At 36.7% G+C, this 103042-nt stretch overlaps 2 protein-coding genes across 3 annotated transcripts; one reads left to right on the top strand and one right to left on the bottom strand.

Moving 5' to 3' along the window:
* Window positions 1-21214: 21214 nt before the first annotated feature.
* GUF1 (GTP binding elongation factor GUF1) lies at window positions 21215-51649 on the top strand. The gene is made up of 17 exons (XM_036762845.1): window positions 21215-21633; window positions 22689-22800; window positions 23136-23284; window positions 23500-23580; window positions 25391-25468; window positions 26917-27000; window positions 28863-28927; window positions 29106-29309; window positions 30644-30783; window positions 31572-31695; window positions 32609-32741; window positions 34566-34709; window positions 37140-37273; window positions 40304-40405; window positions 48033-48152; window positions 49034-49070; window positions 51405-51649. Exons 1-17 carry the CDS (start codon window positions 21451-21453, stop codon window positions 51540-51542), a joined length of 2028 nt encoding a protein of 675 aa, XP_036618740.1. The 5' UTR covers window positions 21215-21450; the 3' UTR covers window positions 51543-51649.
* Window positions 51650-52241: 592 nt separating this feature from the next.
* On the bottom strand, window positions 52242-85877 carry GNPDA2 (glucosamine-6-phosphate deaminase 2). 2 transcript variants are annotated; one of them, XR_005010649.1, is made up of 8 exons: window positions 85715-85877; window positions 83967-84128; window positions 81585-81686; window positions 79417-79599; window positions 72850-73034; window positions 67491-67665; window positions 62208-62275; window positions 53237-53308 (listed from the first exon to the last, which is right to left on the bottom strand). XR_005010649.1 is itself a non-coding variant. In XM_036762847.1 (7 exons), exons 2-7 carry the CDS (start codon window positions 84088-84090, stop codon window positions 53247-53249), a joined length of 831 nt encoding a protein of 276 aa, XP_036618742.1. In that variant the 5' UTR covers window positions 84091-84128; window positions 85715-85877; the 3' UTR covers window positions 52242-53246. The 2 variants fall into 2 exon arrangements, 1 of the variants encoding a protein (XP_036618742.1); XM_036762847.1 differs by lacking the exon at window positions 62208-62275 and having other exon boundaries at window positions 52242-53308.
* Between the last annotated feature and the right edge of the window lie 17165 nt (window positions 85878-103042).

Genomic DNA, 103042 nt, shown 5'->3' with positions numbered 1-103042 from the left:
TTGATTTGAGTGAGGGAGGGCTATGCAAGGTCACCAGCCTCACTTTCTCCTCCAGAGTCATCTGGATCCATTGACCAGATATTCATCAGGATGACTGGAGATGACCCAGGATGCAACGGGAGACAACCTGTTAGTAGATCTAGCTGCCTGAAAGGAGACCCAGCTAGTTGGGTAACTCAGCTCATCCTTCTCCCTCTCTCTTTTCCTCTCTCTCTCCCTCTCCTCCTACTCTTCAAAGGAAGGTAAGTTTTGATGGCCAGAAGCTGCCCACTTAACTTGGGGTTTACTGGCTAGATTTCTTTTCTTTCTTTCCTTCCTTTTCTTTCTTTCTTTCTTTCTCTTTCTTTCTTTCTTTCTTTCTTTCTTTCTTTCTAGGTCCCTGCCTAAGGTCCACTTAATGGCTGTATTTTGGGCCCTCCTGGCTTAGAGTGAATGTCAATGGTAACTGTTTTTCTTGGAACAGCAACCCTGAGGGTCTTCTCCTCCCAGCTTGATTTTTTTCTAATTAAAGGAGCCATCCCTTGACCCACTTCTTAAAGAGGCCTATTCATTGAATGGGCCTTACCTCACTCTGAGTACATGAAAAGGGCCAGCGTCTCCCATTGCATCCTGGGTCATCTCCAGTCATCCTGATGAATATCTGGTCAATAGATCCAGATGGCTCTGGAGGAGAAAGTGAGGCTGGTGACCTTGCACAGCCTTCCCTCACTCAAATCAGAGTCAACTGCAAATCATGTTACAATTTCCCTGATGTCATGGTCCTCTTAGAAAACGAAGGACACACACAACAAGCTTCTCCTTAAAGATCTCCAGTGATAGAAAACTCTGCTCATTGAAATAGCCCTTTCCTATACAGATATTTCTAATTGTTAGGATGTTTTTCCTGATGTTGATCCTAAATTTGCCTTCCTGTAACTCCTTTTCCTTGTTTATAATTCTGCCTTGTGATGCCAAACAGAACAGTCCTTTGTCTGCATGACAACTCTTCAAATAACTGAAGGCCATAGTAATTATGTCCCCCTACCCCCACTAAGCCTTTTCTTCTCTAGGCTAAATATCTCCAGTTCTGTCAAATGAACCTTACTGGAGAGGAAGGTGGTGGGGGCATGAGGGATGGAGGAACATATGTAGAGCGAATTTACTCAATTCTTCTGAAGCATGATGGCAAGAAATCAAAATCTCTTAATAAAAGGAAATATGAAAAGAGCAATATACATATATATATATATACAGAGAGAGAGAGAGAGAGAGAGAGAGTTGCTATTTTCAGTGATGGAAAAACAAACATGGAGATATATTGTAAGTGCTAACAAGTTACAGTATTTTTTTAAATGGCACTTGACAGCCACATAGTACAACTGAAAAGACAAGGCAGTTACAGGAAGTGTAATGAGGTCTCCCCTCATAGTCAAATATTATGTTGATATGATGGTAGCAATAGCCATTGATAAGATCCCAGAACTCTCATGTTTATATAGATGGCTTATCCCCAAACACATGACCAAAATGGATCACTTGATCAAAAAAATTTTGTGAGCTCTCTAAAGCAGCTAATATTAGGGTAATGTGTCTATCTGGAAACTATAGGTGACATTTACTCTCTCTAGAGAATGATGGGTGTGTGTGTGTGTGTGTGTGTGTGTGTGTGTGTGTGTGTGTTTTCTGATGGTGAAACACTGCCAATGGACCAAGGGGAAAATATGTCACAATTTTTACTTCCATTGCTGTTTCAACAATTTGGCTAGCAACTGTTGTGGGGTAAAAGACCAACATAAGCCCAACAACAAGAACGCTGCCAAAGCCCAGGTTCTTTTGATCTGCACTAAGGAAAGCAACGTTAAGGGGTTAACAAGCTTATTTTAATCCACCATACAAATATCACTCACTTAGTTCAAGGGAAAAAGCCAGCACCCTGAACTTCAGAGCAAAATACAAACAAAGTACAAACATCAACAGACAGACCTTGTCTGATTTAAATCCCAATACATAGTTACCAGAGTTTAACAAAGTCGCAGCATCCAGGTTTACGAGCTAGAGGGCTCTTAGCTACAGCTGCCCGGAGTCTCCACACCACCAAGAGTGAGAACCCTGTGCAAATAGCTCTGTCTTCTCTTCTTATACCGTTTCAGATATCATCAAACGTCATCTGAATGACCAGAACTTAGGCTCCTATGATTGGCTCTTGAGTTAGCACCTCCCCTTAGTACCCTGGGAGCTTCACACCCCCATAGGTTTAGCACCTAATAGGGGTTTGGGCCTGGGGCTTAGCACCTAGTAAGACTCAATGAGATACACTGAATTAATCAAAGGAAACAAAAGCCAAACTCTTTAAGGGCACTTGGTTGAACTGAGTGCTAAGAACCCATTTTGCTTGCCAACACAATTGCCAAGAAAATTGGTAGTTTATGGCTGGTGTTTTCTGACTAGTCACTTCTCTTTGACAATCTAGACACAATCTCTATTAAAATTTTATGAAAATTTACTCCATTTTACCTATGTTATCAGTTTTAGTAACCTATAAATCAATATGAATATAATTAATTTTTTTTAGAATTTCTTTTAATGATTTAGGTTAGTATTCTCTAAATGCCCATTTTTGTGACTTCCACATAAGTTTCAATCCTGTTCATTGTCTCTTTAAAGACCAGGTAGTTTCTATTTTACAAGTCTGAAAATGTGCTGCCCTGAATATTAACACAGTCATCTGACTGATAATGGGCACAAAATCCTATTTTCTAGAAATAAAATTTTAGCAGGAACTAAGTTCTAAGGAAGGAATTTATTTAAAACATGGAAAAATCTTTGCAAATTGACAAATTAAGAATATTATTGTAATTTTTTCCCATTTTGGTTGGGTCATTCTTTTTATCCTCCCCTTTTGACTTGACAGTAGAACAATTATATACTGTATAGCAATATTTAGTGACCTACTCAGTTATATAAAGGTTCTGTAATTTCATCAGGGTAGAGAATTCCATCCATTTCTGACATGCTATCTGAGGCACATAGATGTTAAGCAATTTGATCAATCACACAGCTAGTACCTATCAGAGAAGAGATTTTAACTTAGGTCTTCCTACATCCAGGCCAAGTACTCTAGGTTATATACCACATGACCTCTTAAGACTGTAATATATATTTGATGTTTGACTTTAAGACAACCTATCTAACTCCTTTTAAGTCATGAATATTAGAACTATTGCTTGCACCCATAATAAGAAAAGCATGTATAGGTAGTGGTTCATAGAATCATAGACCTTCAGCTAGAAGGGCCCTCAGAGGTTATAAAGTCCAATTTCTTCATTTTAATAAAAAGAATTGAGTGCCAGGGAGGATAAGTGACTTGTCCAAGGTCATATAAAAAGTAAGTATCAGAAATGAAATTTGAACCCATGTCCTCTGACTCTAGAGTCAACGTTCTTTCCTCTGTGTGATTCTGCATAAATATAAAAATGTTTTAAATTATTATGTAGGGCTGAAAGCAGTGGATTAATGTTAGTATTACAAGTGTTATCACTTTAATGACAAATATTTCTATGAATTTAGCATTATTTTAGTCAAAATGATATAATTCCAACTTACATATATTATTGCGATGTACATAATCAATTTTCAGAGGGAGTATTTCCTAGAGCATAAAATGCTTTAAAGAAAATAGCTTTTAGTAAATGGCATGTTAAGCAAACATGTTCAAGTTTCTGGAAATGAGTAGTGTCTCCTTCAAGTCCATTACTTTGAGGGTCTATAAAATCATTGGAATGACATTGCCAATGCTTACAATATTAGGAAACTCCTTTAAGAATTGCCTTCAAATCCTATCCCAAAGTCTTCTAGATATCCTCAGATACCTATTGATGGTGGACTTGATGTCTGGAAACAGTCAATCATTATTCAAAGACAAGACTAGTAAAAATCTTTCTCATACTGCCATAGGATAACATTTTGTTAAAGTAGGCAAATAAATAGCTAAATAAAACAAAAGCATAACAATTTTAAAATAATAAGATATGGTTTGGATGGCTGTCTAAACAACTCCAAAGGGAAGTCTAAACATGTTTTGGATGATTGCAACATGATTGGTGTAAGTATACATACAAAGCCAACCTTCCTTTCCCCTAAAGAAAACACACATATTCTTTCTTGCTAATCTGTACTTTGATACCATGTTGACCTGAATAACAATCCATTCCACCTATTTTTGTTTATTGTAGGCTTACTGAGGGCAGGAACTATTGTTTTTGCCTTCATATGCCCAGTATTTCATACAGTTCCTTCACACCTTGTAAGTTCTGAATAAATGCTCATTGAATTTAATATGTATATATGTATGGAGGCAGTGTGATGCAATGCAGAGATCTGGCTTGGAAGACTGGAAGACCTGGGTTTGAGTCCTGCATCTGGTACACATTGGGTGTGTGATTACTGGACTAGTCCCCTAATCTCTCAGTGCTCTATGCAACTCTCTAAGACTATAACTTGCAGCAAAGGTGTCATCCTGCATTGGGAAAGAGAATTTGCTACCCTGGGATTTTCCTCTCTCAATGTAGGTCTAGTCCTTGTTTCTTTATGCATGTATGGCTTTCTTGCAAATACTTCTGTCATGCAGAAGGATAATTAGGAAGAAACTGCTACATAAGCTTCCACCTCAGATTCTCACAATAAAGAAACATGTTTCTAATAATAAATGTTTAGAACAGAGCTGCAGGCAAAGATACTAACTCAATTTACTGGTAAAATACCCTTAGGTTTAAACCCATAAAGATGTGAAATTATATAGACTCTATTTTTTTTGTTACAAAAAGGAAAAAAGGTTTTCCAATATTATTCTGCCATAAATGACAGTGACAATGTTCTGACGGCACAGCTATTTTATGGCCTATAGGTATGTGTTCTGATTAAGTTTTTTTTTGTATGATATTCAGAGTTTAATTTGAAACTTTTATTATGGCCACTGGGTGAAAGCAGTTTTGATAGCTTCAAGGCAAATGACCTTAGATGAGACTTCTTAAAAAAATTAATTATCATAACACAAATTCCTAATCTATGTAAAGATAGTAAAATAGTTCTTCCTTATATACATAAAACCAGGACCTTAGTATTTTTATCTTTGAAATTCAACTTAATCCAAGGTATGAACCTATATTAATGTATCTTTTAAAAGTAAAATCAAAACAAAATCACAAAACTGATGTTAACTAGATGTTATAAAATAGATGTTCACTCTATGACAGGCAGTATCTACATTTTCATTCATTCACAAACATTAAGCCCAAAGACTGCAGCATACAAATAAAACAAGATTTGAAAGTAAATTTTATTTTCTTTCCAAATTTATAGATAACTCTTACACCAAATTTTCTTAACCTTGAGGAACACAGGATGTTTTTTCCCCAAAACTTCTACTCTTCCAGCTAGAGAGGAGTTTGAACAGAAATGGCAAATGATCCCAAAGGTTATATAAGACAATGGATGAAAAGAAGGTTTTTTGAGACTGGTTAAGTTTCAGTTAATCCCAAAAGATATTGATGTCAAGTGGTTTGAGCTCTTCTGCATGATATTGCTTTTGTGGGGGTATATTAATACAATTAGAAATGCTGATAGGCCTCACAAAAGACTCCTGGCCTCAAGAGAGTGATCTGTTTGTCCCTTCATTCATATTAAAGTGAGTTATCAAGCCTCATATCTACTCTCCAGAATATACTATACAGTGCCCAGCATCATAGATTTAGAGTTGGATGTGACCATAGGAAGCTCTCAGTAAAATTCACTCATTTTATAGTTGAAAAAACTTAGGTGAAGTATATTGACCAAGATGATGCAGATAAAGTTGCCTGAACATCCCAAAGAGTTGCTATATATGGACATAGGTCTTTGAAAAACACTGGGGATAAAAATGAATTAGGCCTAGAATTGGAGGATGAGAGTGGATTAGATTGCATTTGTGAGATGGTGCAGTGCTTTGAAAGAGTCCAAGCTTTTCCATGAAACAAAGACTTATCTCTTTCAACCAATCATTTAATCAACGGGTATTTATTAAGGGGCTACTATGTGCCAGGAACTATGCTGGGTACTAGAGATTCAAAGACAGTTCCTGTTCTCAATGAGTTTACATTTTATTGGCAGGAAGACAATATTCATATATATTGAACAAATATGAAATAGTTTTGGGACGGGGGGGCACTAGCAGTTTGTGGAGATCAGAAAAGACTTCATATAGAATGTGGTGCTTGAACTGAGTCTTGAAACAAAGTGGAGTTGAGAGGGGAGTAGATTCTAGGCATAGGGAGTAGCCAGAGAAAAATCATGGAGATGGTAAATGGACTGTCCTACACGAGTAGCAGTTAAGCTAGAAGGTAGAGTGTATGCTGATAAGACTCTCTAAGGCTAGCTAGGCTAGTCTTAAATTGACAGGCTAATACATTTGATCACTGGACCTTTACTCAAAACCTTTCCACCTTCTTAAAATCTGCAAGAGTTTATGCTTTGCTGCACAGGCTTGGAGAACCTAGAGTTATTTCCACACCATGATGAGGTCTTAGAGAAAGACTCAAAAAAGAAATATCCCAAATAAAAACCCAAGTAAAGCAATTATGATTTTCCAGATTATAATCTATAGTCTATGCGATATAAGCTAAAATTTTACTTTGGGGCAGCTAGGTAGTGCAGTGGATAGAGCACTGGGCTTGGAATCAGTAGGACTCCGTGAGTTCAAATCCAGCCTCACCTAGTTACTAGTGACTAAGTGACCCTAAGCAACTCACTTAACCCTGTTTGCCTCAGTCCCTCATCTGTAAAACGAGCTGGTGAAAGAAATGGCAAAGGATTTTTGCCAAGAAAACCCCAAATAGAGTCCAGCCTCACCTAGTTACTAGTGACTAAGTGACCCTAAGCAACTCACTTAACCCTGTTTGCCTCAGTCCCTCATCTGTAAAACGAGCTGGTGAAAGAAATGACAAAGGATTTTTGCCAAGAAAACCCCAAATAGAGTCACAAAGAGTCAGGTGTGACTGAAAAAGACTGAACAACAACAAAGTCCTACGTTAGCTGTTTAGGTAGTGATTTATTTTTCAGGGCATAATAACTCAGCTTACTGAGGCATGGAAAAGTCTTAGTCTACATCAATAGAAAAAATATACCCTGAGGAACTCATGGCTCTTTGAAGAGAGAAGTCTATGTGATAGATGTGAATAAAATGTCTGAATTTAAAACTTTTCTGTTCAATTCCTAGTAATTTCACTTCAGTTTGGGGGAGACGGCATGGTACAATGGAAGAAGCATTAGATGAGGAGTCAGAGGACCTGAGTTCAAATCCTAGTCGTTCTGCTTAAAACCTGTGTGACTAGGTCAATCACTACTTCTCTCTCTAGACCTCAATTTCCTCATCTGTAAAATGAGGGAGTTGGACTAGATAAAAGCAAGGTCCATTCTATGAATCTATGACCTACTGTGTGAGTCACTAGGAGAGATATAGTTCCTGGACTCAAGAAGATTACAACCTTAAAAATTTATCAGAGTAATAATGCATTCAATCATTTAATCAATCAATCATGCATTATTAAGTAATTAGTATGTGTTACGCCTGGTGTTAATTTAAGCACAAGGGAATTTTAAAAAAAAATGCAAAACCATAAAAACACTCCCTGCCCTGACCAACCTTTAAATACTAATTGGGAGATAACATACCTTGCCTCTTATCTGTTTTTTTATTTTGACATTTGGTCTACTAGGCTGAAGGTACCATTGCATATATAAGCAGAAGCAACTTCCAATAAGGCTTGACTGTTATATGAATGAATTTTCACTGTATGATTTTTTTTTAATTTAAGTACCAGATCTGTGATTTCTTTGGAATAGTGAACTTCTGGTAAGGAAACTCCCTCTATGTATCATAGCAAATGTTTTACAATGTATAGTCATAGAGAATTGCCTGGGGCCACGAGGACTGAAGGGATTTTCTCAGAATCACACAGTCAGGATGTGTCTGAGGTTGAGCATGAAACCAGGTTTTCCTAACTCTAATGTCAGCTCTCTAGCCACTATTCAACATGGCCTCTCAGATGGAAAACTACATTATTAAAAAGGCTAATCTACATAGCGCGTACTGATGATATTTATGCTAATTCTATTTCAATGCACATTTCCCAAGCAAGTAAGGTAGTTAAGATCCAAACCATTTGCTATTATAAATTTATCCTCCTTATCAAAAAAGATACTTTGATTATTCAGTGGATCCATGACTTTATCAACTCAATGCTAGAGAGCATCCAGAGGAGATTCATCAAAATGATGAAAGGCCAGGAGTTCATAAAGATCACTTGAAGGCTGTTTAGCCTGGAGAAAAGATGATTCAAGGGGAACATAAGAGCTATTTTCAAATATTTGAGGAACTGTCATGTTTAACAGGGTTGATGGAGATCACAGCCCCTCCATACCTTCTCATCCTGTGACATTCTCGTAAATATTCTCTCACAAAGTCTCCACAAGGGATTCACCAAAATGCTTTAGATCTTCCTTGCTGCAGATACTTCCTTTGGTTCTTTTGACATCATCCATCATCATCATCATCACTGGAATTTATAGAGCACTTTATAGTTTGTAAGCTGCTTTTCATCTCATTCGAGCTTTGTAACAATCCCTTAAGGTGTCCCAGAATCACAGAATGTCAGAGCTGGAAGGGACTTCAGAAGCCATTTAATCTAACCATACACAACAAAGACTCCCCCCAAATAACATACTTGACAAGTGGTCATACATCCTCTATTTGGAGATATCCAATGAAAGGGAACCCACTGTGTTCTGAGGCATTTCATTTCACTTTCTGATAACTCAAATCACTAGGAAGTATTTTCTTGACTTTAAGACTACATGTGCTTCTTTGCCACTTCCACTCATTTCTCTTGATTCTGCCCTTTGGGGCTGAACAGAACAAGTGTCATCTCTGCTAAACATGATAGTTCATTAAATACTTGAAAAGAGCTCTTGTATTCCCCTTGAGTCTTATCTTTTCTAGGCTAAATATTCCCAGTGTCTTCAAGTGATTTTCATGAACTCCTGGCCCTTCATTATTCTGGTGAACTCTTCTGGATGCCCTCTAACTTAGCAACGTTCCTAGACTGTGGCCTCAGAATTGAACAAAATAGTCCAGATGCAGTCTAACTACAGCAGAATACAGAGAGACTATCTGTATTAGTAAAGAGACTCTCTGCTAGGAGTTCTCTCAACCAGTAAAGTCACTGGTCTTATCCCCATTAACCCTTTGGTTTTTGTATCAGACATGATTTCATTGGCACAGGAAATTTTTAAGTGAAGAAATGCCCCACAATGGAAGGCAGTGCCTTCTCTGCAATTTACAGTCTTAGAGAATGGCTCAGGGCACCAGGGGGTTAAGTGATTTGCCCTGGGTTACTGTCATGTGTCAAAGGCAAGGTCTTTTGGATTTAAGGCCAGCTCTATTCGCTATGTGACTCTGCCACTTTAAAAAAAATGCTTCTCAACGTATTAGTTCGTTTTGGCTGCCAATTCATACTTCTGATTTCAATTGAGCTTACAATCCATTAAAACTCCTAGATCATTTCTCTTTATTTTTAAAAATTTATTTAGTATTTTATGCTTCCCAAGTTACATGCAAAAACAATTTTTAATATTCGTTTTTAAAATTTTGAGTTCCAAATTCTCTCCCTTCCTCCCTCCCCACCCCTCAATGAGAAGGCAAGCAATTTAATATAGGTTATACACGTGTAGTCATGCAAAACATCTCCATAATAGTCATGTTGTAAAAGAAAACACAGACCAAAGCGGGGAAAACCTCAAGAAAAATAAAGTTTAAAAAGTATACTTCAGTCTGTATTCAGATACCATCAGTTCTTTGTCTGGCAATGGATAGAATTTTTCATCATAAGTCCTTCAGAGTTGTCTTGGATCACTGTATTGCTGAGAATAGTAAAGTCACTCATAGCTGATCATCCTACAATATTGCTGTTACTTTGTATACATTATATTTCACTTTGCATCAGTGCATGTAAGTCGTTCCAGGTTTTTCTGAGAGCATCCTGCCTATCATTTCTTATAGCACAATAGCATTCCATCATAATTACATACCACAATTTGTTCAGCATTCCCCAATTGATGGGCATCCTCTCAATTTCCAATTCTTTGCCCCCCCCCAAAAAAAGAGATGCTATAAATATTTTTGTACATATAGGCCCATTTCCTTTTTGTTTTTTTCTATTTTGGGGTACAGACCTAGTAGTGGTATTGCTAGGCTTTTATAACCCTTTGCAGCATAGTTCCAAAGTGCTCTACATAATGGTTGAATCAGTTCACAGCTCCACCAATAGTGCATCAATGTGTCATTTTTCCCACATCCCCTCCACCATTTCCAGATCAGTTCTTTTACCAATGAGATATTTCACATTGTCGTTCAGTTTTTCATTCTTTTGGGTTTGTGTTATTGTTTCTTGATTTCTCATAAAGTCATTAGATTCCATTTGCTCAATTCTAATTTTTAAGGAACTATTTTCTTTAGTGAATTTTTATACCTCTTTTTCCATTCGACCTAGTCTGTTTTTTTAAGGTATTATGTTCTTTAGTATTTTTTATGTCTCCTTTACCAAGCTATTGATGCTTTTTTAATAATTTTCTTGCATCACTATCATTTCCCTTCCCAATTTTTCCTCTACTTCTCTTACTTGATTTTCAAAATCTTTTTTGAGCTCTTTCATGTCCTGAAACCAATTCATATTTTTCTTGGAAGTTTTGGATAGAGGAGCTTTGACTTTGTAATCTTTTCCTGACATGTTTTGATCTTCCTTGTCACTATAGTGACTTTCTATGGTCAGAATTTTTTTCTGTTGTTTGCTCATTTTCCCAGCCTATTACTTGACTTTTAACTCTTCGTTAGGCCTCTGCTTCCAGGGTACAGAACACACTCTCCCAAGCCTCAGGTGCTTTGTACAGCTGTTTTCATTGATACTTCTAGGGACCTGTAAGTTTTTAGTTTTTCCAAAGTGTATGATCTAACTAGAGGTGTTTTTACTACTCTTATGACCTGTGCAATGGTCTGTGAGTGACCAAAAGCACTCTTTTCTGCCCTGGAACTGTGAGAGGTGGGGGTCTCTACATCACTGTGGGCACAAGGTCTGGTGTGCTAGTGTTCCTCCTCATCCTGGGATTGCCACCCAGGACTGAAACATGGATCTGAGTATGGGCAAAGCAACAGAGTCCTGCTTTAGTGCTAGCAAAGAGACCCCTGTAATCTCCTTATGATCAGCTGTTTGACCCCCTTACTATCTGTGGGATGAGAGTTACGGAAGCAGCTGCTGCTGCTGATTCAGTGCTTCCCAAGGCCTGCTCCTGGTTTCCTGTGCTGGCACAGCTTGTGCTAGACTGTGCTTCACTCTCACGCAGGTGCCACAGACCTGCCCTGCTGACCTTCTAAGCTAGCTGTCTTTGGTGTCTGTGGGCTGAGAGGTCTGGAAACAGCCAATGCTGCTGATTCAGTCTCCCCAAGGCCTGCTCTTGGTTTGCTGGGGCCTGGACTATGCTTCTCTCTCACTCTAGTGCACCAGACCTTTCCCACAGAACTTCTAAGTTGTCTTGGGCTGGAAAATTTCTTTACTCCATCTTTTTATGGGTTCTGCTGCTCTAGAATTTGTTTAGAGTCATCATTTAAAGGTATTTGGAAATGTTTGGGGAAGAGCTCAGTCAATTCCCTGCTTTTACTCCACCATCTTGGCTATACTTCTCTAGATCACTTTTCAGATAAACTGCTAACCATCTTTCAGCCCCATTTTATACTTCTGTTAATTTTCTTGAACTTCTGGATACTTTTATTCCCAAAGAATTCCATTTCATTGATTGAGTCCAATGATCAGCCCATTTAGATTTTTTTTGGATCTTGATTATTTCACCCAGTGTATTAGATATTCATCACAGCTTTGCATCATCTGGATGTCATCTATTATAGCCCTAGAGTCATTTACGATGTTAAATAGCACAGAACAAGCACAGATTTCTGGGAGAGTTCACTAAAAGACTCTTGCCAAGATGGTACTCTTGGAGACTAGCCAGTTATCTAGTTTCAATTCTATCTCTTTGTAATCTGGTCCAAGTATCTCCATCTTTTCCATGAGAATAGAGCACTTTACCAATATTTTACCAAATGTTTTCTAAAGGTAACCCCAGTCCCAAAATCCATTAGTATGAGACTCTCTCCTTAGTGGTAGAGATAAATGCCCTACTCTGCATAAGGGACAGGCAAGAACCAGCACGAGAAAAAGAGCTTTAATCTCTTCAGTGTTCTTGAGTGCTCTTCAAGTTTGGGGCTCTACAGTTACTCAGGTTGTTTCTGAAGGCTTTGAGCTTCAAGAAGGAAGATAGGCAATGTTAACCCCATTTTAAGCTGCTGAAGCAAAGGACTCTGAGAAGATATGAGAGGAGCTGGCAGTCTCTATCATGTCTTCCCTTTGATTCCTGGGGAAATTCTATAATGTGGCATTAACTAGCTAGCTAGCAAATAGTTAAAAAAGGAAACAGCTATTGCAGACAGCTGGCATAGTTTCATTAAAGACAGGTTCTTTCAAACTAACCAGATTTTTTTCTGATTTGTAGGTTGACGAAACTAGTAGAATGAGGAATGAGATAGATATAATTCATCCAGATTTTAGTGTTAACCCAGTCCAAAAGCCCAATGGTATGCGACTCTGTACGGTTAATGGGGAATAAGATCTCTCCCCCACCTCGACCCATCAATAGGCCTCATGTGGAAGCATGCTTGCTTGTAAGAAGGCTTACACAACTTTTGCTAACTTCTAATTAGGCACTGAGTCAGGAGGCTATTAGCTGAAAAAAGTATATATTCTGAGAGGTGAGGTTTTGCTTTGGGGACTCACGTACAAGAAGGATCTTGTGATTCCCTGGTTGAGACTCTGAGTAGCCGTATGTTCAGAGCTCCCTGACTGTTCTCTTGATCCCGTGGTGAATGTAAGGTATACATAGCAGTATTGTTTTGATTCAGGCAGTAGAGCCCTGTCTGTTTGTCTTTATTTTTCTTCTCTGTATTTTTTATGTTTAATTAAAGAAGATTCTTGACCCCTGAAACAGCTGTCTTTCCTAGTAAAGCAGGTAAAAGAACGTGCACTAGCTACTATCCTGGCTATGCCAGTGTGGTTGCTGTTACAGACTCTCTCCTCACTAGTGGGGACAAATACCCTGCTCAGCATAAAAGGTTTCCAGAGCACTACAGAGAAGGTCTGGGAAAGTCTGGAATGCTGCTTAGAGAGGAATGAAGACATGGCTGATCTGGGTGTCCTCCTTAAAAGGAAGGTTCAGTAATTTGCAAATACTGCCTCTCCTGTACCTAGCTACCAATGGAGCAGATTGATCTATTATCCATTACTTTTGCTATTGGTCCTGCCCGCTACCTTTTCCAGTTGCCTATTGCTCTAATGATATCCTTTGTGCCACTTCTCCTGCAAAGTCCTTCCTTTGTAATATATGAGCTGATCAGACTAAATATTGCCTTGTGTGATTGTGGGAGAGGTAAGACGCACTAGATTGGCCCTTTGGAAACCTGGGAATGTGAGTTGTTTGTACACTAAACTAATCCATTCTGGGGGTTGGAAGAACAAGTTACTCCACTAGCTGACCACCAAGCTTTGTCACTGCATCTTTTCTCAATCACTATCGCAATAATCTTCAAGTTAGTCTAAGTTTCTTGTCAACCTTCAGCTTTTCTAAATTTGGTTTCTTTAGTCTTTTTTTTTTCTCTTAAGGACCTTAACCTCTCTAGGCCTTGGTTTCCTCTTCATGATGGAGTGAGGCTAAATAACCTACAGGGTATCTCTTAGCTTCACAATTCTAATAACTTTATGTCTGTATAAACACTGCAAAGAATGCCAGTAAGGATTCACCAAAAATGAACAAACAGCCCCAGAACCTAAGTGGCCTTACCAGAAATCTTCAGGGAGTAACTATTACCTATGATGCAATGCTTCTCAGTGTGCTACTTAAAAACACCAACCTTTTCGGCTAACACGTTTTATTGCAAACCTAAATCTACTGCAATCTTTGGGGATTTTTCTAGTGGGGCCTCTAGGCCTTTTTTGACAGTTGTTTATTTCCCTTATGTTCCTAATGCAACTTAAAAGTTTTTATTTCTCACATTCTTTACTCAAGATGCATGTATTTCCTTCTTTGGGACCAACAGAGAAATAAAGAAATAAGTGCCTTTACTGCCAAAGAAAAAATAAATATAGAAAAGAAATAGATGGTCCCAAGAGACTGTACTTTTATAACATATAAATGCTGTTTTTCAGTGTTTAATAAAAGTCTAGAACTAATTGTAAAAACTGGAAGAATTAACATCTTTAATATTATTAAGGAATACAAGCCTGATTAATATCAGAAGGCAAGATACTCAGAGTAAAAGGAAGTAAAATAACAGGTAGAAGCAAAATAATAATAATAAAATAAAGACTGGCTATCTTCAGTATATCCCCTGTACTGAACAAAGCATTCATTTTCATTTGTGTTCCTGCTGTGAGTGATAAACAGTCTAGATTATCTATGAATATTTGGTCCTTATGACTTAGGGAAAGAACTAAATTAACCAGACTGAAGGCTCATGCTCTCATATCTTATTCTATACTTCTGTCCCAGGGTTCCCTAGCTGTTAGTAAGAGGCTAAAAAACAGGGTGAGAAACTACTTTAGTTCAAGGACTGTCTACCTAAGTCTTTTATGGATGCCATCCCTTTTTCAAATAGGCATATAATCTCCCATCAATATCTATTTAAAATTAAGAAATAAGAAAAAATTGCTAATAAAACTGGAACTTACGATGTTTAACCTGACAAAGCCCTTAGAAATGAATAAGAATTATTCTGTTTGGCTCTAAAGGACAGAACCAGGGACACTGAACAAAAAGGCTTGCTGTTGGGGGGAACATTTACTAATATTTAGAGCTGTTCAAAAAAGAAACTAGCTGCCTCAGAAAGGGTTATTCCTTTTTGGAGGTGTCCAAGCAGAAGTTGTATGACCACTCGTTAGGTGTATAGTACATAGTGCAGTAGTAGTAGTAATAATAGTAATTGAAACAACAGCAGCAGCAATAGGAATAGCTAGCAAGTATATAACACTTTAAGGTTTACAAAACACTTTATGAGTATTATCCCATTTGACTTCAAAACAACTCAGTGAAGTAGGTGCTATTATCCTCGTTTTCCATATAAGGAAACTGAAGCTGAGACAGGTGAAGGGACCAAGGTAGAGTTAGGGCGAGAAGTCTTCTTGACTCCAAATCCATCACTCTATTCACTGAACCACTTAGCTGCCTCAATAATAATACATTATTTCATTTGATCCTCAAAACAACACTGTGAGTCAGTGCTATATTATCCTCACTTTACAAATGAGGAAACTGAGGCCAGAATATGGTATGGTATGGAATGTTATGATATGGTATGGTATAGGATAGTATAATTGGGAATCTTTTTTGCAAAGTACCTCCTAAACTCGCTTTAAAAAGAATTGAGAAATGTTTAACAAAATAAATAAAAATATAATACAACATAGATAATAACATTAATTTGTGGTTTTACAAGTCAATATGCAGGCAGTAGCGCTCAACTTCTATTTGAGTTTGGCACCACTGCTTTGGCATATGGGTTGGACTAGAAAGGCACTAAACTACCTTCCATCCTTAAAATTCTGTGATTTTCTTAATGGAAATTTAATTCCATTGTACCCTGGACATATACTGAAAAATACATTTTTGTAAGAACATTTCTGCTATTTGACAGAAATTAGGTTAAGGTAACATTTTATCAAATGTTTGACTGTGTTATAGTGGTATCAAATATAACTATAAATTCCAAATGGATATGAAACTTAAATATAAAAGGTCACTACAAAAACAAAAATTAGAGGAAATTGCGATAGTAATGGCTAGAGGGAGAATTCTTAACCAAACAAGGAACAAGGGTGTTAAAAAATTTTAAAAAACCAGACAATTTTGACTACATAAAATTCAAAAGCTTTTTCATAAACAAAATTAATAAAGGTAGCATTAGTGTAAACTGTCAAGTGGGGAGAAAACTTCTGTATCAAATACCTATAAGTCTAAAATCCAAAATAAATAGGAAAATAACCAAAAAATGCATAAGACCAAGAGCTATTTCTCAGAATACAAATGATCAAGGGATAATGACAAAGAGTTTTCAAAAGACTGGTCAGGTATTGACAACCATGTGAACGATTGATCCAAATCACTAAGAGTAAGAGAATTGCAAATTACATCTTTTAGATTTCACCTAACACTCAACAGGCCAACTAGGTGGTATAGTGGATAGAGAGCCAGCCCTAGAGTCAAGAGGACATATATTCAAATCCAACTTCATTTGCGTGACCCTGGGCAAGTCACTTAGTGCTGTTTACTTTAGTTTCTCATATATAAAATGAGCTGGAGAAGGAAATGGCAAACTATTCCACAATCTCTCCGAAGAAAACCCCAAAAGGGGTCACGACGAGTTTTGTACACAACTGAAATGATTCAACAACAAAAACACTCAACAAAATAGCAGAGATGATAAAAGATGAAAATTGTTAACACTGGAAAAGCAACGCGAAAAGCGACATACACATACAGTGTTGGTAGAGATGTAATTTGGTCTGGTTATTCTGGAAAGCAAGTTGGAATTATGTAGGAAAAGTCACGGAACTCAATATTATTTGAACCAGAGATCACACTATTGGTTACACTCCAAGGGAATCAAAGGCATAAGTAAATGCTTCTTATGTACCCAAACAGTAATAGCATTTTTTGTGGTAGCAAAAATCTCAAAACAAAATGTTCATTGATTGGTTAATAGCTAAACAAATTCTGGCTTATTATTATAAATGTCTACTATTGCATAGTAAGAAATGACAAATATGAGAAATTCTGTAAAATGTGGGCAGACTTATGAAACACAGGGAAAGACACAGAGCCTAGAGTTTTTCAGTGACTATAGTATGAGGGAAAAAATGAATACTCAAACACAGTCCAATGCTGAATATTTGTGATGATCAAGTTTGGCCCTGGAAAAGAAATGAGAAGATACTTCCCACTTTCCGTTAGAGTTGTAGAAGACTATGGGTGCAGAATGTTGCATACAGCATCAGACATGGTTATTATGTTGGTTGGTTGGTTGTGCTTTTTTTTGTTGTTGTAAGGTAAGGCTCATTGGGTAATTTGTGATATATCTGGAAATGGCTATGGTATAAAAACAAGAGGCATGGATGACACTTTTAAACAGAAAAGACATAGCTTTTTTTTAAGCTGGAAAAATCTGTCCTTTTTCTGCACATACTGAATTGTAGAGTCAAAGTATGAAAACATACCTTTCTTTGAAAACACATAGAGTTTCCTCCAAGTATAAACAAATCCATCCCTTTCCCTCATGAGACAGGCTCCTCTGTACCTTTCACATAGCTATCATAAAAAAGAATCCCCTCATCAACTTAATCATAAATCTTTTTACATTTAATTTTATTAGATTTGTCCAAATGTTTTAGCTAGTCAAGGTCTTTTTGGATTGTGTCATTCAGCATGATAGCTATTCCTGCTTACTTTGTGTCATCTGTAAATTTGCTAAGTATGCCAGCTAGGCTGTTACACAATACATGTATAAAACTGTTGAACATCATGGAATGAAGCACTGATCCCTAGAGCATTCCACAACAGTAGGGAGAAAAGGCATATGATTATTACAGTATTTCTTTGTCCATCTCACAAAACAAATACAAGGCCAGTCACAGATTTGACTAGATAAGAAAAGAGAAGTTTCAGAGAGTATCGTAAAAGGTTGAAAAATTCAAAAAATGATAGTCTGTTGCTTTGGGAAAGTGGAAAGGGAGATTCAGGAAAGAGTCCAATATTGTAAAAGTGGTTAATATCGTTTGCTATGGTCACCTAAAATTGTATCAAAACATTCTAACACAGAAATGGAAAGAGGAGATACACAATGTCAAACAGCACACACAGATTGCTTTAAAGTGACTTTAAGGTGACAATAATGGGATTAATGAAAGGTGATCCTTGAACTGAAAAGAGGGTGGTAGGCGTTAGAATAGACTATTAGAAATATCATTAAATATGGGTCTCAAGAAAGGATGGAGAGCACATCTTTGGGAGTGATTAAATTTGGGGGGTTTTTTGTCTTTATTTTTTAAGTATGGGAATATGTCCTCCAGCTATCTTTAAAACTAAGTTGCTTATATATTACACGTTGCTTCTAAAATATTTTATTTCTCTATATGTTTTATGACATATCTATGAAACCTTTGCAAGTAAAAATATGAAAGTATTAAGTTAATAATACTTCAACATATCAAAGCACTTGAAACTCTTCTAATGAAAAAAAAAAGTATTCTCCATCCCATGGCTTCTCTTGATACTCTAATGGAGGGCCTTAGGGATCTGTGCTGTGATGTTCAAATTCTACAATGATAGAGAAAGCTCCAATGGAGTATGAATGGGATGTGAGGAGGAAAAGTATGTGACATATCGACTCATGTTCACAAACTCTCTTAAAGAAAAAAAAAAAAAGAATGTGCTGATGTGTGTCTCAGGACACATTTGAACTCAGCTCCTGCTGACCCCAAGGCCAGTACTCTCACCACTGTGTCACATAGCTGCCCCTCAGTCAGAAATTTAGAGATAGACATGGTCATGATACATAACTCTTTGGAGAGATTTGGGGCTCAATGACTGAATTCAAGCATAGGAAATGTCCGTTTACCTCTACAGAGCAATTCAAACAGCACAGTCATGATCTAGGTGTTAATTCAAATTTATGCCAGACACTTTGGTTGGGACACTGAAAGATCAAGAAATAGCAATGATTTGAAAGGCTAGATGAGCAACACTGTAAGTGAGCTCAAATTTGAAGATTAATTGACTTTTGTAATCCCAAGCATGGCAAACCCGAGGGGAAACTTAGATCATTTTTGTAAATCAATGATATTGATGGGGTGCTTGTGCTTGGACCCTAATTCTAACATCACATGTCTCCTTAGCCTCTGCTTAGGTGCCTGTGCCTGGACCCCAGTTCTAAAATCACATCTCTCCCTAGTTTCAAAACACTGTCTCTGACAGTTCCTCTCTATTTGAAGGGCAGCAAGCCCTTGAAGAATACTTATCTCTACTCCTTTCACAGTAGGCAGCTGACTCCCTGTGTACTGCTAATTGGCTGTGTACTGGGACATAACAATATTTACTACTTACTGACCTTCCTGATATATATCCTAGATGTAGTCAAATATTTACTCCCTTATTTTAATCTTGACTAACAAGACACTTGATGGAATGGAGCCGGTTATCATCAGCTAGCCCTGATGACTGGGTGACTTAGTGACGTTTCACAGTCAAAACCACACCCCCAGGTAACCCCACCTTGGGCTATTTCCCAGTGAACTCTGGGTAAGATACCTGTGCAGTAGATACAAAAAGTTCATGTTCCTTTAAGTACTGACCACCCCTTAGCAACTCCCTAATCCCACCCCAAAACACCTAATTGACAGGTTTCACTCCCAAATCTCGCACTTAAACTTCCCCTGTAGCCTTGTAAGGTTGCAGGTTCCCTAAGAACTCTTGCCCGCTGTAAAGTGTAATAAATCTTTGCCAACTTGATTTAAAGAATGCTTGGTTTGTGAATCCATTCCAGGCCACCTTGCCCTGGAAACTTTGGTTTGGGATTCCTACATCCCTGGGTTTCTTTTCTCCCTCAACAATATTGATGAGGGATAAATCCTATCTCTGGTCAGGCTTGCCAGAAAATTTCTACCTTGAGAGCACCAGTGCAGAATGAGGTGAAATATAGAATGCCTTATTCAGCAGTCCCACAAATTGTCTCCTGTTCTGATGTGTGAATTTTAACCTCCTAGGAGAATGTAACACTATTTATTTGCCAGTGCTTGTTTAAATTTCTGCTAACACAAGCTTGTGAGAATTGTGTTATGCATTTGTTTTGTGTCAAGGAGATTAATACCTATCTCATATCTTATTTACGTTGTACATGGCATACCTAGTAATAAGAACCTGCACCAAGGAAGTGGTAGTGTTAGGGAACAGGACTCCTCAACTCATTGGATATAAAGGGATGACAGAGAGTGAGGAATAGAAAAGAGCACGTAGGTTGTGAGAATGGGTGACTGGGAAGATGGTGGTGCCCTTGCCAGTGCTAAGGAAGCTAGGAAGAGGGGAGAACAAGTCACAAAGTAACACCTATACGTACATGCATATTAAGTACGCGTAAGTTTCTAAGAAGAGAACTAGGAACAACGGGTGGAAGTTTCAATAATTGCTTGCAAATTTAAGATTAATGTCAGGAAAAGCTTACCAACAGTTAGTTAGTTGTACAAAAGTGGACTGAGCTGCCTTAAGCAGTGGGTTCCTCCTCCGAGGAGGTGTTCAGGCAAAGCTGGATGACCCTTTGGATGTCTTATACAGAAAATTCTTAGCAATTTGATGAGTGGCTGGGCTTCTATCGACCCTCCTGGATGCTGGGACTCCCGGTATGCTTTCGGTTTTCACTTTCTACGCAAGTAGTCCATGTATTGGCAGAACTTGGTTTTTTTTTTGTTTGTTTGTTTTGAGTGTTTCAAAGCAATCCGGCTGTAAAGGAGAAGGGCCTGAGAAAAAGTATATTGCATTTAGCCTTTAAGGATACTCTGATAAATTTGGAGAGAATCCAGACGGCAAAGAGCTGAGGGATTACTAAAGAAAACGAGGCTGCGTGTAAAGGTCTCTGTGGGAGGAGGATCCTGGAACCCCGTAGGCAGGGAGGAAGGTAAAGGGAAAGATTTCTCAAGGACCGAAAGATGACCTGAACACGTGTTCCTGTCCTAGACGCTGGGGTGGGGAACGGAGCTATCCTCCAGGCAAGTTCCAAGCGCCTCAGGGCATAGGATGTAATCCAAATGACACAGGCCATTTGGGGAGTTCTGCGAGAAAACAATATTCAGTCCGCTCCCCCGTCCCTGTCCCCCTCCCCAGGAATGCCAGGACAAGTAACGCGAATAAAGTGGGAACAAGAGAACGAGAATATTCACAAGTCACCCGCCAATAGGCTTTTTCTGAAAAGAGAAGGCGGACCCTGCGTGAGAACGCGATGACGCAAGGACCCCAAGAAGACGGAATGTGGCGTGAGGACGTCAGAACCATCGCTGAGGGCGGCGTGACGACGTAGCGCGGGGTCACGTTCTCTCGAAGGAACCGCGGGTACCTGTTCCGGTGCAGGAAGGTGGTACTTAGTCAATTGGGACCTGCTCAGGGACGCCACAGGCCCGGAAGGGGCAAGTTCCAGGGCCAAGATCTTCCTTCTGGAGAACCCCACGGTGATCGTCAGACTGGATGGACGTGGCTCCATGACCCGGCCTCTCCTGAGAGCGAAGCGCGAAGGAGGCCCGAGCGATGTTGGCCCTCATAGAACCAGGACCCAGGCGCCGCTGGGCTTGGGTGGCTCAGGCCGCCCTGGGGGCCCTTCGGCGCCGATTGTCGGCGGCTGGCGGGGCCTCTCTCTTCTCCCAGTGTCTGGAAAAGGACCCCACCTTCTGGGTGACCCCCTTCAGGCCCTATAGCACCACGAACCGGACGGTGACCGCCGCGCAGCCTCGGGGGCGGCTGGGTTGGGCTGGGCGGGCGTGAGGCCGAGCGGGGTCCGGGGCTGGAAGCCCAGAGGGACCGGGGAGGGGGGCTAGAGGAACGGTTCCTGGCTTTCTCCCAGGAATTTGTGTTAAATCACAGGGCGGGTGGTTGTTGGTTCTCTGTGTAGATGGTGAAGTCACTGCTGCTTTAAACTGTATCCCCATTCGGCCTTTTATAACAAAACGTTGCCTCGATCGTGGGATTTAGACTCGAAAGGGAGTTTTTAGAAATCACTTTGCCTCAATCTCAGCATTTTGCAGAGGAGAAAATTTAAGACCACAGAAGTGCAGTGAATTTGTCCAAGGTTATATAGATAACAAATGTCAAGCAGGATTTGAACCTAGCACTCTAAATCCATATTCCCGAGACCACGCTGTGATACGAGTGTAACAGAAATGAAAAAAGAAAGGTTTTCCTATGGGTTGCTACAGTTCAGCTATAACTCGAAATTAAATAAAATCCTTATGAGAAGCAAATCAAGGTTTTGTGGGAAAATAAGGCTATGTATTAAACGTATGGCAGCTATCTTTTAAAATTCAAATTCAATAAAGTTGCATTTCAATATTAAGATCAGCTTGAATGGAGATAAAAAGTTTAGTATCTGATATAGGTTATATCTGACAAAGCTTAGACTAAGTGACAGGAAATGTATATTTAAATAGGAGTGGTAAGTTAAAAGTAAAAGTCATGAAAATGTGTTGTCCCCAGACCTACCATTTCTCCTAGTAAGCAGAGGGAAATGATGTAAAAGTAGACTTTTACCTCCACGTTTGCACATGATTCTGACACTTATTGGATAAATTCTTTTAGAAATCCTAGTAACTTTGTTTTTTTTTGTTATTGTGAAAAGTGTAATAAAAAAGACTAAAAGACAAAAAGGATTCTATGAAAGTTATGTTAGAATGAAAGTAAGAGTAGTTTGGATTAGTTTAATCTGGAAATACAGTAAGTAAAATCATTTCACTGAAATATTCATGAGTTTCCTATTTTTTGTACCTTTCTAGGAAAGGCTGGATATGTCTAAATTTCCTGTGGAAAATATTAGAAATTTTGGCATCATTGCTCATGTGGATCATGGCAAAAGTACTCTAGCTGACAGACTTCTGGAACTAACAGGTGTGTGAATTCTTTTTATGTGGAATGGACACTTGACAGTTAAATAATTTGGCACCAGCAATTCATAGACTGATTTTTCATATTTGTTATTATTTTGCTTTTATTCCTTAGCCACAATCATTAATATGTATATTTTCAAAATGTTTGAATGTTGATTTAGTCACATTTATTGGCCTATGAAAGACTCATTTAGTATATTTCATTATCATGTAGAATTGAACTTAGGTGAAGAGTTTGAATATGTCTTTGCATAATGTAACTCTTAGTCAAAGATGGTTTGTAAAACTCAGTGTTGTTATCGTCTAATAAAAATTTTCACCAAATTACTTTACTAGGTACAATTGCCAAAACTGATCATAATAAACAAGTACTTGATAAACTGCAAGTGGAACGGGAAAGAGGAATCACTGTTAAAGCACAGACTGCATCTCTTTTTTATAATTATGGAGGAAAACTATACCTTTTAAATCTCATTGATACACCAGTAAGTTAAACATTAATCCTGGGTTGTTTGTTAACAATGTTATCTAAATTAGCCTTAAACTTTTTGTTTCATTACTGTTCTGTTTATTGTCACCATTGTTTCGTGAATAACTAACAAATAAATCGAAGTTTAATTGACAGAGTTAAAATCAAATCATAGTTAGAATGTAATATTTTATCTTATGTTCAGTTATTTTGATGTTTTTTTCCTCCTAGGGTCATGTTGACTTTAATTATGAAGTATCAAGATCACTCTCAGCTTGTCAAGGTGTCTTACTGGTGGTGGATGCAAATGAGGTATAAACTTCATTTAAATTTTTTAATAATAATGATTTTTGTTATTTATAAATTTCCCTTAGAATATCTTTTATAAGAAGACTTTTTACTTTTTTGTGACTGAATAGATCAGCTCTAATTAGACTTTATATGCTTACATGTATAGCTGCTATTTCTGTAAGTTTTAAAAAGTAATGTGAAGGGAGGGAATTTTTAAAGGTGTGATGCCCATTTTTCAGTTATAATCTGGGTTATAATCTCAAGGGTGGCTAAAAGATCATAAGTATTTATAATTTGACATTTATTTCTGGCATACTTTGGAAACATAAACTTTGAAAACTTTAATGACTGTGTCATTGAGAGTCATGGAGTAGAAAAAAATGGATAAATCATTATTTGGGAAAATGTTAGATTTTAAAGAAATAGCTAAATTTCCCAGGAGGTGATTGAGAAGTACTGCCGGGTAGTGTAGTGAAGAGATTGTTAGATTTGATGTTTGGCAACTTAGCTACAAATCCTTCTTCTGATACTCTGTGACCTTGGACAAGTAATCACCTCTCTGAGCTTCATTTCCTCGTTAATAAAAGGTGGATAATAATATGTTGAGTTGGTGGTCATGAGGCTCAAATAAATCATATATGTAGAGTACTCTGCAAAATTTAAAATGCCATATAACTTTTTTTTATTCTAGTCTACTGAATAGAAGGCCAACTAGATGGTACAGTGGATAAGAGGACTAGGCCTGGAGTCAGGAAGATCTGAATTCAAATATGACCTCACACACTTGCTAGCTATATGACACTGGACAAATCACTTAACCTCTATTCCTCATCTGTAAATTGAGACACACTGGAGAAGAAAATGGCAAAACTACTCCAGTATCTTTGCTGTGGGGCACATACAGTCAGATAACTGCACAACAAAATGCCTTTTTTTTTTTTTTGAGGGCAGCTTAGGTGGCACAGTGTAGAGAGTGCTGGGCCTGAAATCAGGAAGACTCATTCATCCTTGTGAGTTCAGATCGAGCCTCAGACACTTACTAGCTGTGTGACCCTGGACAAGTCACTTAACCCCTGTTTGCCTCAGTTCCTTATCTGTAAAAGAAGGAAATGGAAAACCACTCCAGCATCTTTGCCAAGAAAACCCCAAATGGGGTCATGAAGAGTTAGACTAAACAACAACTAAATATGAAGCATAACAAAACTACTTTCTAGTACAAGCCTTCTTAAGTCATTATTAAGTATTAATCTTATATAAGGCACTGTTCTAGGCCGGGAGGAAGATACAAAGACACTGACTGGCTCTATCTGTAAGGAATATCAGATCTAGTAAACTACTTATGATATTGTTTTTTTTTTTAAATATGTCATTCTCCAGCAGACACTGGTATCATCTGGGCTTTTTAGAATTGTAGAATTTTAGAAGTGAAAGAAGACATTTAAGAGATCATCTAGTATAACCCTTGATCGTTAGATTAGGAAACTCAGGTCCAGAGAGGTTAACAGACCAGATTGATTTCTCAAAACTAAGAAGGTTCTTGCTATATTGAAATACGATCATTCAGATTCCTGTGTTTCTACTTGTGCTGTTATCTTTATGTTTGATTGGCTAACTGCCACCCATCTCCTGGGGTGGTGATCAGTGCTACCTGTTCAACGTTTCTGCCTTGCTGTCAGCTCCGTCTCAATTTGAGCTCCCTAAAAACCAAAAATGCTCATAAGTGGGGGTTATGTTAGTGTTAATTTTATAAAGGACCATAAATTATGTTGATTTGAGTTTTGATGTGAATAGTAAGCTGTATTTGTAAATTTGTCTACTTTAATGTTTTCAGGGTATTCAAGCTCAAACTGTAGCAAATTTCTTTCTTGCCTTTGAAGCACAGCTCTCAATAATTCCTATTATAAACAAGGTAATTCCAAGAAGTACGAATTTGTGTTTTTAAAATAACTGACAGGTTTAGCGATTAAATATCCAGTATTATACCTGCTAAGTGTTTCTCTTCCTCTCCCCAAGGAGTATAGTTTAAATGAAAATGAATTGCCTGTAGTCACTTAAGAAGTAGTTATGCGTTGCTTTCTAGGTGCACATACTGTACTAGGCACTGTATTGTATAAAAGAAGTGTCCTTGCTGTTAAGAAGCTTATTGTCTGATAGGAGAAGCAAGACTAAAATGTTTTCATTCAGCCACTAATATATGTAGAATTCCTCTAGGCATTAGGATGTTATCCATACACTCACATTTGAAAATAAAGTGCTAGGGGCAGCTAGGTGGTGCAGTGGCTAGAGCATCAGTCTTGGAGTCAGGAGGACCTGGGTTCAAATCTAGCCTCAGACCCTTGACACTTACTAGCTGTGTGATCCTGGGCAAGTCACTTAACCCTAATTGCCTCACCAAAAAAGAAAGAAAAGAAAGTGCTAAATGATGTAGTGCTTCTGAGCATATTATTTTATTTTAATCTAAAAATTAAGAAATAGGATAACCTCCTTACATTATAAATCTAAAATGTAAAATTTTGTTTATATGTTTTAATATGGGGGATAAGTTTTAAAAAGAATGCATTGTAAATTCCATTTGACAGAGTAGATATAGTTCTGGGACTTTTTGCTTTTGGTGATGGAACATACTAGGTGCTCACATGTTTATCAACATTTTTGCTGCCCTTAAAAAAACTTATATACCATGAGGAGAGATAAGATGTAGTAAATGTGGAGAAAAATGTGATAGGAGCTCATAACAGGAGAAGTCAGAAAAGTTCCATTTGAGTAAATGCAGAAAGGTTTTGTGGAGAAAGGTGGATTTTGAACAAGGCTTGAAGAAATTTTAGCTTTTTAAAATGCAATACTTAGGGATGGGAGTGAGAAGATTAGATACCTTATAATTTAATAAGTAAAATATAATTTAAAAAAGAAATATAGTACCTCATTAATTTTTATCCTATAATTTAGAATTTGGTAGTTTAGACATTTTATTGCTAGAAGGTTGTTCACTAAGTAGTCTTTTATGTTGCTAGTGCTTAGTTTGGACTCAGTCGTAGTTTGTATTAAAATGTTAATTTGTGGGGGCAGCTAGGTGGCGCAGTGAGTAGAGCCTGGGCCCTGGAGTCAGGAGGACCCTGGTTCAAATGCACACTCAGACACTTGACACAGTTACTAGCTGTGTGACCTTGGTCAAGTCACTTAATCCCAATTGCCCCCACCAAAAAAATTTTTTTTAAATGTTAATTTGCATATTTAGTATAATACAGTGAGTGCACTTTGAAATTTGAGTTTGGAAAGAAAGGTAAAATCTCCTCAAACATGCAACTGTAAGTATGTTTATGTTTTAGTATATTGAGATTTAATATTAATGTTTTATAGATAGATCTGAAGAATGCTGACCCTGAAAGGGTTGAAAAACAAATCGAAAAGATGTTTGATATCCCCAGTGATGAATGTATTAAGGTAAACATTTATTTTTGCTCTTTCATTTGTACTTTTTTTCCCACAGGGGTAAAGTGGGCATGATTTTAACTTGATTTTGACTTCAGGAAAAAATAAGTTATATTTTCATAGTTTCAGTGGTATGTTCACATTTTTGGAGACAAGTTGATTATTTGATCCATTGTTGACTTTCCATGATATTCTAACCAAATTATTGAGCCGCTATCTGATGATATGGTACAGTAAAAAGAATACTTTGACCTGGTCAGAAAATTTGGGTTCAAATCTTAACTCATAGTTAATGTTTGACCTGGGGACAGTCACATAACCTCTCTGAGTCTTACTGCATCTGCAAAAATGAAGATCATATTTTTGCTACTTAATTCACAGATTATGGAGAAAGTGATTTCTTAAAGTATTAATAAGAATAGATGTTAAAGAAGGTATTTTTCTAAATATAGGGCATCCACAATTTTAAAACTCTTTGAAAAGAAAAGTGTGGCTGTATATATGCATACATTTGAAAAACAACAAAAATGATAGGCTGTACTCAAGTTTTACAAATTTTGTCAGATTTTAACACTCTATCAAGTTTTGTAAACCCTGCTCCAGAAATACCACTGGAAATACCATTTCCAGCGTGTCATTTTTAGAATGTAATATGCTACTTTGTCCTTTGCATTTTGAGTGACCTGCAATTTTGATTGGTTAGAGCTTCTGGAATTCATCATTTTCAGACTGATGGCATCACAGGAAGAATATTTGGTATTAAAATATGGGTTTTGGGACAGCTAGGTGGCACAGTGAGTAGAGCACCGGCCCTGGAGTCAGAAGGACCTGAGTTCAAATCTGGCCTCGGACACTTGACACACTTATTTGCTGTGTGACATTGGGGAAGTTACTTCACCCCAATTGTCCACCCTTCCCCTCTCAAAGAAAAAGAAACAAAAGACTTAACTACAGCATAGAAAATTTGCATTCTTCATCTACTTGTTTTTTTCCTGTGGATTGTTATATTGAACTGTTAAGTAATTTTAGATCTCATTTAGGAAGCTCAACAAGGCAGTATTCAGATGGCTTAATTGAAGTGCATTGTCATCTGCAAATGGTGCTTGGAAAATCTTACTATATGTAATGAAGTTTTTTTTAATTGTGTAGTGTATGTTATCTGTGACAAAAACAGACATCTCTAGCACCGGCATGGATCTTTTTGTATGCCTCCCTTTATACAGATTATTACAGTAATCAAATTTTCATGTTGCTTCTATCATTGTACAGCCATACCTTAGCGTATGAGATACCTTATCGGAGGAGAGTCTTTAAGGATCCAGTTTGTTTATACCAAAAATAAATGTTTTTTGTAGTCAACAAGCGTAGTAGATTGTTATATTCTCTTACCTTCTGCTAATTAAGTGCCTAGAAAGATGAGGTCTTTTATATAGCATCATTTGTGAAAGATTATCTCCTTATGTTTTGCCTCAAAAATGGCTTCTCTTTTATAAAGATTTGGGTTGGTGGTTATTGTTATCCTCTGCAGCACATTAGAGTCTTTGATGTTAGAGTCCAAATGTTCTACTGTCATTGATGGAAAAATATTGCATTGTAGAAATCTTTATTAGTTCTTCACATTTTTCTTTTGTCATCCAAATTTTATAATTAAATGTTCTTAGGATGCACTAACTCCATTGTATTTCAGATTATATATTTTAATAGATTATTTTTCCTCCACTATTTCTCATAAAGAGGTGATACTTACAGTCTTTCTTCATATTTTACAAATAAGCTGTATATTCTTTCAGATATTACAAATTTAATAAATAACGCCATACAGTCACAGATATTTTGTCTTATTTTTAAAATTTTATTTTTTGTATTTTCTTTAGATTTCTGCTAAACTAGGAACAAATATAGAAAGAGTACTTCAGGCTGTCATTGAAAGGATAGCTCCGTAAGTGTTTGTTTTATCCTCTTTAAAAGAGTGCTACAGAGTAATTGCTAACTTGTATTGATAGAGGAAGTTCCTTGAAATCATAAGTCCAGTCCTTTTATCTTTAGCATATTTTTTTATTGCATACCTATATGTGTATATATGGTGGAGTTTTTTTTTTATTTTTCATGTTTCATAGACCAAAAGTGAGTCGAAAAAATCCCCTGAAGGCTTTAGTATTTGATTCTACCTTTGACCAGTATAGAGGAGTGATAGCTAATATAGCGCTGTTTGATGGCGTTGTTTCCAAAGGAGATAAGATTGTATCTGCTCATACACGGAAGACTTATGAAGTTAATGAAGTTGGAATTCTGAGCCCAGATGAACAACTAACTCAGAAACTGTAAGTAATCAGTGCTACAAATAGTTTTGATAATTTTTATCTGTAAAAATAACTGAATTTTCAGTATACATTTTTTAATAAATTTTTTAACCTAGTGTTGACTAATTTATTTTTGTGATACAGCATTTAAATTTTTTTTAAAAATTAAGCCAGAATGTTTGGAGAAATTCTTAAAGACAGCTTAATGTAGTACCATTGAGTTGCAGTCAAAAGACTGAGGCTGTAGTAGGATTTTGTATTTTACAAATTATTTAATCTTTTAAAAACTCCTCATTTAATGAAAAATGTTGGAATTGGGTTGGATGAATGATCTCTTTAAAATTCCATTTCTCTGCTATTAATTCTGATTCTATAGCTAATAATTTCCCAGAAATTAGTATGCAGTATTTAAGGTGCTAGCTGATATCCTAAATGTAATTTGTCACAATCTTACTCCAATTCTAGACCTGCTTCAGTGTCTTTTTGTTTGAAAAATTGTATGTACAGATGAATCAGCTCTATGAACTTCCCATCAAATTACTTATCACAGCTGTATTTATGGAAGTGTCTTGTAGTGTTCTTTATTAAATATCAGCCCAGGATATATCTAGGAACTTGCCTTTTTTTTTTCTACCCCTCCCCCACCCCCTTTTTTTTGGACCAAATCTATAGCATTTTGTTTTGTCTGTTTGTTTCTCTCTCCCATAAGTCATGTATATGGAAAAAAGATGGGGGCTAGTTGTGATTTTTTTTTTACGGTACTTAATGTGCAACATTATCAATTCCCAATGGAGAGAAGCAGTATAGTGTGATGGATCAAGTACTCAAATGCTGAGCTTAAAGTCAGGAATGCCTGGGTTCCAGTCTTGACTCTGACACTGAATAGTAACTTGGAAAAATTACTTAGCCCTGCATGCCTCAGTTAATGCTTTAGGATTTATTTAATAAATCATAGTGGGTTTTCTTTTTGCCTTGATGGGGGTTCCATTATTTTTATATTCTGGAAAGGGAGAGGTCAGTGTCACAAGTCATCTTTGCAATTATTCTCAATATCTTAGATATTTTTTTCATTCTGTTCAATTGGAAAAAGGAAACAGTGGGCTTATTCAAAGGTATGGAAATTGGACTTAGAGGATTTTGCCCAGTTGAAGACTTCTGCATGTAGACCTACTTCAGACCTTGAGAATCAAGCCATTGATTGTTTACAAAAAGAAAAGGTTTGGGTTTGAAATAAGATGGTTTTCCTGTGATAGGTGAGCTAGTGGTTATAAATGTAAAGAATTGAGCTGCAACAGTGGGGGTATACTTGAAACAAACAATCAATATTATTTCCACATAATACTAATTTTATTTAGATATGCAGGACAGGTGGGCTATCTGATTGCTGGGATGAAAGATGTCACTGAAGCTCAAATAGGAGACACATTATATTTACACAAACAACCAGTGGAACCCTTGACTGGGTTTAAGTCAGCGAAACCAATGGTTTTTGCAGGTGAGGAGTTCACAAGTTTGAAAAATTAGAGCAGAGTTTTTTTATTCCCAATATATACTATGCAGCAAGAATAATTATGGCAGATTCCATAAGTACAGTATCCACTTATGCTATATGAACTATTCATTTTAAGTTAATACCATTATTTGAACAGATTTTTGTTCTACCTAATGAAATAGCTTAAGATGTGGTTAGTTTTTAGAGATTAAGTCCACAGTGATTTTTAAGGAAATGTTGATCTTTAAATGAAACAGGTATTTCAGGATACTGTCAGTAGTTTGGAGCAGTTACCTGTTCCCATTTTTGCTAGAATCAAGAGTCAGCTACATTAGTTTTCACTATTCTTTATAAACGTAATGCACATTGTACTTGACAATTTACAAAAAACTTCCTCACAACTGTTTTTAGAGACTGATACAAATTCATTTGTTGTAGAATATCTTCTTTATAATCTCCGTGAATTTCAGTGTTTCATTTTTATAAGAATTCATTCCCAAGTTTTATTTCCTTGGCATTTGCAAAAATATTTTAATTGGTAGATGGTGAATGCTTTATGATCATTGATCAGCAGGATGCTAGTGACTAAAGTTAGACATTCTAGTGTAACTTTATTTACATATTTCCAGGCAATGGTTGAAGAATATTTGTGTCTAATGAAATATGAGAAAAAGGTTGTGATGATAAATTCTTAGGATTAATGTATATAGCTTTGTCTTAACTCTGTGGGGTAAAGCGTGGTAGTATGACCTGATATGGTACATGAAATGTGTCATCAAATATTTTCACAGGAATGTACCCTATAGACCAGTCTGAATATAATAATTTGAAGAGTGCTATAGAAAAACTGACACTAAATGATTCCAGTGTAACAGTACATCGGGATAGTAGCCTTGCCTTGGGTGCTGGTTGGAGGTGAGATTCATTATCCATTTATTTTTATTCAGAATTTTAATTGGTTAAGCATTTATTGATCATTGACTGTGTGCTTTGAGCTATGTGAAGGAAGTACCAGGAATACAAAGACAAAAGATTATACCCTGCCCTTTAGGAACTTGTGTTCTGTAAGAGGAGATAATATGTACACATACAGTATACACACTAAATACAAGGTAATTTTGTGGGGAGGTACTAAAAGCTGGGGGAGGCTATCAGAAACAACCTTCTATAGGAGGTGTCTTCTCATCTGACCTTTTGAAAAAAATTTGGGGTTCTTAGAGACAGCAGTGTGGAAAGAGTGCATTTCTCTTGTACATGTGGTTGACAGACTGCAGAGGTATGGAATTGGGAGATGGAATATTCTGTGTGAGAAACAGTAAGAAGGCCACTTGGGGCTGTGATAAAGAATAGGTAAAGGAGGGTGATTTGTAAAAAGCTGGAAAGTTGGGTTCAAGCCAAGTTGCAAAAATCCTTTAAATGCCAAATTTAGGGGTTTATATTTGATTCTACATCATAGGGAGTCATTAAGAGTTTATTGAGTCTGGGAAGTGACAACATAACAAATACTTGCTTTAGGAACATCCCTGACAGCTCTGTGGATGATGGATTAGAGAGGGAAGAGACTGGAAGCAGATAGACTAATTAGAAGTCTGTTAGAATAGCCCAGGGAGGGTGAAAAGGATCTGAAACTAAAGTTGTGTCCATATGAGTGGAGATAAAGAAATAGACAAAAGATGTTGTAGAGAAAGAAATTATGAGATTTGGCAACTTAATTGGATATGTGGGATAAGTTGATTGCTTTTAAAAAAATGTTTTCAAGTAATATTCAAAACAAGCATTAAGGCATATACAATTGAAGTGACATAATTTTATTTTGATTTTTTTCCAGGTTGGGGTTTCTTGGCCTTCTACATATGGAGGTTTTTAATCAACGGCTGGAACAAGAATATAATGCTTCTGTTATTTTGACTACACCTACTGTCCCTTATAAAGCTGTTCTTTCATCAGCAAAGTTAATAAAGGTACATAAACTTTATAATCTTGAAGCTAATAGTACTTCTGTAACCTGTATAGTTCTATATTCTGCACTGTAATAGTTGGAGATGTAAAGTCAATTTTGAACAGTAACTTATGAAGAGCAAATTAGCTTTGTCTTCCTTTTCAGTAAAATAAAGAATAGGAACAGTTATCACATTACTATTAATTATAGAAGAGCAAAGTTCCAAGAATTCTTCCTAACAGTTTAATACAGGCCTTGTACTTACTTTTAAAACAATTCCATGCATTCCATAAAAGTATTCTTCATTGAAGTCTTTTACTGGGGAAAATGTAGATTTGCCTAGGAAAATAGTGTTTAAGTGGAAATGGTAATTGAAAATAAAAATTAATAATTTTTTTTGGCTGACATTTGCTGTTTTTGTAAAAAATGAAAAACATGTCAGAGAACAATAATTTACCAAGTCAACAGTATAAGCAGTAAGTTCCTTTTGAATTACAGTCTTTTTCTTTTGAGCAAATTTTACCTTGTAGTCTATAAATATAGTAAAGCTCTATATTCACCTTGAGTGCTAGCAGTGGCTGGATGATTGGCCTCCAAATTAGGAAGACCTGGGTTCAGTGATAAATACTAAATATATTACCATGGTTGGTTGACTCAAGTTCTCAAGAGGCTCAAGGCTTTTCTCTCAGATTGTAACACAGGCAGATTATTTGTTTGCGTCGATGGAGGATATATCCAAAACAGTTCAGTTATCATCAAGCATTTATTGTCAGTTGCTTGGGTTATAAATACAGAAGAATGATAGAAGCCCCAACCTCAAGGAGCTTATATTCCAAAGAGGGGCAATTGCATATTCACAGAAGAGTAAATACAAATAAATAAAAGATACTTTTGGATGTGAAATGCTTAACCAGGGAAATCAGGAGAAGTTTCTTGCCAGTGGTATTATTTGACCTTATCATTGAAGGAAGCTCGGGTTCAAGGGGTAAAAAGTGGGAGAATGTTCCAGGGATAGGGACAGCCTATACAAAGAAATGAGAGATAGGAGATGTAGTACAGGGAGGAGCAAGTAGCCCAGTTTGATGGGGATTTAGAGTATATGAGGATAGTGTATATATGACAGAGTGTAATAAGTCAGAAAAAAAGTAGGCTCAATCCAGATTGTAAAAGGGTTTTACATGGCAAACAGTGTAGTTAATATTTTGTCTTAGACCTACAGGTAGCAACTGAGACTTACAGATTTTAAAATATACTAATTCACCATATTAACTACACATCTGGACTGAGGGGCAAAAGCAAAACACTCATGCCTTGCTGTTAAAAGTTAAATCCGGTTGAGAATCATTTGCATGACTATTGCAGAGGACAAATTAAATTTTATATCATAATACACTTTACTTTTCATTTTTTTATACATAGAAGGTATGAATAGTTTATGGTACTTTTAAAATATTTGTGTGTGGATGTATGTGTGTTATGTGTAGGTATCATTAATAATGAATTATCATAAATTTGGGATTTAGTATTGAGTAATAAGCAAAGCAGCCAACTGATAACTCCAGGAATCATAAGATCATGGCTTTATAAATGGAAGAGACCTCACCGATACTCTAGACCAACTTTCCACTTTTGACAGGTGAGAAAAGTGACCTACAGAGGTTAACTGATTGGCTTAAGGTCACACAGGTAATAAATAAGTTGCAGACCAGGACTCAAGTCTAGCATTCATTTTATTCCAAGATATTAATGATTCTAACAAAGAATGCAAAATTCTGAGAAATAAACTCAAATTATGAGAATACTTTGGAAATATTTTTTAACAGTCATTGATTTTCCCCATTTTCAGGAATATAGAGAAAAGGAAATTACAATCATCAATCCTGCCCAGTTTCCTGATAAGTCAAAAGTAGCAGAGTATTTGGAGCCAGTTGTTTTGGGTACCATTATAACACCGGATGAATACACTGGAAAAATAATGACACTTTGCCTGGTATACACATAATACAATTAAATGCTTAACTCTTTATTACTTTATCTAATTAAACAATATGCAAAATAAATGTTTTTATTTGCTATACAAAATAATATACAATTTGCTCATAAATGTATTGATTGAAAACTTTGAAAGCAACTGTGACATAAAATATCAGAAACCTTGTTCTGATAGAATAATTGTTTATTGTTCAGGTGGTGTAATATAATGGAGAAAACACTGGACTTGGAAGCCCTGGGTTTGAATCTCACTTTTTTAACATTTACTCTGTGATCCTGGGCACATCACTTAACTTTTTTGGGTCCAAGCTCCCTCATTTATAAAATGAGATTTATATATAAAATATAATACTCTGTCATAGAGTTATGGGATTCAACTGATTTATATATGTAAAGTTATTTGTAAAACTTAAATGATTTGTAAATGTCAGTAGTTACTTGGTATAACTGCATGTATATTTTGCTTTCAAACTTTAGTGATAGGATTTTAGTAAAGTCACTCTTGTAGAGATGACAGTGAGTGGGGAGTGTGAAAGCCTATAGTATTGAGCAGATGAAGTAACCTGACCATGATCATTTTGATGTCTGTTATCTTCACTCTGCAAATGATCTGAAAGCTGATGTTACCCCTCACACTAGAACCAGAAACTTAATGAGACATATACAGGCATGTAAAAATTAGGGGAAAAAAAAACCAATGACAGTAAACTTGTGACTTCTATAAGAAGCAGAAATGAGGAAAATAGATTTTAAAAATGAAAGTGCAAGGTATTAAGGCCATGTGGAATATGGTAAGATTAAACCTAGATATTAACTTTAGATGAATTTCATTGAAGAGTAGAGACCAAAAAGGGTTAAGGCAAGATTAAAATAAAAATGACAACTCTCACCAAAGCCAAAAGAAGAAAAAAAAAACTTATTCACAATAAATTGTTTACATTCTCTTCTCCCCGATACTCTTTCCCCCCTAGTTTCCTAATAAAGTTCCTCTTGAAAAATTTCAACCTTAAGTAGATAAAGTACTGGACCTGAGGGTCAGGAAGACCTAAATTTCAATCCTGCAAGACACTTAGAACCCATTCACGGTGGTCAAGTAATTTAACTTCTCTATGCCTCAGTGTCCATATATGTAAAAATAAGAGGATTGGACTCAGTGGCTTCTGTGTCCCCTTCTAGCTCTAAAATATAATCTTAGGATCTTAGAATCGGGAACACCTGGATTTAAAATCTGGTCCTCATGCTTTTACTAGCTCTGTTACTGGACTTACCCTGTTTGAGCTATTTCTGAATCTAAAATGTAGATGAGAGTCACACTTTACCTCCCTGAGTTCTTAAGTATAAAACACTTTATAAATTTTCTGAGCACTATGTAAATAATTATCATTATTCTTAAATCTATTTTTATTTCATTAAATATTTCCCAATTATATTTTTTAAAGTTTTTAACATTAGTTTTTTTTTTTTAATTTAGTTCAGAATTCTCTCCCTCACTCACAACCCCTTGAAAAGGCAAGAAATATGATATATTTATATATGTGAAGTTATGGAAAACATTGCCATGCAAAAGAAAACAAAATAAGAAAAAATGAAAAAAAGTATATACTTTGTTCTGCCCTTTGAGTTCACCAGTTCTCTCTTTGGAGGTGGATTTGTCTTGGATCCTTACATTGATCAGTAGTTAAGTCTTTCACAGTTGGATTATCATTACAAAATTGCTGTCACTGTGGATAACATTCTCCTAGTTCTGCTCAATTCATTTTGTATAGTTCATAAAAGATTTCTCAGGGTTTTCTGAAACCAGTTATGCTTGTCATTTCTTATAGTGCAGAAGTACTCCATCATAGTCATATACCACAACTTGTTTAGTCATTCCTCAATCAGTGGGCACCCCTGCAATTTCCAGTTCTTTGCTACCATAAAAAGAGTTGCTATAAAGATTTTTATACAAGTAGGTCATCTTCCCTTTTCTGTGATCTCTTTGGGACACATACTTCTTTGTGGTATCAATTGGTCACTGGGCATGCACAGTTCTATAGTCTGTTGGGCATAGTTCCAAATTGTTCTTCAGAATGATTGGACCAGTTCAAACTCCAACAATAATGCATTAGTGTACCTATTTTTCCATGTCCCCTCTAGCATTTGTCCTTTTCCTTTTCTGCCATCTTAGCCAATCTAGCTTTCTTAATAGAATTATGAAGAAGTGTGATTTAATCACCCTTAGGCCGGGCTAGAGGGAATTCAGGCCCCTTGTACTTCAGAATTACATGTCTATTTTTGAAGTTATTAAGATGCTAATAGAATTTTTCTGCATATCAGGTTTTTTTTTTAAACTAGAATTTTAAAGGGAATTTTAAGTGAGGGATTTACATATTTTTTCATTAATATCTGAGTGTCTTGTGACTATACTACTATATTTTATATTTTTTAGGCTCGAAGGGCAGTTCAAAAAAATATGGTATTTATTGATCAGAATCGAGTTATGCTTAAATACCTCTTCCCTTTGAATGAAATTGTGGTGGATTTTTATGATTCCTTGAAATCTCTTTCTTCTGGATATGCTAGGTAAGTATTTTTTTGTGAGAAGTAAATTTAGACATTTTCTTTTAGGAGCATAATAACATTTTATTTATCCGAGGTGTTTCTTATCAGGCAGTTTCAGTTTCGTAAAACACAGGTGAGAATCTAAATTTTGATTTATAAAATGCTAAAATCAGTGTCAGTTTGTGCACCAACAGTACAGTATGATTATGGGAATATGTCAGGTCTTCAGTCAGAACCTATGTACTCTCACTTTCTCCACAATTCTACCAAATGGCTTGGCTTATCTGGCTTAGTCAACAGCGTACAAGAAGCAGCAAATTAGGATGGGGTAGAGCTAGAGCAGGCACACAGAAAACAAGAAGTCCCAGTACTGACAGCAGAGAAAACAGAAAAGCTGAAAGTAGACTGCTCTCTTTTATTATAGGAGCAAGTAGTCCCATACAGCTCAGTAATTAATTCAGTACATCATAGTGTAATGATCCTATATCAAAGAAAAGGTTATGCTCATTGTACACTTAGCAATGAGAGGAATATATGATACATTTTAGAAGAATTTGCATCTAAAATTTCCCTCAAAAATTGATGGATTTAGTTAGTGAAAAATGAACTTATATAAAATGTCTCATTTCCCATTAATTCCTAATAAATGAGATTATTGTCTTGAGTAATTATGGACCGCTCCCTCCAATTTTTATAAAATCTCTCTTGATTATTTTGCCTTTTTTTCTTGATTCTCGGCTTAAGAAAATGTTTTTATAGTGTAGCTTGAAATAAAATTTGAAAATTAAGATTTATAAATATACAAGCAGATCCTGACCTAAAAACATCTAAAAAGCCCTTAGATCAGCATGATATAATAAAAAGTACAGGATTTAGAAATATTTGACTACGAGACCTATCTCAGAAGAATTTAAAAGCTGTGTTACCTTAGATAAATCACTTAAAGCCTTAGAAACTCAATTGTGGAAAACAGGATAAACACTTTCACTATTTAGATACGATATGCTATTATTTAGTAGATGTGAACAACCAGTCAGCCCTTTGCCTGGAATTTAGAATACTAGTTTTGTGGGGAGCAAGAGGAGACTGTGAAGGGACAAGGATTTTTTTGATGCTGGGTGCCAGCCCATAAAATTTCTAGTAGAGATTTTTGCTATTCTCCACCAGTCAAAACAAATTATCAGCCCAGCTAAAGAGTAGATAGCAAGGTGCTTCAAATTATGATTCATGGGCTGCATAGTTTAGTGGAAAATATACAAAAGACATTTTATATTGTTTAAATACAAAGCTAAACATCTGAACTGCTGGAATCCAAAATCACAACATGGTCAATGCATTTTAATCCAATGGAAATTCTCCCTCTGATCAGTGCTATATGTGTGACCTAGAGTGAGCCACTTAATTTTGGTGGTTCTGTTTCCTCATCTCTATAATGTGGAAGTTGGACTCTGATCTCTTGGGTCTCTTGTTTCTAGATTTACATGATCTATGATTTATGCCCCTAATGAAGGAAGTAACATTTGTTTTTACCTCCAAAGGTGGAAGCTGCCTAAGAAACAGATGGCTAAACACTCTGCTCCATGCTAGATTTCCTTACACTTAGAAGCTTTACAGAGAGAGACAGACAGACAGACAGACATTCTATCTCCTGTTTCTTTGCATTTTCACTGACAAGTGCCTGTTCATGTGGGGGGGAGATGGTGTTAGGAATACTCATCCTCATCCCCTCCACCTCAGAATTCCCTCACATCCTTAAAAATAGAGTTCAAGGACTACATTCTGCATGAAGCCTTTTCAGGATCTCTCAGTTGTAGTACTCTTCATCTCAAACTGTCTTGTATTAAACTCATATATAACTGGATAATTGTCATTATATTTTGTATATATGTGGATATGTACTTATCTCCCATATTAGAATGTAAGCCTCTTCCTAGCAAGAGTTGTTTATTTGTTGAATTTGTGCTCTGAGGACCTAGCATAACACCTGGCAAATAAACATTAATAAACATTCAGTATTGACGCATAGTCCCCACCTCTACAAAGATGAGAAACAGCTCTTTGGGACCAAGTTTGGGTAATATGATATAGCATTGTTTTGTTTCATCTCTTTAATTGTTGTAGTCATTAGGTATGTTGTTTTCTGGTTTTCTGGTTGAGCTTTATTTTCCAAAAGTTTATGTGTCTTCCAGTCCTCTGTATTTGTTACAAGCATAGTAATATTTCATTGCATTTGTGTACTACATTTTGTCTAGCATCTATTATGTTTGCATCTTTGTTACTATGAAATGTGCTGCTGTAAATATTTTAGTAGATATGAAACTTTTCTATCATTGCTTAGCAAGAGAATTGTCCTAGATGTAACAATGAATCTTTGGATCAAGGGGTATAGAATAGACATTTTAATCTCTTTCTTCTCATAGTTTCAAACAGTTCTCCAGAATGGTTGTGTCTTTCCATATGACACTTCCCACACCAACACTAACATCTTTTGTTAGAAATTCAATTTTCAGAAGTTTTTGTTACATGTTTATGTTTTGCTCTATCTACCAAACTGCTTTTAGACATTTGATTATTCAGCCCCCAATTCTTCCAGTATGGAACCTCTCCTTTGGCTCTGTGGACCAATGTCTGATGTGGCCTTCATAGAAAACTAAGATGAGTGGAAGGTTTATGGCAATGACACTGGGGTAGCAAAGAAGGCCTAGCAGACAAAGCAAGGAAGTCAGAGGGCTTGGATTAAATCATACCCAGGCTCTTTACTACCTGGCCTTCAGTTCTCTTCTCTATATGGTGAAATGTTTGAACCAAGTTCCCTTCCAGCTCCACACCTTATCCTGCAACAGCTTTTGAATTAAGTTCAGTAGAAGCATTGTGTACAGTCTCATAAAAACTTATTTCCCCAGTACCTCTTAGGTGCCCCTTTAGTCTAGAGTTGTAGATTAAATATTTTAATATGAAGCCAGATATTTCAATATTGTTTTTTCCTTTTTGTTTCTTGTTTGGTAGAAAATAAAAAATGTTCATTGACCATATAATTGTTTCCTCCATTAGTTTTGATTATGAAGATGCTGGATATCAAACTGCAGACCTTGTAAAAATGGATATTCTGTTAAATGGCAATCCTGTGGAAGAGTTGGTAACAATTGTACACAAGTAAGTTGCATAGGGTCCAATTATCTGTAATAAAAAGAATCACTTTTTTTCTAAGATGTTTAGTTTTACTCAGATTTCATTTATATAATCTTTTATAACTACAAAGGAAAATTGTCTTTAAAGAAATTTTGTACTTGTACTTGTAATTTTGTACTAATCATAATTGTAAGAGATCACAGAGGCTGTGTAGTTTAATGTTAATTTGTACAGTAGTTCTTCTATAATACAGCTGGTGGTTCATCCTTTGCTCCAAGACCATCAAGAGGAGGAACCTGGTACCTTCTAAATGCACTAAAATTTTCAAACTAAACTCAAATTAAATTTGCATCTTCCCCATTTCTACCTTTTGTTCCCAAGTTTGTTGTCTAGAACAAAACATGACAAGTAAAATTCCTCTTTAAATATCACTCGGTTCTTTTCTGCTATATATTTAATATCCCCCACTTCCTCCTGAGATCCCTTACCAATCGCTGAATGTTCTTCTATAATGTTTTCAGAATTGAGCACAGTATTCCAAATGTGATTTGATCAGGGATGAGTACATGGTGGAACTATCATCTTTACATTCCTAGACAGTTAAGTCTTTCTTGATTCAGTATAGATGCGATACAAGGACATTCTCAAGGTCTCTCAAGAACTTTGGAATTGTTTGTATGACATGAGAGACACTGGCACAGGACTGCTCAGCATGGCGTGCACACCTCAGAGGTGCTGTGCTCTTATGAGCAAAGCAGAATTGAAACAGCTCGAAGGAAATGCAGGATGCACAAATTTAGAGAATCTACCCCAAATGTTCACATGGACTATTTGTGCCTGACCTGTGGTAGAGCATTACAACCTTGTATTGGTCTGATCAGCCAGTTGGACATGCTAAAACTGGACACTACGTTTGTATCTACCTTTTCCCAAACAACTTGGAGGAGAAACTAATGATGGAAAATTAGAATGCTTGTGCCAATAGTTACAGCAGTTTTGTGTTTACACAAAGGGTAGGTTTTTAGAAATGAATTAAAATTGTGGCATGAGGAATTTAGGTTTGAAATTTAATTATGAAACTTATTTCAAAAAATAATTCTTGGTGTATTCAAATCTGATTTCTATCTAACATAGGGGTTTTTTTAAGATTTATTGTTTATTTTTAATATGTGTTTTCTTAAATTTTGATTTCCAAATTTTCTTCCTGTCCTAACTGTACCCCACTCATTGAGGAGGCAAGCAGTATATCAGTTATACGTGTGATGTCTGTATCAGATTGCTTGCCTTCTTGGGGAGGGCGAAGGAAGGCATGAGGGAGAAAAATATTTTGGAACTCAAAATCTTATGAAAGTGAATGTTGAGGCAGAACCCACAAAATAGCAGAGGGAAGCAGGGCTCCAGCCCAGGACAGCCTGGATGGTTGCTGGGTGAGATCTTTCGTGCACGGAGCTGGGAGTGGAGCAGAGCCCAGCACGGGCCGTGCAGACCAACCAGACCAGGAAACAGGGGGAGCGTTCCCTAGCGCCCTGAATCAGTGAGCTGCAGCAGTTACCAGACTTCTCAACCCACAAACACCAAAGACAACAGAGAAGGTTAGTGGGAAAAGCTGCTGGGGACAGAGTGAAAAAAGGAGTTTGTGGTTCAGCCACCGCCCCAGGGGCAGCGGAGGTGGTGCAGCTACAGAACTACAGCTGCAGTTGCTTCTGGCCCCAGGCCCACTTGGTGGGAGGAGTTAAGTGGCAGATCAGAGCAGGAGTGCACAGCCTGCTGAAGATCTAAGTCCAGTCCAGGTTGGGGGTTCTTGGGGAAGGAGGAGTGCTGGTGTGGCAGAGCTGGCGCATCCCCCCAAGCTTGGAACATAGAACGCTTTACTCTACAAGCAGTCATACCCTGCTGAAAAACTCAAGGGTCAAGTAAGTTGGCTGGGAACATGGACGGGCAGCGAAAACGCACCCAGATTCAGTCTCAGACTTTGGAATCTCTCTTTGGTGACAAGACCAAAACATATAGCCAGATGAAGTCAACAAAGTCAAAGAGCCTACAACAAAAGCCTCTAACAAAAACATGAACTGGTCTCAGGCCATGGAAGAGCTCAAAAAGGATTTGGAAAAGCAAGTTAGAGAAGTAGAGGAAAAATTAGGAAGAGAAACCATGAAAAACAAGTCAATGACTTGCTAAAGGAGACCCAAAAAAATACTGGAAAATATACTGAAGAAAACAACACCTTAAAAAATAGACTAACTCAAATGGCAAAAGAGCTCCAAAAAGCCAATGAGGAGAAGAATGCCTTGAAAGGCAGAATTAGCCAAATGGAAAAGGAGGTCCAAAAGACCACTGAAGAAAATACTACCTTAAAAATTAGATTAGAGCAAGTGGAAGCTAGTGACTTTATGAGAAATCAAGATATTATAAAACAGAACCAAAGGAATGAAAAAATGGAAGACAATGTGAAATATCTCATTGGAAAAACCACTGACCTGGAAAATAGATCCAGGAGAGATAATTTAAAAATTATTGGACTACCTGAAAGCCATGATCAAAAAAAGAGCCTGGATATCATCTTTCAAGAAATTATCAAGGAGGAACTGCCCTGATATTCTAGAGCCACAGGGCAAAATAGAAATTGAAAGAATCCATCGATCGCCTCCTCAAATAGATCCCAAAAAGAAATCTCCTAGGAATATTGTCACCAAATTCCAGAGCTCCCAGATCAAGGAGAAAATATTGTAAGCAGCCAGAAAGAAACAATTTGAGTATTGTGGAAACACAATCAGAATAATTCAAGATCTGGCAGCTTCTACATTAAGAGATCGAAGGGCTTGGAATACGATATTCCAGAGGTCAATGGAGCTAGGATTAAAACTAAGAATCACCTACCCAGCAAAACTGAGTATCATGCTCCAAGGCAAAATATGGATTTTCAATAAAATAGAGGACTTTCAAGCTTTCTCAGTGAAAAGACCAGAGCTGAATAGAAAATTTAACTTTCAAACACAAGAATCAAGAGAAGCATGAAAAGGTAACCAAGAAAAAGAAATTGCAAGGGACTTACTAAAGTTGAACTGTTTTGTTGACATTCCTACATGGAAAGATGATGTATATGATTCATGAGACCTCAGTATTAGGGTAGCTGAAGGGAATATGCATATATATGTTTATGTATATATATGTATATGTGTGTCTGTATGTATATATGTATGTGTATATATAATATATATAGAGAGAGAGCGGGCACAGGGTGAGTTGAAGATGAAGGGAAGATAACTAGTAGAAATAAAATCAAATTAAGGGATGAGAGAGGAATATATTGAGAGAGTGAGATAGGGAGAGATAGAATGGGGTAAATTATCTCTCATAAAAGTGGCAAGAAAAAGCAGTTCTGTAGGAAGAGAAGAGAAGTTAGGTGAGGGGGAATGAGTGAATCTTGCTCTCATCAGATTTGACTTGAGGGAATACCATACATAGTCAATTGTGTATCTTACCCCACAGGAAAGGAGGAGGAAGAAGATAAAAAAAAAGGGGGGGATGATAGAAGGGAGGGCAGATGGGGGTGGAGGTAATCAAAAACAAACACTTTAGAAAAGGGACAGGGTCAAGGGAGAAAATTCAGTAAAGGGGGATGGGTTAGGAAGAAGTAAAATATAGTTAGTCTTTCACAACATGAGTTATTGTGGAGGGGTTATACATGATACGCATGTGGCCCATGTTGAATTGCTTGACTTCTTAGGGAGGGTGGGAAGGGAAGAGGGGAGAGAATTTGGAACTCAAAGTTTTAAAAACAGATGTTCAAAAACCAAAAAAAAAAAGTTTTGCATGCAACTAGAAAATAAGATACACAGGCAATGGGGCGTAGAAATTTATCTTGCCCTACAAGAAAGTAAGGGAAAAGGGGATGGGAGGGGAGTGGGGTGATAGAAGGGAGGGCTGAGTGGGGAACAGTGCAACCAGAATACACGCCATCTTGGAGTGGGGGGTGGGGAGGGTAGAAATGGGGAGAAAATTTGTAATTCAAACTCTTGTGAAAATCAGTGCTGAAAACTAAATATATTAAAGAAAGTGAATGTTGAAAACTTTTTACATGTGATTGGGAAAAAATGCTTTTAAATGGGGGGAAAAATTAGACATGCGAAATCATGTAAAACCTATTAGTCATGTTGCGCCCCTCCTCCCCCCCCAAGAAAAAGTGGGAAAAAAGCAATTTGCGTTCACAGTTCATCAGTTCTCTGGAGGTGAATAGCATCACGAGCCCTTCAGAATTGTCTTGATCAGAGTAGCTAAGTCTTTCATGGTTGATCATTGTTACATTGTTGCTGTTACTATGGACAGTGTCTTGGATCTGATTATTTTATTCTGTATCCATTCATATATATCTGCCCTGGTTCTTCTGAAACCATCCCCTTCTCATTTCTTACACTACAGTAGTTAGTATTCCATCGCAATCATATATGACAGCTTATTCAGCCATTCCCCAATTGATGGGTGTCACCTCAATCTCCAATTCTTTGCCACCACCAAAAGAGTTGTTATATAATCTTGTACAAATATATCCTTTTCACCTTTCTTTTATTTCTTTAGGATACAGATTATAATAGTGATGTATTGCCAAAGGATAGGCACGGTGTTATAGCCCTTTGAGCATAGTTCCAAATAGTTTTCCAGAATGATTGGACCAGTTAACAACTCGACCAGCAGTGCGTTAGTGTCCCTATTTTTTCCCATCCTCTCCAGAATTTATCCTTTTGCTTTTCTATCACATTACTTAATCTGATGGTACCTCGGAGTTGTTTTAATTTGCATTCTCCAATCATGATTTAAAACATTTTTTTCGTATGACTATAAATAGCTTTGATTTTTCTGAAAAGTACTTGTTCATATCCTTTTACCATTTATTAATTGGGGAATGACCTGTATTCTTATAAATTTGACTTCTTCTATCAAAGAAACTTAGTATAAAATTTTTTATATTACTTCATATATTTTTCTTTTTTTACTTTTATTATTTTTTTTCTTTTTGCTAATTTTGCTTAGTCTGAAATCATGATTGCTTCCCCTGCCTTATTTACCTTAGCGGAAGCATAATAGGTTCTGCTTCAGCTCTTTTAACTCTGTGTGTCTTTTCCATTTCTTATGAACATATCATTGGATTCTGGTTTTTAATCCATTTTGCAATCCACTCCTGTGGGTGAGTTCATTCCATTCACATTCGCAGTTATTATCAGTAACTATGTATTTCTCTCCATCCTACTTTCTTCTTTTTATCTTGTCCCTCCTCAGGTCTGTTTTGCTTCCCTTAATTCCCCCTCTTTTTTATTGCCCCTTTGTTTCCTTTCTCTTATCCCCTTCCTCTCCTACTTCCTTGCTGGGTAAGATAGATTTCTATACGAGAGAGAGAGAGAGAGAGAGAGAGAGAGAGAGAGTGTGTGTGTGTGTGTGTGTGTGTGTGTGTGTGTGTATTTTCTTACCTCTTTGAACTAATTAAGATGAATGTAAGATTCAAGGGCTGCCCACTACCCTCCTACCCCCATCTTCCTCTCCACTGTTAAAAGCTCTTCCCTTCATGCCTCTTTTATGTGATAATTTTCCCCATTCTTCCTTTCCCTTCCCCTTCTCCCAGTGCATTTCTCTTTCTCACCCCTTAATTTTTTTTTATATCATCCCAACATAACTGACTCACACCTGTCCCCTTTGTCTTTATAGAAACTTCTAACTGATAAAGTTCTTAGGAGTTACATGTATCATCTTCCCACATAGGAATCTAAACAGTTTAACTTTATTGAGTCTTTTATGATTTTCATGTTTTAATTTCTCTTTTTATGCTGGAGTCTTGTATTTGGCAGTCAAATTTTCTGTTTATCACCGGTATTTTCCATTGGGAATGCTTTAATGTTCTGTATCATTAAATGTCCCTTTAATTCCCTTGAAAGAGTATGCTCAGTTTTGCTGGTTAGCTTATTCTTGGTTCATTTGTCTTCTTTTCTGGCTGCTTGGCAATATTTTCTCCTTGACCTGGGGGCTCTGGAATTTGCCTATAATATTCCTGGGAGTCTTCATTTTGAAATCTCCTTCATGAGGTGATCGGTGGAGTCTTTCACTTTCTATGTTACCCTGTGGTTCTAGGATATCAAGATAGTTTTCCTTGAAATATGGTATCTAGGCTCCTTTTTGATCATGGCTTTCAGGTAATCCCAGTAGTTCTTAAATTATCTCGCCTCAATGTATCTTCCAGGGGGCAACTAGGTGGCGCAGTGAGTAGAGCACTGGCCTTGGAGTCAGGAAGACCTGAGTTCAAATCCAGCCTCAGACACTTGACTCATGTACTAGCTGTGTGACCTTGGGCAAGTAACTTAACCCCAATTGCCCTGCCAAAAAACCAAAAAAAAAAAAAATTAGGAAAAAAAGTATCTTCCAGATCAGTTTTTCCAATCAGGTATTTTACATTTTTTCCTTCTTTTGACATTGTTTTATTGTTTATTGATGTCTCATGCAGTCATTAGCATCTATTTGCTCAATTCTCATTTTTAAGGAATCAGTGAACTTTTGCACCTCATTTTGCATTTGGCTGATTCTGCTTTTTAAGGAGTTATTTCCTTCAGTGACTGGACTTTGATGACTTTGGAGGAAATCTAATTCACACAAATTTTTGTACACCATCTGACCAGTTCTTTTTTTTTAAGGTTATTTTTCAGTATTTTTTGTGCCTCTTTTACCCAAGCTATTTATTCTCTTTTCACAATTTTCATACATCACTCATTTCTTTCCCTAATTTTTCCTCTATCACTCTTCTTCCTTTCTTGAAGTCTTCTAGGAATTCTTGTTGCCCTAGTATCCAGTTAAACATTTTTTTCCCCTTTGAGGATTCGTTTATAGCTTTTGTCTTCTAAATGTCTTGGATCTTCCTGGCCACCATAGTAGTTTTTTGTGACTAGGTTCTTTTTGTTGTTGTTTGATCATTTTCACAGCCTACTTCTTGATTTTGAACTTTTACATTAAAGACAGATTCTGCTCACCAAGGGGGAGGGAGGCACTGTCCGAGACCTCAGGCATTGGCATGCTGCTTCAGGGTCTGCAGTGCAGTTTCCTGTGCTTCTAAGGTGGTGTTATTGCTGGGAGATGTGTAGTCCCTGCTCTTCTGGTATGTAGGTCCTCATTTCCCTGAAGCCACAAGCACTGGCACTCTTCTCTGCCCTGCAGCCATGACTCAGAATTATAAACGGGCAGTGGAGTTGCCAACCATTGCATCGTCCTGCACCTAGTGTCAACTCAGGGTCCCCTGTAATTTCTTTTTGCTGCCATGTGTGTTTTAGGATGCCCTGCACCCTCTGTCACAGACATTCCTATGAACCTCCCAAGTTGTTTCCATCTAGAAAAAGTGTCTTATCCTGGCCTTTTGTTTACTATGCTACTGCAGAATTCCATTTGATGTGTTGTTTTAAAGCTATTTGGAAGGGAAAGTTGGGAGAGTTCAGCTGGGTTGCTGCCTCTGCTCTGCCATCTCTGCTCCCTTATGTTCAAGTATAACAAAATAAATCACAATTGCTTGTTATATTGAGAATACTTATGATGTCCAGAGTTCCTGTTCTTATTGCCTGAAAGATTATTTCAAATGCATTTATTTCAGATATGTAACTCTAATGCGCCATTACTCTTCCAGAGAAAAGGCACATCCTATTGGAAAAACTATATGTGAACGGCTGAAGGATACAATTCCTAGACAACTATTTGAAATAGCTATTCAGGCAGCTATTGGAAGTAAAATCATTGCCAGAGAAACGTGAGTTGAAACTAATATAGCTAATACTCATCTGTGGGCTTACTTGGGGAAAAAATAGCTTTTTTGTTAGTGCACATATATATGTGGGGGGAGAGAGTTATTTAAATAAAGTTATTGAATATCAAGTTTTATATTCATGCATTTACCTGTGTTTTTTTTTTAATCAAGATGACATGCAAACTTTTGGGGAAACATTTTTATCGTATAGAATGTCACTTTTTAGATCTCCATCATTATGTGTTGGTGCTTTTTAAATACTAAGGTTCATTCCAAAATAGGCTATTAAAATAAAAACTTGGGTTGCCTAAAGCAGCTAAATGTTTTCTATTTAAAGATAATTCTGCTAATGTGCTTCTAAGAGGGGTGGGTTTCATTCAGCTAACATTTAATGAATACCTTTAAGCAAAAACATATTTTCACAAGGATCATGTCCAGAAGGTTTTCCATTAGTTTTGATGGTTCGAGTTAAAGTGTGTCTTAAATCCCAGGCTCTCACATAGCTACTTGAAATTAGAGTACAATCTGTTGTTCTTTTCTGAGATTATGAGAAATTGTGTCCAGTAAATTGTGGTCTCATTAACATAATGTGATCGAGTAGCTCAACAACAACAAAACCATGGAGCTAAGAAACATTTTTTTTCAAGTTTTAAGACTTTGGCCAATTGCAGAGTGACTACATCGAATTAGAGGCAAATTTTAAATAATAAAAAGAGCATTTGGACTTGGATTCAGGTTCCTTTACCAGTGGCCTTATGTCATTATTGGTAAAATGAGGCGTGCTCCTTTAAATCTATGTATTTAGCATCCAATTAAGTCATTTGTAATAAATGCACATTTATACCAGAAGTATTAATTGTTAATGTAAAATTTTTCTTTTGCAGTGTGAAAGCTTACAGAAAAAATGTCTTGGCAAAATGTGTATGTATCATTTTCTTTTTATTGTAATAATCTCTGGAAGATACTTTTTTTAGTGGGTAATTAAGATTTTAGGGAGTTTGAAAACAAAAAGGTCTAAGTTATCAAAAGGATTTTTCCTTAAAGCAGAAAACCGTGTGATTCTACTACCCCTAGGATAGGGATTCTTATGATAGTGCATGCAGTTTCTAAGGTTACAAGCAAAACAAAATATTGAAATCATTAAAACATTAGCAGATCTCTTGCTAAGAACCTCTGCTCTAGGATAAAATAGCAATCCTGTTATTTAGCTTTTATAGCCCTATACAACCTATTTTTCCAAACCCATGGGCTGTTAACCCTTCCCAAAGCCCCCCAATACTGAGACCAGCCTCTTGTTTCTCACACAGTACACTCCACTTTTAGTCTCTTTGCTTTGCACTGCCATTTCGTATACCTGGCATATACCCTCTCTTTTGCTTCGTAGTGTCAGTCATTTAATAAAACATTTATTAAACACCTACTGTGTGCCAGGTAGTATGGTAAATGCTGGGGATATGAACCCCCACAAAAATACAGACTCTTCCCTGTTTTCAGGGAGCTTACATTCTAGAGGGAGGAAACAACACATGGGGAGAGGGGTAATGTAGAGAGGAAGAATGAAGGATGGCCTAGGTCACTCCTCAAAATGGAAGTCTGGAGGTCCTGGAAGGAATTCATGTATAGGGAGGTGTGTGGCACAGGTACTGAGGCAGGTTGGCAAAGTGTGGAGAGTCTCAAAGGCAAACCTGAAAGGGGAAGGATGGTTGGCCTGGGCCCCTCCCCAAATAGAGACTATCCCCCAAAGAACTCACCAAAGGGAAGAGGAGGCTACTAAGACAGAAGAGTATTCTAAAGTGAAAAGAATCCTTCTATGCCTTTAAGATGCAAATCTTAACCATTTTCTGCATGAAACCTTCATGATTATCCCAAACCTAGTACCCTCTACCTCAAACTGTCTTGATATGCATATTTATTGTCTCAATGGTAACTACATAAGCTGCTGGCAAGGAGGGATTGTTTATGTTTCCAGTACCTCTAGAGATACAGTACAGCCCACTGGATCCAGCTGACCTCATGTGAGGAAGACCTAGGTCAGGGGTGGGCAACGTGTGGCCTTGAGACCAGATGTGGCCCACTAGGTCCTCAAGTGTGGCCCTTTGACTGAATTCAAACTGCACAGAAGATACCTCCTTAATTAAAGCATTTGGACTTGGACTCAGTCAAAAAGCCGTACCCAAGGACCTCTAGAAGGCCATATGTGGCCTGGAGGCCACAGGTTCCCCACCCTTGATCTAGGTTCAAAGTCCCACCATAGACTGGCAGCATTACTGTGAGCTAAGATACGATTATACAAGCTGAAAAACATTGCCTCTCAAATTCCCCTACAGCAGGAATTCCCTCGCTGAGAGTTCCCTACACCAGTGAAAGTATAGATATAGATAAGAACAACAAAACTGCTTTAATTAACCTGTATTTATATAGTTTTATTTCATTCTACAGCACTATCTTCACCTTGGAAATTAAAAAAAATCCATAAGTAAAACATGGGAGGAGTTTGCCAAATGAATGAAAAAATGCTTACTCTGTGAAAAGCACTGTTTTAAGTCCTGGAGATACAAATAGAAAAAGACAGTCCCTGCTGTCAAAGAGCTCTCCTTGTAACAAAGGACATTTCAGCTGCAAATGCAAAGGCCCAGTGATTGTTAGCTTAGGATAATAACGGCATTTGGGTAATTTATCTTCTTCAGCATCATTTTGATTAAAACCATTTCCATTGGTGGCTAAACTTTCTTTCCCTGATCTTCAGGGATGGTGGGGGCTGCAGCAGCAGTAGCAGTTGCCAGATACCATCTCTATAACGTTTGCTCCCCTGGATGATAGCAGTGGAGCCTGGGGTGGAAGCAAGGCACTGTTATTCCTAGGCATTTTGAGCACTAGCGTTTGGGATAGCAAAACTTATTTTTTTAATAAAAGGCCAGCTAACAAAGCTGTTGATCTCAGAAAATTGTGGATGATACAGACTCAGTTGCTTATCAACAAGTTGTTATATACATGATTTGGTTAGGTGATGGAACTTAATTAGCTTTTGAGTTTCCATTCACTGGAAAGGACTAAAGGGAATCTTCATGATGTAGCTACCAAAACAGTGAGTCTAACTCTAAGTCATCTGCATAAGGTGCGAGTTAATTCAAAGGGAACATTACAGTGAATTAAGGCCACTGTGGCTAAGGTGACATCAAGACCCAGCTATAGTTAAAAATTTCTTAGGTTATAAACTGTTTTACACCCTTAACTGGTGATTTTGGTTTTCCTCAGTATGGTGGAGATATCACTCGAAAGATGAAACTATTAAAACGACAAGCAGAAGGAAAGAAAAGAATGAGAAAAGTTGGCAATGTTGAAGTTCCAAAGGATGCTTTTATAAGAGTTCTAAAAAGACAACCTGATAAATGAATGTAAAGTTAAATTATATTTGGTTTATTTTGAATTGTATATATGATACCTGTATATACATGATTTTAAAATCTGCTTTTAATAAAATTAATCTCACTTTAAAAGTTTCTGGTTTTTTGTCCTCCAATTTTTATTTTATTTGTTTATTTCCAAGCTCATAGGATGATAGATTATGGTGATGAGAAAAGCAAATGAAATCTAGTTCATTCCTCATTTTTTAAGTGACATGATAAGTGTCTGAAGTCCTAAAAGTACTAACTAAAAGAGAAAGGCCTTGAATCTTTCTTACTTTCATGTTGTGGAGTTTTGTTTTGTTTTTTGCATTACACCATCCTTAGAGCCCGGAGGGAAAAATGAGGCCTACTCCAACCTTCTTTGACATCTTTCTAAGCCTGTCCAGGGCTTAAACAAAATATTTGGTTTTCTCTTCTTGTTGCTGTCTCTCCCGTGTAGCAACATATATTCCCCTTATATTTAAAAATTCTAGTTATTTGTAAACTATAATGTTTTAAGTTTAGCTGAAGGTATTTTACTCACCAGATGGGGTTCTAATAGGTTGAGTAAACAATAGAGTTTTCACTTTTTTCCCCAAGGACAACATGAGCGTAAACTAAATAGACTGAAATAAAGCATCTCAAAATAGTCCTAATTGTACTCATGTAAAAGACCTGAAAAATAAATGCAAATTCACCAGGACTATCAAGAATTTTATGATTTATTACTTGGAATGTATCCAGAGCATATTTATTTCTTTTCAATCATCTTCTGGAAGTAAAATTTGTAAAGGGTTATATATTACAAGCTTAAAGTTAAAAATAATCCTAATATTTGAGTTCACATAGTAATAAATGATGCAAGTTAATATTGTAATGCAAAACAGATTATAGGTAATTCATTGTATGCATGCCTATTAATCCTTTTAGCCATAATGATTTATTATGAATTAAAGTAATCACTGATGCAGTTTAAGAATTTTTTTAAAAAATGCGTTTCTTGGTATAAAGATCCTAATTGCCAAAGTGCATACTTAACTAAAAGCATGAACCTGAGTAAGTAAATGAAAAAGCACACTTAAAGTGCTATGGCAGAAGCTGCAAAAAAACATGCACATAAAAAGACACTTTTCTAAAGGAATTATATAGGCACTGTCTTCTCATATTAAATTAGTTTCTTTTATCAGCATAATATAACAGGACTTGAAATGTCCAAATGCTACTGTAGTAAGATGCTTTTAAGGCAACCACGTGCAAAAGCTTGTGTGAAATACATAAAAAATGTAAACACAGCTTTCCCCAAAGTAAGGATTGTGCAACTATTATAGTTCATACTTTTTAACAATTTACAGGCCAGCAGAGTATTAAAAGAAATTAGAAACAAATTTCAAGTCAAAGAATGAAGGATAAATGATTTACAAAATTCTTATTTTCTGAAGTTATATTCTAAATTAGGCAGATTTTTAAATTTTTGATTTGCAGTGTCTTTTTAATGAACAGCTTTGAAAGCTCTCTTCAAAACTTTAAATATTGGGGAAACGGGCTTAAGTTCTCATCACATGGAATGTTTAACAATATATAGATACTGGACATTTAACTTACAATCCTCCAAATTCTGTGTTTTATTTGGCACATTGCATAGCAGGAAATTTAGTTCACTACCTATAAAAATGTTGCTTTGTTCATTCAAGGAGAATTTCGCCTCAATCCTTCAGTTTTCTTCTTTCATACTGTATAGTGGATCCACAAGTTTATTGTGCACATGCATTAAACCTTAAAGGAGAAAAAAAAAAGGACAGTTCTAGTTGTATTTGAGTTATCAAATGAGATATTTGCAAAACTGCTTACTACAGTGCCTAGCTCACAGTGGAGCCACAAGTTATCAAATGGGATAATATTTGCAAAACTTTACCACAGTGCCTAGTTTATTATCCTTTCCCTTCCTTTATCAATAATTTTTACCTATTTCTGACTTCAATTTTAATAAAAAGAGAAACAGCAATACATCACAACAGCCAATTAATACAAATAATACAAACAAAACACCTAAGTGTGATAAATTTTTGCAAGATTTGTTTCTGCTTGAAATAAAAAATCCAATCCAGATAGAGACATTTTTCCCCCTGCACAGCATTTCAGGAAGCCTATTTATTCAGTATTCAAACAAATCTAGCACTATAGGTATGAATGATTTAAAAAAATGCAGAACAGGGGTCTTCCCTATCCTTAACATTCAGTTCATTTAGCAAAACTAGACACTGCAGAGCACAAAGCTAGATGGTTGGGAAGACTAAGTTTAGGTAAGAAAGCCCTTGTTCTCATGAAACTTACAGGTAGAAGGAAAATACACCAAACAACACCACTGGAGAGTTGTGAAATCAAGTTGTCAAATGAAGTCTGAGGAGAAAGTCAACAACTAGGGATCAAGGAAGATTCCTCTGAGGGGCTGGCCTTTGTATTGGGCTTTAAAGAGGCAAGAAAACAACAAAATGGTAGAGGACAGGGAACAGTGAACAATGTAGGACTGGAATAACTAGTTTGAGAAAAGTGTATGATCAAGTTGGAAAAATTGGGTAGTGGTGCTAGGCTGTAGACAAAAAAGTTTGTGTTTTGTTAAACAGCAGAAAGATTTAAAGCAAAGGAATGAAAGAGACTGCTAGATCTATGTAAAAGAAAAATTATTCTAGTGACATGAAGAATGGATTAAGAAATTGCCAGATTACTGACAAACTTGTAAGTTTGAAAATAGTGTTTCTTTTTATCATTTGTGTATCTCTTAAAAAGTCAAGAGACATCACTTTAAATGCAACAATTTAAAGCAATTCAAACTGACCGTTGATTAATGGCAAATTTACATTTTAATATGGCAAATTTTAGTGCTCTTTTAAAATATATAGTGATTAATACAATATGGCAATAGATGACAACTGTAATTCTAGAGAATGTTACTGGAATTATAAAACACTACAAGTTCTCCCCCAAAGTATCTGACAATGTCTAGTAAGATATCCTAATTAATAAATTACTCAATTATTTTTCTTACAACATCTAAATATTAAACTCTAGAAATAATTATCTACACATGCATACAAAATTACATTAATTCACTCATGAAACATAAGGTCCCTGGAGAATTTATAATTTAAAATAGATGTTAACCTTTAGCTATAAAAAGGGCCTTACTAAAACAAATTAACGACATGGTTAGGATTAAAAGTAAATGTTTAAACACAAGTGACATTAAGTATTTTCAAATTATGTTAGATGCACCTATGTGTTAATGGGAGTCAAAATAGGTATAGTGAATCAAGTGGGCCTCAGAGCCACAAAGGCCTGGAATTTGAACACATACTGAGTGATGCTGGGCATGTCACTTAACCTCAGGGTACTCCAGGCAACTTTTATTTAAGGCTATAATGACAGAAAAGGTGCAGGCCTCCACTGGGAGGAAGTTTTCCTCACCTGAGTTTCCTACATCAATGAAAATCCAGGTCTAGACCCTATCCCTAGTTACAAAGAAAAATTGAAATGCTAATTAAAAATAATTCTTAGCTAGTCATCAAAAAGGTCTCTTAAAGGTCTTTATTAGGCAAAACTATCATCTGACCATTTATTTGAAATTTTTAACAAAACAGCTTTAAAAAATTCCAATTTTTCACTAATTCAAATTTGTCAAATTATTCATAAGGTTTTATTTTATAAGGAACAGCTAGGTGGCCCAATGAGTAGAGCACTGGCCCTGGAGTCAGGAGGACCTGACTTCAAATCCAGCCTCAGACACTTGACATGTGTGCTAGCTGTGTGACCTTGGGCAAGTCACTTAACCCCAACTGCCCTGCCACAAAGCAAAAAAAAAAAAATATATTTTATAGTACTAAAAGCCAGATTTACTTTTAAATAGAACTAGAGGTGGGTGTGGGAGACCCTTATTTTCTTTATACAGATGCCGAAGTTGTTTTCCTAATGCATTGATGGGTATGATTATCTCACTTTCTTGCTCAGGAACCTTCAGTATTTCTCCACTATCTACACAATAAAAGACAAAATCTTGTCTAGTATTAGTGGCATTCACAGTGGAGGCACCTCGGTGATAGTGAACAGATTGCTGGTGTATGAAGACCTGAATTCAAATGTAGAAATAGACAATTTCTAGCACATGATGCTATTAACCTGTCTGTCTCAGTTACCTCATCTAAAAAATAGGGATAAGAATAGCACCTACTTTACAGGTTATGATGAAATGAGATAATATTTATAAAGTACTTTGCAACCTTAAAGTGATATGTGTGTAAATGTATGTGTCTACATATATGTCTCTGTGTGTGTGTGTGTGTGTATATATATATACACACACGTGTGTATGTAGGTATGTATATGTATATAAAATACACAAAACTGTTATCTTAATCAATGCAGACACTATCTCCAGCAGATCACAATTTAGCCATGCCTTCTATCTTTAGCAAATTTGATTTATGACCTCCTATAAATCATTCAGAAGAGTTCTGCCCAACATGCTTGGTGGGTCAGTAAAGCACAAAGGAATACCCGAACTGTACCCTTTGCTCTCACTTTATGATCAGCCTATCTCCTTTTCCATTTACACATCCTTTATGGTATGTCTCCTGTGCAACTAATTCCCAGTTACTAAATTGTTGCAACCTTCTTATGCACCTCACACATTCGTGGGTAACCTTCAACTTAATTCTTAAAGATCTGCCATTCTGTGACTAACAAACATAGCAGCAGTGGAAAAATACTGATGTTAAGAGAATGGGTCTTTTTTTAGGGACACACTTAAGACAAAAAGTACAGAGTTTCCCAAAGGCAATCTAGCCTGCTCTTCCTCCTGTTCAGTTCTGGAACCAGTTCCTTTTCCACTGGCACTGTCCAAAACATATTTACTGACAGACCTGGCTTATCTAACTACATATCTAGACAACAGGCATTCTTCATATACTTAGTTCCCTGCCCCGACATGTATTAACAGATTAATTTTTGAGTGATTCTGTATCTTATTTAGAACATTTTTAAAAACCAAGATAATATGAATTCTTTGATAATTCAGACAGGGGCTGAACAGAGTTAACACTATCTCTGGGGGGAAAATATTTGTCAAGGCAAATTAGGAATTTATATCTGTATATGTAAATATATCTGTATGTGTATACATATACACATATGTACATACACATATAAACAGAAAAGAGTGAAATGCTTAAACTACTTAAGTGAGCTATCTGAAATATTTTCAAATATATGAGAAGTAACTATTTCTAACTCCAGTCATGACTAGATTTCTTCTTTACTTCACTTTCTCTTTTTAGAGGCTGACCCCAATGCCTGGATAAGTTTCCCTTCACCCACACCTGGGAAATCTTTCTCTTCTTCCCAGGCTGAACTCTAAAGCTTTCATTTCCATCTTCCATGAAAATTTCTCTGACTCCCCCTGCTCAAAATGTTTAATGAACTGAAATGAATTTTCTCCTTTTGTGGAAATCTGGATCAAAGCTGGAAGATATATGCTGCAATATAGGTGTGCGCCTTGTATACAACGGATGAAGGACTCTACAAACCAATCACAATTACCTCTCTGCGAATAGTTGGTTTTGAAAACGTCTGCTATGTACCAGCATTTACGTACAACATATTTAGCTGTTCCTTATAAACAACCAAACAAATGTTAAGTAGGTAAAATTTTCATGAGAATTAAAATGTGAGTTTGTCAAATGTACTTTTAACTCATTTGTCAAATAAGACTGAAGTCTTAAAAATATGTTAATAAGAACTTTAGCAACCTGTAGTCAAGCAATAGGATATTCTATTTCTAAGAAGCTAGGTACTGGAAACAGAATTATGAAGAATGACAATTCCTCTCAAGGATCTTACATTCTAATAGAGAAAAAACATTTAAGTATATATAAGATGCATGTAAAGAGAATAAATATAAAGAAATACAAAGTAACTCTTAAGGAAGGCAGGCACAGTTAGGGAGAATCAGAAAAGGTTTCATGTAGAAAGTGGTGCTTAGGCTGTCTCCAAAAACATGAAAGGGATCTAAGAGACAAAAGTGAGGAGGGATTTGATTCAGGGAGTTGGGGGAGAGAGGGAACTGACAATGCAAAAAAAAAAAAAAAAAAAAAAAAAAAAGGTTGGGGGCAGGGGAGGAGATGTAGTGACTCATGCAAGGAAAACAGAGTCAGTCTGGATTGCTAATTTTTGGAGAAGAAATAATATAAAATGTTCAAGAAAGGACAGAAGATAGCCTGCAGCCAGGTTTTGAAGGCCTTTAAAAGCTCAACTGAGTTGAGTTTATATTTTATCCTAGAGACAACAGAGAGTCACTGGCATTACAGAGTCAGATCTGAGTTTAAGGAAACACAGCAGCAGTGTGGTGGATAGTCTGAAGTTGAGAGAGACCTGAAGCAGAGAGAGACCAATTAGGAGGTCCTTGCAATAATCTAGGTGAGAGATACTGAAGGCCTGAATTAAGGTTGTGATTGTGTGGAAGTGTTGGATTCCAGAAATGCTGTAGAGATGGAAATGGCAAGATCTGACAACTAACATAATATATAAGGTGAAGGAGAATTTGAAAAATTGTATATACTTGAAAAATAATACCAATTACAAAGCTCATTCAAGTTTTATGTATACAATAATAATGACAACATTTATAAAGAACATAATAGCTATTATTTCGTCTGAGCTTCCTGACCACCCTGTAAAGTACTATAAACATCATTGACCCATTTTTGGAACAAGAAACCAGGCTTAATTAAGTGACTTGTCCATTGTCATACAGTAACTGAGTATGAGACAAGAGTTAAACCTAGATCTTCTTAGCTCTATCAATGATAACGTGTTGCCTTTTCAACTATATGACTTCTACAAAGCATGTTTTGGGCAAAGTGAAACCTACATTTGAACCACTATGGTAACTGCGCAGACAAAAGGATACAGAGGAAAAGGGCAAGTGCTAATTACTATAAAAACCTCTGGTCTGCCACTAGGCCCATACTCTCAAAGCCTTGTTTGATAGGCAGGACCTCCTGGACAGAAATAAAAAATACAAGAGTAGTTCAGGAAACACACAGAGAACTGATATAGTAGTGAAAGGAGATTTTAACTATCTAAACACATGCTGGAATTCTCTCTGCCAAAAGCAGAGCGGTTTATAACACATAGACCTATTTTCATAATTTCATGCTACATGAGGCAGAAGTACTAATGAGGTAAAATTCCACTTTTATTTTAATTCTCATCAATAAGAAGGCAGAGTTACTGAGGGCATAACTCATGGTAGCCTTGGGTACTAGTGACAACTCCATCTGAGAATTTGTGTTAGGGGAAGAGGAAAGCTTATCACAGTCTGCTATGTGCCCGAAGAGGGGAAGAGCAGATTCCCCAATTTTCAGCAAGAAGAGAGCTTTGAGAAGATAGCATGGGCTAAAATTCTATAGGTGAAATAAGCCCAGGAGCTCTTAAGAATTAAATTCAAAGGAAGACAAAAAGGAACAATTCTGAGGCAAAGGAAAAGAGCAGCTGTTTAATGAAACTACTGTCGACTCAAATTTTCAAATCTTTATCATGATGGCTATTGTATACAGACAGTGACCCTCAGGTTAGTCTTCTTCCCTTTGCAGCTAGCTCACTACTTCCTCTCCCTCCCAACTCATTCCCTTATATTAGGGAATGCCAACATTTACATCCTGTCAGGGTTTACACTCAGCTGACCCTGCCTTAAAACAAACATCAACAAACAAAAAAAACCAGAGGGCGATCTTCATGCCATAAGGCATGTACAAGCATGGGTAACAACTAAAAGAAATAAGCCAGTTGACTTATTTATAGCTATTTTGATGAAGTAGTTTTTTTTAAAATGGAGTTAAAGCAGTTTATAATAAATATTTAAAATTCTCTAGAGAAAGAAACAATTAAATAGTTAAAAACCCTTTAGGAACATATAATATTAAAATCCTTGTTATCTAACTTTCTGGGAACTAGACATGAAATAAAGAAGAGAAAATCTGAACTAGTTGCTTTTTCTTTAAAAGATGGATTAAGAAATATCATGAAGTGGCAAAAAAATAATTTTCAGAAATAACTTCTTAAAAATAACCACATCAACTTATAATATGTAAAATGAAAAAATATAATAAGCTTTGCCATCTAGCATATTTGGAGGACACAGTGTTCCAGATAGTCGTTAATCTAGAAAATAGGTCTCAATACATGAATCACCAATTTCCAAAGAATTAGATGGAACAGACTCATTTAAGACTAAAACTATACTGAACATAATTTAAATTTTCTTAAATGACTGAGAAGGCACTTATGGATGTTAGAGCACATCAAGGTTGTCATTAAGAAAAACTATCAGTTATCATTTGTTGATAAAGTGCTAGTTTGTGGAAATTATTGGTTGACAACCAGTTTCCCACAAACAGTGTGATATAGAAAACTATGACAATGTCCATTTTCAAGGCTATTTTTGGTTTACATAAGAGGAAAACAGAGCTTTAAGAAATCAAACTACCATTTGGTTTGTCACGTTTTTGTGCATCTAGCTTATTTTGCACAGCTAGAAGTAAAATAAAATATACTTCTTTAGAAGAACTCTATAAAATACCTAAAACCAAGTTTATTCAAGTTGAAAATCTGTAGTCTCTATAGTAACTATCATTATATATCCCAAAGTAATTTTTTTATAACATTTGAAAAGAAAAGTTTTCTAGTTGGCAATAGCCATTGTTCCAAGTGCATTTAATCTCCATTTGTAGTCTTTGGTAGAAAAGTCAATACTTCAATGACCTATTAATGAAAACCCACACCTTTCTAGGCCTTAATCTAAAACTCAAACCTTAGCATGGTTTTAACTGCTTGGGCAAAGAATAAAAACAGAACATTCCATGTCCACCTGGTGAACATTTCCAAACTTAGGTAGGTCATATCAACAGATAAAAAGGGCAATGCTGAGCCTACACTTTCCAGCTCATCAGGATCTGTCAAAGCTTGCCATCCAAAATCACTTTTATGCCACAAAGAGGAATCAGAGAAAGATTTTGGTGAAAGATGTAGAAGATACTATCTGTGTAAATACATAATAACAAAAAACCCTCATGAACAAAGTTTTATTCTATTTTTTCTCCCCTTTGTTCTATTTAATAACTGACATAGATAAAACAACAATAACTAACACACCTTTACTTTCTTTTTTTACCCTTTGTTCAATTTCAAGGATGAGATCTATAACATTTTATGCTTGGAGTTTGGAAATCTGGATCCTACAGTTCTCTGAGCAAATCACTAACCTCTTTCAGCTAATTCTTTTCTAGTTGGCAGTAGCCACTGTTTCTATTTATCTTCCATTTATAAAACGATGGATGAGAGGTCAAACTAGATGCCCCATACACATTTCTGAATCCAGAGGTTCAAAGCAGAACTTATTGCCTTCCCCCTTTTCCAAACCTCTCTTTCAAGGGTACCACTATCTATCCAGGCTCCCAAGTTCAAAACCTTAAAGTCCTTGAAGATATTCACTCTTCCCATATATCCATTCAGTTACCAAATCTTGTCATTTCTAGTCCCATATTTTTCACATCCAATGCCTTTAGTCACACAGCCATGACCTTAGATGATCAGGTGTTCCATTACTAAGCAACAGCTCCCCTAATTGGTCTCCTTTTCACAAGTCTCTCCCTTCTCCACTCCATTCTATATACAGCTGCAAAAGAGATTTCCTTAAAGTTCAGGTCTGACTGTGGCACTCCTGCTCAAAACACCAGTGGTCCCTTATTGCTTATAGAATAAAATACAAACTGCTCTAATTGGCACTTCAAGTGCTTTACAACCTGGCCTTTACTTGTCTTATTAGGTGTTAATCCTTTCTGCATTCAACATTCTAGCCACTATTCTTTTTACAATTCCTCACCTGGCACTTCATCTCCTGTCTCCATGACATTTTCTCAATGCTGTTTCTCATGTCTAGAATGCACTCCCCTCCTCACTTCTGACCTTAAATCCCCTTCAGTCTTCTTGAGCACAATCTTCTGCATGAAGGCTTTCCTGATTCTCTGCTCCTAGTGTCCTCCCTCTTGTGCCTTGTATTTACTTTGTATAGACAGACACTCACTCACTGCACATACTTAAATATATCTTGTCTCTACTGTCAGAAGAGAACTCTAGGGGTAGTTGTTTCATTTTGAAGAATAGAACAGAACCTATCACAGAATAGGTGCTTAATCAATGCCTAGTGATTCTCTCAAACATTCTGGCTATAAAGTTCTATGACATAAAACTAAAAAGCAATACAAATAAACCTGTACTTCCTTCCAAATAATTTGTGTTCAGGATGTCTTGCTGGTTAATCAATCAGCTAACACCTATTAACAAATCAGTAGATTGTGCCTATGTTCATACTTTTTATTTTTTATACATTTGTATACTACACAGTGACAAGTACAGTGACTAATACTAAGAGGGCTTCAATAATTACCTGATGAATGACAGGTAACTAAGGTACATTAAGCTTCTCATTAAAATATTTCATAATTGCAAATAAAATGATACTGACTTTATATTGAATAAACAAGTACAAAGGATGTTGGCATACTAATAAGGGTATCTTATCGTCATAGTTAAAAAACATCTACATAAAATGAAAAAAATTCACCTTAATTAAGTACTCTCATACAATGTCCATTTGATTTTCCAATTGGGTAGTGCATCTCTAAGTTTTTGCTTTTTAAAAAAAAATTGAATTATGTTAGTCTTCTTACATTAAACTGAATCAATAGTTCCTTATATCAACTACAAAGAATTAAAAGCAATCTGATGCCAATGCAAAGTGACTACCACAATTAACTTTGCCTTCTTCCTTCTACCTTAAGACTGGTACAATTTCAATTCTACTGAGATGTTTTGGGGAAACTTGGGTACAATAAGAAATGCAAGAGCAACCTTACTCTGTGCCCCTCATACACTTGAGTCTTCACTCAAATCCCGGAGAATTTAAATTTGGTTAAATGTGGGCAATTTTGCTCTCTAAGTTTCATTCTGAAAACATTTTGATGTTTTCTCATGTATCTTTCGCTCAAGTATATCTTTAGGAGTACTTAAAAAAAGAAAATGTTATTTTAAAACTAAAAGAAACCAGTAACATAATTGAAATAAGGACTCTAATTAGACAACAAAATCTATTTTCAGTTTTGCCTCTGCCTCCAAAATATAAATAAGTACTAATACGGCAATCTTGTAGGTTATGAGACAATGAGGGAAACTTGTGCTAATGACATTATTTTGTGGTTGCCATTGAGTTGTTTCAGTTGTATCCAACTCTCTGTGACCCTATGAGGGGTGTTCTTGGCAGAGATAATAAAGTGGTTTGTCATTTCCCTCTCTAGCTCACTTTACAGATAAGGAACTAAGGTAAACTGGGTTAAGTGACTTGCCCACAGTCATACAGCTGGTAAGCGCCTGAGGCCAGATTTGAACAGAAGTCCTTTTAACTCCAAGGCTGGCACTCTATCCACTGTGCCACCTAGCTGTCCTAACAACATTAAGGAGGAGAGTTAAAGCATTACTTTGCCTATTCATTCAACCCAAACCTTCAGTGCTTCGTTTAATCTGGGTTCACTCTACTGATGAATTCAGTATCAGAGGGCATCGATGCTAAATGATTATTCCTGAATTCTTTTCGCTGACCTATGCAAAACCTATATATCCCTCAAATTCTTCAAGTCCCATTTCAATGAAACCCTCTCCAGCTACCTCAGCCCATCTTAAGTGTTACCAGAAAAGGCAGAGTTTCTCTGAGAATCAGTTTCTTATTTTTTTTAAATCAATTCAGGAGTTCCTAATATCACATATTTCAAAGTTCTTTACTAATGTTTTAAGTGCTTTTATTTCATAAAGTATCTTAACATATTTATATACTGTCCTTTCATTTTTTCATGTATGTTAATCTTCTCTTTCCAACTAATCTATAATATCCTTGAGGGTAGGAATAATGTCATATTTCTTGAAAATCTTTCACAGTGTAGATCACAGTACTGGGCCTCAAGTAGCTGCTCAAGAAGTATTAGCTGGTAAAAACAAAACAAAAACAAAAACAAAGCAAGAAAGTCAAATATTAGCTGGTTTATTAACATTAACCTGATTATAAAATTTTGGATATTTGAAGCAATTAAGTTAGGGGATGATTATTTGGATCACAAAAGAAATCTTCCCTGAATATACATGTGAGTTTTCTTCACAAATTCAAATCACAATTCTGATTCAAAATAGGATCTAATTTACAAAAATTTAGTTTGAAGGCTTTTCAGAAAAAATATATATTGTTCAGAGAAAGATTAAAATTAATCTGACTAGGTTCTTGATTTTATTCTCCCAGTGAGTTTGGAATACTCTTTTAACTGAAGTTCTCCCATATAAAAGTACCACTAAGCCAGAAAGGTAGGAGAGGTGAAGGGAAACGAGTTATCACTTCACTTTTGGAAAAGGTCCAGGAAGGACTACTCCTGGGAATTGGAGGGAACACCCCAGTTTGATGATGACTGATATTCAAAGGAGGAGAAAAACAGAGAGACACAAGTATGAGCAAGAGAGCACTAGGTTAATTAGGGGAAATTTTTCTTAAAACACTGTAACCTTAAACTTAAGCTAGATGATGAACCAAGGATTTACTAAAATCCCAAAGAAATTCACTGTTTTTCTAATCTATTATAAGCAATTTGGCACTAGGTGAAAAAGTTACAAATTTTTTTCCCCAAAAAGATGAGGACTGTTAATACCACAGCATTCACATTATTTCACTGTCAATGCCACTGAAAGGGAAATGATTAAATATAAATATTGTAAAAATAAACCATTTTAAATAAATAAGTGTTGAGGGCAAAAGGAATCAAAATTTAAAAAAAAATACAGTTTTCTGAGTTTTTGAAACTCTATTATAGCATTGGGCTAAGGAGTAGAGTTGAGGAAGGTGAAAATATCTATTAGGATCATAAATACATACAACCCAAGGACACCCAAAACATACTACTTTAAGACAACCAACAAGAAACAGGTAACTAAATTCTTCAGTTTCGGTTTTCTGTGTGTGTGTGTGTGTGTGTGTGTGTGTGTGTGTGTGTGTGAGAGAGAGAGAGAGAGAGAATGTGTGTGTGTGTTCTACTAGTGACATCACAAAAATAAAAGGTTGTCTTTAAATCGGTAACTGATGATTCTTATACATGCTATGGTTAAGGGGTTTTTACCATATTAGACAAAATAATTAAAATCTCATTTAGATTCCTTTTAGCATTTCTTAATGGAAGGAAGAGAATGATGGAGATGGCTTCTTAGTCAAGAAAGGAGATCAGAGATTACTAACCCAGGTTGAAAATGTAAATAGCCTTATAAACATTTAGAAAAATCAGTGGATATAACAAGTATGTAATGAGATAGCTTCAAAATACAACACAACTCTGCCTATCTGGATTGATTAGCCAGACACAGCTCAGATATACAAAAACCCTGATAAAAATAGGTGTAGTGCTCTGTTAAGTTAAAATGCTGATCAACTGAAAGGCAGGGAGTGTGGTAAGTGGATAGCATACTGTACTCTAAATTAGAAAGACATGGGTTTGAATCCTGCCTTGGTGTATGGCCCTGGGCAAGCCACTTAACCATCCAAGGCCTTAGTTTCCAAATCTGTAAATGAGGGAGTTGGAATTACAGTACTTTTCAAGAAAAGATATTCTATAAACCAGGGCTAACCAACTGGATATAGTAAAGAAAGATGCTACTAGCAAACTGACACACTAAATCTAAGATGATAAATGAGGAAGCAGTATGGTCTTAAAACAGTAAAAAAGAAACACTATTAGGAATCTGAAGACATTACTTCTAATCTCTGCTTTACCATATACTAATTTTGACAGATCATTTGACGTCTTGGGGTCTCATTTGTAAAATGAGGAGTTTATTGACTAAAAAATCTCTAAGGTGAGTTCTAGCACTCTTTACCACTATATAATTGTACTGTGAAAGAAATGAAGTATCCTCCATCTAAGAATTATTTTTATTTAATTCTCTATAAAAATCTCCCTTCCCTCCAAAGGCAGCTAGGTGGCACAGTGGATAAAAGTGCTGAGCCTGGAGTCATGAAACCTGAGATTTCAAATGAAGTCTGATACTTATTAGCTATGTGACCCTAGGTGAGTCATTTAAACCTTTGTCTGCCTCAGTTTCCTCAACTATAAAATGGGGCATAATAGTACCTACCTCATAGAGTCATTATGAGGATCAAATGAGGGAATAATTGTAAAGTACTTAGTACATTGCCTGGCACACAGTAGATGCTTTAAAAAATGCTTGGTTTTTTTTTTCCCTTTTTCTCCTATAGGATGTAAGATCCTTGAGTCCAGGAACTGTTTTGCTTTTGTCTTTGTATGCCCAGGGCCCAGCATAATACTTGGCACTTAGCAGGTACTAATAAATGCCTGCTACAGTTGAAAAAAAAGCCATTGCCCAAGTTCCTATAAAAATGTATTGTGAAAAAAAAATCTACTGCTAAATTTTTTTTCCAAGTGACATCATCAGTTAGGAAGAAATCTGAAGGAAAAAATAGGAAAATGTCAGGAAAAATTGTGACCAAAAACCATTTTATTCAGAACTCAATACTGTAGTGTTCACTTATTCAACAAACACATATTTTTCAATTACAATGTTTTTGATTTCTCGATGATGCATTTGTAGCTGGCAAAAAGATTAATAAAATTTAACACATTCAAATCTAAATGGATCTTTTCTCTTCTATATCCTGTGGGAATCAAAATTCATGAAAGTGTTACCATAAATGTCATGTTTTATTATGACTGATCTATCTACTATCAATGAAATTTAGGAGAGAAATGAAGTTGTGTTTAAAATGAACTTTTTTTTTCTCATACTCAGAAATATCATAAGGAAATGCATTAAGAAATTCAGTATTCCTATTACAACAAATACAGTGGATAAGAAAGAGTAAGTAAAATAGACATTCCATTTTTAAGCAGTTAAAAGTACAACAAAGGAGGAAAATAAAAACTTTTCTTACAAAAGTTTGCACTTAAAAGTTCACTCATATGACATTCAAAATTTTAGTCCTCATTTAAATGATCACAGTTAGAAGATACTTTAAAATTTTCCCTGTAAATTTTTTAATAACTGGTCCCTTGAAATGTACTGAGGTCTTTAATGCAGTATCATTTTTACAAAGTGTTCTTCATTTTCTATGTCCTTCTTTACATGTAAAAATCCCTTGTACAAATCTAAATACTTTGTAATTTAATAATATAGATATTTCTTAAAGAATTATGATTGAGACAAAAGCAAGAAAGTTCCCAGTTAAATCTGAAATAGTTATTTAGCTCAATTCATTTACTTTCATCTAAACTAGCAGAGAATGTCAGGACAAAAACATCAAATATAACTTTAGATATACTAAATACAGCACTGGTTATGAAAGTTTGAAAGTAGGCATGACATTCATATAATAGTGACTTCGAATTAATGTAACTCAAGCTAACATGAATTTCCAAAATGCGTAAGAACCCTAAAATGTAAAAACACAATGACCAATAGCAGAGAAAAAGGCCCATATAGATAGAAAATAACTGAAACTATGTAACTTTACTCTTGGCTGAAATTTCCATATGCAAAACTGAGCCACGGACAAAAAGTCTTAACAAAAAGTACAGACCAAAGGTCTTCCTACTGCTCTCCTTTTTCAAAATTAGAGAACAGAAAAGCCATTCATTCAGCAGCCATTATTACTTTAATTTGGACATTCTTACTTCTTGAAAACACAGGTAATGTGCCAGCACAATGCCAGTTTTCAGGAACATAGGGCGGGATTTAATTCCATAGCCATATTATAATTTAAGTAGATCATTAACAAATCATACATAGTCAACTTAAATTCAATGCTCACCTTTAAAGTATTTCACAGTTTTAACTCTTAATTCTAAGGTAGCATCTTCATCACACACAAAAATAGTTCGAGGATGCTGCTGGAAAGCTGAAACAGTCCACATATGATTGACTCCTTCTTCTATTGCCTTGTACAGAGCAAATGCTTTATGTGCACCTGTTATGAGAATCATTACCTGGAAAATAGTGAAATGTGCATTAAATTCCAAAAGGCTCTATATAATTTTAAATGGTACAATGGTAATTGGTAAGAGGTTACATCAGCCTCCTAAAAGTTTACACATATACAGACACATGTACTCTGAAAAACTAGAAAAAGAAGGCATTCTACCCAACTCCTTCTATGCGACAAACACAGTCTTGACACCCAAACCAGGGAGAGAGGAGGAAGAAAACTACATACCAGTATCTCTGATGAATATGAATAAAACACTGAATATTAGCAACGAGGCTGTAGAAACATATTCAAAAGAGTGCTCACTATGACTAGGTTGAATTTATACCAGGAATTATAGGTGTGGTTCAATGTCAGGAAAACTATAATCCTAAAAGACTCAATTAATAGCATAGTGTCTGCAATATAGTAGGTATTTAATAAATGATTGTTGACTGACAGACTGAATATTATTGTGCTCTAGTAAATGATGAATACGATAGATTCAGAGAAGTTTGAGAAGACCTATGTGAATCCATATATAGTGAAATGTGCAGAACCAATTGGACAATTTAAACAACCACAATAATTCAAAGCAAAACCCATCTGAAAGACTTTAAAATTGATCAACGGTGACAAATCATGACTTCAGAAGGATGAAGAAGCAACCCTCCCCATTTGCCATCTCTCAGAAAAGAGGTATAGAATAAGATACACATTTCCATACATGGCCAATGTGTTTCTTCATTTTGTTTTGTTATATTAATTTATTACAATTTGTTACCAAGGAGGAGGTATGTGGCAGAGTGGATAGAGCACCAGGCCTGGAGTAAGGAAGATCTGAGTTCAGATCCAGCCTTAAATATTTTCTAGCTCTGTGACCTGGGGCAACTCACTTAACCCAGTTTGCCTCAGTTTTGCTCATTAACTAGAGAAGGTAACAGCAAACCACTACCAACCTTTGCCAAGAAAACCCAAAATGGGATCACAAACAGTTGTGGAACTGAGTAACACAACAACAACAAGAAGGGGGCAGCTTTTATTTAAGGTACAGTGACAAGTTAATAATGATAGAATTCTAAGATTGAAAAAAATCAATATAACATTTTAAAAATACACAAAAGAAAACTAAAAATTTCAGAAAGGGACAAAAATTATATGTAGCAAGTTCAGTTATGGGTAAATACATAATCCTCTATTTTGTTCTTTTTATATAGAAATAGTTGTTGATTAAACTCATAGTAAAACTTTTTTTAAAAACTTTAAAGAGGAACAATTACTTAGTGCCCAGTTTAATCAGTAAGTTATTGCATTGGTTCATTTTTAGAGACGATATGATTTAGGAATAAAAATAAGCAATGAGTTTGCAAATGTGGCAAAATTGTACCTAGATGTTTGGGGCAAATGAATAAGCATAATGTGGGAAGCAAAGATAGGTTTAATAGGGTGACAAAGAAGAGCACTGGGACACTGAGATCTAAGGCAAGGACATTTAGAAAGAATCTTTTAACCAGGTACACATGGGTCATCCCCAACTAATTAAATAAGAGCAAGAAATGCAAAATATTCATATAAGAAGAATGAATTGAGAGAGAATTCTTAGAAGGCCTGTAGGAGATATTATCTCCATGAAAATGCCTATAGGAGAACTGTTTGGAGAAAAACCCAAACATAAAAAAAAGAACTAAGGACCCTGCAATTTAGGGGCACATTTGTCTTACTTTTAATCAGGAAATCTGGGACATTGGTCCCGCTCACTCCTTGCATGTGTTGATGTACAGAGCTGTCAGAACTAACGTTTTAGAAAGAGAGAAATCCATTTGATTAATTTTATTAATCACAATCTGTGAAGTGTCTTTTTACACATGATAAAATTCTAAACATCTGAATATACACAACAAATCTTGTTTAGGGAAATGATGGGGTTCTCTGAAATAATGCATGGGATTTAAAAAAGTAATGGCAAACAATGCCGTACAAAAACAAACAAAAAATAAAACATCTTCTCTCTAGTCTGTTGATTATACATAACGTCCACATTCAGATAGTGTGGAAAAGTAACAGGGAATGGTTAAAACAACTTATCACATAACTGAAAAGTTATGCAACTTGTATAGACTCTATCTTTGGGCATGCCAATAACATACAATGTATAATCAGTTCACTGTTGGTCTATCCTAATAGAAGGCATGTTAAAACAATTGGTATTCATTTTATATTCTGTTTTTAAAATCTGTACAGAAATCTATCATGTGATAATTATGTAAAACCTGTAAATTTTAAAAGATGATTTAACAAAAAAGTATAATGCATCTACAGAATATCTACAAGATAAATGCATGGTAATTTTGGGAGGGGCTATTCAATCAACTCCAATGGTTCTCTATTGACTCTAAAACCAAAAACAAACTCCTCTGTTTGGCGCTGAAAGCCCTTCACAACTTGGCCAAAACAAATTGTGCACTTCCTCTTCCTACACTTTACCATCCTAGCCACACTGCCCTTCTTGCTGTTCTTTATTTACAACACTATCTCCCATCTCTAAGCATTTGCCCTTATGCCTATAATACAGAAAGAGTCTATAGATTCTAGAGTCAATAGGGAGCCGCTGGAATTGACTTAATGGATTGATCTGAACTCAAGGAAAATCACTATGGGAGCTAAGGTGTGAAAAGGATAGTGTTGGATTTGGAGTAAAGAAGATCTGAGTTCAAAACTGACTGATGTTTACTGTCTGTCTGCCTCTGGGCAAATATCTTAACCTCCTGCAATCGCAGTTTCTTCATTTGTAAACTGAGACTACTAATACCCTCTACCTCACAGGGTTGTCTGTAAGGATAAGAAAAGGTTATGACATGCTTTGCAAATATTAAAGCAGTATGGAAATGCTAGCTGCTATTATTACTGCTGTTATTATTATTACATGATGGTGGTATGGAAAATGGATCAAAAGAAGAGGGATAATGCGAAATAATGCGAAGAAGGCAAGCTAAAGCTACATTGTTAAAGCTCTCGAATGCCAGTGCCAGAAATTAGGTTAATCCTGGATACCAAGAGACAATGAAAGATATCGTCCGACTTGTGTATTAGGAAAATTATCATGTAGCAATGTAAAGGACGAAATGAACCCAAGAGACTACAGAGTCAGAGAAATTACTTAAGAAGCTATTTTAAAAGTCTGACAGGATGATAAGGAGGGTTTAAACCAAGACCAAGAATGGAAACGAGGGATAAATATAAGAAATATTACTCAGTTAGGCTGGGTAACTTCTAAGATGTGAGAGGCAAGAAGAGCCAAAGATGACTCTAAAGTTTTAAGCCTAAGAGACAGAGAGTATAATAGTGTCATGATGAGGAACAGGGAATTTAGGAAGTGGGGCAACTTTGGGAAAAGGAGTTATTGTGTTCACTTTTAAAACATAAAATTTTATTTGGTAACAGTATATCCAGATAAAGATATCCAACAGAAAGTTGGAAATGTCGGACTAGAGCTCAAGAGGGTGTCAAAGTTAAAGATAAATCTGGGAGCTATAAGAATGGACAAGATACAGGCAGCTAGGTGGCACAGTGAGTAGAGCACCGGCCCTGGAGTCAGGAGAACCTGAGTTCAAATCCGGCCTCAGACACTTGACAGACTTACTAGCTGTGTGACCTTGAGTAAGCCAATTAACCCCAATTGCCCTGTGTTCCTCCTCAACAACAACAAAAAAAAGAATGGACAAGATAGGCAAAGGGAAAAAAAACATGAAGAGAAAAGAGATGAGAGTCCCGGGAAGAGACCACATTTAAGGTATAGGAAGAAGACGTACTAAGTGAAGCATTCTGAAAGGCAGGAGAGAAGAATGTTACTGCAAGTCAATGGAAGGTGGTAAAAGGTTAAGGAGTCAGCAGCCTAAAATGCTACAAAAGTTCAAGAAGAATAACCTCACATTTCTTAAGGGTGATACATTTTTAATTGTGTGTTTGTTCATAAATCTCTTCAATAAGGTAAATTAAAACACTTATTGAGAAAACAGAGTGGGGATGGAGATGGAGAATATAAGGAGAGACATTTGAAATATTTGCTGTGTGGAATAAGGCAGGAGAGGCAGTTGGTGGTAGAGTGGACAAAGCTCTGAGCCTGGAGTCAGGAAGACTTCAGTTCAAATCTCATGTCAAACCCTCACTAGCTGTATAACCTAATCACTTAATCTCTTACTTCAGTTTCCCTGTTTCCCCCCCAAACTGGGGATAATAACAGAACCAACCTCTCAAGGCTATCATAAGGATGAAATGAGATATTTGTACCTGGCACACAGCAGGCACTATATAAATGATCATTCTTCCCTTTCCCCTTAGAAAGTAAAAAAAGATAAATAAATGGAATACCAAGGAGCCATGAAGACTCACATGTATTTATAGTGGACCAAGTCAATATGGGACTATTTTCTCAGCATCACTTGATGCCTTTTGTTTGTGATTATTCTGAAGATTGTGATTATCAACCAGGGTTAGGCTGAGTTTAGAAACAGGGGAAGTACAAGGGACCAAGCTATTCAAGTATGGAGGAAAGTGAATCATAGTAATGGCTATAAAGGCCAAAGGCCAAAGACAGAAGTGATGCCAAAATAATGGTTGATGGACTAGACCAAGGAAGTATCAAGAAACCAGAGACTGACAAAGAATAGAATGAATTCAAGGTGTGTAATTGCCCAAAATACCAACTTTGAAAATTTGATACTGATTTGAATCTACCTCACTATACAACACGTTACTTTTCTACGAAGCTGAAAAACCACTGAAGTTGTATCAGTTTTATTGCCACTATCTTGACACTTTTATTGTTAGTAACCTTTCTTGGTTACTCGCAGAGTTCCAGATCTCCACAGGATCTATTAGTCAGTAACTTAAGTTAAGTATATTTTTTATTTCCTCATATTCAGACACAAATTATGAAGCAAGGGCTAGTCTGTATAAGCCAAAGAGGATGCTGACCCAAACAAAAATGCAGAGTTAAGAGTTTAGCTCAAAACAGATGCAGGAACAGTCTTGAATCTATCAATCCAATAAATTTATTTTGGCTGAATTCGAAAGAATGGGTCTCAGTTATTAAAAACTAAAAAACAATGTACATATTACACAGGGTTAAACAAAAATATCATTCAACACCAGAACTCCAAAGACACGTATATATTAAAAAAATACCAAAAAACATTTGAATTCTTACTTCTCTAGCATCCATCACCGTTCCCACACCAACTGTTAGAGCCATAGTTGGCACTTTCGATAAATCTCCATCGAAATATTTAGCATTTGCCAAAATGGTGTCCATTGCTAGAGTCTTTATTCTTGTCCTTGATACTAAACTGGATCCCGGTTCATTGAAAGCGATGTGGCCATCTGGACCAATGCCTTCCAAAAAAAAAACATACAATCACACATACACTTTTATACACAAAAATTAATAAAGTTTCCCAAAAGTTTTAAAATTAGGAAACAGTAAAATACAAATTTATCTGTTTCTTTTTTCCCAAAGTATATGTTCTTGGTAACCTTTGAAATTAAAATTAAAGCATTAAAATTCTTTAAGCTTCTGTAAGATGAATTATACTAAATTCAACTACTGTTTACTGAGTCCTTAATTTGTGCTTTGTACTGTATTGGGAACTGTATCAGAAGCAGTATATGGTAAAAAGAAATAAGCCATTTGACTAGAAGTTCAAAGACCTGGGTTTTGCTGGCAAATCTTCCACTGACTATATAACCTCAGACCACTGCATACTTCAGTTTCTTAATCCATTAAATTAATGTAATAGATTAGAATCATCTCTAAAATCCCTATCAATGCTAAATATATAAGATTCTATTAAAATATGTTCACTATTAGAAAGTACTCTTTACTGAATTATTTTTTTTCTTAAGTTAAACCTGTGATTTAATTGGTGTAATACACTACTCATTATGGAAACTCCATATTTATAAAATAAAAATATTTTTGTAACATGAATAACTAGTCACACATTTCTTTATTCCCAGAAGTGTAAATTTTCAAATAGAAATAACATCATGGCCAATTGGGGTTAGGGTTTCTAGTACAATTCTACAACAGAAGCAATAAACAATGATCTCTAAACAACCAAAGTATGTGTCACAAAACCCATGGTTTTGGGTTTTGGGGTTTTTTTGGCAGAAAAAACCTTCAGAGTCTTAGTGACTCTTAAACACTCAATATCAATTAGTTTAGTCAACTGATCCCCTAAACCAATACAGACAGAAGCAGAAAATAATAAAAGTAGAATAAGGAAGAATTACTCCTACATAGGTATATTAATAGCAACGAAAAGTGCTGAGAAGAAAGAAAAAAAAAGGAAAAGACACAAAGCAACACTGGAGAAGAAAAGACCTACAATAAGCATGACAGATGTCTTCAAGTGTTTGAAGAACTATGAGATAGAAAGAGGATTAGATTTGTTCTACTGTAATTAGGAAGAGTGGGTAGACGTTGTTAAGGAGCACTATTTATTAAGCTTGATGCAAGGAAAAATCTCTTAACAATTAGAATTATCCACAATGGGAATGGCCTTCCTAGGCAGGTAATGGGTTCTCCCTCACTGAAGGTCTTTTAAGCAAAAGATGGATGACCACTTGTTGGGTACATTGTACAGTATATCTTAGTTTATGCATGGGTTGGACTAGATGGCCTCTGAAGGTCCCTGCAAATTTGCAAACCCCAACATATTTCTGATTGAGGCATTCACTTCAATACTTCTGAATTATGTCCTATGTTACAAGATACAACAAAAACTTTTACCCATAATGATCATACTGAGACATTTGGGGGAAAAAATTACAAATATACAATATATTCTTTTTAAGAAAGCTGGGGTGTTTTAAAACATATTTTAGAAAGAATTCCATCTAAAATAATTAAAATCTATTTTTTTAAAAGTTTTAGCAATTGAAGATGGTGTGGTTCAACAGTAAGACCATTGCTCTGTAAATGAGAAAACTTTCTTAAAGTCCCAAGTCCACTGCTTCTAAGTTGTGTGACATTGGGCAGGCCTCAACCTTTCTGGGCTGTGGTTCTCGCATCTTCCAGATGAGGGATAAACCCATCCATATTTCACAATTTAAACAAACAAAAAACTAGTACCCAAAACAGTAAGTAGGCTTCAGTTGTCAAGAAAATTTACTTACATAAAATATCCAGTTCCTAATAATGCCAAATAAATAGGGCATTTTTATGTTAAGTCTTCAAGTCGGCCATACTTTTTTTTTTCAATTATTGGCAGCAAAAGTTCACATTGATATAGAAAGTGAATATATGATACTCTCCGGAGTCTAGTTAATCAACAAGCATTATTAAACATGAGGCACCATGCACCAGGGCCAAAAAGACAAAAATGAAATAGCTTCTGTTCTAAAGTAGTTTACATTCCATCAGCTGAAATAACACATACATGTAAGGAAAAGCAAAACATATACAAAGTAAATAAAAAGGAATTTCTGGGTAGGACAGGCTTGGGGAAATCAGGAAATGTTTTATATATAGGTGGTACTTGAGATGAAGTGTAAAAGGTTCTGGGGATTCTACAAGCAGTGAGGATGAAATATGTTGCAGGCCTGGTAAATGTAATGTTATATAAACAAGGAATACCAAGTAAGCAAGTATGGCTAGAATGCAAAATGTGTGATACATACTAAAGCTGGCAAGTTAGGTTGGAACCAGAAATGTAAAGGTCAGTAAGTGTTAATGAGAGAAGTTTCTATTTTGTTCTACAAATAACAGGGAGCACTGGAACTTTCTGAGTAGGTTAGTGACATGGTCAGACATGTGCTTTAGAGATATCATTTTGGAAAAAAAAAAAAGAAATAACATTTTGTCAGAATGAAGAAGGAAAAATCTTATGGCAGGAAGACCATTAGGAGGCTACTGGAAAAGTCTCAGTAAGAAATGTTGAAGGCCTGAGCTAAGGTTCTAGATGCAAGTATGTAGAGAGAAGATGAATCAAAGGGATTTGGAAATAGAATTAGCAAGGCTTGACAACTGACTGAAAATAGAGGCTGAGGGAAAGTGAAATATCAAAAATAACTCCAACCTGGGTGATCTTCCAAGCAGAAATAGGTCTTTTGATCCCAAGTCCAATACTCTTTCAACCACTATACTATCTGCTTACCAATTTTCTGATTTGTTCTTGGATACCAAAATAGCTATATTCAACATTTCTCTGATCATGTCAGATGCAAATTGTTTTTCCTAATTAGGAAAATTTCCTAAATTTTTACAGGTAAATTCGGTACCTAATAAATCAGTGCTTCAAACTTTCCCCTACCATATTTCCTGATTTCTTTAACCAATCATTTCAGGATTACTTCATTGTTATATGTTTTATAACTTGCGACATGGCACTGAGCAACTGGAAAATGAAAAAAGATAAAACTCTGCAGCAGATGCAATGCAATTTTGCATATCAAATTACCTATAATAAGGTCCCCCAAACAGGAAACAGCACTAAGAAAATAAATAATGGATTTTCACTAATTGTTATGTTTCACCAAGTTATTATATGCCTCTGGATGCCCACTCTAAGTGATCACATCACTATTATGGGGATGCTACCGTCTGAGGTAAAGCATCCTTCTTAAGATCCTTTTTCAGAAACAAAATACCGAAAACTGAATAGGAAGTCTCAAGACAGTAAAATAGATAAGTAGCCTAGAGATATCTTGGAACAGAATTAGTCACCTCGCATAAAAAGAATTTATAAGACACTAAAAACATTTCTTTTAAAAAGGACTAAAAAGTGCTATTTTTAGATATAGCTGGAAAAAACTCCAGATTTTTAAGTATAGCTGGGATCTTAAAACTTTAGTTGAACATTTTTAGATGTCTATTTTAACTAGAAATCTCTCCCAAATAACTTTTAAAATCTGTAGCAAATTAACCATGGGTTTCAATAAAATTATATGAGTCATCTTTTGTAATGAAATGCAAAACTTAGATTTAGTTGTTTTTGTAAAAGTGCCTTGGTAGACTGACTACTAATATTAAATGTGGCTGTGAGGTAGGCTAGTTATTGAGATGCAGAGAAGGGAATAGAGGATTTCATTCTGCATATGCAGAAACAGTGAGAGTAAATGGAAAAACCTAACAACACGTGACAACTGTTCCTCCACTGATGTCTTCCTTCAAGAAAGACAACAGACTCAACTGTTATCTGGGATTAGCACAAGGAAGCAAAAAAGAATGTGGAGAAAGTATAAGCTATATTCATGCCCTCAGTTTACCCTTAAGATCCTAAAGAGCTGGTAAAAACCAGGACATGAGGAAAAGATAATTCTATTCAAAATTCTACCAAACCAATGTTTGCGGCTTGGGAACATCTCCTTAGGCCAGAGGTTTTTAAAACTTTTCTATAATATACTCCTTTGGAAGTCTAAAGAAACTTATGGACTCCTTTTTCAGAATATTTCTGTATGCACAAAATAAAACACCTAAGAATACAAAGGAAACCAATTACACTGAAATATAATTATCAAAATACTTTTAAAACAAATCCATAGACCACCACAGGTTAAGAACTCCTCTCTCAGGCATATTGGCTAGGAGATGGGGAGTTCTCTTCCTCTTCTCTTCTACCTTCCTCTCTTCAGTGTTGTTATCACAAAGACTATATGTATGAGAAAACTGCAATATCATAGAGTGGAAAGAACACTGGATTGGGAGTGAAAGGACTTGGGTTCAAATCCCAGCTCTGCCACTTACAAACCATGATTACGGCCAATTCATTTGAGTTTCAATTCAGGGTTGGATTAGATTCCTTCTGAGGTCCTTTGGCCTTTACATCCATGATCCTATAATATAAAACTGGAAAGTAGAAGAAAGGTACCTCCATCTCAAGGTCCCAGAGACTTGTCCCCTATTTAGAAAAGCTTCTCTTCCACTTTTCCTGACTAGGAATTTGAATGTATCACCAAATTAAAGGAACCCTGGAAAGGTATTTCTATCTATTTCCTGTGTGAATGATGTGTCTGTGTAAGGAAATTACTAAAGTTTTCCATTCAAGGCATTTGTTATTTAGTAGTAGGCCAGATTTCCCCTAAGTAAGCAATGTTTATTTGTACCTTGTGAGTTTCATAAACACACATAACTGTTTTCAAATAGAAACCTTGTCATAAGTAAATGAATAAAATATGTGAAGATACAGTGCTGCCAAAGTCAAAGGATCTTGAGTTCAAAATATGTATTTAAAAAAAATATTTACAGAAGGTCAGTGGAGAATGGGAAGGATCTGGTTTAAAACTGAGTACAATTAGTAGTGTGCTGAAGCCAGCTCTTACCAGCTGATGAGAGCTAAATGTTAAAATTTTCTGCGTGAACATTTGCACCACAGAAATCCACAAATGCCCCCAATTGAGAAATGGTCAAAGGATATGAACAGGCAGTTTTCAGAGGAAGAAATTAAAGCTATCTACAGGCATATGGAAAAATGCTCTGGATCGCTGCTGATTAGAGAAATGCAAATCAAAACAACTCTTAGATACCACATCTCTCCTGTCAGATTGGCTAAAATAACAAATCAGGAGAATGATAAATGCTGGAAAGGATGTGGGGAAATTGGAACATTGTTGCATTGCTGGTGGAGTTGTGAGCTGATCCAGCCATTTTGGAGGGCGGTTTGGAACTATGCCCAAAGGGCTATAGAAATGTTCATACCCTTTGACCCAGCAATACCACTTCTAGGGTTGTATCCCAAAGAAATCACGCAAGCGGGAAAAGGACCCATATGTACAAGAATATTTATAGCAGCTCTCTTTGTGGTAGCCAAGAATTGGAAATCAAAGGGATGCCCATCAATTGGGGAATGGCTGAACAAACTGTGGTACATGAAGGTAATGGAATACTATTGTGCCATAAGAAATGGGGATGATGCAGACTTCATAACAACCTGGAAAAACCTACACGACATAATGCTGAGTGAGCGGAGCAGAGCCAGGAGAACGTTGTGCACAGCCACAGATATATGGATTCCGTGAGGACCAACCCTGACAAACTGCGCTTTTCTCAGCAACCTAAGGGGCAAGGACAACTCCAGGGGACTCACGATGGAGAATGCTATCTTCATCGAGACAAAGAACTGCGAAGTTTGAATACAGACTGAGGCATACTACATGCTCGCCTTTTCTGCTTCTCTTTTGTTTTTGTTTTTGGGTTTTTTTTTTTATGGTTCTGTTTCTTCTTTCTCATGATTCATTCCATTGGTCAAAATTCTTCTCCACGACTTGACTAGTGCATAAATTAATTCAATGCGAAGTTACACATGACAGTTATATGAGACTTCATGCCGTCTTGGGGAGGGAGGGGGGAGGGAGAGGAGAAAAACTGGAACTCAAAACTATGTAGAACCGTGCGTGGTAAACTAAAAATAAATAAAGAAATTTATTAAAAAAAAAAAAAAAGAAATCCACAAATGCTACCAGTTAGGGCTTATTTTATTGTTTTGTTGATTGCCTGAAGTTAAAGTGACAAAAATAAATGTTAATACTACAGATTAAACTTAAAAGTGTATCATGAACATATACATACATATATGTATTTTTCCCCAGAGAGCTGATTATTAAACATTTGCTAGCATACCTCTGAATCTAATCTTCATTAAGTTGTTTTGGTTATAGTAAATTTGTTGAATACATTTGCTGCATAAAGGTATGGGTGTTGACTGAATTGCAGAGTTTTAAATTTTAAAAAAAGTTCTATGTTAGTACACAACTAATGGTAAGGTGCTCTACATACCTCCAACAAAAAGATCAATTCCTCCAGCTTCTTCTATTTTCTTTTCAAATGCATCACATTCTGCTTGTAGGTCTGAAGCATTTCCATCAAGGATATGAGCATTATTAGGATCTATGTCAATATGCTTAAAGAAGTTATTCCACATATATGAATGGTAGCTCTCAGGATGATTTCTGGGAAGTCCTAGAGTTAATAAAGTCAATTTGATAAATTTTAAAATTAGGGATTAACTGATTTCCAGAATCTTTCAGGAACACTCTGGACACCATACTTCTAACTATGGTCCCTTTTAGCACTATATGAATGAAGCCTAAAAAACATTTTTAGCACTGTATGAATGAAGCCTGAAAAACATCTTAAAAATGCACTGCTTTTCTACATCACATTTAAGTATAGTCATATTTTGTTACTGAAAATCTCAAACATAAGATTTGAGTCAAGATAACTGGCTCAGGTACATTTTAGTTTTAGAATAAGATCTTTTACATGCTATCATAAGTACACTCTTTCTCTTTTGTCTTCCCTGCACAAATATATCCTATGAACATCTTAAATCTTAAAATTATTTTGATATCTTATAACCATACGCTGAAATGTCTTTACTATAAGGCTAATATTAATAAGTACATTGATTCTTATCAGTTCCCTGAACAGAGACAATATTTATTCAGAACTTTCCCCTTTAATTTAACTCTTTTCATACAGCTTTTGATTCTTTTGGCAAATTTCCTCTAACTACCCAACCATAAATTAAAGCAAATCAAAGTATCTCAAAGTATACAATCGGAAGGGACCTTAGAGGTTGTATGAGGCAGCTAGCTAAGTGGTAAAGTAGATAGAATACTAGGCCTGGGGTCAGGAAGACCTGAGTACAAATCCAGCCTGAGACACTTACTAGCTGTGAGACCCTGGACAAGTCACTTAACTTCTGTTTGCCTGTTTCCTCATCCGTAAAATGGGAATGATAATAGCACCTTCCTCCTAGGATTGTTGAGGATAAAATGAGATAATTATAAAGCACTTAACATAGTGGCTGGCACATAGCAAGCATTTACATAAATGCTACTTGTTGTTACTATTATTGTTGTCTAGTACAACTACACTCAAAATTTTTTGTCCACTTACAACACCCTTATAACATTGTCAGCTTTTATTAGAAGACCTTCAGTACAGAATATTCACTAGCCATTTGAGTAGCCCAGTCCCTTCTTGGACTGCACTAATTCCAAGTTTCTCTTAATGAAGAACTAAAATCTCTCTCCTCACAATTTGTACCTCCAAGGAGCAAGCAGAACAAATCTAATCCTTCTTATACATAATAAACCTTCAATTATTTAAAGATTGTGATGATGTCACCCAGGTTTTCTCCAATTTAAGGATCCTTAGTTTCATTAATCATCAATACAGGTTACCCTCCTCTGTACATACTCTCACTCATCAATGGCTGTTTGAAAATACGGCACTCAAAGTTTAATAGTTAAATGAGGTCTGATGAAGGCTAAAAAAAAAGCAGAACTATTACTTCCCTCACTTTGCATATCATGCTTCAATTGACGTAGTCTAAAATCACATTTGCTCTTTTGGCTACCACATCACCCTGCTGACTCATACTTAATTCCATTAAAATTTTTAATATAAACTTTCTTAGCCACTTATTTCCCATCCTTAAGCACAGAACTGGATTTTTTAGCCCAAGCACAGTACTTTGCATTTATCCCTATAAAAGCTAGTTAGCTTCAATCTACCTTTTTAATATCACATGAGAGTTGGGGGTCACAATTCTGTTAGTCAATGTATTTAACTACCCCTTCCACCTCTATGTCCTCCACACAATTTAACAATACACAGGGAAAACTATTCCAGTGATATCTGGAATTCTTAATAAAAATTCCAGGAAGCCTAGAAGCTCAAGGGAAACACATATATATTTGAAGGGATGAGGCTATATACCGCTAACAAACTCAAAAGTTAAGACATTATATACATTTATATTTTTATGTGTATATATATATATATATATATATATGCATATGCATACACACACACATACACATTGCATAACAATATAAAGTGCAATCTGTTGATAACAGAAGACAAGCTACTCACAAAATAGCATGTGTAATTCTAGGAAATTATTTTATCATCACTGAAAAATGTAGCTTACCTACCTACATACTCATCCATGTTAAAGGTCTTTACATATTTGAAGGAAAGGACTCCATTCTTGTGATATTCTATTAGTTTTTTATAACATCCCAAAGGTGTGCTTCCTGAAAAAAACAATTTTTTTTTTAGCAGAAGCATAAAAAAATATCAGCCCCATCCCAACCACTGGACTTCAGTTCTAGAATGAATAGAAAATCTGTTCTATCAGGGCAAGCTGCTGAGGATAGCCAAAGGGAGAGAAGAAATTCAAAGCCATTTCACAGTTTGGGAAGACCTTAAGAGGTTCACAAAGCTATTAAGTGTCTGAGGCCTGATTTGAACTTGGGAAGATGAGTATTCCTGACTCCAGGCCCAGCATTCTACTGTACCACCTAGTTGCCCCAACACAAATGGCCAAAATTGATTCTGCCCTCCCTCTCCTCCTTTGCCCCCCACCCCAGAATCTGTGGCCTAACTTAAGGATGACTAAATCTGTCTCTGCTGACTCAAGGAATTCAGGCAATATATAGTACCTTTTCATAGAAGGTTAAATTGTGGCTTGAAAAATGAACTATCAGACTTAAGATTAAGCAGCTTATTCCATCTTCCCTTTCTCATTACACAACAGACTCGATTTGCTTATTTTTTTTAACTTTCCTTATTTTAAAATGAGTTTGCTAGGTTTAGAGTCAGGAAGCCCTAAATTCAAATTCTGAGTCTGATATTTACTAGTTGTGTGACCCTGGACAAATCACTTAGCTCCTGTGTGCCTTACGCAACTCCCTGGACTTAAATAAATCCCAGATGGATTTTTATTTATGGAGTTTCACGAGCTGAGAAATATTTCCAGGATGAAGCTGAAAGGTCATCTTTAGGAGCTTTGCTCTTAATTAAGGACAGAAATCTAGAGAAAGTGAAAAAGGGGAAATGATTACCAAAGGTGTAGGAAAACTCACTTTCTTGTCAACACTTTCTAATCTAGTGGCCCACGACAGAAAGCTAATTAAAATGCTTTATGGTAAACTGAGAAAAAGGAAAATTTAATGCCTTAACCACTTTGCATTCTGCTACCAGTCACTTCATCAAGAATAGAGATTGAATATGTATTTATGCCTACTGGAAATCATACCTAATGTCCCCAGTGTTTCAGTATTATGACTAGGCTGAGGTAGTTAAGGTTCTGTCTTGAAAAAGTCCTTTAGTGTAAGGTAATTGTCATCATTCTCTTGTAACACTTCAAGAAAAGGGCAAACAAGAGGTAGAGAAAGAGAAAATGACTAAAAGAAAACACAAGAATAACTCACTTATATAGGATTTTCAAGTTTGCATTACCATTTTACACACATTATCTAACATGACAAGTCTGTGAAGTAGGTCCTATAGGTGTTATTTCCAGTTTGCAGAATTAAGGTTGAGAGCTTAAATAATAAAAGCTTAATAATAGCACCTACTTCACAGAGCTGTTAATGAAGATAAAATGAAATAATGTATGTAAAGTGATTTGCAAACCTTAAAGCACTATATAAATATCAGAGCAGAAAGACAGCTGAATTTGGAAACAAAAGACCAAGGTTCTAATCTCAGCTTTCCACTTACTACTTGGGTAAATAATCTTTCTGGGCCTCAGTTGCTTTGTCTGCAAAATGAGAGAACTAAACTAGATGACGTCTAAGGTTCCTTGAGTTCTAAATCTCTATATTATTGTTGTTAAATAATTTCAGTGGTCACACAGCCTGAAAGTATTAGAAGCAAGATTTGAAATCACTGTGTACTCCATGTCTCATATTCTACCCAGAATGCCATGCTACCTTAATTCTTTCACTCTGATGCTGTTCAGTTGTGTCCAACACTTTGTGACCACATTTGCAGTTTTCTTGGCAAACACAACGGAGTGGTTTGTCCTTTCCTTCTCCAGCTCATTTTACAGATGAGGACACCGAGGCAAACAGGGTTAAGTTACTTGTCCACAGTCACACAGCTAAGTACCCGAAGTCTTCCTGACTTCAGGCCAGGTACTTTATCCACTGAACCACCTAACTGCCCAAATTCTTTCATCACTTCTTATTAATCAGAGTTTTACCTTCTGAAGCCCAAACTGGAAAAAAGTGGGAGAAATGATAGGAATAACAAACCTTCCCCCTCCCCAAAAACCAACAAACAAAAAGAAAATGATACCAAAAAATCTTATGAAAGTGAGTACCCAAGATAGAAATGTCTTAAGAGCATAGTATCCAATGCACTCATTTCTTCATTTAGATATTTGTACCTCATGAATGTTTCTTTTTTCGTTCTATTCCAGTATAGGCAGTAATCATGTAATAACTGGATAAAAAAGAGAACACAGAGAACAAAATGCTAACATTTTCACAAATCTTTACTTACATCTGGAAAAATTAGCTTATTACCTGTTGGCAAGCCCAAGGTAAAATATCTGTTCTGTCCTGGTTTGAACTGGATAATTCGATTACAGATGTATTTGGCAGCCCATTCACTAGCCAAGTCATAATTATCAAGAATTACAAGTCTCATTCTGGTGATACACAGCTCCTCGATCAAATACTTCAAACCTGGAAAAATTCCATTGTACAGCACTTTAAAGTAGTTTACAAATATAAATATAAATTATGCTAATGATTCCAGAAAGTTACTTTAAAAATGTGTGATTATTAGAGTTATAGCACTAAATTCAAATATCTTAAATACAGAGGTTACATAGACTTTCCTCCCTAAAAGAGAAAATCAAATACACAAAAACTTATTAATGAATCAAGTTTTAAGATCTGATCAAGGCAATGATTAAAAGGTAGTATTTTCTAAAAAAGTTTTTTCAGATTAATCTTTATAAAAGGAATGTGAAAATATTTTTCCTGCTTTAGATACAGTAATGCATACTCTTCCCTGGCTTGGAATACTGAGTGTATCAGATGATTTTTAAAGTGAATCACAAACAGTAGCTAAACATTTCAACTCAATCTGATAAAAAAAAAACCAATTAGAGGATAAGGTTAGTTACAAAGATCAACATGGCCTCTCTCAAAATTCACCTCCACCTTGGCAGCAAAAAGCTTCTCACAACAAAATTAGAAACACCTGGACTGTTGTGAGCCGAAGACTAATTTGCATCTATTAGGACCAAGTTAAAGGGATACAATTGCAGTAACAGTAAAAAGGAAAATCGTATAGTGTACTGTTGAAGAAAGTCTTTTGAGGACACACTTTAAAGTACTCTTTCCCGTGGAACGTTAAATTCAAACATACAACTCATTCTTCCCCACCTCCAACATTATCTGCTTTCCCACTTGGTGCATTTCCCTGGGATCACAAACATATCCCTCCTGTCCTCAGCTCATCATCTTCCTTAGCTAAAGAGCCACAAAAGACTTTTGGAAAGACTATCATCTAATTCATCTATCATTTTGCTGATGAAAAAACTGAGTGACGCCCTCAAGCTCACACAATTTATTAGCAGCACAGCTGAGGACCATAAGAACCATAACTTTAGGGGCATTTTCCTTTTCCAGGTGTGGTCTTTAAAACTGTGCACAAAGAACCCAGTTGGAAGGCAAGAAGAGCCGGGGAAGGTGTTCCTCCTCCCTGGAGGCAGGAGCGCTTTGGCCTGGCCCAGGACCACCAACCAGGGCTACAAGAGCTTACACTTAAACAGCCCTTTAAAAAGGTCAGATCTCGTTGGGTAGGTGGCCCAAGTACTGGCACGACGCACGTCACCATTTTAAATAAGAGTGGCAGGGCAAGGGCTGTTTGTTTCTCACTTCCTCTCCCACTGCCCCACATTCCCGGGGCCTCGCACGGTGCCAGGCATATAGTAGGCACTTAATAAATGTTCGCTGATTGCCTGACTGAGCACAGCTCAAGGGGGATGAAGGGGGGGAGAAAGCTGCCCACAAGGGACGCAGCTAGAAAAGTTGGAGTTCGGGCTCGAACCCCTGCCTCCGGGCTCCGAGCCTGACGCTTTCTCGGCTTCCGCGATACAAGTGGGTAGAGGAGAGCGAGGCTGGATGCCCAAGGCGGAGAGAGCGAAGGTGCCAGGATCCATCTCCTCACCGAGAAATTGGGGCCCGGCTCGGGAGGTCCCACTCACCCCGAACCCACGCCGCCCTCGGGGCCCACCCCGCTTCAGCCCCACAGGACTCACCGCCGGAACCGGCCCCTGGGGACCCCCCGCGGAGCTCGGCTGTCACTCGGGAAAACGGAAAGACGAGATCGACCAGCGATCCCGAGGAGAGCTGGGGCCGCAACCCCGGAGACCCGGATGGACAGCGCAGCGGCAGGAAGGGACGGAGGAACAGAACGCCCCGGGATGCCCTGCGCATGCGCGCCTCCTTCTTAGCCTCGGGGATGAGGATGCAAGCAGCCAATCAGGCCCGGCTCCTGGCCAGGGTCGGTTTTTTTTTTTTTTTTCGGTTAGTCTCTATCCTTCAGCCCAGAGAGGCTCCAGTCCTCATTCGAAGCCCGTGGACCCAGCTGGGAGCTTCCTCGCGACCTAGACAGCCAAAGACTGGGTCTCAGGGCTCAACCCTGCTATTCCATCTATGTAACGTTGAGCAAGATATTAATCTCTTTGGGTCTCTTTCCGTGTATAATGATTTATTATATAAACACTTTAAGGCTTGCAAAACGTTTTATCTCATTTGATTCCCCACAAAAAATGCCGTGAGGTAGGTGCTGTTAACCCATTTCACAGAGAAAATCGAGACTTCAAGAGCTATCATTTATAGAGCTAAGGTTTAAAAGCAATATAATAAAGTAACTACTAACATTTACAAAGCGCTTACTGTGTGCTCACTACATTACAATTTTTATCTAATTTGATCCTCAGGTGTAGGTGCTATTATGCCCGTTTTACGAATGAAGAAACTGAGGCAAATGGGTTAAGTGATTTGTCCGGGGTTACACAGCTAGTAAGTGTCTATCGCCAAATTCAAACTCAGGTCTTCCTGGATGCTGGCGGGGCTGTTCAATACACTATTATTATTACCATTTCTCATTTGAGGAACCTACGGCTGAGAGGTCTTAACCTGCCTAGAGTCACAGATGGTAAGTATGGGTGTGGAGGCGGGGGTACGCTTGAGGGGGTCAGGATTTGAACTCTTAAGTATTCCTAAAATTCATTCCTGAGGCAAAGTGAAGCAATGGAGCAGCTCGGCTTTCCTTAGGGAAAATGCCAAGGGAAAAGTAGAATCGTAGTGGTCTTTAAGACTTAACGGAAGAGGTACGGATTTATCCTTATCTTGAAATAGAAAATAGTTGGGGAAAAGGAGGGGAGTCATAAATTATGCCATTTCAGAAACATCTGAACAAAAGGTGGCGTAGCAGAAGGAAAAAACAAACAAATTATGGTCCAAGGATAGTCCACTAAGTAGAAAGTTTCAACAGAGGGCTAGCAAGAGCAGGCTGCTGGGAAAGAGGGTTCATGGAGTGAGAAATGAGGTGCAAAAGGTAGTTTGAGAATGGATTGATTACTGCCAGTCTGTGGAGAATTTTAGGATGAAATTTTTGAACTGTGCCTGATACTGTGCCATAATGAATGAAGGAAAACTGTGTATACATTGTGAAAAGAAAAGCACACTGATGCATTTTGGGCCAGATTTTGAATTGGTACAATCATTTTGGAAAACATTTGGTCATTATGCAAATAAGGTGACTAAAATGTCCAAATGCTTTTACCCAGAAATATTATTGCTAGGCCTATACTTTAAGGAGGTCATTGACAAAAAGAAAGGCTCCAATATGTAACAAATATTTATAGAGGCACTTTTTGAGGTAGCAAATAACTGGAAACAAAGTAGATGATCACTTGACAAATGACTGAAAAATTGAATATGATGAAATATTACAGTGCTATAAGGAAAGGCAAACATGATAAAGAGACAGATGTGTGAACTAATGCAAAGTGAAGGAAGCAGTGCCAGGAAAATTAAAGTTGATGGCAGTAGCAATACAAAAGGAAAGGACAACAACCACAACATAATCTAACATGAATATTCCAAAAATGTAATGACTAAGTTTGCCACAAAGAAGAGAAATGGGACACCTCCTCCTCCACTTTTGTAAAGATAGAGGTCCATGGGTATGGAATATTGCACATATAATATTTGTTTTGTCCCAATATTTAGAGGTCATCTAGTCCAATCCCTGAAGGGATGAGGAACTATGGTCTATAGAGATTAAATGACTTGCCCAAGCTCACCAAGGTAGGAAATGGCAGATACAGCACGTGAATTCATATGCTCTAACTACGAGGCCAATGCTCTTCCCACTGTCCTATATTCCCTCTGAAGATGGAGTCTACGAAAGGAAGAATCTGAAATTACAAGGAAGCTAGCTTACAAAGGAGGTGAGAAACCATCACACTGAAAATTATGAGTATGACTGTTAAAACATTTATTAAGCACCTGCTATGTACCAGGTACTGCATTATATGCTTTACAAATATCCTTACAACAACCCTGTGAGCTAGGTCCTATTATTATCCCCATTTTACAGATAAGAAAACTGAGACAAAGAGAAGTTAAATGAGTTGCCCAAGGTCACATAGCTATTAAATATCTGAGGCCATATTTGAACTCAGCTCTTCCTGACTGCATGTGCAGAAGTCTATCTGCTGTACCACTTAGCCACCTGTGGCATCTATTTACTAGGATCAAGCCTTGTGTGTTATGATATCTAATTATATTGAGGAGGTACATTGGCACCTTTTTCTAGATAGATGGCATCTGAGATCCTAGTAGCTGTGATGATCCTATTCTATAAACAATTCTCAATTTTATAGTATACTCATTTATTAAGAAACTACATCAATTATAAGTAACCGTCAGAATTCAATTAGTTGCTTCTTTAATTTAAAATGAGAGCTTGAGCTTTTAGAAGTCACCACCATTCAAACTTTAAAATTTGAGGAATTTATGCTAATATTCAGATGTTCATAAAGTTTCTTTAGAAAAGGAACTATAAAAATACAGATGGCAAGAGGATATAATGAGAGGGGATTTCAATTTTAACAGCTTAGAATAAAACACCCTCTCTTGATTGTAACCGAATCAGGGAAGTTTAGCAGGGACCATAAACTATAAAACACACTCTCAATGGATTATAGATGACGGTTCATGTCATGACTAAATAAAGACTTTAGATTTAAATTTATTGCTGACTTGACTAGACTCTATTAATATTACATAACAGCCAAAAAATTAAACCAATATTTTTAGTCTTTTTCCCCCTTTTTTCCTTTTAATTTTTTTTTAGATTCAAAGGCCAGAACACAAATATAGGATAGAGAAAAAAAAAACAAAAACATATCAATTTTCAAGGTGTCATTTTCTTAAGATTCTGGATCTCCTTTTCTAATTGGTTGAGTTTCCTTTCATAATCTTCTTGTTTTTTCTTGGATTATTCTTATTTTAATTTTTTTTCATTTTTCCTCCATCTCTGTCATTTGATTTTTAAAGTCCTTTTTAAAGATCTTCTATGAATACTTTTTGGACAGGTGACCATTTGATGTTACTCTTCCGAGGCTTCTTTACTTCAATATCTTCCTCTGAAGATAAACCCTGGTCTATTCCCATAATAGCTTTCTATGGTTGAATTCTTTCTCCTTTGCCTGTGCTTTTTGTGTGTGTGTGTGTGTGTGTGTGTGTGTGTGGTAATAGCTTAATTTTTGTAATCACTTCTAGCTCTGGGGTATGGGAGATGGTGCCTCTTGCCCCAGTTCTCTCCTGTAGCCTGAAAGCAAAGTCAAACCTCCAACCTCCTGTAAGTGTCCACAGCTAGGGTCATTCTGCCCCACTGCTTCTGTACTCTCAGGGCATGTGCTGTTTCCTTCTCTCCCCAGAAGCTCTCCACAGCACAGCTGGGTCTGGCATTCCTTGTCAGCGGGGGTTTTCTCAATCTTCTCTGGGCTCAGACACCCAACTCCCCTCACTGTTGGGTGGGGGAAGTTCCCCTGGCAAGGAAGAGGCAGCCCCTCAAACCAACTAGCCCCAAGGCTTGCCTCTTCTTGTTAACTCTTAACTCAGACCCTAGCCTGGAGGTGTTTACTTTTCACTGGGACCAAATCTTGTCCTGGGATTTTTCTTTTTGTCTTCTCAAAGTGTCCCTGGAGGCCCCTGGTTGTTCCCCCATTCTTACTTATTTTCACCAGCAATTTGTTTGCCCTAGGGTGCTGTTTTATCTCTTTTGCAAGGGAAAATTTTGAGGGATTAGAATTTTCTGACCTACTATGATGTCTTCCGAGAATCCTCTCAACAATATTCTTTAAAAAGTAATTACTGTATGCTGATAGAAATCAAGGTGCGTGGCCTAATGAATTTAATATTAATAATTGATGGATGTTTCATGGTGTAGGGGATAGAGTTCTGGACTTAATGTTCAGGATAGGGTAAAATTCCACCTTTGACGCTAGCTATAAGACTAGACAAGTTACTTAATTTTATGTCCTCCAGGTAAATCCTTCAGTTTGATCTATTAAGTCATAGAGTTGCAGTGATGGAGGGAGTTTTTCACCGTGTAGATCCTTCACCAACTTATAGAATAATAATTGTAGAAAGCATAGTCATTGGTTTGAAAAGTGCTTAAACTATTTTGTTTTAATGGAGTCCTTTCAAGAAAGAAACATTTTCTAATAATAAGGATAAACTTGTTAGTATCATGAAAAATGTAAAATATGACTAATTCTAAAGTACTCAAACATGAAAGGGCGTTAATTGAACCTGAAATTAAAAGGCAGGACCTTTTTCTAATGTGTATGGCAGTAGTTCCACCGTTGTTTCATTTTAAGTGGTAATTTTTATATTTTCCTCAATTTTTTGTTTTAGAAAGACGTATATCTCTACTGTGGCCTTGCTAATGAGAAAGAGGGAGGTGAGAGTAGAACAACACATCAAAGGCTATCAAAAGCCAATTAAATGGTATTAAATATGAGAGTAATGATTATTAAATAACCAGATATTAGGGAGATCAAGGATTCTCTTTCTTCCTCATTTGGAGATTAGGGCAAAGCTTAGTTCTCTGAAAGGTAGGAATTTTGTTACCCCACTCAACTAAAGAACATTACAAAGAATTTAAGTGAATTCTGGTTCATTGTGTTCCACTCAGCCAGGTCTGGGTAGAGGTAGATACTCTGTCTAGATTTCCTGAGGCTGAGGGTAGTCTGGGAGTGAGAGTGATCAGTCGTGTATCATCCCCCACGCCACCCCCCCCATTAGAATAGTTCTATCTCTTTATAATAGTCATTCTTCTTACTGATTGTTAACCCAGAGGACTTAAAAGAACTGTGAAAGGACCTAAAATCACCCACAAAAATTATGATGTTTGACAACAAACTTATTTACCACTCTGTATCTTAAAAAACAGATTTATGTTTTCACTTCTAAGATGACTGGACTTTGTTTTTTGATAGATTGCTATGTCACCAAATTGTAATTTTCCTTATCTCCTGGTCAGGACAGAGTATGGAACTGATCAAGCTACAGGGCTTATTGATGAATATGTTAGCCACTGGTGTACATATCAAAAGGATACAAGGAAACATGTGAGTTCTGGGAAATGATCCTGCTGAAGAACTGATTTCAGGAAATTGACTCTATCCTGGCAATACTCTGACCCCGAGGCCATTAGGGGCTGTGTCATTTTATAATGAGGTAGGCAGAGTTAGATTGATGTACAGTCTGAGGCAGAGCAATTTTATGTTTGACAGGTGATAAAATTAAATTCAAGTCACCAAAAAATCATCCTGGGATTGATACAGTCTCTTTGGTCCTGATGGCTACAAACCTAGCTGCTGCACTGACCTGTCCATATCCTCTCCCTCCCCCACCCCACCCCAAAGAAAAGAAAAAGGACTGATTATACAGTTGATAATGTCTTCGCTTATTTTCTTAAATTACATTTCTTTGTTCTGTTTCCCAGAGTAAAGTATGTAGCCAGGTGCCTGTAAGGGTTGGAGGTTTATTTGGTTTGGAGTAAAACAAGAGCAGAAAAAGGAGTGGGCATTCAATCACTCCCTCCTCTGGCCACACTCCCCTTTGGAATGTGTGGGTGCCAGACTTTTTCTCTTCATTCTTCCTCTCCTTCCACCAGGCAGGACCTTCTCTCTAGTTGATCCTCCTCTCCTCAAAACGTTCTCTGTACATGCATGTGTGGGAAAGCAACCTTACCTACATAGTGCCACCCACAATAGAAGTGGTTCAGATTTCACATAAGGTAAGGAAACCCTGATCCAAATTTTCCCTGTTGCTGGCTATTCATACAGAATATAATTCTAAAAATATCAATAATTTTCTCATTTAGCTTGGAGCCCCCACTTGGTGGCAAGATAAGAACTCTTCCCACCCTGACATTTAGCCAGAGAAGGTCTGTCTTCTCTGTTTTTTTGTCTTTATTGTACCCTGCTTTACGTTTTACAACAGAACACAAAACAGGAAGGATTAGACTCTATCCTTTATTGAAACTGGCTGTGGTACTAATTAAGATGGAAAGTATAAACCAACTTTATAGAGTTGGAAAATTTTGGAGGATGAATGTCGAGCATTCCTGGGCAAGTGGAAGGGGAGATGAGAGACTACCACTTTCCCATATATTCCCTGTTTTCCTTAACGGAATATTAGCAATCAGCAGTAGCCCAAACAACAATTTCTTCAGTACTTTTAGGCTGCTTTAGCCCCTCCTTCTCACTCCTTGCCCTACCTCTGGCAGCAGCCCATTGTAGTTAAGACTGGTGTAACACCAGCCTCTAGATTCCCTTATTATCTTGACTCACTATCACTCACTTCACTAATGGAACTACTCTTTTTCATAATCAAATTGTAGAGGGAGAAATGAACCAAGGGATGTAGGAATCCCAAACCAAAATTCCCAAGGCAAGGCCACCTGGAATGAATTCGCAGACCCAAACATTCTTTAAGTCAAGGAGGCAAAGATTTATTACCCTTTAAGTAAATAAAGCAAGCAAGAGTTCTTAGGGAACCTGCAACCATACAGAGCTACAGGGAAACTTTTAAGTACAAGATTTAGGGATGAAACCTGTCAATCAGGTGTGTTGAGGTGGGATTAGGGAGTGGTCAGGGCGTGATTAGGGGTTGGTCAGTTCTTAAAGGAACATGTACTTTTTGTATCTACTGTGCAGGTATCTTACCCAGAGTTCACTGGGAAATAGCCCAGGGCGGGGGGGGGGGGGAGGGGGCGGGGCAGGAGGAGGTGTGGTTTTGCCTGTGAAACCAGGAGTTCAGGGCTAGCTGGAGATACTGGCTAGGTTCCATCAAGTGCCTTGTTAGTCAAGATTAATGTAAGGGAGTATACATTTGAACTATGTCTAGGATACATGTTAGACTCAGTTTATGGTCAATTATCAGCATCTGGGAATCAAACTATAATTGGGCATAGCTGCTTACTAAGGAAGAAGCAGAGATAACTTTGGGGCACACTGCCCTTTAGCTAGAGAAAGGCTGCCTTGGAAAGAATATGTTTGAGAACTAGGTGTGTTCTGAAATTGGAATTCTGCCACAGGCACAGGCACCCAGGCAGAGGCTAAGGGGAAATGTGATGTTACAATTAGGGTCCAAGCACAAGCACCCTATCAAAATCAGGAGTTCATCATCTTCCTTCCCAGAATCCTGCTTGCTTTGCCCTCTTGACAGCAAACACAAAAATTCAGTTCTGACCAACCAAACTTCATCTTCCATTGTGAAATTCTCTGTGTCAAAGAAGTACTATGGATTACAAATTGCATAAAAAATACATTAACTGGAATCAGTGAAAACACATTCCACACATTTAAAGAATTGTCTGCTATTGTTTTCAGTTAAATATGCAGAGTCCCTTGGTTATAACAAATTCATACATGTCAGGCAGCTTCTTTGTGCTGCACAGTGACTTTAAGGGGAATAGCCTATAATGGAAAAAAGCTAGAGAAGACTTCGGATTTACCTGTAAAAAAAAAAATGGAGGAGGGGGTGAGTAGTGAAGAGAAGGGAAGCATTGATTACAACATTATTTGTCCTTTAGAGCCTTGTCAATGGAATACTGCATATAAATTAAGCTGAAACACTCAAGTATTTGGGGTGATTTTTACTAGTAAGTGTACCACCAAATTTATTACATACTTAAATATATTTTTATATATATAGCCTTGAGACTATGTTGTTTTGACATTCTATAGAGTCAGAATTTTAAATATGCAAAATGCCACAGAAAAATATTGTAAATCCTTCATTGTAGAGGAAGTAGGCCCATGATAAAAATTTTAGAGCAATATTTAAGTCTCGTATAGTTTTTTAAAAATCAGTTTCTTTTTATACATCTTTTTACATAACCCATTTTCCATGCTCCATTAAGCTGGACTACTCACTTGCCCCAGAACACTGCCTTTACCTTTTGGTTTCTATGAGATTCTCTATTCCTGAAATGTCTTTTCCTTATGCCTTTAGATATTGAATCCCTACCCATTCTTTGGTGTGGAGGAAAAAACATTAGCCTTTGAGTCAGAAGATCTGGTTTCAAGTCCTGGTTCTGCTATTTACTGTGTTGGGAAGTCTCTTCATTTCTCTGGTCTTCCTTTTCCTCAACTGCAAAATGAGGGTATTGCACTGGATGACCTCTAAGACCCCGTTTTGACAGTCCAGCTAGCAGCTGCTGTGGGGAGTGTAAAATCAACAAGAACCAGCTTACAGAGCACTGCAAAATCCCAGATTCTTTTGATCCGCTTTACTAAGGAAAGCAACGGGGTTAACAGGCTTACTTTAATTCAGCATACAAATACCATTCAATTAGTTTAGGGGGAAAAGCCAGCACCCTGAACTTCAGAGCAAAAACAAACAAATTATAAACATTGACAGACAGACCAAATACAATTCATAGTAACCAACATCTGAGTTCAGCCCGGGAGCTCATAACAAGGGCTGGTCCTGTGTCATGTGCGCCACCACTGCTTGCGGGTCAGAGCTCCGAAAAAGAGAAAGCCAACCCCTGGTTTTATATCTTTTTCAGGGTCAAGGGTGAGTCACACATGCGACTCACCCACGTGACCTAAAATCATCACAAAGAGGCAACTTAAACTGACATGGTCTAAAAGCCTCTGATGTCCCAAACATGCCACTCAAACCAATGTAAACTAGGCTGAGGCAAGGAGGTCACCAAAGACTCCCAATCTAATCAAGGAAACAAAGGTCAAACTCTTCAAGGGCACTTGGTTGGACTGAGTGCTAAGAGCCCATTTTGATTGCCGACACAGATGCCGTCAATCTAATTCCACAATCCTATAATGCTGAAAGAAATATTTTGGAAGGAAAATTCCCCTTGATGTAGTAGAATGAGCAGATTTGAAGTAAATATTTTAAAGAAGTATTTTATTAGGTAGAACTGGTTTGGATATTAAGACCTATCTCCTATTGCCTATAAATCAGACTTATTCCCCAATAAAATAGCATATCTGCTGATGTTTAATTATCACCTTTGGGCCTTAAAACATTTTATATGCTCTCAGAGTCAGTTTCATATGTTGGTTAGTTTTGCCAAACTACTTTTGTTTCTCTTTTTTAAATCTTTGCCACAAGGGATGATTCTCTTCCTAGGAGGTTGAGGAAATGTATTTTGAAATGAAGATGATATCTAAAGCTAGCCATATATTTTTCAGTTTTAAAATGTAATAAAAAGATAAAAATTTTCTTTAATTTAAAAGTAAGGTCAATCAAAACCAGAGACGTGCTTATGATGAGTCACTAATGTGTAGAATGCGATATTGGGATAAGTACATTGGTTCTTTGCCTCTGGTCTATCTGCAGTTTTTGTGTGGAACTCTAAATATCTCAAGTATGGTGAAGGGCAGAGGTTGTCCATAGTTTCCCATGACTGTTATAATTGTGAACTTTTTGTCTTTATGAAAAAATTCCCTTTTTTTCTTATAGCTCTAATTAAGGTTTGGGTGGGCAAGTGGCATTTTGAAAAGTGAGGCAACTTTCAAATCCATTATTTATAATTAATTTACTTGTCCCTTTTCTCCTCTAAGATTTCCTAAGTTGTATATGACCTTGACATTCTATAAATTAGCTTCCTTATATTTAGGTGGAATTATAAAAATTGCAAGATAATCATTCTTATACCTATCCTATTATATTCTATGATCTTAAATTTAATATTAGAATCAAATGAAAATGACTTCTTTTAGAATATCTTCAATTTTCTTAGTGTTTCTGTAGTTGATAAAGAGGACACCTTGTGTAGGTGGTGAAATTTTATTCTCAAAAATATAGATCAGGGACGTCCATGTTTTGGGTAGCAGCCCTGAATAATTTGTACAACCTTTGGGCAAATTTACTACCTTGGACAAATTTAAGACTGAAATAATTGGTGACAGAATGGGGGAAAGGAGAGTTCTCTCAAAGGTTCATTTTTCAGAGGCATATTTGTTTGGATAGACTTGGGGTGAAGGAACAGCAAGAGAAGGTGAAAGACCTGTGGAGGAGAAGGAGGTGCAGAAGGAGAAGGACATAAAGAGGAAAAGGCATTCAGGTAAAAGAATAAAAGACAAGGAAAGCAAAATAAGTTGGTAAGGCACAGGAAAATAAGAAAGGGGAATGGAAATTGGGTAAGATTGTATCAAGGTACTAAGAGTAAAAGAAGATGCTAATAAGGTCAGGAAATTAACATGTTCAGAGAAGAATATATCCCCTGAGCTGTTGTAAACAGATGTTCTTCAGGAGAATTACTAACCAGAAGGCCAAACACTGAGCGGTTTTATGTCTAGCAAGTATAATGACAAGGGAGAACTTTGCAGTGACGTATATCAACTGTGATGTTTTAATTTCTGTCAAGCCAAGTGACTACTATTTTCAAAATACAGAATAGTCTCCCTTTTAGAAGACAAGGTTAAAGGGCTCAAGGAGACTCTCCAGATTATTAGGTAGAACAAAGTATTCCTTTAAAACAAACAGTAGAGGGCGGAGCCAAGATGGCAGCTGGAAAGCAAGGGCTAGCGTGAGCTCCCCACTGAGTCCCTCCAAAAACCTATAAAAAATGGCTCTGAACCAATTCTAGAACTGCAGAACCCACAAAACAGCAGAGGGAAGCAGGGCTCCAGCCCAGGATAGCCTGGATGGTCTCTGGGTCAGGTCTGTCCCACACGGAGCTGGGAGCTGAGCGGAGCAGAGCCCAGTGTGAGTGGCACAGACCAACCAGACCAGGAGCCGGGCGGAGCGGGCCCTAGCACCCTGAATCAATGAGCTGTGGCAGAGGGACAAACACTTCTGTTTCTTCCTGAGTGTGGACTTTTCACAAGGGCACTTCCTGTTTACCAGCTTTCTCTTTTGATTTTTTTTTAACCATGTTGGAAAGGACTTTGGCTTAGGATTGTCCCTCTCCATCCAGCAGATAGGCTGGCACTGCTCCTTTGGGATTTTTTTTTCATTATTCTTTTGCCGGGTATTTCTCTTTTCATGCATCTTGATAGTGTTTTTCATCTGACTCTTCTCAGCATGACATTGTTTATGGTAGAATTTGGCCTTTAGACGAGTCATTTTCTTTGCTCTCTTTGAATGTTCATGAGCCTGTCAGCATTCCTTCTTTCTCCTCTACTCTTGGTAATCCAAATAGTAGCCATACCATTTTCAATGTAACTCTACATATTCATTTTGTGGCATGGGGACAGTGGGGGTGGAGGGGTTGGATGGGAAACAGGAAAAAGAGCTGCTGAAAATACCTTCAAACTTCAGACCCTCTACCATTAGCAGCAAAAATTCTTAAATATTTGCATATTCCTGATGGAGATGAGATCTGAACCCCTGAAAGGAAAAGACTGTGTCTTTGGGAGCTAATCCCTAAAGCCCCTGAACCAAGTCTCTGGCATTCTTTTGAGGCACCTGGCCCTTCCCAGTCAATAATCCTTTTAACTGCCACCTCTCTACTCCTCCCTACCTCCACCCTTAATCCAGGTCAATCCTTCATTCTGCTACCTCTGGTCCGACCCAGGCTATTCACCACTCCTTAACCCCATCCAGATCTTCCCACAGTCTATCTGTATAAAAGTATCCACCTTGCCCCCATTATGTTGGTCTGATTCTTTAAATCCCGCCTGCTGGTATTGGTGTCACAAGTGCTCAGATTCTTAAAATCTGGCCTGCTTGTACTGGCGTTACAAATAATGCAAATTCTTAAAATCTCTCCCACTTTTATTGGTGACACAATGTTGACCTGAAAGTTTAGTTAAAGGAGGCAAACAAGCTAGGTGACATGTAAATTCATATTGTCTATTCCCTTAAAACTAGCAAAGCTAGCTTACTTATATGTATAAGGAGCCAGAGCATAAATTCTGACTATATGAATACAAGGAATACATTTTTAGAACAGTCCCAACTCAGCATGTCTGTGCTACTCAATTTATAATCTTCATGTAGGTTTAATCACAGTATAAGAAGGGAATTTCTTAATTGGATAGAATTGTAAATACAATAAGAAAAGAGAGTTGACAAAGTGTCAATTGAAATTATGATGCAGGACATCTGTATTTTCTTTACCATTAACATACCATAACATATGTCTATAAAATATTAAGATAAGAAAAAGTCCCATTATTCAAGATAATGTCTTGGGTTAAGGGTCTCATCCTTAATGGCCATAGACAGAGGAAAGAATGCCTTAAGTCAGCCCCATCTGGGCTTGTTGACATAAGAAGAGCTATTCTCTGAGTTTCCTCTAAGAACAAAGAAGCTGTTAGGTCCAGGCTTTTCTTCTGGTTGATTAGTTCAGGTTCTGGCCTGTATTGAAGTTATTAAATTGATATTAACTGATTATCACACAATAAACCTTGTCTCTGACTGAAAGAAGGCTTGCATGGTCAGATTCTTTAAAGGCAGATCTGTGTCCTTTGCCCTGTCATTTCAGGGTTCTAGCACCCTTAGAATGCAACACTTGCTGCTTGAGAGGTTTGGGGGAGAGGGGAGACTGGCAGGGACCAGTGGGAATGTTACAATTAAATAAACAATATTTATTAGTCCTTTCGGGGGAAAGTTAAAACATCAAAAGGGAGATGAATTATACCTGTTTATACTCTTTGATTCCTGAACCCTGTTATTGGCAAATTTTAGTTATCTACACAATGTGCTAAATATTGCATAACTAGAGACACTCAGGTTGACATATTTTCTAAACAAATAAATCTTCTAAATAAACCATTCAGTCGAGCCCAGGAGCCAATAAATCAATAAATATTCTGCTCAATTGACTGGTTATCAGTGTCCATTTGCAGAGGTATACACTTAAATGTACAAATGGTCATATTGGCCCTTCCTAAACATTATGGAGTATTTAGGTCCAATTGAATCCATTGAGTCTAATAACTCTAATTTGAACTAAATAGTGGAATTAAATATTTCCCCAAATGAAGACTAGTTCTGGTGCCTCTATTTGATTTTCAAAGTTAACATAGTAAAAATTTTAAAGCATTAATGTTCCATAAATTGTTTTCAATTTATCATTGTTTTGCTTATTCTTTGTTTTATAAATCAGATTAATTTGGCATTTATATTAACATTATCTCTCTTTAAAACTCTATAGAGGAACTTCTGGTAGTGTTGCAGTTTCATGATGTGTTGGGGTAGAATTGTCTCAAAAAGTTCAAAGTCAGACCACTTCTAATCCAAGTATAGGCATTTATTGAGATTGACGCCTCTCATGAAGTAGGCTAGGTTCCAACAGGAACCAGCAACTTCAGAGAAAGCAAGGTAGATTTTTGTAGGGTAAAGATGCAATTACATAACAGAAATTATGAATATTTAAAAGGCAGGAGGGGTTTGTTAAGGGATAAATTGGTAATAGGGGAGGGGTCCCAGCCACAGTGGAACTGTGTATGCGATTACCCACAATGCACACAGAAAAACCCATTTTGGGGGGTTTATATGTATCATAATAATATTATAATAAGACTCTCTGCAGCATAAGTTCACCTAAAGGACAGCTTTTGCTATTACTGCACAGGTGCATACTTAGGGAAAGTCCCTTCCATTGTTTTGGGGTCCATATCCTGCTTGGGCAACCTGGTGGTGCTGCTTTCTGATTGGCTGGGTATTGTGGTCCTATCTAAGGCTAGATGGATGTAGTTGTGGTTGAGTGCATGGACACACCTGCTCTTTCCGTGGGAAATGTGAGGAATGGGTCTGGGGCAGTGGCTAGCTAGAGGCAGTAGCTGTCCATCACATGGACATGCCTATTGTTTCTGTGAGAAATATGAGTTCATGGACCCATCTGTTGTTCTGGTAAGCAGTGAGGTATGTATAAAGAAGCTAAGCTATTGAGTCTGGGAGGGTGGAGGAGAGTGGCTAGGTAAGGCAATGGGCCTGCTGTTCAGTGGGGCCTATAGGGAAGTTAGAATACTGGGGCTGGGGGCAGCTTTATTAGGATTCCATCAGTAGTACAACAGGATTAGAGGTTGTATATAAGACCAGCATCCCTTCATCACTTTAAAACAGTGAGAAATGTGCCAAATGAAATAAAAGAATAACAGCCAAAGCTAAGGAATGGAAAGAAATCATCGTAAGGAAAACTATACAGAAAAACTGAGACTAAAGAAATGAGTGAGCAAAAAGTCTCCTAATATAATGAAAAAAATACTAGGGAGTTAAAAATGCAAGGAGAAATTTTGTATGAAGAAAAAAGGAATGATAATTCAATAACTAAGTAGAACCTCAGAAAAGAGAATGGGAGAACTCCAAAACCAGTGGTATGCTCAAGTCAGCTCTAATTGGCTTGAAACAATTGTTAAATTTTCAGTGTGAACATTTAACTCTCAGATATTGGCAATTGCTACGAACTAGAGCTTGATTTATTTTTTTGTTGATTTTCTAGACTTAAGTGTTAATAGTTCAGATTAAAGTGTTGAGAGAAATGATTATTTTTCTATTATTAGCAACTAATTTTTAGAAGGGTTTTTCTCTATTTCCTCATTCAGAGAACAGTCCTTGAAGTCTCTGAAGGACAAGGCTATCTATAAGATTGGCCTAACCTTCTGGGCAGGACCCACCCAAAAAGGAGAGCTTACTTCTGATGAAAGTGTAAATAAAATTTCAGCTAGATGAATTCTAGCCTAAAAGCATTAGGTTCATGCCCTGGAAACTCCCGCATTGATCTCAACTTAAGTGGTCTGAGTGGAGTTAGATGCCTTTGTCCGGCTAGCTAGAGGCAGCTGAATCTCCTCATGGCACATTCTCAGCAAGAGGAGCTGAAGGCTTCCAGCCTAAAATTCAATTGGGGGTGAAATGCTGATTAATAGGCTTCATAGTCTACCAACAGCTAGGAACCATGGGTTGAAATCACCTGGAAAGGTAACACCAAAGAATGTCCATTTTCAAAACAAAACTTTCGAGCAGCCAGGAGGAGACAACTCACTTTATAAGCATTATTCAGCATTTCTCATCAATTATGATTGGAAGAAAAGACTGGGATATTTTGTACTGAAAAGCAAAGAGCTCAAGCTCAGGAAAAACTTATTTTGCAAAGCTGAGAATAATATGTTAAAGGTTTAAATGAGTTTTTTGAAGACACCTTAAGAACTTACAAAATTTGTCTCAGAATTGAACTTTTTTCAAAATGCAAATGCAGTAGAGAAAAGAAACTTAGAAAAATCCAATTAGGTTGAAAGGGACTAGGTATATAAATCTGGAAAGGGAAGATAAGACTATTGTCTCTTGGGAATACCACCCTTGCTGAGGGGCATGGAGGAAAAAAATCATCCTGGGCTTGGATTCCTGGAATGGTATTTATTATAAAAGGAGATGGCAGTAGGAGAAAAGGAATTATTCTGTCTTGAAATTAGTGAATTGTAAGTATACATCATTAAGACATGAGAATGGGAGGGAGAACCTCATAAACTACATTTTTATCTAGGCAAGGCTAGGGAAGTATGTTCTGTAGTAGTAGAATCTGAATAAAATACTCAGGAGCTGATCTGGAAAGGAAGAGTAAAGAGGTCTTTCTGGAATTAAGTTTGGAGTTGGGGAAAGGATTGTTTCAAGTAAAATCTTTTGGGTAAATCTTTGCTTAAATTTTTCTGAGACTGAGGTATTCCAAGAGGCATAACCCTATAATATCATCAGAAAAATATTGTTAAAAGGATGGGCCATTGTTGTGGGGAGATGATCCATATTAATAAAATTATTGTAAAATTTCTCCAAGGTAATCCTTCTGACAGGCAGCTAAGTGGCATAATGGATAAAGTGCTAGGCCTAGAGTCAGGAGGACTCATCTTTATAAGTTCAAATCTGGCTTCAGACACTTACTACCTGTATGAACCTGGACAAGGCACTTAACCTGTCTTTGCCTCAGTTCCTCATCTGTACAGTGAACTGGAGAAGAAAATGGCAAACCATTTCAGTATTTTTGCCAAGAAAAATCCAAAACAGGGTCATGAAGAGTTGGACACAACTGAAACAACTGAACAACAATCCTTTCTGACTCTTCCTGTTGAGTTGTGGACCAAGGTCATCATCAATTTTTAGCGTCTGTCCAAAATATTTGTACAAATAAATAGTTCTATGCATTGTCCATTTACTTTTCATAGTTATATTTACATTTCATATTTTGGACAATAGGCATTCTTCACTTAGTTTTTCATGTGAGTGTAATTGGGCAGAACATTTTTTAGTGATTATGGATGTCATTAAGAAAGGCTCTATATGTTCTAGATCTCATTTGGTAAAATGAACATAAGATCATCTGAAAAGAGAAATACCTGGAGCAGAGGTATCAAACACATGCCTATGGGCAGCACTCCTAAATGCACCTGAACCAGATTAAAAGGTAATTGGGAAGGCAGGGCCAAGATGGCAGAGTAAAGGTAGGGACTTGCCTGAGTTTTCCCCCAAACCCCTCCAAATACTACACCCCCACTTAATAGTATTTATTTTTTTTCAATTACCTATAAAGATACTTTAACATTCACTTTTATAAGATTTTGAGGTCCAAATTTTTTTCTCCCTTCCTCCCTCCCTTCCCCAAGATAGAAGCAATCCAATATAGGCTATATATATACAATCATAATATTCCACATCAGTTGTCTTGTGAAAGAAGAATCAGAACAAAAGGGAAAAACCATGAGAAAGAAAAAAAAAACCAAAAATAGTATGCTTTGATCTGCATTCAGACTCCATCGTTCTTTCTCTGGATGTGGATAGCATTTTCCATCATGAGTCTTTTGGAATTGTCTTGGATCATTGTATTGCTGAGAAGGGCTAAGTCTATCAAAATTAATCACACAATGTTGCTGTTACTGAGTACAGTGTTCTTGGTTCTGTTCACTTCCTGCAGCATCAGTTCATGTAGGTCTTTCCAGGTTATTATAAAGTCTGTATCTTCTCCATTTCTTATAGCACAATAGTATTCCATTACATTCCTATACCACAACTTGTTCAGCCATTCCCCACATGATGGACATCCCTCCAATTTCCAATTCTTTGCCACCACAGAAACAGCTGCTATAGTCATA

This window comes from Trichosurus vulpecula, chromosome 6 (genome assembly GCF_011100635.1).
Source record: "Trichosurus vulpecula isolate mTriVul1 chromosome 6, mTriVul1.pri, whole genome shotgun sequence".
NCBI lineage: Eukaryota > Metazoa > Chordata > Mammalia > Diprotodontia > Phalangeridae > Trichosurus > Trichosurus vulpecula.
This window is presented reverse-complemented; position numbering and strand designations above follow the sequence as displayed.

Excerpts from the sequence above, each read along its gene's own strand:
- GUF1 (XM_036762845.1), top strand. The coding sequence starts at position 21,451 with ATGTTGGCCCTCATAGAACCAGGACCCAGGCGCCGCTGGGCTTGGGTG. Across the intron at positions 22,801-23,135 it reads CAGACTTCTGGAACTAACAG|GTACAATTGCCAAAACTGAT; the intron begins GTGTGTGAATTC and ends TTACTTTACTAG. Across the intron at positions 25,469-26,916 it reads TAATTCCTATTATAAACAAG|ATAGATCTGAAGAATGCTGA; the intron begins GTAATTCCAAGA and ends AATGTTTTATAG.
- GNPDA2 (XM_036762847.1), bottom strand. The coding sequence starts at position 84,090 with ATGAGACTTGTAATTCTTGATAATTATGACTTGGCTAGTGAATGGGCT. Across the intron at positions 79,600-81,584 it reads TAACATGGATGAGTATGTAG|GACTTCCCAGAAATCATCCT; the intron begins GTAGGTAAGCTA and ends TATTAACTCTAG. Across the intron at positions 53,309-67,490 it reads AACTGTGAAATACTTTAAAG|GTTTAATGCATGTGCACAAT; the intron begins GTGAGCATTGAA and ends TTCTCCTTTAAG.